The sequence below is a fragment of the Phoxinus phoxinus genome (genome assembly GCF_949152265.1).
Source record: "Phoxinus phoxinus genome assembly, chromosome: 19".
NCBI lineage: Eukaryota > Metazoa > Chordata > Actinopteri > Cypriniformes > Leuciscidae > Phoxinus > Phoxinus phoxinus.
The window spans coordinates 16,399,188-16,543,366 of NC_136894.1; the positions used below are offsets into that span (position 1 = coordinate 16,399,188).

General features: G+C 37.7%; 5 protein-coding genes across 8 annotated transcripts; 4 read left to right on the forward strand and 1 right to left on the reverse strand.

Annotated features, from left to right (window-relative positions):
• Positions 1 to 1,604: 1,604 nt before the first annotated feature.
• On the reverse strand, positions 1,605 to 19,714 carry serinc2 (serine incorporator 2). Its single transcript, XM_079590166.1, has 10 exons — positions 19,594 to 19,714; positions 18,980 to 19,141; positions 16,506 to 16,693; positions 12,792 to 12,871; positions 12,003 to 12,140; positions 11,256 to 11,425; positions 10,971 to 11,061; positions 5,189 to 5,339; positions 3,354 to 3,572; positions 1,605 to 2,364 (listed from the first exon to the last, which is right to left on the reverse strand). Exons 1-10 carry the CDS (start codon positions 19,630 to 19,632, stop codon positions 2,226 to 2,228), a joined length of 1,377 nt encoding a protein of 458 aa, XP_079446292.1. The 5' UTR covers positions 19,633 to 19,714; the 3' UTR covers positions 1,605 to 2,225.
• Positions 19,715 to 29,199: 9,485 nt separating this feature from the next.
• Positions 29,200 to 44,849, forward strand: lin28ab (lin-28 homolog Ab). 2 transcript variants are annotated; one of them, XM_079591367.1, is made up of 4 exons: positions 29,200 to 29,702; positions 32,133 to 32,308; positions 39,128 to 39,306; positions 41,841 to 44,849. In XM_079591367.1, the coding sequence occupies exons 1-4, from the start codon at positions 29,669 to 29,671 to the stop codon at positions 42,058 to 42,060; spliced, it is 609 nt and encodes a 202-aa protein (XP_079447493.1). In that variant the 5' UTR covers positions 29,200 to 29,668; the 3' UTR covers positions 42,061 to 44,849. The 2 variants fall into 2 exon arrangements, with proteins under 2 accessions (XP_079447493.1, XP_079447494.1); XM_079591368.1 differs by lacking the exon at positions 29,200 to 29,702 and adding an exon at positions 30,887 to 30,954 and having other exon boundaries at positions 41,841 to 42,163.
• A 2,451-nt stretch (positions 44,850 to 47,300) lies between these two features.
• On the forward strand, positions 47,301 to 71,425 carry pdik1l (PDLIM1 interacting kinase 1 like). Of its 2 annotated transcripts, XR_013795030.1 has the most exons (5): positions 47,301 to 47,491; positions 49,702 to 50,001; positions 56,244 to 57,007; positions 70,637 to 70,697; positions 71,349 to 71,425. XR_013795030.1 is itself a non-coding variant. In XM_079590522.1 (3 exons), exons 2-3 carry the CDS (start codon positions 49,717 to 49,719, stop codon positions 56,982 to 56,984), a joined length of 1,026 nt encoding a protein of 341 aa, XP_079446648.1. In that variant the 5' UTR covers positions 47,301 to 47,491; positions 49,702 to 49,716; the 3' UTR covers positions 56,985 to 58,559. The 2 variants fall into 2 exon arrangements, 1 of the variants encoding a protein (XP_079446648.1); XM_079590522.1 differs by lacking the exons at positions 70,637 to 70,697; positions 71,349 to 71,425 and having other exon boundaries at positions 56,244 to 58,559.
• Positions 69,771 to 80,397, forward strand: ppp1r8a (protein phosphatase 1, regulatory subunit 8a). The gene is made up of 7 exons (XM_079590521.1): positions 69,771 to 70,125; positions 70,637 to 70,697; positions 71,349 to 71,502; positions 71,592 to 71,809; positions 75,521 to 75,665; positions 77,480 to 77,544; positions 78,549 to 80,397. The coding sequence occupies exons 1-7, from the start codon at positions 70,076 to 70,078 to the stop codon at positions 78,912 to 78,914; spliced, it is 1,059 nt and encodes a 352-aa protein (XP_079446647.1). The 5' UTR covers positions 69,771 to 70,075; the 3' UTR covers positions 78,915 to 80,397.
• Positions 80,398 to 94,488: 14,091 nt separating this feature from the next.
• On the forward strand, positions 94,489 to 130,684 carry foxo6b (forkhead box O6 b). 2 transcript variants are annotated; one of them, XM_079589871.1, is made up of 2 exons: positions 94,489 to 95,712; positions 125,713 to 130,684. In XM_079589871.1, exons 1-2 carry the CDS (start codon positions 95,254 to 95,256, stop codon positions 127,408 to 127,410), a joined length of 2,157 nt encoding a protein of 718 aa, XP_079445997.1. In that variant the 5' UTR covers positions 94,489 to 95,253; the 3' UTR covers positions 127,411 to 130,684. The 2 variants fall into 2 exon arrangements, with proteins under 2 accessions (XP_079445997.1, XP_079445998.1); XM_079589872.1 differs by lacking the exon at positions 94,489 to 95,712 and adding an exon at positions 97,796 to 97,995.
• Positions 130,685 to 144,179: the final 13,495 nt, after the last annotated feature.

Consider the following 144,179-nt stretch of genomic DNA (forward strand, 5'->3'; position numbering starts at 1 on the left):
TGGAGTGTGTGTATGTGTGTGCGTGTGCATCGCTGCGCTGACATAAAACCATCAGGAATAACGACAAGATAGACAGGGAGAAACCCGCAGCGGGACAGCCGGCGGGTGGAAAGCGAGAGAGCACGATTAGTGAGGTCACCGCAAAGTGATGCGTAAAGGGAAAAGGATTCCTCGGTGTAGCACCATCAGCCACGTCACACAATCTATTGTACACTTCAGGATCTCACTATTACATCACTAGCATATTACATTCTTTAAGGATAACGACACATATCCCAACATGGCAGGGTTTAATCAGATGCAAGTTAAAAAAATTATATTTGTTTGGTTGTCATTGATCCAACTTTTTTGTTTTCATTTTACATTTCTAAAATTATAATAAAAACACAAATATACAAAGAGGCAATAAATGCCATATGCTATAAACACATGCATAACAATGACTGTCCATGTATATACTATAAATAGTTATACAAAACAAATACAAAGAGGTACTTCATCATCCAAAGAATTTCAACCCACCAATTTTATTGGTATTTTTATGTTAGTTTTATTTTATGTTATTGGTTGAGGTTCTGTTAATTGAGGTGACAATATTGGAGAATTTTTAAATTGTGGCAAATTGGTCTGTTATGTGCATTTGTTATTCAGTGTAGAAAAATCCAAGAAAGAAAAAAACACCCAACCCTCACAATTTGGTTCTCATTAGCAGGGTCGTGTACCATTCAGAATTTCATTGAGAATACCTTTTAGGCCATGTTACATGTATTTACTATAGTATTAACAGTACAATTATTATGCATAATTGTTTGCAACTAACTGTAAACCAAAACCTAATCCTAACCCTATAGTGAGTACATTTTAACACATTACTTGAACACATAATTACACTAAAAAGGACACCTTACAATAAAGTGTAACTCTCCTTTTTATTTTCGTTTCTGAATGTACAGTAAATTGTGGTAGCCAAACAATACATCAACTGAAATTGTGTGAAAAACCAAATATATGTATGCAAGCATGATATTTAAAGAAGCAAAAATGATGAATATGAATTTCACCATTGAAAAAGTGTTAAATGTCTAAGTCTGAAGGTTTATAGGCCTTGGACAGAGAACGTCAGTACAATAGATGTAGTCTATAAAATTACTTTAAATATAAACTACCGGTATTCATTATAAGAATCCACCCTTGAGTCTAAATTATATTCTGGTCTCTAGACATCCATCTGGTCCTTCCTTCATTGCAAGTCTATGGGTTTTGTTTTTTGATTTTGCCCATTTTATCATTTGCTAGATGAAAATTGCAAGTCTGATTGAAAAAAATAATTACAAAATATCTTATATCTGTAACAGTAAAAATCTAGCTCTCTCCTTAAGCTGTTATTAAAACGAGTCCCCCAGTCCTTTTTATTAGTTATTCAGATTTGTTCAAATCCATTACCCTAAACTGTGAGCAATAGTGATGCTTGTTCAATAAGCACTCTCTTCCGGTAGGGGAAGTCTACTTCTATAGGAACAACACTTCCATCTAGAGGGAATAACTTCCTGTATTACAGTAGCAGGCTTTGAATATAATATAATATGGATTGATGAGCCATAACCTCTTGTGTACATTTTCTTTAATAATCAGTTTTATAAGAATGAATGAAGTACAAAAACAGAACTAGAATCTTTTTGGTCAGGAATGTCATCATAAAGCTTTGAAAGTGTAAATGGTTACAGTTCTTTAGAAAAAAAATTAATCAAAATCTTCGTTTTCAACTGAATCTTCATCTTTGATTTGATCAAACGTAGTGCAATTTGTAACAAAATTGGACCCAAGACAGATATAAAGAACAATAAAATATCCAGAAATGGAAGTATAAAAGAATATGTGATGTCAGAATATGTGAATTGAAGTTTACATAAATTTACAAAGAATTCTAGATAATTTTAAAACAGAAAGATTAATACATAAAAGTGCCCTATTTAGTCTTTACCTAGATTGAGGCATCATTTATGACAGGCTTTCTGAGGTGTATTGTGGGTACAGTTGAAAAGGTTTGGTAAAGGTGTATGATTATGTAACAACAAAAATGTAAATGAAAAGTGAAAAGGTTTACAAGTGTGCATAATTCAAGAGCTCAGAACATTTTAAGAAACAAAAACTTCTGTAATGTACTGTCTAAGTGAACTCCGCATAAGGTATATAGTATAAGGCCACTTGTAGAATCGTATGGGCGTTTAGTTGAAGTCTCGGTCGGCCAGGATTACCGGAGCCACAAGAGTCCAGAGGTACAGTGCCAGTCCCAGCCAACTCGAACAGATCTTCACCCACACAGATGGCATAGTGGTTTTCATGGCTGCGTAGTCGGTTTCAGGCCTGAGAAGGAAAGAGAAGAATTTTTTTTTTTTTTAAGGAATAATTATTGCTAAATCCCCAATTTTTTCCACATTAACATGTACACGGAATTCAACTCTAAAATGGCATAATGTAAAGTGGAACAATTTGTTTCCAAAAGAAAATAAAAAAACGATTTATTTTCTCCATAGGATTGAAGACCTGTTTTGAAATGCCTATGGACAAAACGAAAGGGAAAAATACTGGGCGATCACAGTTGTGCTGTTTTAGGATATTCTAGGCATATTCAAATGGTGGACCGCGAGACAATGACAACTGTAGCACCATTTTACAGTTTCTACAGTTGAAAGTGAGCAGCTCATCAAAACAACAGGGTCATCAAAACAACACCACTAATCACTCGGTGAGTTTAACAGTTTTGTAAACGAACATTATTGGCTGTTTTAATGACATTTTCGGACATGACCATTGACTCCAATGTTTAATGGGTCCATGGCCAATTCTATTATAGTCAAAAACTCGAGAGAGGAACCATTGTCCACCACTCTTGTTCATCCAAAACAAACTACAATATAGACTCAAGGTGTTAAATACGGGAATTATCCTTTAAGAACATTTCATAATAAACAATGTTATAATTGGGAAAAATATTTGTAGATGGCAACTTAAACTTTGAAATTTACTAGTCAACTTTGCTCTGCTCATGATAAGGGTGTTTTGATAATGTACATTGTTTGTTTTTAGTAGATGCTTATTTTAAGCAAAATTTAAAAATAATAAGACTAAAAAAAGACCCTGAACCCACATACAATATTTTTTTCCGGTCACATGGTAAAATGTAAAAATAATAATAGCTTGATAAAACACCCGATCTTACCTCTTAATCTTATATATATATGGTATATACACACACACACAATATGTATATTGTCCAGACCTTCGCTGGGAAGGAAATATAGAGACCGGACCTCTTGGAACTTTAACTGAATACCCCTGCTCTAGACACTCACTGATACCAGTTGGTCAAGGTCATCATGATGTAGAGGGAGGCAAGGAAGAGGGAGAAATGGAAAAACGAGTAGCTGTATGTGACGCTGTCCTCTTCGTTATCCACAGCTCGTCTCACGCCATCCTCAGAGACGCCCTCGCTGGCATCAGCGCTCGCCAGCCCCTGACCTTCCTCTGTCTGCATGAGCTTGTTCACCTGGCTGTTGTTTGAGGAACGAATGCTAGAAAAACATGTCAAATGTGGCTTAGTTAGACATTTTACCAAAAAACAACAACAACAACAAAAAACCTTACATTTTAAATATATTTGATAGATATACTGAACATTTACGATATACTGAATAATATGAAATGCTGCCATTCAAAAGTTTAGGGTCAGAAAGATATACTTTTATTCAGCTAGGATGTATTAAATTGATCAAAAGTAGTGAAGACAGTAAAGATACTTATAACGTTACAAAATATTTCTATTTTAAATAAATACTGTTGTTTTGAACTTTCCATTCCTGAAAATCGAATCCTCAAAAAAATTATCAAGGATTCCACAAAAATATTAAGCAGCACATTTGTTGTCAACATTGATACATTGCACCAAATCAACAGAGTTCAATGATTTCTTAAGTATCATGTGACTTTAGTATCATGGAGTAATGGCTGCTGAAAATTCAGGCATAAACTACATTTTATATTATATTAAAACAGAAAACAGTTACTTTAAATTAAATAATATTTCACAATAATGTTGGTCAAATAAATGCAGCCTAGTTGAGCATAAGAGACTTTTTTCAAAAACATTTAAAAATCTTAAGTAGTTTAGTCCAGAATGAAAATTTCCTGATTATTTACTCACCCCCATGTCTTCCAAGATGTTCATGTCTTTCTTCAGTCGAAAAGAAATTAAGGTTTTTGAGGAAAACATTCCAGGATTTTCTCTATATAGTGGACTTCAACAGGAACCAAGGTCCAAATTGCACTTTCAATGCAGCTTTAAAGGCTCGACACGATCCCAGCAGAGGAGTAAGGGTTTCTGTCATTTTCTTCGATCAGTCATACTTTTTAACCACAAACGCTCGTCTTGCACTAGCTCTGCAATGAGCATCCATGACTTCACACATTGCGTAATCACGTTGGAAAGGTCACGCATGTACCAGAAGTACTGACCCAGTTTTAAAAAAGCAAACGTGCAAAGACTAGGTCAAATGCCCTTTGCAAAAAAAGGTAAAACAACGATGTTAAACGATTTTGAAGTTGGAGAAAATTTAAATGTTTTTAGCCTATGTTACCTTTGGACCTTCAACCCATTGGTCCCCATTGAAGTCCACTATATGGAGAAAACTCCTGGAATGTCTTCCTCAAAAACCTTAATTTATTTTTGACTGAAGAAAGAAAGACATGAACATCTTGGATGACATGGGGTTTAGGAAATTATCAGGAAATTTTAATTCTAGATTTCACTAATCCTTTAATGACCCCAAACGTTACACAGGAATGTAAAATAAACAAATATCATGAATATAGCAATGATTTCAATGTGCTTTTCATTTGGACATTGCATTTCCTACAAACCCTGTCAGTAGACAAGTAATGAGCATGAGGGCATTAAGATAAAGATGTCTTTTCATGTTTGATTATAATTTATTTTTCATGATTTTAAAGCCATTTCAAAGCGAATTCTACAATACATATATTTATTTGAATACAATCAAAAGGTTAAAAAAATATTGAAATATTTTATATTAGATGTACTGCTCAGCATCACTGGTTTTCATTTAACTTATGATATTAAATAGTCCTTGTCTGTTGCTAGCAGTGGTAAGGATGATGGTTAGAAGCTCACCTGGCATACAGTGTGCAGAGGAGGAAGATGACCAAACCCACAACGCTCTGAGCGTCCCACCACTGTGTATGGATACCGGGGGCACTGGTGGGAGTGGGTGCTGTTGGCCCACCATTGACTATACCCAACAGACTGGGGTTGCAATTACGATCTGTGCACAGAGAGGAAAAGAGACGTGTCATACATGTTTATTTATGAGGAAACAACAGCATACAGTAATACTCTAAAATAGATACAGATTCTGTTATTAATTTTACACATGCTATCTGGGCTATAATGCAATAATTCTGAGTTAATGATTGAGGGACAACAATTGGGACAATTTTCATACTGTGTGCTCCACTCCTTTAAAGTTTAATTGCATTAAATCCTGTTACATTTGGCCTGGAGGTTTCTGAGGTATGTCATTTTTTCCATTCAAGCAGCTCCATGCGTTTATGTCTTATTTCCCAGCATCCACTCATGTAAACAAACAACTGGTGTCTGGAATTTTCCAATGTCTTTCCCATAATTCCTTTGTTCTGGTATAGCTTTTATAAGCATGTGATTTCTATCTTTGGTAATGGAATCATGTAGTGTGAAAAAACGATTATTAAGAGACCATCAGACAATGATATAAACTACTGGTCAAAGGTTTGAGGCGAGTAACTTTTTATTTATTGTTTAAAATTATTGCTTTCATTCAGCAAGGAAGCATTTATTAGATGAAAACTGTTATCATGTTACAATAGATTTCTATTTTTTAACTTTAAGAAACAAGGAATCCTAAAAAAGTATGTATTACAGTTTACAGCCAATTAGAATGATTTCTGAAGGATCATGGGAAATGTACGACTGGAGTAATGATGCTGAAAAATCAACTTTGTCTTCACAAGGATACATAATAATTTAAAAAATATATAAAAATAGAATACTTTAAAATAATACTTTTTTTACTGTATTTTTTGATCAAATAAATGCAGCCTTGCTGATTAAGAGACTTCTCTCAAAAAAATTCTTACCAATCCCAAACTTTTGAATGGAAATGTACATAAAATTAGTTTCTGCAAACACTGAAATAGGTGTTGTGAGAAATAATTGTCTCTGATATGGCACATTAGAGTCTCTCTCTTTGCTTTTCATTAATTTTTCACATTTGTAAAGAGAGGGTGTGTGGTTAAAGTTAACAGGAGGTGTAAATTTGCAAAACAGCAGAAATATATTACGAAAATATATACAAAATATATTCGACAAGTGAGTTGTCTGCTTCCCTCTCCCACATTGCTTCCTGTCCACTCTATCCGTTTAAAAGTCATGGACAGATTACTATTTCCGGGGCCAAGCCTTCACTCGTTTCAAGTGAGATTCAGCTGTTTATTAGAACCGTTTATTCTTATTACACATTTAAAGGGGTCATGACATGGTTTTTTTTATTTTATTATTATGTTCCCTTAGGTGCAATTATAGTATTACTATAGTTTTTTTTACAAAAAACTTTTAAAATGTAGTGATTTATGACCTTTTCCCACCCTGTTTCTCATCCTCTGGTTCAAACAGTCTGTTTTGGGGGTGTTTCCCCTTTAAGAGTTCAGTGTTAACGCCCACTGTTATGATTGGCTAACGTCAGTGCCTATGCATCAATTATTAACACCCCCAGCCAGAACATTTGCGGATTCGGCGCAACTGTTTAATAGCGGGTGATGCATGCGAAGCGATGGCTCTTGCAATGATAAAACCTTATTATGTTTGAGCCGGAATCAGATGAGGAATCACCACAAAATGAAGCATCACCCCAACAACGAAGACTGGATCAGCCCGTATCCACATGGAAAGTGAAACTATTTTGAATTAATAAAAAAAAATTAAACCGAGACACTTGAAAACGGATTATTGTTGCATAATTATCCTATAGCTGCTAGCTTAATTTGCTAACAGTTTAACATTATTTAACTAATTCCAATGAAATGATAGGGTGTACCACGGACAAAAATGCATGCACAGACAGGCCATCTTTGAAGACGCAGCATTGATAAAGGCAACATTTTTGATTTTCTATCACATGTAGGCCTACTAGAAAGGCGACATATTTTCAAGATTCTCTTATACAAATGTGTTTATATTAGCCATGGTAAAAAGTAAGTTTGCGTCGTCGTTATTGAGCCCAGAAGAGTCGGCACGGACTTATCTATGAGCAACAGTTTTCTGGCAAAGCCAAGCATCATATTGGGATTTTTTCCTCAAAACAGTCATCCTTAAATGAACACTGCCGTGACTGAGACGTCCGCAAAAAATAAAGTGCATCCATTTTTCCCTGACGACTGGATCTTTCAGCGTATTTAAAAAGTAGTTTAAAGTTTTAAATACATTACTTACAGTTTGCGTCGTCGATGTTGAGCCCAGAATAGTCGGCACAGACTTATCTTTGAGCAACAGTTTTCTGGCAAAGCTCAAAACAGTCATCCACAAACGCTTAAACTAACACTGCCGTGACTGAGACGTCCGCAAAAAATAAAGTGCATCCATTTTTCCCTGACGACTGGATCTTTCGCAGCGTATTCAAAGATGTTGTTTGTCCACAGCCAGGAACAGCACATCTGCGGCATCGTAATTTCCCTGTACACAGACCCACTCGCTGTCCGTCGACTGAACACTTGTGAGGCGCGCGGCGATACGAAATGAGCGTAGTTGTCTTGCGCTTTAAGCGTAGTTGTCTTGTGCTGGAGGCGGTCATATGCAAACGCTGGTACGTCACTTCGTACCGTGACGTCACTTCTTACCATGGATCCAGAACGAGCTGTATTTAGAGCTTGATTAAATAAATGATTCGTTTATAATGGGGAGGACGTCTTAAGCTATGAAACTTGCAGGACGTTTTAATGGTACAAAGACCTCTTATATACCAAAAGATCAAGGTAAATTTGGTTTCTCATGTCATGACCCCTTTAAGGTAAGCTAATATAAACTCACAGTGAACATTACAGCCTCTGGAGTCATGGCAACCCAGACACCAATCATTTCAACAATACATAAAATATGAATCACTGCTTGGCCATCTGGTATTTCAGAATGGAGATAAAAGTTTAGGAACATGATTTTTCGGTAGTTTACAGCACAGCGTGAGAGTATATTACCACCATATGTTGTTTGGTTTTGGCATCTGATAGAGCGTTTGAACCTGGAAACGGTGACATGTGACGTCAGACTTAAGTTCAAGTATTTTTATTGTAATTACTCTCCCTGCGGGGAATGGCAGTGGTCAGCCAGCGCTGTTAAGTAACCTGATCGCCTGGGGGGAAAAGCTGTTCTTCAATCTCGTGGTCCTTGCTTGGATACTTCTGAATCTTCTTCCAGATGGCAGTGGGCAGAACAATCCAGCAGAGGGATGGGTACAGTCCTTCACAATTCTGGTTGCTCTCTTAATGCACCAGACTTTGTATATGTCCTCCATAGATGGAAGTCTGGACACAATGATGTTATAGGAAGACTTTATAGCGGCAGAACAGCTGCCAAACCAGACTGTGATGTTATTGGTCAATATGCTCTCCACTACACATCTGTAAAAGTTTATGTCAGTAAAAAAATGATCTTACTCGTGCCAGCTTTTTTAAGCCTTTTCGGGAAGTGTAGGCGTTGTTCTGGTTCCAGGAGAAATCGTTATGTGAACCCCCAGGAACTTTCCAACGCCACTCCGTTAATGAGCAGTTGAGGGTAAATCGCAGATTTCCTGAAGTCTACAATCACTTCTTTCATCTTGTTGAAGTTAAGAGACAGATTTTTGTCTGTGCACCACAGCTCAATGTCTCTTACCTCCTCTCTGTAGTCTCGTCTCGTTATGTGAGATTAGGCCCACCACTGTTGTATCGTCAGCAAACTTGATGATGTGATTGCAGACTGCAATACAGTCATGGGTGAGTAGTGTGAACAGTAATGGGCTGGGAACAAACTCAACACAGCCCTGAAGGTATCCGGTGTTCAGAGTGAGAGAGAGTGATGTATTCTCGTGGATCCTTACTACCCGAGTTCTGTTAAAGTGAGGAAGTCCAGAACCCAGTTGCAGAGTGTGGCGTTAAGTCAGAGTGTGAAGAGTTTACTAATGAGTGTCTGTGACAGATTAGTATCAAATGCTGAACTGAAATCAATGAAAAACATTCTGACATGTGTGTTCCAGATGTGAAAGAGCCAGGTGGGTGATACATGATATGGCATTTGCAGTACAGTGATTGTGTTAAGCAAACTGTAAGGGGTCCAGTGTGGGTGGGATGATGGTCTTGAATGCAAGTCGAGGCACCATTCGAGGCACTTCATGATGATTGACGTGAGTGCCACAGGCCGATAGTCATTGAGGCAGGTTATTGTTGATTTTTTTTTTGGTACAGGAATGAAGATGGAAGTTGAGGCATGCTGGAACCACAGACTGTGCTAGCGAGATGTTAAAGATGTCTGTAAAGACATCTGTCAGCCGGTGCGAGCGTTCTTTCAGCACCTGTCCAGGAATCCCATCTGGGCCAGTAGCCTTGCGTTGGTTCACACTCTGTAGAGTCCTTTTACCTCAGTTGTTGTAAGGGACAGCACCTGCTGTTGGATTCCTCAAAACGAGCAAAAATAATTGTTCAATGCATGAGGCAAAAGGGATCATTAACAGAAGCATTGTTGTAGTTTTTGCTCTTGTAGCCAGTAAGGTCCTTTAGCCCTTTCTACATTCGCCGGGGGTCATTAGTCTCAGGTGTTCCTGGATCCTGTGGGAGTATGTGGCCTGGGCTCTTTTTATTCCAGCAGTGAGGTTGTTTCTTGCTTCCTTCAATACTGCTTTGTCACCTTTCCTGAAAGCAGCATCTCATAGTTTGAGGAGGGAACAGACATCTGCATGAAACCAAGGTTTCTGGTTTGGGGGATCTGTTATTTTCCTGGAGGGAGCAACATCGTCTACACATTTGTTGATGTAACATGTAACAGATGGAGCATATTCTTCAATATCTTATCACACCATCAGATCTGGCAGCCTCTTTGAACACATACCAATTGGTGCAAAAAAAAAAAAAAAAAAGTCCTCCAGTGCTGATATGGCTCTCTCTGGACATCTTCTGATGACTTTGGAAACAGGTTTCTCCTGTTTCTGAAGTGGTTGATAAGAGGGCACTAGCATAGCAGAAGAACGGTCAGAACTACCCAGGTGGGGGCGGGGGAAGGCTCTGTAAGCACCCTGTGCATTTTTGTACACATGGTCTAAAATGTTGTCCACCCTCGTGGGAACAGTAACATGCTGATAAAATGTAGGTAGGACTTTCTTGAGGTTGGTTTGGTTAAAGTCATCTACTGTCATAAAAAAAACCTTGGGGTGTTTTGTGAATAACCTTCTGACCGAGTCAGAGTTAAACAGATATTGTACTATCCAAATAAAGGTAAAAAACAAAACAAAAAATGTGGATAGATGCTGAACATCACAGCTACCGTTTTTAAACAATATTTATTTTTAACTTATGTAACCACCATAGATCGTTGTTCTAGAACGCTTAAACAAAACCTGATAAATCAAACCAAATTTTTTGTATCTGATTTACTCTGATTTCACTTTTTTTTTTAATGTAAATCACCTTAATGTCAAATTCTTAATTTATCAACTTTTTATTGTACATGTAAACACCAGACAGTGTTTTTCTAAAACTTTCTCTTAAAGAGAAGGGTCAACATACAGTAGGAACCAAATTAGTAATTCAGTCCAAACATCTATTAAAATCAACTAAAGTGAAACAGCATTAAAGAAGTTAATGTTGGTATGGACATGTGATCTGGTTGTGAGACTTACTGGGGTTGTTGCTCATAGCAGACCATGTGAGATACATGGTGTAGAGAGAGATGATAGATGGCTGGAGCAGACCAGAACTCGGCTGAGATTCCTGTAACACATATACAATGCAAATGTTCACATTTTGATTCTACACACTCCCACAAAACCCAAAACACCCCAAAGCAGAACAGAACAGCTTTAGCCTTTTGAGCGTAGTCTTAGAGCTGCATAAGAGTGATTAAGATAGAGAGAGAGACAAGAAAACAAATGAGCACAAATGGATCAAATGAGTGTGGGAATGACCTGCACTTTTGGAAGGATGGCCACCACAGACACAATGATACAAAAGATGAGGTTGAGGCTGATGAAGACTTTGTGCTCTGTGCAGTCATCTGGCTGGGTGTAGAACACATAGAACAAAACCACAGCAGCGAAGGCACAGATATAGTGCACCAATGTGAAAGAGAGCAGAGCTGTGGAGAAAACACACATCTGTCAATATGTATCTGTCAATAATCACATTTCGGGGGTTCTCCGAAGCGGAAGTCGTCATAGTTGGCTAAACTTCAATAGTGGTGAACGGAAACTACAACAAATATAATTTTTGCATTCTCATTTACTAGCAAAAGGCAAACGATGATTCCATTTCCATGACTTTACAAAAGAGGAAAGAAAAAAAAAAATAGTGAGACTTATTACATTGGCTTTAATAAAGATAATTTATTCACTATCTCAGCCGTTGTATTATAAACACTCATGTCACAGCGTTAACTAGTTATCTGCAATTTAATGCCAAAGTAATAACACACTATAGTGCTATAAAACACATCAAATGAAAAATTTAAATAAAAAAATAAAATATAAATTCCTAGATTTACGATGTTAGCAACTGTGGAATTGCATCATCATAGTCTGTAAAAAGTCCATTGCTTCTCAATATATTGAGAATATATTTTAATGCTTGTGACCCTTTCACTTGCTTTCAGCTTTTACCTTCATTAAAAGCTTTTTTAAAGCTTAGTCATGCAGAAACAATGTTGCTGAACATACCTGCATACCAGCATTTACGGTTCCCGTCCTCTGCGTTCTCCACCCACTTTTGGGTCCAGGTGTGAGCAAAATCCACCAGCAGAATGAGCTGAATCACAATGAAGATGAAGGACCCAACCACACCAAAGTAGTACCACACTGCAATGGACAAAATGTAGGTTTTACATTCATTCCTTTTGACCCAATGAACTGGCATGACTTTACCAGCTCCCCATGCCACCTTGAAGTGACTTATTTTATAGAGACTGCACTCACAAAGAGGAATTCTTTTTTTAAATAAATTATTTACAGCTAAGCATAACTAGAAGACTTTTTAAATGAATTAAGAAATCAAATTGTTCTTGGTCTTTTGACCTATAAGAGATCATTGTACTAAAAATATATCCTGTAAGTTTCAGAAATCAAAACGTCCTTGTTAGTCCAAAAACAGCTTTTATTGAAACCAAGCCAAAACGACTAGTTTTGAATTTTGTAACATTATAACATTATAAAGTGCAACGACCGACTGACCCTGTAGAAGATCAACGCCTACTTCTATATTATTGCCTCTTTAGCCCCGCCCACCAATTCACGCATGGTTTCTATGAGTACTGAAAAAAACCTACGTAGCTGTGAATGACAGTAAAGAGTCGCACAAAGATCACACTGGCCATTTACCAATGAGTGGAAAAATATTTGTGAAAATTACCATAACAAAAAATATTTTAAAAACAGCAACAACCTTTTTATTTTTATTTTTTGTAATTACTAAACTATAGTCTTTATTTTCTTAGTTATCAGCTTACTTACCTGTGTTGAATGCTCCATCTGGAATGAAGAAAGCTCCCACAGTAAGAGCGACCAGAATCAAGAACTTGAAGAACCAGAAACTGAAAGAAAGTCACATTGGCATGAGTCATTATGTAAGGCTTCCTAGACATAAACTATTGTGCAAAAAGGAATTTCAAATATAAAAAAAATAAATAAAATAAAAACCTTTCAAACGTAGAGGGCAACACGAGATAGATTTTATTTTTAGATTGATCATATTGGTAACACTTTAATTGAAAAGGTGTGCATAAGAATGACATGACACCTTCATAATCATGACATGACACATGTAATGAATATGAAGGAGGTTTTATACATGTTTATGACAACTGTCATTTAGTGTCATTCACTCAATTATGACATTTTTAATGCAAATATGACATTATTTGAGATGTCTTTGTTATGACAACTTGACATAAACCAATACATCATAACCTGTCCGTGTCTTGTTGGTAATGACAACTTGACATTACCAAGACAACATATATTGTCATAAACATGACATAGCAGATTAATTATCAAACTGAAGAAACCACTTAGCTTTATGGGTTAACATTACGTTAAACTGTCATGTGGTTGGTTTTGACATTGGCTGTCATGAGGCCATTATAACTGTGTCATGAATATTTTTCTTGACCTCAACTACAGTGGAACAAATTTAATTTGTCATTAAAATGTTATAATGGCCTCATGACAGCCAATGGCAAAACCAACCACCTGACAAATTTAATGTAATGTTAACCCATTAAGTTAAGTTTCTTAAGTTTGATAATTAATCTGCTATGTCATGTGTATGACATATTTCTGACAGGTTGTGTGTCTTAGTAATGTCAAGTTGTCATGACAAAGACACTGACAGGTTATGCTGTATTGGTTTATGTCAATGTGTCATAAGTCAAGTCAAGTCAAGAATATTTATATAGCGCTTTTCACAATACAGATTGTATCAAAGCAGCTTCACAGTATTAAATTAAAATAATAATAAAACGTCCATGTTTGGTAATGCTAATCAATAGTAATATTGATTGATTCATTAAATTGAATATCCCCAACTGAGCAAGCCAAAGGCAACAGTGGCAAGGAAACGAAAAACTCCATCAGGTGACCTAATGGAGAAAAAAAACCTTGGGAGAACCCAGGCTCAGTCGGGGGCCAGTTCTCCTCTGGCGGTTATGAACTAGAGGCCGGATTTAACTGTAAGATTAAAACATTTATATGAATGCCTGGTTAAAGAGATGCGTCTTTAATCTAGTTTTGAACTGGGAGAGCGAGTCTGAGCAACGAACAGTATCAAGAAGGCTATTCCATAGTTTTGGAGCTAAATGTGAGAATGCTCTCCCTCCTTTGGTGGACTTAGATATCCTAGGTATAACCAAAAGCCTCGAATTTAGCGATCTTAAAGAGCGCGATGGATTATAGGGCGATAGAAGATCCGTTAAATAAACTGGAGCTAAGCCGTTTAGGGCTTTATAAGTCAGTAACAATACCTTATAATTAATACGGAACTTTATAGGTAACCAGTGTAGAGATGATAAGATCGGTGTTATATGATCATATTTTCTTGATCTGGTAAGAACTCTAGCGGCTGAATTTTGGACTAACTGTAGCTTGTTTATTGAGGATGCAGGACAACCAGCTAATAGAGCATTACAGTAATCTAGTCTCGAGGTCATGAATGCATGAACTAACTTTTCTGCATCAGAAACTGATAGCATATTACGTAGCTTAGCAATGTTTCTAAGGTGGAAAAATGCCGTTTTTGTAACATATGAAATATGATTTTTAAAAGACAGGTCGCAGTCTAGTATGACACCCAGGTCTTTTACTGTAGAGGATAAAGTAGCAGGACATCCTACTATGTTAAAGTTGTAGTGTGAGAGGTTTTGTGGGCGGTTTTTTGAACCGATGAGTAGTACCTCCGTCTTGTCTGGATTTAATAGAAGAAAATTACGCGTCATCCAATCTTTTATATCTTTAACACACTCTGTCAATTTTGATAATTTAGCGTTTTCATCCGGCCGTGATGAAATATATAATTGAGTGTCATCAGCATAACAATGGAAACTAATTCCATGTTTCCTTATAATATTTCCAAGTGGCAGCATATATATTGAGAATAATAGAGGGCCTAGCACAGATCCCTGCGGCACTCCATAGTTTACTGAAGTTATGATCGATTTTTTTCCATTTAAATAGACAAAATGGTAGCGGTCAGATAAGTATGATCTAAACCAGCTTAATGCTTGTCCTTGAACGCCAGTATAATTTTGTAGTCGATCTAAGAGTATTGTGTGATCTATAGTATCGAACGCAGCACTAAGATCAAGTAAAACTAGTATTGAGATACAGCCTTGGTCCGAAGCTAAAAGTAAATCATTAGTGATTTTAACGAGCGCAGTTTCAGTGCTATGGTGCGGCCTGAATCCAGACTGAAACTTTTCATAGATGTCATTTTCTTGCAAAAAAGAGCTCAGTTGAGCGGACACAACTTTTTCTAATATTTTAGACATAAATGGAAGATTTGAAATGGGTCTATAATTTGCTAGATTATGTGGGTCTAATTGTGGTTTCTTAATGAGTGGTTTTATAACTGCCAGTTTAAATGTTTTTGGAACATGACCTAAAGATAGAGACGAGTTAATAATATTGACTTATCTTCCACTACAGGTAACACTTCTTTCAGTAGTTTAGTTGGTATAGGATCTAATAAGCACGTTGTTGTTTTAGATGAAGTGATAAGTTTATTTAACTCTTTTTGTTCTATAGTTGTAAAGCACTGTAATTGTTCTTGCGGGGTGATAATTGAGGCTGATTTATAAGGCGCGATTGAAGATTGAATGTTTACAATTGTGGTTCTGATGCTTTCTATTTTCTCAGTGAAGAAGTTCATGAAATCATTACTGCTAAACTGTAACGGGATATTTTGGTCAGGTGACGTTTGTTTATTTATTAGTCTAGCCACGGTGGTAAATAAAAATTTTGGATTATTTTGGTTGTTTTCTATTAGTTTGCGGAGATGCTCAGCCCTTGCCGCTTTTAGGGCCTTTTTATAACGTGACATACTGTCTTTCCACGCGATTCTAAAGACCTCTAAATTAGTTTGTTTCCATTTACGCTCTAATTTACGGGTTTCTCTCTTTAGAACATGCGTAGTATTGTTGTACCATGGTGCTTTACTTTTCTCTCTGACCTTTTTTAATCTAATGGGTGCAACAATATCCAATGTTCTAGAGAGAATGGTGCTCATAGTGCTAGTTACTTCCTCTAATTCATCTGTTTGTTTGGGTTCAGGCAGTAACTGAGACAAATCAGATAAGCAATTTGAGAAATTATCTATGGTGGATGGAAGGATTGTTCTGCCTGGTCGGTAACGCGGCGCAGTATGACATAGTACTGTAGTCCGTAATATACAAGTTACCAGGAAGTGGTCACTGACACCATAACAAAGAAATCTCAAACAATGTCATATTTGCATTAAAAATGTCATAATTGAGCAAATGACACTTAATGACAGTTGTCATGAACATGTATAAAACCTCCTTCATATTAATTACATGCGTCATGTCATGATTATCAAGGTGTCATGTCAGTCTTATGAACACCCCTTCAAGTAAAGTGTTACCAAAATGGTAATGGGTAAATTAGTACAGATTTTATGAATGCCAGCTGGAACAGCAAACAGTAAAAATATACCCGTTTTGAATTGAAGCTCGTGGATCCTTGCTGCTTCTCACACGGATCATGATGATGGAGAAGAGGAAGAAGAAACAGGCCATGGCAAAGCACATCCTGTAGACCGACTTATAGCCAACAATGATCTCACAGTTCACCTTCCCTTCAATCCATGGTAAAGAAGAGCCTCCTTCACAAAAACCAGGAATCTGTTGATAAATTCACAAAATAAAAAAAGTTTTACACCGTGATCAAAAAATGTATTTTAATCACATCCTGAATGTGTTTTTAAAATCTTACTAACATAACATGGGTGTTTATATACATCCTCAAAAAAAAGTAATATCAAAAGTTAATGACCAGAACAGAACATTTTACATTTAAGATAATGAATAATGTACAACCCACAAAATTGTATAAAGTAGGCTAATACTGCAAACAGAATGTCTCAGCTGCCTCTCGTAAGCTTGCTGTGTTTTCAGAAAGCTACACAAATGAGAGAAGGCAAAAAAAGAAGGCTTTTTTTTTTATATATGATTAACTTCATTTTAATAAACTGGTCCGGATGGGCTTGAGAATAGGTATATTAAAATTGCTGCTCATGTATTGATATTTCCACTTGCGGACCTATTTAATCTGTCTTTGACTACTTCCGCTGTTCCCGCCACATGGAAATGTGCAAAAGTTACCCCTCTCTGGTGATGCTTCTATTATGAATAATCATCGCCCTATCTCTATTATCTGTAACATTGCCAAAATATTTGAGAATTTTTTTTAATCAATTATCAAAATTCATTATTCAGAATATCTGATCCCCATTTCAATCTGGCTTTAGGCCTAATTTTTCAACCACCACAGCTTTATTGAAGTTCACCAATGACATTTTATCCGCCTGTGATAAGGGACAGCTAACTGGTGCTATTTTTATTGACCTTTCTAAAGCCTTTGATATGGTGGATCATTACATTCTTCTTGACAAGCTTTATGCAATAGGTTTGAATCAAAGTGCTCTATTATGGTTTAATTCTTATCTTCATAATAGAAGGCATTTTGGTGCTTTTAAAGGTTCACTGTCTGATTATTTATTGGTTGATAAGGGGGTTCCTCAAGGTTCCACTCTAGGACCCCTTTTGTTCTCAAATTTCATTAATGATGTATCGCACATTTGCTCCATCGGTAAGATTCATCTTTATGCTGATGATACCGTCATTTACACTGCTGACCCTGATATTCACTGTATCCAGAACAGGTTACAAGCTGACTTTTATGACTCAAAAATGGCTTCACAGTAACAACTTAGTGTTGAATATGAAAAAGTCCAATTGTATGTTGTTTGGGACGTGGCACAGACAACCTTGTGCTCTTAACTTGCGACTTTTAAAGATTTTAAAGATGGGTCCTCCATGGTGAAATTTGATACCTTGATACCTTGGTTTGTGGATTGATTCTGAGCTTACCTTTAATCCTCACATTGATTATATCACAAAAATAATATTTGGCTGTCTCAGTACACTCTATAGATATGTTAATTGTTTCACATTAGAAGTCAGGAAAAGGTTAATTTCTCAGTTGATATATTGCCCATTATTGACTACGCTGATATCATCTACATGAACACTAGTGACACTGTTCTTAAGCCACTTAATGTTGTTTTTAACTCTCTGTGTAGATTTGTTCTGAGGTGTCCTTTTGAAACTCATCATTGTGTAATGTCATCATCATCAGTCGAGCTGGGCAAGAGGTCGACAAGAGGTTTCCCTCCTTTCGGTTTCTTTTGCCTAGGCGCGGTAAAAAGACAGTTCCATTGTTTCCGGTTCTTTGCTAACTCGCTGATTTCCTTTTCGCTGAGAGTGATCATGCTTTTGTCGATGATGTGGCGTGATATTTGTTCGTACCGTACCGATAACAACGTACCGCGTGTAATGTATGCATCACTAAATTGGCTTCAGCTTAATTCAAGAAGAGACTTCCATTGGTACCTATTTATTTTCAATTGTGCCTACTTCACTGTCCTCCATATCTAAAATAATTCTTGGTTCCTTGTACTATGTATCCACTTAGAGATATGCAATATCTCGTCGTTACTGTACCAGGAATCTTTTCAGCTGCTGGACATAAAGCTTTTCATTATAAAGGTACTAGCGATTAAAAAAATCTCCCTCTTTCCTTGAGATCCATCTCATCTTTTTGCAGATTTAGGTTATCTATATTTAAATATCTTAACAATGTGTGTGTTACTGATGTTGGACTGAATAGTATTGCTTGTAATTGTCTTTTGTTTCATGTAATTGTCTAAGTGACTTACCTCCTGTGGATTCGACCTCTGTCCTTCTTATGTGGCAACCTTTTCACATTGAATTTTTTATGTATTATGGGTTCCAATTCAGAATTTGTCCTGATCAGGACAAATTCAAACTTGGATCCTCATGAGCAGCACACCAGCTATGCTGTGAGCCCATGCACTACCTGTAGAACGACACCAGCAGTCTGTGTACCTTCTTTAGCTGTGTCTCCATGCCTGGTAGGATCATGATGATGGACACTATAGTGCCCAGCAGCAGAAAAAAGGAGAAGGCCAGGCGGGTCACAGTGGAGTTGTATGTAGAAGGGCAACATCCTGATAAAAGACATGGCGCAGAGCCGCACAGACAGGACGCCTACAGGACAAGAACACTCAATCAACACAGCAAATACACAAATTTCCCTGTCATACAGGGGGAACAATCTACTATACATCAACTATATAAGTAGCTTGGGTCTGTATGTTAAACATATGACTGTACTGGTAAAATGAAAATGTTAAGTCTGAAAAGGAAAGTGTAAAATCAAATGTGGGCGCAAAACTCGTGAGGAAAAGTTAAACATGGTTTATAAAGTTTTGAGATAACAAAGAAATGGCTATACAGTCATTTATTTACGTTTTCTCAAAACGTTATAGTTTATACGTAACGTAAGTTAAACAAAACAAGGAAACAGCCTTTAAATCTGACAGTTTCAAGTGTTTTTTTGGGAAAATGCGTTGCTGTCTTTCTAACCTGTTGAAGTTTGACAACATAAAGTGAGAAAAAAAAGTAGGCTAACCCATTTTAAAACAATATTTTGGACTTACGCAGCTCGCCAGCGAACACAAGGCCATACACGCACCCATGATGACGGAGAAAACACCAAGAGACTAACGCAAAAACACGGAAGTTAATCTTTCCTCCTCATTCTGGTTACTTGTAAATAACTTGAAACGTGAGCAATGATTGGCTGGGAGACACATCGCAAAACAATTGGGCCAATCAGACGAAAGTACAGAAAAAGCGCTGAAGTAACAAACCAATCAGATGTAACTAAGCGTATGTGCGCATAGCGGTGGTTTAATTTTGCAAAGACCCTTTACTTTGCATGCGTCTGATTTCTGATATCCACATTTCAGTTTATAGAATTGCATTACATATTTATGTTTTGATTGAATCAACCTATGAGATCATTCAAAGTCTATGTCTTACGATGCACTCTAGATGGCGCAAAATCCCATAATATGGATTGTGATGCAAAGGTTTTGTGATAGCAATATATTGGAACTATTAAAAACAAACCTTCCCAATTTGCATAGAAAAACAGTAAAACAGTGCATTTACTGTTAAATTGTAACATACGTGTACGTTTAGCACAGGATTGAACATTTATTGGTAATTGCACAATATTTAAAAGATGATGTATTACCAACTTAAACTTTTCTGAATAATGCATCTGATATCACTGTACAATACTAAATTAAATATTCAGATATATGCATGTATTGAATAATAGCCTACAGCTGAATAATGACACGCAAATAAAAATAGCACAATGATACTCTAACTCTGCAAATACTTTATTGCAAGGAATTTTAGATTATGAATTTTGACTGGATATTCTGCTCACTTGGCTATGTGGATCAGCAATGTTGATGTAATAGATAGCCTAGAATTATTAAATAATTACTCCATGAATTAATAATAATTAGTAACACCTTGAATCTGACCTTCGATCATCTGCCCAAATTCTTAGGAAAGCAGATTCACAACGTTTTACTTCAAAATAAAAACAATTACCACACCAATCTAATTTGTGACCACTAATTCCACATTAACAAACATACGTAACTTTTAGCCAACATAAAATAAATTCACAGATCTTTTTTTTTATAAGAAGGTTGTGCGTCAAGGCATAGTCAGATTGTTATGCAACAAGAAACACCCCACTCCGAAATCATACCCATTATTATGCGGCTTACTTGCCACACAAGTAAATGGTTGAATTGAACACAAAATATTAATTTGACCTATTATTGTATTACTCTCGGAGTAGCTACTACCCGCTTGAACGGTCTTTTGCATTTGTTGTCGTGCAATAAAAGGCCGCTAGATGGTGCAATTGAATAATCAGAATTGAGTATTGCAGGGAGCCATGCAAAAAAAAAAAAAAACATGAGTTATGCTTATGCATGTCATGATGGTTGCATGGACAACTTTGTAAAAGGACTGCCCTATGTCTATGGGGCTGCCAGTGCCAAACGTAAAGCAGAATATTCTTCAATCGTTTCCGGACATGCGCATGCACTCACTGAGAATTTTGGTTCACGCTCCTTGTTTTTTTTTTAGCAGGTTTCATGGATATGGCTACTTAAAAAGGCAAATTAATTTCAGCCCGAACGTTTGATAAACTACAATTGTTTATCGTTTCGTAAAAGTTGATAAAGTTTTTAGTTTGCAGGTTTTGTGCAGTCGACTGAATGATTGCAGGCATTAGAGTCTGGCATTGTATTGATGATGTGACTATCATCCATGAATTCCGAGGTGCATTGGAATCCACAATCAGAACTGTGTCTCCAATCTCAAAGTTTCTTTTCAGTCTGGACCATCGCTGACGTTCCTGCAGAAGAGGTAAGTATTTCACTGTCCACCAATGTCAGAAAAGATCCACCAGGTATTGAATTTGTTTCCATCTATGCCTTGCATAGACTTCATCTTTCTTGAACCTGGAGGTAAGGCTGGTTGTTTCCTCATTAAAACCCGATGGTTATGGGTCAAGGCTTTTAGGTCGTTAAGGTCATCAGAAGTTTTGGTAATGGGTCTATCATTGTTGATTGATTCCACCTCACACAGTAAGCCATCATTGTCCAGAACTCAATTGTTTCAATACAGAATTCTGAACCTTTCTTACAGTGCATATCTGACGTTCCTAGGCTCCACCACACTGTAAAAAATGTGGCTACGATTAGTTATAACAACTTAAAATTTGTTGAGATAACTTAAATATAAAAATACTAAAAATATACTAAAGTTAACTAAACTTAATATTTTAAGTCAAGCATGAACACATTTTTTAAAGATGAAACAATGTTGGATTTTAAGTTGTGATAAATAATCGCAGCAATTTTTTTTTACAATGCATGGTGAGATGCGCTTGTTAAATATTAAGTGTTAAATTCAGTCAATAATTGAATAGTCAAATTCTACAATGCTTCACACAACTCATTTCCAGCTCCAGTTTGTTCCATTATCTGAACGGATTACTGAAACATGACCTCTTCCTTTAATGAATCGGCATAGTATTGACACACGCATCTTTGTCCAGGAAAGGTGCAACTTCTAAATGAATGGCTCTAATAGTGAGGCAGGTAAACATAAAAACTTTTAAGAGTTAATAGTTCCTCCAACTCTTAACAGCATCCCCAAGGGATCCAATCGGAATATGCAGCTGTTTTTCCTGACATGCATCTTTCCTTTTCTCTTCATCTGGAAATATCTGTTTCTGGCTGTAACGAATTAGATCCAGTCCAGCTGCCTTCCACCATATTCTCCATGGTAGGTTTTCTTTTTTTTCGTGGAAACCTTTTTGTGCTCTCTGTCATCTGAAAATGACACTGAATGCTCTGGTCGAACCGGCCACATTGTGGCTTCAGCAGGAAACTAGGTCCTTTGATCCAGTTTTTGCTTCTGATCAAGTTGTCAGCATTCAGACCTCTTGAAACTTGGTTCGCATGATTTTCTGTGGAGCTTACATTGAGAAGATGTATTCTAAACCAATGAGAAGGTTTAGAAGACTGTTATTAATTTTCGGTTTGCAACAAATGTCTTAAATCTCGTGGGGTCATTCCTAATGTATTTCAACAGTGTGGTACCCATATCCATTCTCACTATTATCTGCAAAGTGATGGAATTGAAAAGTCTTGACATGCCCAAACCCTGCAGGTTTAATACATCTACTCGCACTGAAGTTTGCAAGCTTCTGCAAATCTTCCAGCCAAGACAGCCATCTTTCAGCCTTTTTATCTACAATTTCCTCATCCCATCCTACTTTCTCTCTACACTCTAAAAAAAAGTGGTTCTTCAGCAGTTCTTCGGGGGTTCTTTGCAGTGCTTATGGTGCTATATAGCACCACTGCCATTTTAAGAACCTGTTAAGCCCAGTTTGGTTCTTCAGCGGTTCTTTGGGGTTGTTGGTTCTACATAGCACCATTTGACAAAGGTGAGGTGCTATATGACACTTAAAGTGGTTCCCCTATAGACCAACGCTACTTTTGCGTCATCGAAGGGTAACGCCCCTTTTTGGGGGGAAACAAACGGATTCCCCTGAGAACAGAACTCGCTCTAATAAGTTTCTTGACAGCAAAAATGGCACAAATATACACACTCTTTGCCGGCTGAGGACCGTGAGTGGTATTTAAAGAAGCTACTGGATATGGGGATACAGAGGTGTCCCTTTGAAATGGTCGAAAACTGGATTAATGACCCCACGCAGTGGCCAAATATGGACTATTCAGAGTTTCAGACATCTAGCACTGTCTCGTGGAATCACCAAATAACGTTAGCCTATTTTTTTTGTCATTAACACACTCACAGTATGACAAACTAGACGATGTCTAGAGGAGTCGGTGGTTTACTTGGATCATATTTCACTTGATTTAAGCTATTGACATAGTTTTGTTGTCGACTAGCTAACGTTGTTAACGTTACTAGTTAACGTTAGAAAGACAAAGCTGCTAGCAGCAGTTTAGTTGGTATGATAACGAAATTAAAGCCAGTAACTAGCAAGTACACTACTTCATGTTAAATACACATAGTTTGGGGGGTTGAATTAGTGACACGAGCAGAAACCAGCCAAGTCCACTTTAGTCCTAGCCTGCCACTATTTCAACAGTAAAATCAGTTTACAGCCAAGGTAGCGTGCCTATGAGAGCTAATCACGTAACTTTAACGTTAGCTGCTAGCAGCTTCGTCTTTCTAACTAGTATAGCTAGTCGATAACAAAACTATGTCAATAGCTTAAAATAAATCAAGTGAAATATGATCCAAGTAACTTAAACCACCGACTCCTTTTGACATGGCCTCGTCGTCTAGTTTGTCATATGTAACCCCTCCACCCGGGTCCTTCTCACCCCGCTCCGTGCGGGTCTCGAACCCGGGTCTCCGGCATGGGAGTCAGGCACTCTAACAAGGAGGCTAAAGACTGCAGCCTCTAGCGTCTGTCGCTAGAGCGCCTATTGAGATCAGAGGAGTGAGGTTTACTGGCACAGCAACTACTAGCTGGCCTCCGTTACACTCACCCCCCTAAACCTCACTCCCATCCGGGTCACGGCACCAATGTAACGGATGTGGAAGGACACACTCACAAACGGGGTTCAGCTTCAATTTATCTTTTTTTATGGAAACAACAAGAAGAAAGACAATTTACATTGGCTGACAGACTGCAGATTCAAGTGTCGATGCTGTGGCGCATATGAATATCTGCAGTCTGTCAGCCAATGTAAATTGTCTTTCTTCTTGTTGTTTCCATAAAAAAAGATAAATTGAAGCTGAACCCCGTTTGTGAGTGTGTCCTTCCACATCCGTTACACATACTGTGAGTGTGTTAATGACAAAAAAAATAGGCTACTTACTCTTTAAATAACGCTCACGGTCCTCGGCCGGCAAAGAGAGTGTGTATGTTTGTGCCATTTTTGTTTTTTAAGAAACATTTTGCAGATCTAGAGCGAGTTCTGTTCTCAGGGGAATCCGTTTGTTTTCCCCCAAAAAGGGGCGTTACCCTTCGATGACGCAAAAGTAGCGTTGGTCTATGATTACAAGCCAATGAACCACTTTTAGTGCTATTTAGCACCATTTTTGTTTAGAGTGTATACAGGTCCCTCAGAATTAGATTTGCTGGTAGCAATAACAGTGCTAGGGGATCATAAACAGAGCCAACAACTGATAATACCTCTTCTGATGAGTGGTTTGTTTTGCACTTTGATCTTTAAATGAAATGTCTTTCTCTGTACACAGCGAATTTGCAATGTTCTTTCCATGGGAAGTAACTCTTGGCTCGTTCTTCTGGTATGGACGAAACTACAGCTCTGCTATTACTAGTCAATTTTGTCAAATGGAACCCACCTTGCTTACGAAGCGCTCTGGTATCCCTAGCAAGAGTAATTGCTTGTACTTTTGTTGCCACTGATTTAAGGCAATCATCAATGTAAAAAATATTCAATAGTCTCCGAGCTGCTTCTATTAGTGTTGTTTATTCCATTTCTGCTGTTCTTAGAAGTGCGTAACAAGAACAACTTGGTAAACTTGGTACTCCACTTCATCTTATGGGAGTTTTTCTCTGTGTTCTGTTTCTTTTGTTGTGAGTATTCTACTTTGTCCTTGCCAGCGAGACGTCTGTGGCGAAACAACTACCTTTGAAGCCACTCTTCTTCAAGCTCCTCCCCGCTGGAGAACTTGACTTTCCTTTTCTCTCCACTTTAACATATCTCTAAAGAGCGGGTCATTCAAAACTAGTCAATAAAGTTGACCAAATCTTTAAATGTGGTTATTCTTCCATTTCGTTGCTGGATATCAACGGCTGTGTTTATCTGCGTTCCAGCATTTTGAAATTACTATTCTCAAGTTTGTTGCGTTGTTCGTCTCATCCGTGAATTCAACATCAGCCATGGTATTTCTATCTAATAGGGAATAAGGTATAGGTCTTCATTTGCTTTGATCTGTGGTCATTTCAGAGCTTTTTCGTAAGCTTTAGCTGTCTTCAGTTCATTGCCATAATGCAGCTGGAGGAAACATTTAGCTTCTTTGTATCCCATAGCAGGACTCATGTTCACAACTGCGAACTTGTGAACTGTTCAAGATAGTATAACCTGTATTGTGAGCTATTAGTCTTGTTCTCAATTGCATGCTCGAAGCCGCTTGAGAAAAGCTCTCCTGCTTGACCAACAATTTAGTTACTTCGTTTTAGCATTGCATCACTTTGAACAGATCAAACAAACCATCATCAACTGACTGTGGAGATTTACCGTGATCTGTAATTTATTGAGATCTCTGGGTAGAGCTTTGGTCCTGGGTGCTTGACGTAGGCTCAGACTTTCTACAAGGGTTAGATACTGGCTTATATTGATGTTCCTTTCTACTTTTAAATGAATCACCAGTTTATGATCCAGTCTGTGACCTGTAGTAATCATTCATGCCAACTTGACCTTCTTCATACTCTTTTAACACTTTGAGTTCAACATTTGATGCAGCAACAATTTCAGTATCCAGCTCAAACTTGTGCCACAGAACTACTTGTCACAGATCCATTTTTTCATTTATCCATCACTTCTGACACACTATCACTTCTTCATCGTCATCTTCATCTTGAAGCTCACGCTCATCAAACTAATTTCCTTTACTTGTGGTTGAAATCCATTTTTTGCTAAACAAATAAAAAACAAATTCCAAATTTAAACTGCTGGAAACATTCAATCTTGGGTTGAAACCAGTTAATCTGATCTTCTCTTTCATCTTTATCAGACAACATGAGTAACATTTCAGCATTTGACTCTTCAAACTGACAACATTTAGTTCTTATTCAATGGTCTTCGCATTTTTTTCCATCTTGCATTATTCTGTCAATTTCATTAATTTTGCTGTTAACTGTACCAATTTCCTTATTGACTTTAATTTCGTAGTCGATACATATTCTCTTCAGCAGCCTTTGCTGTAGGCTTTGGCGCCATCTTGTGGCCTTTACCAGGTACGTTCACAACTACAGAATCATCCGCCATAAACCTTATTCAGAGCAGCGCCATGACCGGTATGAAAGCGAGGCTGTGAGGGATATACTTGCATTGTTTTCAGTGGCACCCGTTGTATAAAGCTGTTTAAATCTTATAGATCACTTAAAATTTTCCAGAGGTCGTGTTTTTTGTCTACTGAAAATTCTCTGAAAGAAATATTTGCAGTGTTTCGTCAGCATACAATCCAAAAACGCATTAAATAACAGTACAACCCACTGTAGAGATAGGCTATGTCAATCCCTCACAACCTCGCTTTTTAAAAATCAAAGATGGTGCCTCTGAAATAGAACAAGGAAACATCGATTTGAATCTTGATGTCACCTAAAGTTACTCTGGTCTTTAGTGTTTGCTGATCATCTTCACATTACATCCACCAGAGGGCAGTCAAGTCAGTTACCTGTGAATTGAACTGGAACAAAAACTCACAACACAAACCAACAGACATAGAATGTCAATGTTAAAACGCTGATATGTTTGTATGTGTTGGATATTAACTCTTGATGTACCATTAACCCTAACTCCCCCATGAAATGCTGATCTTCCTTATCCTGATTAACAGTTGTGAATTGTGACTAACTCTTGCATGCTCCATCCATATTGCATAGAATTTTCCCATATTGGTCTTCAAAGAAAGGGGAAACAATACATTCCACTATTATTTCACCTTTGAAAGCCTACCTAAAGATTAAATGTATCCCTTTGTAACCCAACCTGACATTATCCTTGCTGATTTTTCACAATGTTATTCAAATAGTTGAACCAGCATGTCTAATCTTCAAGCATTAACATTTTCATTGGTTCACTTAGTAGAGACTTTTATCAAAAATGACTTAAGAGAAAAGTAGTACAGCACAATCCTCGATTGAATCCTCATGTTGAATCCTCAATTCAACACAAGGAAAAAATATATATCAGAGTTGTGCATAAATATACTCGCATGTTAGGAATAGTACATGTCTACAATCCCAGTCTTTTCTAGTCTGGTGGTTGGTGCTCAAGAGATTTTAGCTGTAATATACAAGACATTTCTAAACTTACAGTAAGTTTCAGAGAGATGTACTGTAGAGCTGTCCGTGGTGCTGAACCGTACCACCAGTTGCTAATATTTGGTCTGCACTGCACATACTAACAAAATGTTTTATCTCAGCCTTGTTCTGCTAATGCAAAATAAAGAGGTGAAAATGACAGATACAGGAATGAGAAATAGGTGAGAATGATGCAGGACTGACCAAAAAAACCTTGAACTGTGTTGCTTCCGTTCTCTAGTTTTTGATGGTGAGTCAGAGGACGAGTCTCATTCTTCATTGTCATGACTCACACCCTGAGAAGATCATTGAAATCAGATCCTAGATGTGACTAGCCGTTCCACGGTTTCACACTTGCTTTCCAGGTATTGATTGTCCACCGATTCCCTAAGGTCTTTGAGAAAGAACTGACATCTTTCCCATTGGGATATGACCCTGATTATCAATAGTGTGGCCCAAGCTTTCCATGCATATAATTGCAAATGTGGCAACATTAGACAAATTAATCGTTTTTTTATTTTATTATTCCATGTAGTCTTACAAAATTTTCTCAAATGTTCCAAAAAGGTCATTATAGAGGTCATTGTAAGCATTATTAATTTCTAATTTGGCAACACATTGCAGAAGATCTTTAAATAAAACATGTAATGTAAATAAATATCTAGAAATGTAATATACTGCATCCATCCTTCATTGTGTGTTAAGGAGAGATACAGAGGGGTGTTCCAAGCATGTGCCAGATCCATTGTCCTCAGTCCGCTCTGCTTGACGTGGGTCACCTCCAGGATACCCCTCTGGTTCAGAGATTGAGTCAAGGACATTGGTTACTAAGGAGATCTCCATTATGGGAAGCATGAATGCAGCTACCTGCTTTATCATGATGTTGTTATGTTACCTTTAGGAAAATGCACCAATATTCATATCGCATGATTACTTTACTTACAGTAAAATTAGTAGGAAGATGGTATGGGTATTTGTATGCCTTGTATTTAATACATTTAAATATACTTAGATCATTTATCATTTAGAGTTGATGAGAAGAGTCTTTCTGCCATACAATATGTCATAGCTATCTATCACTGTAGGCCTATTTGTGGTATATTTTAATAAGGCATTGCGTGACATTGTTATCACATGAGTTAAAGCACTGAAAGGTCATGTTTTACTCAATGCATTGAGCTTGCTCCCAATCAGACAATTTGCTATTTATACTACACAATAGCCTATGAATTATTTGTATGTAAGGACTTACTAAATTTGCCAACATCGAATTACACACAATGCAATGTGCTTTGATTTCCGGTGCGAACAATGTTTTTTTTTGTCTCTTCTTTTTTATGTTTCCTCTGGTTTTCAGTATTTTTCCTTATACACTCAAATTGATTAAGCAAAGAAAAAAAAAGGAGAAAAGAAAAGAAGAGATAACCGTGGGAAATGTGACTTTAAAAAGGTCATGTGACTGTTTTATATGATTACAATCTGCATTATTATTTTTTTTCATCCATATTTCGATGCTTTTATAATGCGGAGTAAGTAGTTCGCTTGAAGGCCATTAGCAATCCGTGCAGAGCCAGATATCCAGCTGCACGTTTGATTGACATTTAATGAGTGCGTCATGTGATCCACCGAGTCATATGCCAGTTATGAAGAGAGTTCTAGTACTGGTTCTGTTCGGAATGTATCATTGTGTAAAGCATCGTGACTAACGCATCTAACAGGTGCTGCACTGTTTCCTTCGACGTGAGTCAGCAACCTGTGCTCTTTTTGAGAGTGCGTCTGGGAAGCAGATGAACGCCATCCAAGAATCTTGCATGAATATTTAATTGGAAAGTGGATGCGGCTTTAATTGTGTTTGTGGGTGACGGGACGCATGACAATCCAAATACAGTCATCAGAGCAGAGCCACAGCAGGAGCCCTGACTGACTCACTGCTCCTCATTCATTCACACACGCTCGGCCTATAGCCTATAAAATGCCTTCGAGGAGGAGGAGGGGGACAGTTGGAAGGCTTTTAGGTTTTCGCAAGGCTGGAGTCCAATCCACATTAGTAGATTAAACAGAGAGAAACTTAAAGATTTTTTTTTATCTCTATCAAGATGCCCCCGGCGAATCCGCATCTGAATCACACAGGTGAGGAATTTATGATAGTCATAGAGCATTCTAAAATAGCTGAGAAATAAACGAAAATACTGTTGAAACAGACTTAATGTGTAGCCTATATAATAATATGCAATGCGCATAAAATGGATATCCAGTATGAAAATATATGGAGCATACATTTGTAATTTAGGCATTTTCTCATGCTGTGATGATAAAAAAATAAAGCTTTTACTGATATTAAATTTCCCTCCACGCTTGAAGGAATTATGCAGATGCGTGTCATTGTAAATTGCTGTGTGTGTGTGTGTGTGTGTGTGTGTGTGTGTGTGTGTGTGTGTGTGTGTGTGTGTGTGTGTGTGTGTGTGTGTGTGTGTGTGAATGCTGTGTGAAACACTTGACGCAATTCACATTCATTACGCGCTGGCGTCAGTGATCAATTAAATAGCATTTACACGGCTCAGGGTCTCATTGTTCTCTTTTGTGATCTCTGCTTGAGGTGTGAGGACAATAAGACACTGCGAACATGTGCGCTTCATGAAGCTCAAACCAGAACTTCTGTCATCTTTCAACTTAGTCTGTCAACATAATTAGCTACAGAGACATTCATTGATGAGTTTATTTAATATTTTCTGCCATTTGAATACAAAACAGTGACAAGTTGCACAGACAGAACCCTGCAAGTAGGCCTATGCATTTTGTGTGCATTTTTTAAAAATGAAATACACTTTATTAAGTGTATTTGTACACTTTTAAGTAACATATTGGTCTGTTATATATTAATATAGGCTAACACAATATAAAAAATATGTTTTCGAAGAACACATAGGCCTACTTTTTTAAGATGGATGTGAGAGATTAACAAATGCCTTACTTTATCAACAAATCAATACTTTATTGTGGTGTACTATAAAGTGGTCAGGCTTTTATTGCTGTCCCAATGTCTATCCACTATGTTGTGTGTGTCAGCATGCTGAGGGTCATTTCATAGGTTTAAGAGGGGAGGCCACTTCCTATTCCCCAAGCTTACTTGTTCTCAATCTGTGATTGGCTCATTGGCGAATTTGGACCCTACCGCTGCAGAAATGTGCAATTCATCAGCTCAAGTTGAGCATCACGTAGACTTGACCTAAAACTGAGGGAGGCTAGCCTAATAGAGGAGATGCTACAGTGACCCGTGTCCTATATGATTCACTCAGGAATTAACACTGACCACTGTTTTATGATCTTTTTTCCTGGTGTGAACCAAGAAGAGGTTGAAGACATCCTGGAGACATGGCTGAAGGTGAGGTCGTGGGTGATCTTCCAGTGGGGGGTCAGTGAAGAGAGAGTGGAATAAAGAAGAGGGGGTGGGACGGATCTTCTGCATTGTCTTTCAGATTTGGGGATCTTTACAAAGGGCTCTTCCCAGAAGCCCTGGAATTTTCGCGTCGTTACCGCTAAAATGTATACCCCAAATCTTTTGTTTGTTCGTTTCTTCTGGCATCGGTAAAGTAGTAGCATATTTTGTTTGGGTTTGTTTTAGCTGGAGTTTTAAAATGTGGACGAAAGTCTGAAGCTTTTTCAGTATTGCTACACCGGATTTATTTGGAGATTGATGGGCGAAATGGGTGAAATGGGCTCGGTTTATGAGCAATATTATACAGGTGAGCGGGTACATATTTCTGCTTATGATTGATTACTGAGAGTGCACGAGAACGCGCATTGATGAGTCAACTTTCAGCTATTTTAGTCTTGTGTAGCCTATAATTTAATGATTAAAAAAAGTACTTTAAGGGAGCTTGATTAAATCTATTTTAGTCGTTATAATAGTCGTTTGGTAATCTTTTACAATAGGTCTATGTGACGAGTTAATAGCCTACGGCTAAATCACTGGTGACTCATATGAAAAAAATATATACCTATAGGCCTATTCAGGTTTCTCATGGCCTGACTACAATATTCCCTATTTTGCAATTTGCATTTCCCAGATTTAGTGATGATTGCGATTTAAAACATGCATGTATATATTTCTTGAGGGAAATTGAATGAATTATTCTGTTTTTACTTTCAATGCTATAATTTACAAAATATGTAAAGCAATAGCTAATCTAAGAAAATTGTTGAAGTTACCTGTTGAATAGGCTATTGATAGCCTACTATTTATTCTAGATAATCTAGACATATTTATTTGCGTTACTAACGTTGTTTTGGTTTATATAGTGTAAAACAAGTACTGAACAAAGATAAAGTAAACGTATTCGCAAGGAGAAATCCATTTCGAGACGCATTTCATTCACTCGTGTTTCGCACGCATCCTATAGGCATTTTCACTCCAAGCGTCATGAATTCACTATGTCGAAACAGCAAAGTTAGAGCTAGCTTATTGATTTATTTTATTGATTTATTTTTGTCCACTTTCGATATCGAGATATTTGTGTTTGCAAAGTTAGTTGAAATTCTTGTTTTTGTGCTTCTATGAAGGGGGCTGTGCAAAGACAGAGGAGGAGGAAGCCGCGAGCTCCGAGGAAGACTCGAGCTCGTTCCGTGGCGCTGGGGTCTGCAAATGGTTTAACGTGCGGATGGGCTTCGGCTTCCTGTCCATGACCCATCGTGAGGACATCTGTCTGGACCCACCCGTGGATGTGTTCGTCCATCAGGTGAGAGCAAATAAATCCTGCCGTTTTTTATGGACCGGACCTGATATCCTAAGGCCTTCCTCTGTCCCTTATCATCTCATAGCTTTATTTTCGCATGGTTTAAACGACAAAAACTCTGGTTACTGTTATAGCCTAAACTAAATATGTTGAGCATATTTATAAGTAGCCTATCTTGTACCATTTATAAAGCTTTAATTTAGTGTTTGGTGTTGATGCACGAGCATTAACGCCTAAATATTCGATAGGCTATCAAAACATGCATTCTTAAAAATAAAGGTTCTTCGGTCGTTCAGCAAAGAAACCTCTTTTTTTTATCAGCAAACCTTTTTCGCTTTATAGGGTTCTTCAGTTAGCTGTGTGGTGATGATTTGTTAAGTCGTGCATTGTCTCTGCTGGATGTTTGTAGTGGACAATTCTTAGTTTAAAGGGCATCTTTATTTGACATAGGACTTTTAAAGCTCTTGTTTTGGCTCTAATTGGGACCTTTATTTTTCAACAAAAATATGTTGTAGTTTTTATTTTAAGTAATTTAATTTATTTGGATATTTGGGAATTTTTCACATTTCTAGTGGCGTTTGGAGGTTTAGACTGTGATGTTGTTAATTGCTTTTTATGAGGATTGTAAGGGTCCGAAAGCACTATCTGATTGCATTGTTTTTTATTGCGTTTTAAAATATGCCAAATTGTTAAGCCATTGAAACTAATCAATGCTATATTTAAAAATGCAATTTAATATAAAATATATGCAGACTTTACCAGCGACACTAATCTCTCTATTTACAATGTTAAGATATATCCTTTGACTCAAAAAAAAAAAAAAAAAGAGATTTAGTTCTGGTAGAGTTGGGTGAATTCCTGCAGCTCAAACTGTCCCAAAAAGATGCTATTTCTTGTCACTCGTTTCTGAGCTTTTTCACAGGGACACAGGTTCAAGTCCGGTCTGCAGCGTGTTCTTGTTCCATGATACTCATCAATCTAACTTTCCTTCATAACATCTTTTAAATAAAGACAAACAGCCCAAAAATGAAACCACAGTGAATGTCTTAAATCTAAAATCACTCATATAGGCTACAGTGATTCACAAAAAGTGCTATAAAATCCTGTTGAGTTTACTGTCTCCAGTCCTGAACACTTACCTTCTCACTCAGCAATAATTTAACAAGCTATTGCCACAGAACAACCAGCAAGTCGGCAAACAGTGGATCACCTATCGCCCTGAGCCAAATGAGCTGCTGCCTCATGACTTGAGGTCATTGTGTAAAATTACCCAGAGATTAGAGCATCTTACGGGCAAGCAGCCCTACACATAGTGTCAAGTGATCTCTCTGTCTCTCTAAGTAAGAGGTCTTCGGTTACCTCTAGACTGGCTGTCTGGGAGGCTAAACAGAGGGTGTTAGGGCTTATAGCACATCACCTGTAAGTTGATTGACTGCACATTATGGCGTAAAACTGAGATGGCGACAACCAAAACTTCAAACAAAAACTGATACTTGTCATTATTTACTCACCCTCACGTCATTCCAAACTTGTATGACTTTTTTGGTTACCAACTTCCATTTTGTGGGGACATTTATAAAATGATCAAAGCAAATCATACAGATTTTGAACAAAATTAGTGTGAATAAATACATTTTTGGTGAATGATGCCTTTTAAAATATGTCCTATAAGTATAAATACATTAAGTTATGTTGATTTAATTAAGTGATTTGAATGCAGGGAACATTCAAGACTGTTTTTCGCATCATATAATGAAAAAAACGTGTGTTGGATTTACATGTTTCTATCATGTACATCGGTTCTACATGAATCAATTAACACACACATATTTTGTACATGTAAAACATGCTACAGTTTCAATTGTCAACATCAAAAAAATATTTGAGTACTTGATTGGTTCACATTCGACTTATAGCTAATTTAATCTAGCAAACTGCACATTTTAGATAATTACATCAATTGGAAGCAAATCAATATTTTAAATCATAAATAATTATTAAATCAGACAATCTGTTTTCCCTTTGTTTGTGTTTATGTAAACCTCACATCAAGGTTTTGTATAAGTCTTCATAAACCAGCCAAATGGGCATAGTTGTCGCTTGTTGCTTATTAAAAAAAAAGGCCAGATAGCCACCAACGAACCGGCTGATAAATCAATGATAAATTAATAGCACAACTCCAATATTTCTCCCAAAATAAAAATTCTGTCATAATTATCCTCATGTCATTCAGTACATGTAAAACTTCCTTTCTTCTTCAGAACACAGAAAACAATTATACTTTTAACAATCTTTTAAATGTTTTTGTTTATACAATTAAAGTCATGTGGATCCATATCGGCTTTCTGTTTTCTATGGAAGAAAGAAGTCATATATGGTTGGAACAACATGAGGATGAGTAAAATGATAGAATTTTCATTTTGTGGTCAACTGTCCCTTTAAGACCTATTCAATATTGAAGTGTAGGTTAACTGCGGCCAACACTTCAGAACAAATGGAGTGTGAATTTGACCTTGTTTGCTTGGAGAAAGATTTCCGGACATTTTTGGGTGGTTTGGTTTTAATAATCTGGATACAAGCAGCTCTCAAACCTACCTGAAGTCTCTTTCTGTGGATGTATTGATAATGCTCAGAGTAGAGTGACTGCCATGGGACCTACCAGGTTAAAAAAAAGACAATGGCTGTCATTGTCAAACCTTCAGAAGGAAATCCTGCCTTCCTTAAATCTTTGAATCACTGAATGAATGGTGTTTGTGTGCGAGGATAACCAAAAAGAGGGGTCAGTAGAGAGAGATTTCATTATTAATGGTAAAAAATAGTTGCTGAAAGAGAATGTTGGGAATGGAGACCAAGAGATTGGAAAAAGGGGGGCAGGGAGAGAGTATTTTGGGGGAGGGGGTTGTTAGCTAAATTCATTGATAAAAAAAACCCCTCAGTAGTAAAAGAGGAGGGTGAGTGGTATAGAGAAGGTCAAAGGATAGAGCCGCGGATGGTTTCAGGAAGCTTTGGCGGGGGTTGGGCCTGATTCTTTCTTCAGCGACCCCCTCCTGTGTGAGATGGGTGTCAGATAAAGACTGACATCATGTGAGAGCCAAAGTGTGGACCACTGTAGACGTCTCACCTGGTGTAGCAAATGGTCAACCTTTTAACAAACTACAGTTTAAAGAAGTTAAACAGCCCAGCTTTTTTTCCCCCAAGAAGCTCATTGGAAAAATGTGCCTCGACCTCTTAATTTCCTGCAAAACTCCAAAAACACACATCTACAAACAATTTATTGCAGTTTCCAGCTAGTCGCTGTATAAAAAACCCAACAATTTGTATTCCTTTTCACACAAATTATGATTAGGGGGAGATTATCAATTAATAAAGACTTATTTTCACTTGGTTCCTTGCACAGTATATGCTGTGATCTCAAAATGCTTTTAGTGTATGATTTGTATAGACTAATCGCATAACAGGCTCCAATGTATGGCTTTTCTTACATTGGTAAACTTGCTCAGAATTGAGACACAAGTCATGATAAAACTTGATAAAAGAGCTCAAAGACTTGTAGAATCATGCTAAAACGGCATGGTTACATTAGCAAATGTGTTTTTTTCTCTCTTTTGTTAACACTATTGGTTAGGTTTTGGTTGCGTTATTTACAAATGCGATTGAACAACTGACCTTTTTGCGCCACTCACCGCACATTTAATTTCCGAACTGCCCCCAACTACTAATGTAATAAAATGTTGCCAAACTAAACGAGCGGCCTGGTGTTTTGCTCTTAGAGAGAATGTGTGGAATTTATTACAGACCATTAAGAGTTTAGTGGGTAAAACACTAAAAACATTCTTTTAAAGCATGTCCTCGCGAGAAGATAAGCAATTTTAATACAAGGACAGATTTTAAGGTACAGAACCAACACTACCAACTTAGGTAAATACTTCAGTCCCACTTTATATTAGGTAGGCCTATATTTAACTACTATGTACTAACATTTTAATTCATTATTTGATACAATGCACGTAGTGTGTACTTTTACATTGTACTTTTATTTATTACATTTATTTATTTACATATGTATTTACATCTATAATTACACCGTTGACCCTTTCCCCTACCTCTTAACCCACCCTTAACACCAAACATGTACCTAAAATTACCCATGTCCCACCTCAATAGCAGCAAGTGTTTTGCAATACAACATGAACACAATACATTGTACTTATTTTTTGATGTGCGTACACCGTAGTTAAAGACACCTAATATAAAGTGTGACCAATTATTCTCTAAACCCCATGGCTAGTCAACTTGATACTATGATCTCACACATACAACAACTTGTCCGATATTTGGTCTCCAAGTTGTTGTTTGTTAAGAGCACAAGCAAAAAGGTTGTTGTTAAAGGTAGATCCTTTCTCAAGCCCCATTTCCATGCATCTGTAGAGCAAGTATCTCAGGAATGTGAGCTTCCCCCACCTTTTCCCATTGCAAACCCAGAGCTTGATGGCCAGGGTGAGATTTAACCAGATGGCTTTATTTTTTGGAAAGCTCATCTGCCCATCCCAGTCGTTTCAATAGCCGCACGTTCATTGCTTTTTCTAGAGAAACAATAAAGGTGCAAATGTGATGGTTGAGTAACATCCAATCTTCTAAGATGCTATTGTCTGGTTGGATTTTGAAAGCAGAGATGTATATTTCGCTAGCTATCTTACAATATTCTGCATGTAGGCTGCTGGTTTGAGTATTCAGTTTCGGAGCCATTGATGGACACAGATCTTCAAAGTTAATTGGTGGTGAGACCAGATGAAGAAGCCGTTTTGAACTGAGTGTTATATGAAGAGGTTGTTGTGTTGGTGCCAGAGTGAAAGGGGATGTAGCAACATTGTTGGGGGCAGGGAAGGTGGTGTTTTTACTGGTTCTTACAGAATTGCACAGCTCTGCGAGAAAGGTTAATGCTGAAGTGAATTGACCATTCAATGTGGCTTAGTTAAACTTATTTTGTTGAGATGGCATGCTGAAAGTGGGAGTTTTGCTAAAATGTGCAGTATACAACAGAGAAGACTTGATCTTCCACTTACAGTGTGGAAAATCAGAAGTAATTATCGTGTTTAATTTTCAACTTTTTATTTGACTTCCAAAAGTTAAAAAGGCTTTTAACACAAAATTAAAATGATAAATGCAAAAAAAAAAAAAAATCATTGCCCAGAACTGGATGGCACTCAAAAGCAACAACAAAGTATTACATTTAGCAGAATAGAGCTGTGTGATAGTTCACGTTTTTCAAAGATACAAGCAATCAAGCAATTGAGACCTGAGAGTTCATAATAATTTATTACATATAATTTCTTACATAGCATAAAAAATATATATTTTAACAATTGTATATTTACATGAATATTTGTACATATCATTTTATTTTGGGATCAAATTTGTATTCAATTATAATTTGGCAAGAGGAGGGGCTGGTAATCATTCTGGAATCAGATACTTAAGGTCAGAGTCAGATACTGTGTTATAAAATGACAATTTTGACTCCGCTTATCGATTCCTGTTTGCTTTATTTTAATGTGGTTTTAAACCATTCAAGCGCAAGAAGATGCGAAAGAGAACTCAAATCGGCACTCGCACGCTGTTTTCTGTGCTGGGCACATCCAGAGCGCCCACAAAAAGCCACCACTCGTATAGTAATACGTAATAGGTAGGTGTGCGCGCAGAGGCTCCGCCTTCTTTCACGTGGAAATCTTTTCCGGTTCATTTCTCCTGTTCACTCCCTCGATGTCAGACATCCGCGAGCGAAAACATGAACACACTGGAGAGCTGCTTTATTGTAGAAAAAGAAGTTGTACTTCTGATGAAATGAGACACTGACACTGTTTTTCATGTTTAATAGGGTATAGCTGCTAGATTTGAAACAATTGTATAAAGGGCTATATAAATAAATATTACTTTACTACTACTAGAATGCCGAATTGCAGAGCTTGTGCAAATATATCCATGTTGCTATGATCAGATGCTTTTCTGATGTTCGATCATTTTGTTTTCGTAGTATTCAGCTGCAACAGAATGTTTGGCAAAAAGGCAGAATAAATATGTTTTATATCTAAATATTTGTCTTTTTTTTACCATATTGGAACCAAAACTGGGAATCGATAAGAATCTAAATCAATAAGCAGAATTAGAATTGGAATTGAAATTTCGAAAATTTAAATGATACCCAACTCTAATATTCATGTAAATAAATAAATTATATGTATGTTTGTAAATAGACACAAATGATTACCAACCCTTTTGAAATAAAACTATTTAAATGTATAATACATATTAAATATGAATGTATTATTTATTAAGGAGTTGTTTAAAAAAGATAAATCAGCAGTTTCATAATGTACATACATGACCCTGGACCACAAAACCAATTGAGATTTATACATAATCTGAAAGCTGAATAAATAAGCTTTCCATTGATGTATGGTTTGTTAGGACAATATTTGGCCGAGATACAACTATTTGAAAATCGGGAATCTGAGGGTGCAAAAAAATCCCAAAATTGAGAAAATGCCTTAAAAATTGTCCTTTTACGTTCGCGATTGTTCTGCATCCACTCACACAAATACATTTTTGGTATATTTAAGGTAGGACATTTACAAAATATCTTCATGGATCATGATCTTTACTTAATATCCTAATGATTTTTGGCATAAGAGAAAAATTTATAATTTTGACCCATACAGTGTTTTGTTGGGTCAAAATGTTCAACTTCCAGTATGACTGGTTTTGTGATCCAGGGTCACACATGATCCAAGCATCTAAAGCAGTGTTTCTATTATATCTCTGCAGAGCAAGCTTCATATGGAGGGCTTCCGCAGTCTGAAGGAAGGGGAAGCTGTGGAGTTCACCTTCAAAAGATCATCTAAGGGTCTGGAGTCCTTATGGGTGACGGGTCCAGACGGGGCACAATGCGTAGGCAGCGAGAAAAAACCCAAGGGTGCCCAAAAGCGCCGTTCAAAAGGAGATCGGTAAGTGCTGTCTGTTCTGTAATAGAACATTTTCACTTGCACTATGAGTCTTTTCACATTTTCACATTCATGTTTTTACCAGTCATTCTTCTACGATGGGCATGGTCAATGCCAAGGTTAAACTCTCAAATATAGAATATAATATTTCACAAAATAATGGGTTAAATGCGTGTATGTGTATATATATATATATATATATATAATTTTTATTTTTTTATTTTTTTGTACTTATTTCTTGCCATTTTGGGACAACATGCCATGGTCATGTTCTTTCACCTGTTAGGATGTTGGTTCTGCTTTTTCAGATCTTTCTAAATATTGTAAACTCACCTTAATACCTACATACACATATTTTTGATACACACACACACATATATATATATATATGTTCAGGATGTTGCTTTTGAATTGCTGACAGACACAGTATCTCGAAGAGCATTTCCTTCCCACACCCTGTGCATTGGTGACTTGACCTGCTGAATCAATAGGTTGTTTAAAATCTCATAGCTCAGAATTTAGGCACACACAGTCGCCCACCCCCCACAGCACAACCGCAGGTTATTGATAAGCACCTCCCACAATCCTCAGCTGCATCTAATCACAGTGGTGGGTTGAGTGTGGATCTGAACCCATCAAAGCGATTGCAGTTTTGGCAATTGCGCATGAATGACAGTGTCATAATCTCAGTTACGCAGCAGGGCATTGTTGCGGTAGTGACAGTCCCGTCATTTCTACGAGAGCAGCTGCCATGATCCATTCAACATGACAATTTTCCATTTAGTAAAATGTACTTTCTCCTGCTGCTTATCATTGCGGCTCCATCTTTCTCTCTGTCTGTTGCTCCTGATGGAGGATCGGATCCTGCCCTTTTAATTAATAACAGATGTAGGTGCCTGAGAAAGGTCAGAGGTGAATGCTGCCATAGCAACCCTGAGGTGTGATGTATGTGAACCGGGTGGGGGTGGGCAGGAGAGAGCAGGGATCAAAGTGCAAAGGTCATGCTGCATATTGAAACAAAGAGCCAAAGAGATGCCCAACCTCCTCCGAAGCACACCTCCTTCCTCTGGCCGATCAATACCTCCCCCCCTCAGTTCTGCTGCAGGGAGACTGATGGGCTTAAATGCACAGGAAGTTTTCATTTAAATGAATAGCCAACCCCAAAATGGAAATGGTTATATTTTTAGGTGACTGAAGTATTGTGCTAAACTCCACTCTGCTTTATAAGACATGGGATGTAGCACACATCATGTGAACAAATCATTATTTATTCATTATATTTTAAATATAATTTTTTTTAAATTATAAAACGTTATTGTAAACTCCACTAATACAGCTCTTATATCTAGCTTAAGAAGACTTGGAATGTAGCGCCAATGATGTCAACTTTTATTTGATTGTTTATTTGTTCATATTTTAAGTGAATTTAAGTTATCATACTTGACTCAAATACGTTTATTTATTTATTTGAATAGTAAATAAGTTGTGAATAAGTCGTCATACTGAACTCAAATTTATTTACTTTTATATTTTTAGTAAACCATATAATATTGAACTCAAATGTATTCTTTTTTTTAATTAAATAACTCGTAAATAGTTTGTCATCATACTCAACTTTTTATCTATGTATTTATGTGAATTGTATCATACTAAACTCAAATTTATTTGTATTTATTTACTTTTATATTTTAAGTAAACCATATAATACTGAACTCAAATGGATTATTTATTATTTATTAAGTGACTTATAAGTTATCATATTTAACTCATATTTATTTATTTGGTTTGTTTGTTTAAGTGAGTCGTAAATAGGTTGTGAATAAGTTATCATACTAAACTGTATCCTCAAATTTATTCTTCTATTTATTTCTTAAGTGACTTGTAAATAGGTTAACACATTAAACTCATATTTATTTATTTGTTTGTCACTTCATTTCAATTAATTCTTCAATTCATTAAGTCACTTGTAAATAAGATATGAGTAAGCTATCATACAAAACTCAAATGTACTTATTTATTATATTTAAGTAAATCGTGAACAAGTTATACTAAAGTTGTTTATTTTTTCTAAATAATAATAATCATCAATCATAAGAAGAATAATCAAAAGTAGAATAAGAAGATTGTCATAATCCTTTTTTCTTCATCTTTACACTCTGCTCTTTTTTTTGTAATTTCTGCTGAACATCATAAGGGTTAATACATCAGTTTTGGATTCTATGGTGCTGTAAATGTAAACAAAACATTGTCATTCTCCTTTTACATCATTATCTAAATAAGACAGGACAATAATGTCATGTAGTAAAACATCTTGAACTTTAAGAAAGTTGTAGTCATATTGCAGTTCCGTTTAGTTAAGCAACAAGATGTCTCCCTCATAATCATAAACGCTTCACATGCTAAATACTAATTGGCTCTCTCATATTTTTTCCTAACCTGGAATGATATTTCACAGTGGCCCTTGATTTCAAACATTTGACCGCCCTCTAGTGGTCTTTCATGCAAAAAACACCTTTGTTTTCCCGCACCTTTTACAGATGCTTCAACTGTGGAGGGCCAAATCATCATGCCAAAGAATGCCAACTACCACCTCAGCCTAAAAAGTGCCATTTTTGCCAAAGCATCTCCCACATGGTGGCCAACTGTCCAATCAAAGCACAACAGTTGTCACCAGGATCTCAGGGAAAATCAACAACCTCAACAGGAGAAGATGATGACATGAGCCACACCCCCTTACCTCCCGAGAGCTCTGATTAGTTGGGGGAAGGTTGTCATGGAAACCCAAGCACCAATCAAAAAAATGTCAAGCTGCTTTTGGAACTAACTCAGGTTTTTCTTTTTCAAACAGCAGAAATGAATGTCCCCTCTTACTTTTGTACTTTAGTCAGGAAAGTAAAAACCAGATTAAATTAATATAGAAAGTTATACTAAGAAAAATATGATCACTATCCTGTCCATCTTTATATGTCAGCCATCATGTTTGATGATATGCATACTTGATGAGGGCAAATCTCACAAAAACATGTCCAAGTCAGAAACTTATTTGGAATTTTAGGACCAATATCTTTTTTTTAATTCATGTTTCCTTTTCTAAATATTATCCAGAGTTATTCCATTATTCAGAGTTAATCCATATTTATATGCTGCAATTGTTTTTTTTTTCTTCATATTTTAAAGTAACGCAAGTTGGTTGTCACATTGCAAAAAAAACAAATCTTAAATTGTTTGGCTTAAATGATAATCCAATTTTTTTATTATTATAGGGTAAAATTGTGTATATGTAGTACACAACTAATGTACTTGACAGGTTTTGTGAGATCTGCCCTAAAAGTGAGAAAAAAATATTTTCATTTTCTGCCTTAGCTAGCAAAGTGTCTTAGATTTGTACTGAAACAATCAAAACGCATCATGTTGACAAATTGCAATAAGCCTGGATATTATGCATATCTGTCTTTGTGCTCAGGTACAAATGATCACTTGCTTTCTGATGACAAAATTAGCATTCTCCTCCACCACTACATTTGAGAAATCATACTGAATTTCCTTTTTACTTCTCGCTGATGTTGCCTGACACTCTTTGTGATTGTTCTAATCCACAGGCCAAATGAATGTTAAAAGCTTGCGTTTGTGCAGATCATACATCCGTCTCTGTGTTGACTGCACTGTCACTATTAGTTACTATGCGAAAGACACAGTGACTTTCTTAGATTGTTTAATGATGTGTGATTGTAACGTAAGGCTTGCTCTCATTTAAATCTGGGAAATTCTAGAAAATGCTGAAGAAATCGACCATATTCCCAAATGGTACTTGAAGCCAAGACATAGCACATTTTATAAAACGATAATCTTTTTTTCTTTCTAAGCGTTAAGTGATACTCAAATGATGTGCCAGGTTTGTCAAAGCTTATTCCAAGAGGAGATCCTGACTTCCTTGATCTCACTTTATTGTATATAATAAGTGTATTTTTTTTTCTCAAACCATTGTTATTTATAGCAACAAACTGACCTCAAACGATGGGATGTTGTGATGGACTCAGTTTGCGCTCAGTCACAAGAGCTAAATTCTTTGCTAATTATTTCATAGTCGAACAATGTTTTTAACTGTAGTGATGAGTTGATTGACAGCCGTAATTTTGTGATGCACTCATTTTATTTATGGTTTGTTCGCTTTTTGACAGGGAGCAACTGAGTTGTCAAGCTTCACCGTTTGAGGGAAGCATTGTCTTTGCCAAATGAAAGCATAATGAATTGTGTATTCTTTTAGCCTTTTTGTATATTTGACGTAGTCTTCAAACTTTCATAAACTCAACAAAAACATAACTAAACACTTGTAACAATACTACCATTCATTAATAATGCTTGCAGCAAAGCACAACTCAAATAAACTGACTTAGGAAAAATCTTCTATTTTAAACCAGACGTTATGGGAATGGTCATTTAAAATATTCACTGCATGCGTTGAACTCATGGTTTAATGTTACAATGGTTTGTTAGTAACCTCAAAACTAACAGCACATCACTTCTCTTTCGGTTTCTGTATTTTATTGCATGGACGTATAGGTGTTAGAGTAGTTTAATATTGGGTGGACGGGTCTTGCCTAGAACAACCTGTTGAAAACTTTTCGGTTTAAGGGATGTGAAGGTTTCTTTCTGATTGAATCTTAGTTCATGCCATTATTGTATATTACATTATCATTTCAATATTTTTTTATTGTATTGTTTTTTCATCTTTATTTAAAGTGAGAACAAGATACGCAACTTGTTTTGAATCTATACAAATCTACCTCAGGGTGTGTTGAAATGTATTAAATGGACGTTGTTACCGGAACATTGTCCGTTTAAGTGTGCATGTGATGTGTGTGTGTGTGTGTGTGCTCTTTTATTTTTTATTTTTCTAGGTTTAATGTATTTAATTTTGGAGGTGTGAGTTTTGGTTAAAAGTGTTTGAATTTTTGGTTTACATTTAGACCAACTCACAAGAGAATTGCAAGTTGCTCAAGTTGACTTTTAAAAAAAATCTTTTTTTACTGTAATGTACTCTGAGATTGTCAACTCAGGAATATGTGTTAATTATTTCTTGTTTGTTTCTAATGAAGAGGATAATCAATGTTGGTGACCTTGATTTGTTTTGTGTTGTTATTATGATTATAATTATTGCTGATGCTCACTGATGCTCAGGGTTCCAAATGCTGCACAGATACGAAACCCTGCTCATGTCTAGTTAGTATTTCCTTTGGTCTTCTTGCGTTCTCGTTGCAGGTGGTAGACTGTGATTAAGACTGTGTGTTTCATGTGCTTTTGATGAAGACAAATATGTTTTTGTTCCAGTGACCAAAGAATGTAGCCACATTGAATATGGCAAACGAATAGCGTGGAGCTCGGTTTATGGAGTGTCCTCTGCATTGATCCATGTTAATTGGTTTCAGAGAGAACTATTTCATTTTCAGTTTATCGTGACAAAGCATGCAAAGAATGTCGTGCCCGAAAAAAAATGTGTTTTCAGTGTTGACAACTGCTTTCTAGTGAATAAATATCTTTTTATGATTATGCTGGTATTTTGTTACTTTCACAAGCGGTGTGATGGTGTTGGGTGTGTGGTGATTTCTTTTAAATGAGATTTGTTGGCTTATAGCAAGTATCAGAAACTTGCAGCCTCGTTTTTATTTTCTTTATTTTCAATGTCTGTTATATTCCTGTTACAAACTTTATTTTCTTCAGTGAAACTAAAAAAAGGCACAATAAAAATATTGTTCACAAGTGGTGTTATCTTGATTTTTCATTCACACAAAATTTAATCTCAAGCAAATTATATCAGAACTGTGACTTTTTCTTTTAAGCAGGGGGTAGGGGGGATAGAAGAACTGAAATTGGACCAATAAGCCCCCAATTTTGTGGGCTCTGCCTTCTCTCTGGCTCCGCCTTGGTCCTTTTCACTGTGTCTCCGCCACAGTCTCCAGAGCCGTCATTGTTGCGTGGGCTCATCGGCTCTTCAGCTCCACCTCCATCAGCTTCATCTCCGTCAGTCGTTCCCTTGGTGTCGTCAGGCAAGTCAAGTCTCCATCCATGGCTCCTCCCCCCCTCGATTCCACTGTGGGCCATCGTCCTGTCTGTGGTCTGGGTCCCCTAGACTCCTCCTGCTCCTGGCTCTTCCTACCGTGATCAATGCCCTGGTTTCTCCGGCTACCTCTCAATCCTGCCTTTCCTAATCGTAAATACTCTAAGATTATTATTCATGTCGGCACTGATGATGTCCGACTTCGCCAGTCGGAGATCACTAAATATTAACATTAAAGAGGTGTGAAAACTCGCAAGTACAATGTCAGACACTGTAATTTTGCTCTGGCCCACTTCCTGTTCGCCGGAGTTATGAGATACTTAGTAGACTGTCCTCACACAATGGCTGCATGTCAAAGACAATTGGAAAAGTTTTTGGGACAGACCTAACCTGTTGAAAAGAGGTTCACCCCTCCTGGGATGGTGCCGCTCTTCTCTCTATTAATATGGCACACTTAGAGCTCAAACACAAATTGGGGCTCAGGTCAGGAAGCAGACAGACTGGCTAAACCGACCGTCTGCTGGCTGTCTCGCGTCACAGAAGTCAGATAAATCCCAACACAAAGACACTCTTTCACCTCCCAAACCCATTTAAGGGAAATCATTTAATTGATGTTCAACAAATAATAATCAGATGAACAAATGATAAAGCTTGGGTTTCTGAATCAATCCCTTTCTTCAAAAACACTTATTGTAAATTATATAACAGATCATAACCTAGATGAGCTGTGTTTGACAGAAACCTGTTAATACCAGACGATTACATTACTGAGTCCAGCACCCAAGATTACTGTTATTAACACAAGCCTCGTCTGGTTAAATGCTATTTGATAATTTTATCAGTAATTCTCTCTCTTTTTGTTGCAGCATTGTACACAGATGACAACATGACATGGTTCATTTTTGAAGATGTCAGCAAGCTAAAAGCTATGAACTACATTGAGACTCAAATTTAGATTTTTCTTAAAACAACTTAATGGTCAGCATATAACATTTGTCACACGTCGCTGGAAAGATTAAACACATTTGTAGACAAGATCCTGTCAACCAGCGCAGAGGAGCATGAGGTTGATAATTGGACTCTACTGGAGGCTGCACATTGGATAAGAGGCTTTATGCACAGATGCTTTACTTCAACCACTGGTGGCTGAACTGAGCAGGGATGATGATTTACATCTAACGCTAAGCATGTAGCCTATTACAGAAACATTGCTATATTTAATCGAGGTTAGATAATGTATGCACCAGGGTTCTTGATCTAATACATCCTGCTGAAAATCCAGCATAAGTTTTGCATTGCATCGGATGCTGATTGGTTTGCTGGTCACCAGCATTGGAAGCAGGAGTGCTGGTGGACCTACACCATGATCAGAACCCAAACTTGAATTACTTTTGTAATGAAGCCTTTATTTGTCTTTTTTTAATTCAACCAACCAACCAACCGACCACTGCAGAATTTTATTTAAACTGTCCCTTAACTTTTTGAGCTGACAAAAACAAAATTGTCAAAATACAATGGTTACAGAGCGTACACTGGTGTGTCCTGTCCTTGAACTTAAAAGTTTACAATTGTAATTAAACAAAGGCCAGTTCGATTTTTACTCAAATTTATATGGGGTGCCAATATGTGACGTCTTTTGAAGGGGGGGGGGGGGGGGGGGGGATCAGGCCCATCACATTTAATTTTCTGTCTTTAAATGATTTTTGGATAATAATTAGCCTATGGGTGCCAATAGTCAAAAGTGCTGTATGTTTTTAAAAGGTATGTTGTTGTCTGTAAAAGTTGTGTTTCCCCCTTTGTTCTTTATTAGATAGTTTTAGGCCATCGCCGCATCTTAATACTAGCCTATTAGATAGGCCTATTATATGTTATTAGAGAGAGAGGGCGTTGTTTCTCACTTTCGCTACACTGCCCAAATTTATAAGACAGGCAAAGGGTACGCGCATGAGAAATCTTCGACGCGGACGCTACACTGAGCGCGAGTGCGCTCACGGGTACGCGCTCACGGACATACACAAAAAAGAGAGAAAGCGAGAGGCGAGGAGTGTGTGTGGCGGCCTCGCGCTTATAATGGCTGCCAGGAAAAGCAGAGCTGAGGAAAATCAGTTACATTGGGAATAAGGTCGTGCACAGGTAAATGTTTCTTGTGTTCGTGTGTGTGTGCAGCGGGACTCTTTGTCTGAGCATGTGTGTCGGTCTGCTACGCAGGTGCATACTGCTACTGAAGGGTTTTGCATTGAAATACACCTTTACTGTTACTGTCACAGCAACATATTAGCATCGTGTATATGTTCTCTCGCATGATGGGCAGCTGCAGTGTGTAATGTCACGCTTAGACAGCGATATCTAGCTGGAGAGGAGAAAACAGCGGCGCTGTGGCTGAAAGAGACAAAACCGACAGGCCTGTTACACAGCAGCACAAGCACATGACTGCATTACAAACACAACGTTTGTATTCTCACGATTGCTGCTCATGTGCTTCACTGTCCTCGGTCAAATAGTTAAACAGTGAGTGCGTATTGGCTTTGCCCTTTGATCGCTGTTTCCTCATGTCAAGCTGCTTCCGCACACACACGCGCGCACACGTGTTGGCAGCGCTGTCGAGTCTGTTTACCATTTGTGCACTAATGGCGTGTTTTTAAAATGTTTCTGGTCACTCCGCCTCCGGTACTAAAGCGAGAGATTTTAACTGTTCCTGAATCCCATTTAGAGAAACTGTCATGCTATAGATTTGTGGAACTTTCATGTCCCAGGATGATTTTCAAGAAGAAGAAAAAAAAGAAGCTTTTTAGAGAAATTAGAGTTTTAAGTGGCATCATTGGCGCATCTGGACACATCTGGCGTGTGTACTTTTTTGTCCTATCAAATGCCTTATTGAGCCCCCCATACCATAGTTAACTAACTAGTAATAAAAGTAACAAATTATGGTTCATGGTAACTTGCCATTAACTAATGGCTTTAAAAAATAAAATAAAAAAGTGCTATCCTTGTCCGGACTACTTTCGAATTTTAGTAAGAAAATTGCACTTACACATTAAGTACACACAGTGACAACAACTAATTTACTAAAAAAAACTCTGTATTTTGTTTTATTTGAGAAGGAAATAGTAAGTATCTCTTCAAACAGTTTTAACTCTCCAAAATTCTCAATCAGTCAAGTCTTTTATTTATATATATATATATATATATATATATTTTCTTCAAATGTGGCAACACTTAATATTTTCTATATTACTTTGTGTTTTTCAATTATATAATTCTATGTTGATTTCTTTACCTGGTTAACATGTCCTGGCAAGACATTTTTTTTTTCTGTCTTTAAACTCGTGGTAAATAAGTTTTGGTTCTTTCAGTATGAGATAAAGCCAACTGTTGTATTATCTTGAAGAGCCAGACTGTTGAAGTCTTTCATTATGTATCTGGCCAAACACCCAATTAACAGAGAGAAGCTGGCACCTGAGTCCAACCATGGTTTGCTTTTGCGTAAAATCTGAATATTGATACTATTGCAATATTTCAGCTTAATTTAAATAATGGCACAACAGTATGCATAGTGTACATTCAACAATAAATAAATTAGTGGCTTACAGCTATGATCTAGAGATAACTTGTTGGCTATGTTGGTGATCTATTGCTATTAATTGACTCAGTCAAAACTGAATATCTTTCAAAGATGCATGGCTGTGAACCCTTAGCCCACAGATGTTGACAAATTCTGTGACGACTTCTTCGCCTACCTTCACCTCAACTCCCAGAAGTTGCATAGCGGTCAGCAAATGAGTGGAATTAGCAATTCTTGGCAATTTAGAGTAGGCTATACAGTATGTATCAGACAGTCTGTCTGAGACTGAGACTAGCCTAATTGTTGTAAAACAAATTATGTTAAGATAAATCTAATACAACCGCTTGCTGCTCTGAACTGACTTCCGCTGAACAGCAGCCAAAATGTATAATTTTTCCTGTTTATCACTTTACAGTTGCTTTGAAACAGTCTGTATATAAAGCGCTACATACATACAGGTGACTTGACTAATGGGCCATATACGATAAGCAGATCTACCCTTTCCTACTCTATTTAAAAAAAAAACTCACACAACCAATAAATTACAACAACTTTACAATTAAATTGAAAACAGAAAATATAAAACTATTTCCAAATATTAAAAAAACATATAATATATGTGTATATGGTACTAATAACACCATACGCTTGTAACGCAGGTTGACACACTTCACCTTTAAACATCAAGGTCATTAATAGCAGCTTTAGAGTTCCCAGCAGATACTATAGTGACTCCATTCATGGTATATTGTATGTTGTGGCTTTCTTCCACACAATACAGGCGAGGAAGAAGAGGATGGTGAGCAGTCAAGCCAAGTACGAGCTGATCCAGGAGGTGGGCAGGGGCAGTTACGGTGTGGTATACGAGGCAGCTGTACGGCAGACCGGCGCTCGTGTGGCTGTGAAGAAGATTCGCTGTCACTCCCCGGAGAACGTAGAGCTGGCCTTGAGGGAATTCTGGGCCCTGAGCAGTATCCAGAGCCAGCATCCCAACGTCATCCACCTGGAGGAATGCGTTCTCCAGAGAGACGGTCTCGCCCAGAGAATGAGCCACGGCTCCAGCTCCTCGCTCTATCTGGAGGTGTGTTTCCAACCTGCAAATACATTTTAGGTTCACATTATGTTTACTAGACTCAAATTGAAAAACTTGATAACAATGAAAAGGAAATTCAAACTAATACGTTCATATATTTATTGCTTACTATTCATACCAATTGATAGTACTCAATAAATGGGACATATTGAACATTTCTGGACACTTTAGGAACAATTACTGAATTAAATTTTGATTAGACGTTAATCATTTATTATCTGCGTATTCCTGCTGGCAAACTTTTGAAAACTGCTCTCAAAGTGCAAATTTTTGAAAATGATGTCATCTCCATGTAAACTACAAATCGTGAATTTGTGAAAATGGTGACGTCATGCGCATGCATATCACATGTTTAAGTCAATAGGCGCATAATTTTTCTTTACAAAGTGACATCGCCAACTACTGGCCTGGCAGCGTAATACATAATTTAGTAGTTTTTGCGGATCCGTGTGAACGGGGATTGTTTTGACAATGTTGTTGTCTGTACGCCTGTAAACCTGCAGCCTAAAAATCGCATTCCTTTCTGTTTTGATAATCACTCTAAACCAAATAGCAATATAGATTTTATTGTGATGTCATGCATCCCAATCTTCTATGCGATTTATAAAGCATGGCCATAATTAAAGCTTGCCTAATTTATCATTGATTTATTGTACTTGTACTATACTTTTTTCATGTGACTAATACATTACCCATCATACTTTCTGACATTATTATAAAATATACATAAAGCATCAATTAAATACTTAATATGCATAATTAGCTCTTTACTATGTTAGTTTAGTGCTAAGATTCCTGTGTTTGTCAGTAATTGAAAATGAGAAAACGGAAAATTAAGTTGTCCCTTGCATCCATTTTATTCTGAAAATCACACATTACATTGTAATTACTACTCCTGTAGGAACTTCCCAGGAGGACTTGAAGGAGCATATTCCCTGTATAATTTAGGGTTTATGCTCATGTCCCACAGACACTGACCAGACATATTTCTTAAAGGAACACGCCGACTTTTTGGGACTTTAGCTTGTTCACCGTATCCCCCGGAGTTAGATAAGTCCATACATACCCTTTTCATCTCTGTGTGTGCCGTAACTCTGTCTGACGCACCCACCGCTAGCCTAGCCTATTTCTACACGCTGTGACTATACAAATCACAACATGTAATTAGGAAAATGTTGGCATTATTTTTTCACTTATTAGGAAGCACTATGCTAGCTGGAGCCGTTTACCTCCAGTCTTTGTGCTAAGCTAGGCTAGCGGTGGGTGCGTCAGAAAGAGTTACGGCACGCACAGAGATAAAAAGGGTATGTATGGATTTATCTAACTCTGGGACTGGGGGATACGGTGAATAAGCTAAAGTCCCAAAAAGTCGGCGTATTCCTTTTAAAATATGGACTGTAAGCGCAGCAATTGACACATTCAACAAATAAATAGCTTTTTACTGCATAATATTATCATAGTCTTGACAAACAATGCAGATGTACAGATCTTACTGTTCTTACAGTCTAATAGTGACTGTTAACAAACATGGTGAAGTACAGCATGCAAAAAGCCGGTAATCCTGTCTCCGGTCTCCATCCTGCAAAAAAAAAGGCCACAAAATCACCTCCCAGATGATTATTCTGATGATGAATATTAGGGCTGTCAACTTTAGTCGTTTAGTCGACTAATCGGTCGATGCCGTCTTGGTCGACTGACATTCTCATTGGTCGACCATGCATTTGCATAATTTTTTTTTTTTTTTCACCAATAAAGAAATTTTCATTGATTTACTCCTTGATATTTATTCCTTTATAAGCATTTATATATTACTGTATTCTAAATATAATTAGCATATGTTTTATCCCCAACTTTAAATGCTTTAATTTAGGCTATTTTGTACCAGCGCCACAGTTTATCGCACCACGTAGAACAACACAACACTCGGTAACCGCACCTGTGGCTGCAGCACTGCTGCTTGCGCTCACTACGGAATAGAGTTTTGCTGTATTCACTCAGGTAGAACGCTACATCCGCTACTAATCAGAATTCCGGATTTTCCGACCTGAAAATGTGACCTACGTGAATCATGCAGACACTTTTCAACAAGGTTCATTCAGCGCTGCCGCTCCCACCACGCGCATCACATCACGCACTGTGCGTAGGGTGCCGAGTGCTGAGGGGGCAGCAAAAAATAGTCTACTGAAAAATCAATAATTATATTTTAATAATTATATTAAATATATAGCTCACTGATGCCTGCAAAAAGTTTCTCCCGGAATCTAGAGCGAGCGAGCGAGCGCGCCCGCGAGACAGAGACTGTGCTTCAAACCGTGTAGCGCGTGCATGACAGAGGGAGAGAGAAAGAGACCGCGCGCGTGTGTGCCTCATGATGAAGTACATCATGTAAGACAAACTCTACATTATACCGCTTATTACATGACTACCTACCAAATAAATAAATAATTTGACACTAAAAATTGATTTTAAAAGGAGTTTATGTATTTAAAAACGATTTATATTGCTTCCGCTAAAGAAAATAGTCCGTCTCACTTCTCGTACTCAAGTAGAAGTACAGATACTTGGGGCGTCTCAGTATATTTTCCTGCTTTTTTAATTTTCAAAGAATTGTATTATTATTATATTTTTTTATGTATTATTGATGTTTTTCGTTTTTGTTTTATAAATGCTCTGACAATTGTTTAATATGAACAAATGTTCAATCAAAATGCAAAACATCGCGTTTTTTTTTTTTTTTTTTTTTTTTTAGTCGACTGATCGTTGCTCAGGACAGGACTTTGGTCGACTAAGCATTTCTTTGGTTGACTACAGCCCTAATGAATATGCAAAAGGAGCAGGAATACAAACTACTTGGACTATTCTACAAAGGAGACAGCACTCTATAGTACAAGTGGATGATTATAGTATTGTATGCCATTTTGTGTTGGGTCAAGTTGCATAAAGACGTGAGGATGTTGTGACTGGATGGAAATAAGCCAGAGTGCAGCACAGTAAGAGGTTGTTATTCCTGGCCTTTGAGATGTGGTTGATTAGCACTCTTGCGGCTATAATTGTGAGCCTGCAGAGGGCCATTTGTCTGCTGACCTCTGTCTGTACAAAGCTTTCAGCATCTTCTGTCAAAAGGCAGCTGACAAAGGGGAAACGTGGTTCAGATAGAAGCAGAAATCCCCAAAAGTACTTGTAAAGGTTCTGAACTTTTCACCACATGTGAATATCTATTTAATATCACTTTTCAAACCTAGGTAAAGCAAGATTTCAAACATATAATTTTGAGGTAAACACCATTTTGAACCTCTAGAGACAATTTAATTTAGCATTGAATTGAATTCTACAGTTGTTTAGCAACAGCAACAGACAAATAATCATAAACCAAAGGAGGTTTACCTCATTAAAGATTGCACATAGACTTTCAGGATCAGAATCTTAGGAAAACGGTAAAAAAGTCTATCAGAGGTATTTTTCTTGACAACAGTTAGACTAGAAGGTTTTACTACATAATGTTCCTTGTGTGCTGTGCTTGTCCAATCAATTTTATTAATTTTGTAAATATGTAAATAAGAATGTTAACCCAATGTTTACAATGTACAGTGTGTGAATGTTAACCCAATGTTTACAATTATTAATGCAATACTTTGGTTACTATTTAAGGCGTTTAAAGCCCTTTTTTGTTTTACTTGGGAAAATAGATTAGTGCATTTGGTTACACCAAACATAAGTGAATCTTCCATAAGTCTGCAGTTTGATTCATGATTCTGCTTAATGTAAAGATCATTTTTGTTTTTAACAAGTTTTTTTTTTTTTTTGTAGAACAGAGCTCAACTTAAAATACAAATTCAACGTGTAGGTTATCAGGGGAAGGATGTGGTTGAATGTACCAACACATGCCATGCAGCAGTGTGTCTGTAACACACATCTCCTCTATGGACAGTGCTGTTGTTTTTGTTCTTCAGATTCAAGATGTGCTCTGATTGGTTCCTTGTGCTGACAGATGGTGTGGCGTTCATCGGTTAGTGCTCTGTTTTGCAATACCCTGCAAGATGGTAAAGAAAACATAGCTGCCAAAGCTGGTTGTGTAATTGATTATCCAGTCAATATGAAACTGACTAACTGTGATGCCACTCGTTTGTATAAGACACCTCTGTTTAAAGCTACAGTTAAATATCTAATACAGCATTATATTTTTCCCTCTCGTTTTGTGCAAGGTGACAGACTATATGCAAAACAATTATAAATACAATTGTACTTTTAATTCAATACTGCAAAGTAATATTATCTAATTTAAATATTATTAATGTGCTATGTATTTTTGTGCTTATTCTGCATTTCATTCAGTCGCAATTTATATCTTCCTCCTAAAAATCTCAAATATTTTTTTTTTTTTACAAATGCGATAATGTTGGGTTGAAAATGATGTACATGGACACTAATAAACATTTTGTCAAATTAATTTGCATCAGTGTTTCCACGTTCTAAAATTACCTCTGTAGTAACTGTTAGCAAAGACAGAGTACAGTAAATGAATCTGTGCAATAAAAGATGGTGTTGTAACTTGTATAGCATAGGCTACATTGTCCTCCACAACTTGACAGGAGGCTGTCAAACATTAAACAAAATAACTTTTTTTTTCTTCATTCATCAACTTGAATCTGCAATTGAACACCTTTATAGTTCGAGTTGAAAGGGATATCCTACATCTAGTTTTGGATGGAGCACATTATTAGCATAACATGCTAGCATCAAACTCAATCACAGCTCATTAAGTTTTGGAACAGAGCTTTTGTCTCTCTTTAAGTGATTGTGTTTTGATGGATGTCGATGTGGGTAGATGGGATTTATATTCGCTTGATGGAATGTGGGTTGTAAGTCAGTTTAAGATTTCATCCATGAAGTTTGGCTTCTATCCCGGAACATCTTTAGTTTTATCCTACTGAACGCTGCCTAGAGTGTCCTCGGCAAGCAGATAATACTGAAATAAAAAACAAAACTTATTTCACAACTTTTCTTTTACAGACATGAATGATTCCTCAAATCATGGGGCTAGTTGTTGAGAGGTGTGCTATTACTTTTCTAAGCAATCTAACTTATGATTTTCCCTTAGTGACAATAAAAGAAGGCAGGACACTCAATTAATGGTTGCTTATTGGTCCAAGCAAAGCTCTATCAACCATCCTGAACATAAAGACTCGTAATTGCAACAATTTAGCAGCTGCTTATGTATTCTTTGGCAAACCACAACACCCTGGCATCATGGTGCATAGTTTTGCACAGGCAAGCATTCCTTTAGTTTAAACAGTATATCATGGCACTAGCAACGGTCATGGGTTCTAATCCAAGGTAATGCATGAATTTATATATACATTCAATGCAACCTAAGGCTCAATTCACCCCTTGCCCCTACCCCTTCGTTTTGCTCGTTCACGTCTAGGGGTAGGGTGTCCCGATTCTTGTTACGATAGAGGGGTAGGGCGAAGGGGTAGGGCTACATAACCCTCGAAACTGAGATTTTTTTTAGGGTTAGCTACGGATGACGTATCGGGTTCATGAAGGGTTGTTCCATTTTGTAGGGGAATATTTCAACCCCTTTGCCATTGTAACTCTGTTTTAAGGGCCAAAGGGTACACTCGAAAACAAGGGGTAGGGGCAAGGGGTGAATTGGGATTGAGGCTAAGGATCTTTGGAAAAAACTGCTGGGCAAATGCATAAATGTTGATGTTTCCCATCATGAGCTGTTTAAAAAAAAAAAAAAAATGGCTGGATATGAATTTACATGATACTTTAGATGATCCACTAATTAACAGAAGTGGGCCTTATATCTAGTGTCCTTTCCATAATGAGAAGATCATTATGTCAGTGGTCAGTGCACATTTTCTGTTATGTAAGTATTACTTTTTTGTTGTTGTTGACTATCAACCACACTACTTCCTTGTCATTCATTAGTAGAACTGGCCATTAAAAATTCAACCACAAAGGCAATTGCATAAATGTATACAAAATGTGAACCTTTACACACTTCAACTCCAACCCTAGAGGGTCAGTGTCCTGCTGAGTTTAGTTCTAACCCTAAAAACACTCTTAACCAGCTTCCAATTTACAGACAGTTGGGTTCAATTGGGATTGGTACTAAAATCTACAGTACACTGCCCCCCCAGGAATAGAGTTGAACAGGGTTACACAGTTGTCCTGTTTTACACAATTGGTTTTAACTTTTGTATTTCTTTATATCCACTCAGTTGGTGGAGACATCCTTGAAAGGTGAGATCACGTTTGACCCCCGCTGCGCCTACTACCTGTGGTTCGTCATGGACTTCTGCGATGGTGGAGACATGAATGCCTATCTACTGTCCCGCAAACCCAGCCGCAAGACTAACACCAGCTTCATGCTGCAACTGGGCAGCGCTCTTGCCTTCCTGCATCGCAACCAGATTATCCACCGAGACCTCAAACCTGACAACATTCTCATCTCGCAGGGCCGCACCCCCGCCGGGTCCCCCGAACCCACCCTGAAGGTGGCTGACTTTGGCCTCAGCAAGGTCTGCTCCTGTTCGGGCCTGAACCCCGAAGAACCAGCCAGCGTCAATAAGTGTTTCTTGTCCACAGCTTGTGGAACGGACTTCTACATGGCCCCTGAGGTCTGGGAGGGCCACTACACTGCTAAGGCTGACATTTTTGCTTTGGGGGTGATCATATGGGCTATGGTGGAACGGATAACATTTGTGGATGGAGAGACTCAGAAGGAGCTTTTAGGGAGCTATGTACAGCAGGGGGAGGATATTGTCCCCCTAGGGGAGGCTCTGTTGGAGAATCCCAAGATGGAGCTCCTCATCCCGGCCCGTAAGAAAAGCATGAATGCTGGCATGAAGCAGCTGATTCGAGAGATGCTGTCCGCCAATCCACAGGAGCGACCCGACGCTGTTGAACTGGAGCTCAGGCTGGTTCGGATCGCATGCAGGGAACTTGATTGGGATACGTGAAAGGAAAGCATCTTGGACATGGGGTAAACTTATAGAAAAACATACTCTGAGCTTGGTGAACGTAAAAACGTTGTTTGGCCCTGTCCCAAATGGCACACTTGATGTTGAGTTAGGGTATTGTGGTCTACGCTCTGAAGTGTCTGTGAAATCGAATACTCTAGGGTTTCCCAGTTGTTAATTCATATTTTAGGTCCCTTTTGCTTAGCTCACAATGGTGTAGACGATCACCTAACATTATCCGTGCTGCAAAGTATAGACTTTGAGGAATATCTCGCAGGGTGAGAGTGCCCTTTGGGACAGGGTCTTTGTAGGCAGGATTGAGTTTTTCGGGGGCGGTTGCACTGGTCCTCCAGTTTAGTACAGCATTCATTGATGAAAAACAGCCTTTACAATGTTAAATACTTATTACTGACTCATGTTCACAAGCACATTGGGACTTTAATTGACAGGAGTCTAGATGGGCTTCAGTGGGGTTTCATTAATGAAAAACATCAGATTTCCACTGACCATAAACACAGAGGTCCACAGAATTCCCAGAACATTCCCTGGGCTAAAACATCAGATAGCATGTAGATTAGGGCTGGGCGATATAGCTACAATATAAATTTGTTAAATATTTTGGCTTCATTAAATATTCAATATTTTCTTTTTGATGGTCTTTGGTTTGTTTTTGTTGGGTTTTTTTTGCTCATGAATTAAGGGAACTGGTTTAATGACATGGTCTTAAGGAATCGTAATGGCATAAAAATCATGATCGCTCATTTTGTCACCAACAACAAAATAGTGAACGTATTCAATTATCGTCCAGCCCTATTGTAGATTTAATATAGCACAGCAAAAAGACTTCAATATCTCTTCTTGGGAACTCTTTAGTTCTCTGAGAGCTAGTCTCACCTCACACCTGGTGCTAATTCAACTCGTAATGCAAAGCAGAAAACATGCAGCAAATATCGGCTTCTTTAACAGCCACCTTGATTTTTCTTTTTTTACGGTCAATTTAGCAGTTTCTTTCTTCTTCTTTTTTTTACAACAGATCAATATCTGTTTTTTCTGTAATTCACAAACAAAAGGGCTTCAGGGATTTGTATTTGTATCACTCAATCTTTTCTACAAAAACTTAAAGGCAATAGTTTATAGTCTGTCAAAAGACATTCAAAAGACAAATTATTCTGTAGTATTAATCATCCTGCTGGAAATTTGAATAATCAGTGAATACCCATTTTAATAAAAAACAAAAACCCCAACGAAGATCGAGTTTCAAGGGAATTCAGACGTAGTATCTGATATGAACTGACATATATGAATATATACAGACTTATTCTGTCTTTACTTCCTACTGGAAACTAAATGATTATAGGGAAGCTCTGTGTACTGTATGTGTGAAGGATATGTGTCCATTTCAGAACACCAGATGTGAAGTGCTTTGACATCATTTCTTGAATTGAGGATCTAAGTTTTCTCCTTTGGACTGTGGATCAGATTTAAAAAGGGGAAAGCTGGCACTTTCCACAAACGGTGTATAAATGGGAAAGTAAAATGGTCAGTGAAAAACATTAAATTAGCTATTTGATTTTCTGTTGGTCTGTTCTGAGGTTTTATTTTCATTTATTTTTTGCAGCCATGTTACCAAAATTCTTAACTTCTCTGAGAGTTTGAAGTTGAGTAATCATTTAAATCAACTTTGTTTAAATTATATTTAAGATTATTATACAGTTATAACAATTATAATCGAATGCATTATAGTAAATAAATAAAAAATACACCAGAATGTTTAACAGAGTAAAGAAGAACAGAGTTGCACCAGCAGGGTTTAGTTTGTACCCCAGTTGTTGGTTTATAGTTTTTGAAAGACTTCAATAACAGGCTGAATGGTTGAGCTTGATGAATACTCTACAATTTGTGTAAAAATTAAGACAATAGAACAAGCTTTACATCACACCATGCTATACAAAGAGTCAAACTTAATATAATTATTTTGATTGTTTCTTTAAAAAAGTTACACCATTTGTACCCTATTTGTGGAAAGTACCATCTGATCTTTCAGACAGAATGGCTACAATTACTTTAGCTGATTGATCTGAGGATTCGCTTAAACATTGACTTGAATTCATAGACTGAAAGTCAGTCTGGAATGGACCATGGCATTGTGGTTTACAAGTTAAGTAGAGATTCTTGCTCACAACTTGTGATCTTTACACCCAGTGAACCTCATATGAACTCTGTGAACATCCAGCCTCGATCAAAAACAGGAAACCTCATGTATTAGCACAGAGAGAGTTTACGCACTACAACAAACACCAGTGTACTAATGCATGCAACTCCTCTCACCTTCAGGGAAATGCGTACAGGGAGTGTGAATGGATAAAAACGTTGATGCCAACACACAAACACAACCATAAGCCTCTGTGAGTCGGGGATCTCACATCTTTGACACATGATACCAGCGAGCTGAATTTGATCTCCACTTCACTGTGTCATTTCTGCCTGGAATCCCAGAGTGCCGAATCTTACCGGTAATCCCTTCCGCTACGCTCATGACAGACTAACGCTAAGCCTGTTACGTTTCTGAGGTATTAGGCTAAGACAGAATTCTCTGGGACAGAAACTGCCATTCAGGTCAACATTTTGTACAATTTTACTGGCAATTCAGACAGGAGTCCTCGTGGTAGTAGTACCTCTGTCCCTTTAAACACACAATACGTCTTTTTCCTAAGTGACAAAGTGTGTATCCATACTTTTTTCACCTTGTCAAGTGGGGCATGCTGTAAATGACAGAACCAGATAATTTTTACTTCAGAGCAATGGTTTAAATCATCCCTCTCAAAATGTTTTTTTCTTTTTTCTTTTGTGGAAGCTTCTCTTCCAACTGTGGTATTATACTATAATCCACATTATCACAAGAATAAAGGATAAAGGGATTATTTTCACAGAGCCACTGCTTATTAATCACCCAAATATTGTTTAATCTTCCTTTTTTTGTAGATTACCATAATTTATGCCTTATTTTTAAATCCTATTGCCCTTATGAGCACTTGATTCGGCCGTGTGTTTCCTGGAGTTCTCTCAAAGGACAGAGCTACATTTGCCTGATAAGCACCTAGTTGTGTTGGTTTGAAATGATTCTTTATCAAATGTTGCTGTTTGTCAGTATTAATAAGAGAACTTCATGGAAGGGACCGATCTGTCCAATTAAAGCGATGTGTTGTCATCTTAAAGGGGATGGTTCCCCTAAAATGTAAATATTGTCATCATTTACTCACACTCACATTGTTCCAAACCTGAATGAGTTTCTTTCTTCTGTCGAACACAAAATAAGATATTTTGAAGAATGTTTGTAACCACCAGACAGATGCACCTATTTGCTCCATAGGAACAAAATAATAATACTTTGGAAGTCAATTGGTGCCGTCAACTTTGTGGTCAACAAAATTCTTCAAAATATCTTCTTTTGTGTTCAGCTGTAGAAAGTAATTCGTACAGGTTGGGAACAACATGAAGGCGAGTAATTGACTATTTTTATTGTTGAGGTGAACTATCACTTTAAGTAAGAATTGAATTGGGCAGCAGTGAAGCCGACATGCAGATGAATGACACTGGAATGTAAACTCGTGGCCCAATAGAAACATTGTGGGAAAAGAGCAAAATAAAGGTGTGGTGCTGTCTTAGGCTGTTCACACTGCAGTTGCATTTGTCCCAAACCTGATTCGAGACTGATCTGTTTTTGGATGAGTGTGAACAGCAAAAATTATCTGTATTATAAAACGTTTGTATTATTCAGATACATATCTAATTTTAATGACCTGTGTCTGGGTTCAAATATATGGTGCACAAAAATGGGTAAAGGGTCAGTTCACCCAAAAATTAAAATTTTTGCTCTCCCTTGTGTTGTTCCAAACCTGTAAGATTTTTAGTTTGACGCTTCAAAAAGTTCATAAACAGAACATTGTTAAACTAATCCATATGAATTGAGTGGTTTAGTCCAAAGAGACATGATCGTTTTATACAGTATGATGAACAGATTGAATTTAGTGAATTTGAAGTTCATTTGAAGTGGTAGTTGCGTATACTGTCAATGGAGGGACAAAAAAGGTCTAATTTAATTCTAAATATCTTAATTTGTTTTCCGACGATGAACAAAAGTCTTGAGTTTGGATTGGAACAACATGAGGGGGAGTAATTAATGACAACATTTTTATTTTTGGGTGAACTAACCCTTTAAAAATGTAATAATTGCACTTTTTCCAAAGCTGGCACACATTGGTTTGTTTAGAAGGGGTAATGGCAAACATTACATTCTATCACAATAGGTTCATTAAGAAGACAATAACATTGGGCTCTCCATAGTAGTGGTAGAAAGATTATAATGCATTTGAATTAAGAAAAATAATTTTATATAATTTACGGATTCAAATTCATTAGACAAAATGTTGAATAATCGTCTCCCCTTAAATGCTGCTAGAGCTTTTCTCAAAACTGATTTCACTTTGAGCCATTTTTTGCAATGACTTTTAATCAACTGGCAAGTCAGGTGATTTTTAATGGGTGTATTAAGAAAGTTCTACTTATGTTCACCCAGGTGTCCTAACCACAGGTGTAGTTCATAATAATTATGAGCATGTTCCACTAACGCTTGACTTTAAACAGTCACAACAGAAGTTAATATGTCAATGCATAATTCATGAAGTCCAAAGTTGCAAATACATTCATATATGGTTCAAAAGTTTAGGGTTGTTAAGATTCTCTTATGCTCACCAAGGCTGTATTTATTTGATAAAAAAATACAGTAAAGCCAGTATTTTCAAATATTAATTATTTTTTTTACTATTATTATTAATAAACAATTATATTAATAACTATTAAGATTTGTCATGTGATGGCAAAGCTGATTAGTCCAGTCTTCAGTGTCACACAATCCTTCAGAAATTATTAATATGCTGATTTGCTGCTCAAGAAACATTTCTTATAATCCTCGATGATGAAAACAGTGGTGTTGATTACTGTGTGGAAACTGTGAAGCATTTTCTTTCTGGATTTTTGATGGATAGAATGTTTAAAAGAACAGCATTAATAAAAAAAAATAAAAAAATGGGTAACAATTTAGAAGTCTATACTGTCACTTTTGATTAAATGCATCCTTGCTGAATAAAAAAAAAAAAAAAACGTACGGACCTCAACTTTTGAACAGTAGTGTAATTTCATAAAATAAAAGAATATGATGTTATAATCAAAATGGCTTTTTTACTCACACCGGTCAATTTAAGATTAGCGTCTGATATGGGACACATTTAAAAAAACTGGCAACAGCCTGATTGGAGCAGAAAATTCAGTTTGGGTGTCTTATCCTGCAGTGTGAACAGACTTCAAGCGCCCCAAATTAGTTTTATAGATGCACCTATTTTAACCTGACATGAGTTTTTCCATCTTGACTAATACAATATGACCCACAATATTTTTCACTTATGTTTTTTTTTCTCTCTCTTCTGTACATACTGTACATGAACGTCTTAGCCTGAAATGCACAGATAACTTCCTGATGGTTTTATGTGTTTGAATGATTGGTGAGGTTTTATTGTGGACTGGGATGCCCATCATTACTAGTGGCGTGCTGACATGATTTCATGCCCTTCTCTATGTTTCTGGTTTTCTGTGCTGTTTCAGTGTGTCTACTGATATGACCTGATATACTGATATATGAAGGGTGAACGTCTTGTGTGTTAAAACTGGGAGCACAACTGTATTTAAATTTTGTAACAAAAAAAATATCTTGTTTCAAACAAGCACTACAAACTATTTCCCACAGTGCCCTGCTCACAGATTCCGACAGCCTGACCTGATTTACGAACAACTACTGGGAACTTGGTGGTGTTGCACTGTGACTTGAAAAGTGCTTTTATTTCTTTTCTTTTCTTTTTCACAGACACTTTTTGTGTTCTTGTAAAGTATTTTGAGATAAACCGAATTTCATGAGAGGGGATCTTCTAAGTGAATGTGTAATTTATTGTTGGGGTTGGCTTTATTAATAAAACTTTTACTTGAATCATGTTTTATTGAAGTATTTATTTATTGAGAGAGTCTCAGTGTTGGCCAAGATTACATTTTAATGACCCGTTTATAAAGTGGAATGTTATCCATTAGCTTTTTGCCAGCGTGTAGCCCTACTAACAGAAATTATAGTTACTTTATAGAGCCATAATGCTTCATGTTCTAACAACTGAATATTTTACCGCTATAGAGTCTTTGAAATACAATATCACAGATAGAAGAACATATTAACAGAATATTATTAATATTCTTTTATTATTTATAAATCTTAATACGTGAAAGAAATTCCGTTAACACTTTCATTTAGGGTCTGATTCTCACTATTAAAGTCATAGACAGTATATTATATAAAATTATTTTTCTTAATTCAAATGCATTATAATCTTTCTACCACTACTATGGAGAGCCCAATGTTATTGTCTTCTTAATGAACCTATTGTGATAGAATGTAATGTTTGCCATTACCCCTTCTAAACAAACCAATCGTTATTTCGACATAAATAAGGGGACATTCTAATCTGCATTAAGCCACAAAGCGTTCTTATAGCCTAATGGTTTTCTATGGGAGGAAAATGCTTAACCGTTCATATTATGGGCTCATCTGATTTTTTGTAGTAGCCTATTTGTTAGGATTTTAGTATCATAATGATTAGGCTTATAAATGCACGCACAATTATCCGTGAACTTGATTTGAACAAATGCCTTTCAACTTGTGTGTGCAAAATTCAGAATTAAATTAATGTGCAGAAATTTGTACAAATAGAGAGTATGTAGGCCTAGGCCTACTATACTGTTGTAGCCATTAAAAAAAGCGCGTTTCATATTTGTTAAAATATTATAGTTTTTTTTTTTTTTTTTTTTTTAGCCTATGTTGATTTATGAAAAGTGAACAGCACGACCGAGATAGGATATGCGCAATATGAGACATGGAGCGGGTCAGACATGATTTTGACCGTTGACGTTGTTATAGAAAGCCTTTCTTTAAAGTGAATTTCGTTTTGTATAAATTGTATCTTAATTTTAATCAATTTTTCATCAACCAATTGCCTGTATTTAATGAATAGGCCGACGAAACAAATATAACGGAGGCGCCCGCGCGCTCACTTGCATTGCACGTGAACTAGAGCACATCCTAACTTAACGAAACTCAGTGTATGCCTCACACAGACATGACAAATACATCAAATACACAAAGCTTGAAATGTCTTTAAACAAAATAATTCAAAACGAAAAAAGAAAAAGGCTAGGCTACTCTCTGATAATCCATTAGGCTTATTTATGTGCATTTCTCTCTATAAGCGCGTATCTTCATCTTTGCAGCCGAGTCGACACTTTTAGAGAAAACACTTGTTTATTAATAAAAATCAATACACGTGTCACCGGATTTACAGATGCACGCACACATATTATTTCGAAATAAGGAGATATTGTGTTGAAATAACATTATTATTAATACTACATCTTTGTTAAAAGAATAAAAAAAAAGAACTATGAACATGAACTAGTTCATTATCATCTGTGTGAACTGAACTTTGAGCTAGTTCTTTTTAAGTATGAACGGGCACAACACTGACCACGGCAAACTATTTTTTTCTGTGTATTAAAGGGCACCTATTATGGAATTTTGAAATTTACCTTTCATGTAGTGTGTAACATAGATCTAAGTGAACAAAAACATCCTGCAAAGTTTGAAATATGAAAGTGCACCGTATATAAAGTTATTGTCTTTCAAAAGTAAGAGTCGACTCGGAGTCATTTTTATGAATCGTTAGAAGACCGAAGCTTTTTCTCTGACTAGATGACGTCAACTTGTCAAGTTATTTGAATATAATACGCCCACTTATTGCTCTCCAAGGCCAGGGGAAAATATCATGGCGACGAGACGCTGTGTTCTGAAGTGCGGCTCAAAAGCAAACTTTTTTCATCTGCCCAAGGAGAAGCATTTGAAGACTAAGTGGCTACAATTCACTGTACCACAGAAGTATAGTCCGAGCCTTGTGCTTTGTTCGCGTCATTTTGAAGACGATTGCTTTTTAAATGCACTCAAACTGGGATTCGCGAGCCGGCTGATATTGAAGGAAGGTTCAGTTCCAAGTGTATTTGCATCAGCTTCCTCCTCCGTATCACAACCTGTAAGTGTTATTAATAATTTTTGCTTTTATATTTTATGTAGCATGCTTAATAATTATTTTGTTTGTTGTGTAAGCACCGTTTAGCTTCTAGGTCTTCAATGACGATTGTATTGAGATATGTGAAGTGTTTGTCGTTGTTTTCGGAGTTGTCTAAAGAATAGAGTAATACCTCGTAGTAACGTAACTGCGTTTTTTTTTGTGTGTAAAAACGTTATTTTATGCATCGGGCTAATGCAAACAAAGACTGATTGTGCTTTTACAATATGAACTCTGGGCTATGCTCGCTAACATAACATTAAATTCTTTATCTTATTTTTCGTTTTTTACTACAAACTATAAAGCAGTGGACTATAATCATTATTATAATACAATTTAATTGATAAAAGCATCATTGCACTCCGTGTTAAAAATAAGTATTATCTCTGTAAACACTGCTGGGTCATCTGACCAATCAACGCAGATTAGCGTCGCGCAAAGGAGGCCTCCTTCAAACCCCGGGGTTTGAAAAACGAGTCGTTGAACGAATCATTTGGGAGTCGGTGAGCAAATCAGGTAAAAATAAATGCATATTATACGAAAACAAAAGTGTTTTTTGTCATTGCATGCATGTAAAACTGTTGTTGGGAACCCCCACATCAACATTAGGAACATTTTAAATGTCATAATAGGTGCCCTTTAACTTGCACGGATTAATTGTTCACCACAAGACTACTTAAAGAACCACGCCACCTTTTTTGAAATGGGTGTTATTCACCGTCTCCCCTACATTTAGATAGGTGGGCAAATGCATGTTTGTCTCAGTGCATGCATTGTCTTAGTCTGCCAGCGCCAGACGTATACGATACTAGATCAGCGCCTTGGAACTATATTGGGGTGAAGCAGAGGCGAAGCACTGCGTTGGTTGGTTCAGGTGTTACGTGATATCTCTGCGATATCTATTGTGCAGTGCTTAGCCCCAATATAGTTCCAAGTCAATATCTGCCTATAGGAAATCGTTTAAGGCCATTGCACACTGAGTCCGAAATTTTCGTATGCGTTTTTTCGTATACATGATTCGGTGGCTCTGAATTGTCAAAGCACCATTCAAACACCATTCAAACTGCTCGTTACGGATGCGAAAAACGCAAAAAATCGAACCCGCTTCGATTTTTTTTTATGACGGACGAAAGTTTCGGAGGCAGTGTGCAAGCGTGATTGACATAACGTGAGGTCGTATTTATTTTTTAACGTGCGAAAATTTCGGATGCGAATTTCGGACTCAGTGTGCAATGGCCTTTAGTCTTGATCTGCATTGCTATTTGTACTCGTTGTGAATACTCAGGCCACAAGAAGTAATTCGTTTTTTTTTTTTTTGGATCACTTTTACTCACGACATGCTATCCGGCAACAAAGGATTCCATTCATTATGCTAAGCTAAGCTAGCGGTGGTGCTGCCAGACCAAAACAATGCATGCACTGAGACAAACATGCGTTTGCCCACCTATCTAAATGTAGGGGAGACGGTGAATAACCCCTATTTAAAAAAAAACGGTGGCATGTTCCTTTAATCCTGCCCAATTTCTACCCAATACAAAAAACTAACAAATACATTTACTAAGCAGTAATTAAGAGTTTGAGGCAAAAGTCGTATTTAGTTAGTTAAAGTTCCCCTGTAGTCAATCATGTCATCCATTAAAATTCACCTTTGATCACCAAAATTACATTTTTCCTTGAAAAAAATTATTCATGCCTCAAAATAGCCTGAATGTAACTCTACACCCTTTCCTCATTTAGTATACGCGGTTCTATGAATATGCAAATTAGCCCCATCTCCACTCACTCACACCAGCTCAGAGATCCAATCGTTGAGGTAGTTTGTGACGTCAGAAACACCAGTGATTTCAAACCGTATTTTTGAGACTGTCTTTGGCTCCCAGCAGTTTTAAGGAGAAAATGCTCAGCAATGGTGTTGACTTGTAAATTTGCACATGGTTTGTCTTAAAGCATATGAAAGACACCACAGACATGAACAACATTAAAAGCTGGATTCTCACAACAGGGGGACTTTAATAGTGACCGAATTTGGGACAAAGTGGCGACATTTTTCTCTGTTTACTATATGTAACTTCTATTATATAGACATATTCAAAAATGAAAATTCATCATGTTCCAAACCTGCAGAACTAAAAAGAACACTTTTTGTTAATTTTGGAAACTAAACAGTTTTGGTCAGGATAACAAGATGATGAACTTGACAGTGAAACTTGTAAACTATACTATTTTAGGTAATGATATCATGGATTTAATGATAATGTTTTCTGTGGATAACATTCTCTATTGCAGGTTACAGCACAGGTCAGAATAACAGTTTGAAAAACAAAACAGGAGCACCAGAATCCTGACCTGCACTGTAAAAAATTATATGACCAATAAGTTGACAACATATGTTTTTACATTGAACTCATTTCTATTTTTGTTATAAGTTGTACAAGATTCATCTAATTTTTAAGTTAGTACAGTAATTTAAGTTGAAATGACTTAAACATCCAAGTTAATTGCACAAAAACTTTTTTACAGTACATTTTACATTGTGTTGTGTTCCTGTAAAGATTATTTTCACTGTACATGTTCATAAAACAAATTAGGGCTGTGAAACGATTAATCGCGATTAATCGCATCCAAAAGAAAAGTTTGTGTTTACATAATAAATGTGTGTGTACTGTGTATAATTATTTTGTATATACAAATACACACACGTGCATGTATATATTTAAGAAAACTGTGTTATTTATATATAGAATATTTATATTTATATATAACATAAATTATATATAAATCTATATACAGTATACACATGCAAATATTTCTTAAATATATACAAGCATGTGTGTGTATTTATATATACAAAATAATTATACACAGTACACAAACATTTATTATGTAAACACAAACTTTTATTTTGGATGCGATTAATCACGATTAATCGTTTGACAGATCTAAAAAATAAAATGATTACCACTAAACCACAAAAAGCTTATTGCATATAAGCTACATTTTGTGAAGTCTCATTTTGTTCGGTATATAAAATGTTGAGGCGTCTGAAAGTTTTGCCCTTCAGTCTTTTAAAGAGGCACAGAAGAACCTTGCATGCCAAAAAATGCCTGAAATATAATTGAAACTAGTCTAGAGGAATGAAAAGCCAATGATTTATGCATTCAGTGAAGAATTTGGAAGATCAAAGCAAGACATCATGTCATTTTCAGTGTTTAAAAAACTGAATAGACTGTCTGCACAGACGTAAATTGACCTGTTATTAGTATCAAGACTGAAATGGCTGTTTAATGGGCTTTTTATTGTTGAGTTGAAAGTCTCTTTACCAAAACTTGTTCCTATTTCTTACAGATAAAGCATTATATTGTCATAAATATAAAAATTATATCTGTATTAACATGTTTAAAAACAACAACATGAAAGTCGTTTTTTGTTTTTAGTCTACACCATGAGGGTGCGTTTCATTTCAGCACAAAACCGTAATTACAAAAAAAAGTAAATTTAAGATTTCCAGAGGGAAGTTTAAAAATATAAAAAAATACGTACAGAGCAATATATTTAAAATATAAAATAAGAATACAGCTGCAAGTGGCAATCATCAGGGTCCAAGCACTAACGGCCCATGTGGATGTTTATCAATCCAACTGAAATGTATCTTATGGTGTGGTTTTTATTGCAAAGTCTTAAATCTTTACTGAAATTTAGGGTCTGAATGCTGCACAATCACGAACATAAATGGACTTTAAAACTTTAAAGGAGATTTTTTCAATGTTTCGATTTTTTTGCACCCTCAGATTCACGATTTTCAAATAGTTCTTTCTCGGCCAAATATTGTCCTAATGAAAAAAAAAAAAAAAAAAAAAAAAAAAATTACCCATGACTGGTTTTGATGTACAGTGTTGGGGAAAGTAAAAGTAATCATTACAATATAGTGTTACTCTCTTATAAAGTAACTAATTGCTTTACTTAGTTAGCTTTTATTGAAAGTAATGCATTAAGTTACTTTTTCATTACTTTTTCTCACCTGGGCTGCTTGCTTGTTTCTTGTTTAATAACAACATATTTTGGCAAATGTAAAGGTCATTTCATATGATGTTATTAGCTGCTAAAATTTGATTGGCTGCTGGCGGCCATGTTTTTATCGTTTTATAGTGTATTTGGCCCAATTTCACAGACAGGGCTTAGATTAAGAGATTTTAAACGTGCATCTCAAAACAACAGAAAAGGCTAAATCTTAAAATATGTCAGTGCAAGTTTATTTCAGTTCTAACAGTTCAAAAAAGGCATTTTAGTCAGGGCTATATTAAGTGAAATGTGGATAGTGAGTCAAGTTTAGGCTTGGACATTGCATTCAGCAGCTGTAGGCCAGCTTGTAAAAATGGGCATTGCCTCGGCAATTAAATAACTTTGCAATGCTTCAAAAAATGAATATTATTTTGATAACTTTTTGCCTGCACCGTCCAAAGCTGCAGCTGCTGTGTGCCTATTTTGGTGAAGATCGGACCAATAACAGCCTTGGAGTTTGGAGCCTGTTGAACTGATTTTTAGCAACATTCAAAATGGCGTGAACATTTTGTTGGTGGAAATAATATAGGAGGTATGGATCAAGGATTCTGGCTGTAAAATAACTTTGTTTCTAGCCCTTATGGTTCCAAAGTTATGATCCAAAAAAAATGCCTTATTATAGCCCCACCCACTGGTTTTATTATCAGTATCCGAAGATTATCAGTACCTTCGGTGCTCGGTCCCCTAAACACAATGGAATCGGTAACCTATGCAGGTCAGCCCAATGAGCCCATTAACTGCGTAAGGTATTGAACGAACTACAAATCCCACAATCCTTAGCGACATCCGGTAATTACCCAGTATTCCCCGCGACTGTGCAAAATGGCGGCGAATGAAAGCACAAACACAGCTGCCTTTGACTGCCCGTCATGGTGAGATGAGAAACTAATTACATTATTGCAGTTAAAATAAAAACATGCATGCATGCATGTTTGTGGAGCGAATGAGTAAATGATGAAAACAATGTAACTCACTCCTATATTATCATACAGGCGCGGACAGTAACTCAATACACAGCAGCATATCAAACCACTCAGCATGAATGCATTAAAATATAGTCTATTCAAATATTTGAACTCTCTTTTATGTCTGATTTATGGTATATATAAATCCAGGGATGTGCTATAGTTATGCATTGGCGATAACATACCGGTGTTTGTCTTTGAATAAAGTTCATAGGTCGCATTAAGCATGCAGACTAATATGCCCTTATTTACTTTAATATGATCATTTATTAAGATGTATAGCACATCAATCTTACAAATAAATGCACTCATGCATTTGTGCACAGAGCATATATAAATTAAACTGTTAATATGAAAGTTCTAAGAGATTAGAGAATGAATGAATGTTGTTGATTGTTTATTAAATGAAATTTAACAGGGGAGGAAAACCTCCACCTGGACTCCATCTGGACGTGGTTAAAGGAGACAAATTAGTAGAGGTAAGACTGTGTTAACTGAGTATAATGGAAATTATTATTATGACCCTTGAACTTTGACGTGGTGGGGTCGTTTCAACATAATATAAATGTATTCTGCTGAGTCAGTGAGTTTTGGAAAATATGGTTCCAACAAAAATGGAAATGTTTAGTAGTCACACACCTTTGGAAAAGTAATGGAAATTTAATGGTGAAAATAGTCTTAAACTTCTGCTTAAAGGTTTAGTTCTTCCAAAAATGAAAATGATGTCATCAGTTACTCCTTCATGTTATTTCAAAACATATAACTCACTTTTTTTCTGTGAAACATAAAAGAAGACATTTTGAGAAAACTGTTTGGTTACCAACATGCTTCAAAATATCTTATTTTGTGTTCCACAGAAGAAAGTAAGTAAATCTGGTTTGGAATGACAAGAAGGTGAGTAAATGATGACAGATTTTTATTTTTTTTACACTTTTGGGTTAGCCTAACTATCAGCCCTCTGAAATTGGCTGTACTATCAATTTGAACTTTTCTTTGAAGATAAATGAACATTGACCCCATAATAACGGTATTAATACTTTTTGTCAAACTCATTTGAATAGTGTTGGTGTCATATTCTTATACTGTATGTCTTAATAACCCAGACTATACATCCTTCTTGTCATCTGCAGAAGTTGATTATTGATGAGAAGAAGTTCTATCTGTTTGGGAGGAACCCAGACCAATGTGATTTTACGATAGACCACCAGTCATGCTCGCGTGTCCATGCAGCGCTGGTCTACCACAGACACCTTAAGAGGGTCTTTCTCATCGACCTCAACAGCAGTGAGTGCAGCTCTGCAGAAGACACACATGTAACACATTCTCAACAGAATTGTTTAGCTTTCATCTTAACTTGATTTATCCTTGTTTAGCCCATGGCACATTTCTGGGCAGAATTCGCCTTGAGCCCAACAAACCTCAGCAGGTGCCCATCGACTCGACCATGTCGTTTGGGGCGTCCACACGAGTGTACACGCTGAGAGAGAAGCCTCAGACACAGAGCAGCTCGGCTGCAGGAGACAGTAAAGGAGTGGAGGATGAGGAGCTGAAGGGATTGCTGGGACTGCCAGAGGAAGAGACAGAGCTGGAGGTGTGTGTGTCTGTGTGAATGAGTCTCATACAGCTGACCTCATGGTAAATGATTCTCTTTAGTGCTCAGATTGTTCTTAATTACTTTTTGGGTGTTTTCACACTGGCACTTTAGTTTGAAACGGGGCTTGAAAAACTGGTAAAACTGTCGCGCAGATCCGGGAGCGCACCGGGGTATCGAATGGTCTGTGTTCGGTTGCACTGGAACCGTGAAACTCGAACTCAGGCGCATGCTTGTTAGGGGAGTAAAGTAACCTGCGCGTACATTTTAGACGGAAATAGGCGGAAGATATGACTCAAGGATTCTGTGTGTAAAATTGTTTTGTTTCTAGCCCTTATGGTTCAAAAGTTATATCCAAAATGTAAATTGCCTTATTATAGCACCCCCTACTGGCAGAATACAGGAAGGAGGAGGAGGAGATTATCAGTACCTTAGGTCCTTGAGCCCCTAAAAACAATGTAAACAGTAACCTATGCAGGTCAGCCCAATGAGCCCATTAAAGGCATACGGTATTGAACAAACTACAAATCCCATAATCCTTAGCGACATCTGGTATTTACCCAATATTCCCTACGACTGTGCAAAATGCTTCTGTTAAAAGTGCTGATGATTTACCTTGGATGCGAGCGAGAGTGAGTGTGCAGTGTATTTGTGCATAGTGAGTGCAATAAGAGCAGCAAATGAATGCCTCGTAGTCCGCTGTGTCAAAGAGTCGGTTTGCAGGCAGCAGAAAGCCGCTTTCATGCGATGCACATTCGGTAAACCCTTGTGTCATTCACTCTGCTATACTTAATAGTAGGGATGCACGGCCGATACTGAGCTCATGTACTCGTACTCGTAAAAATGCCCCGATACCAACAACCGATACCAGGCAGCGCGTGTACAGTGTTTGTGCCCAGACAAAGAAACACTGACAACAGAAATGATAATGGGGATAAAAAAGGATGCTGTTTATGAATTAAATATATCTTATTATTGAAATATTAAACAGAATATAGTAACGCCCATATAGCTGTGGTGCGCGAGCTGATAAGAGAAAAACGCGCAGTCGATTGAGCGCACCCCGGCACAGACGCGCGAGCTGGCCGAGCGCATCAGACGTCAGTGGAAAGTTTGTAGTTCAGTCGGATGTCAATGGCAAAGAAAGTATGGTAAAACGAGGCATGTAGCTTATTATTAACGATAACTGACCATTAAGAGAGAGAGAGAGAGAGAGAGAGAGAGAGAAAACTTCTGTTGAATGCTCTTGATTGCTGATTGTTCACTCAGCACGTTATTTGGATTAAAACGAAATCGTATATGTAAGTAAAACATGAACTGTTACATTATTTATGTGTAACGAGTGGCTGCCTGTATTATTACAGGACATTTGCAGGTTAAGAAGTTACATGAACTTCAAACATCCAAAGCGCGCGCCCCGAAAACCAGCGTCTCAGCGCGCGAATACTGAATTGAAGTCTTTCACGTCTTGCGCTTGTACGGATGAATTCACACAAAACTATGTAAAAACGAGTATCCTAATAAACAAAGTCTGTTATATCTCAAGTGAACAGACGGTATATTCAAATGGGGTCCGTGCGTTCGGTCTTAAAGGTGCAGCAGTTGAATTAATCTGCGGCTGTGTTTTAATGTTAATCAAACAAAGGACAAATAAATTACTCACTGCTCTTGACTAAATAGGCTACCTTTTTTAACTTTACAAAAAGATCCATCTATATTTAATTTATACAGTTATGAATATGCAGTGCAATAAATATATATATTTGATGAACAAATTAAGATTAAATTTAATAAACAACTAATATGATTGATATTCTTTTGGTTTCTCTACTAATACGTTTAAAAATTACAAATGCATGAATTAAAAATTAATTGAAAATTAAAAGTACAGGTATTGGTTATGGTATCGGTATCGGCGAGTACCAAAAATGAAAGTATCGTATCGGACTCGGTCTGGAAAAAGTGGTATCGGTGCATCCCTACTTAATAGTAGCAAATTGATAATTTTTTTAAAATAAATACCGTATATTGACCCGTATCCTGTTTTCTATCATGCAGCGTTCACTTTTGTGATCATGTAAGGTGAATGAAAATGCATCTGGGTTCAATAGAATCAAGTTGATTGGGAAACCAGACCAACGCTGCGGGGGAAGCTTGTTTCTCATATAAACCCGCAATTATGAGGGGGAAAAAACAGAATTGCAAGTTCATATCTTGCAATTCAATTAAATGGAGGAGGATTATTAGGAGGCCATGGTTGATAAGGGCCAATGGAGGGAATTTTGTTTCAATTGCTTATTCTAAGATTTTTTGTTAAAGAAAAATTTCACCTTTTTCACCTTTCCAGAGTTTGCAGGTATAAAATATACGGACTGCCTGTCACCCCAATTATTCTAGAATGATTAATTCTTTTCACATTCAAATCATCTTGTGAAAAGAGTGCTGTTCACTGTGGTTGAAACATCTTGTCACTTTCAGGGTTTCAAGAACTTTCGAAATTTTTATTTCCATTATAATAACATTTTTAATAGTCAATGAATATGAAGTGTGTTCTTGTTAAAATGCTTAATCACAAATTGTGTGGGAACCTTCTACTGTTATATATTTGTATATGTATGTTAGAGCTGCACATTTATTCATTAAAAGATTGCAATCTCAATTTTATACTCGAAGTTTATAGTATATAAACACTGTCTATGGTAGCGATCAAAATAGAGGAAATCACCTTTTAAAAGTAACTTGACGCTTCAAATAAAGACTGTTTCAATTACATCGATACACCAGTAGGTGGTGACAAGTGACTGTTAAAACTTTACTAGTTCGATAAAAAAAAAAATGGTTCAAATTAACTCTTTCCCCTCTAGCGTTTAAAAAATAAAATAATTGGCAGCGTTTTTTAACCATTTTCACAAAAATGTCATGTACCCCAGGCCCAAAATATTGTGTTCTATATATTTTTTAATATATGACCAGGCAATATATCAAAAGAAAGAACAGACTCTCTGCTCTTAAACGAAAAAAAAAAGCAACATTTTGAACAAAAACTCTTCACTTTTCTTTTTGGTCAAATACATCTGGATCATATTCATAATGATGATCAAAACATAGAGTATATCAAGTCCATCAACACCCCTAATGCTTGCACAGTCCTATAGCTCGTCCTGGATCAACATTTCATTCAGTAATATTAGGCAGTTTTGATTTATATTCTGTTTAATGTTGATTATCGCGTTATTTTACATGTGCATATAATTACATACGATATATCATGTTTCTGCATCTTCCTCTCACGTGTTTTGATCAGGAGATTCAGTACTCTTTCAGAAGATGTGTAATAGCGCCACCTACCATATAACAGTGAAAACACGGAAAGCCGGAAAATTCCGTCAATGGCGGGGAACGAGTTAAATGTATATTTTAAATATTTGTTTAGTTGTCTATTTAGAATCGTGATTCTCAATGTATCCAGAATCATGCAGGTCTAATGTATGTATTGTACATTCAAAGTACAACATGTCTACACTGATGTTGCAGATACATTCATGCAAATGAAAATCAAACAGTGTGTCAGTTTAATCAGATATTTGTCTTTGCATGTTAAATGTGCTTACGTGAAATCCCGTATGTAACACGCTTGATGCAAAATATAGTAGTGTCACTGGAGTTTCATGTGGTTAATTCCTAGTTTTCCGAATGTTTCCCCCCCCCCAGAACTTGACTGAATTCAACACGGCTCATAACAAACGCATTTCTACACTCACCATTGAGGAAGGAAACCTGGAGATCCAGAGACCCAAGAGGAAAAGGAGAAGCTCACGAGTGTCTTTTAGTGAAGAAGAGGAGATCATAAACCCAGGTACACAAACAACTACTCATAGAATGTAAATATAAATGTAGATTGCTGTTCAAAAGTTTGGGCTCAGTAAGAAGGATTTTTTTTAAGGAAAGAAATTAATACTTTTATTCAACAAGAATGCATTAAAGACATTTATATATATATATATATAAAAAGTATCAATATTTTAAATAAATGCTGTTCTTTTGAACTTTCTATCAAGGTATCTTGATAAAATGTTTATTAATAAAATAATCACAGAGGGCAAAATGTGTTTTTTAAGAACAAGTACATGTTTTAATTTTAAGAAGAATCCTATGCTAACACTAGTTGTATAGGCCTATCATTTGAAAGTACGGAAGCAGGGAAGATGCATGAACATTCATTTCCGTTAGTGTTATGTTTAGTTTTTAAAACCCACCCCATTCAGACAGTGATCCACAAATGTGGACATGTCCACATTCTAACACTGCATACAGTGGGCTTAATCAGCTCGCCATTTTACAGCAGATTTAGTTCACAAAATGACTGGTGACCTAAATATAATTTTCATTTACAATAAATAATCTTAAAATTTTGCTTTAGTAACTTAATTTTTGGCGCCAATAGTCGTGTGGGCACTATATAGGGTTCTTAATTTTTAGTCTGATGTAAATTCAATGTATTGTTTACTGACTCACTCCGACCTGATCATTTGAGTTGTTGACTCAAGAACATATGTAACTGGATTGGACATTATTTACTCACACTCGTGTCGTTCCAGACCTCCTCGGAACACAAATTAAGATTTTTTTCTTAGAAATCTTTTTTTTAGAGAGATTTCTGTACCTCCATTGACAGTCTACGCAACTACCACTTTGATGCTTCAAAAAGTTTATAAAAAGATCATAAAACAAATCCATATGAACTGAGCGGGTTAGTCCAAATTTTCTGAAGAGACAAGATTTGTTTATGATAAACAGATTGACTGTACACTGTTATCGCATCTATGAGTGGGAGACTACATCTTCTGTTCAATATAAGGAGGAGCGACATGTTTTTTGTGAAATGTAGGAGTAAAAAGTATATTTTGCTTTAGATTCTAATAAAATTAAAGTCTCCCGAAATAAAAATCTACTATAAAGTACAGACACTTGCAAAATGTACTTAAGCACAAAGTAAAAAATACGAAATTACTGTCCACCACTACAGAAGCCCTGAACCGCAACGTAGGGAAACAAAAATCCGTAAAAACTTCTTCCCTTTTTTTTTTTTAAATGACGAGAATAAAATTGAAATATTTCGTGATCAAATATCTGGATTGGGGGAGCCAGCTTTATATCTAAGGAATTCACGGGATTTGGTACCTCCTCTGGCAGAGTCTTCATACACGTTTATAGGCAACACCATCTGGGTCGAGAATACTTAACAGTAACCGTACTGTCTCCCTCTTCACTGTAAATCCTTTTCGGATACATTTTAAGTGCATCCTTCTGTATCCAATCATTTGGCCGGATCCCGTGATATAAAGCTGGCTACATCCAGTCTGAAAAGTGTTTTTTTGCCTGTAAAGTCTATTACGGCGCAGTATATTTTGTAAAATCCTAAAACAAATGGAAATGCCATGTTGGTAGATTAGCACTAGAATTTCCTTTTGTTGAAAACTTCTATGGAAGACTCGTAATTTCGACTTTATTCTCAAAATATTATGACTTTATTCTCGTAATGTTTCGACTTTAATCTCGAAATATTTAGACTTTAATCAAAATCTTTTTTTTGGAATGACTTAGTCTTTATATGCTCTCATTCTTTGTTCATGTTGGGACTTTTGTTAAAAAGCTCTTCTCTTTCCACAGAGGATGTGGACCCTTCTGTAGGACGCTTCAGAAACATGGTGCAGACAGCTGTTGTTCCTATTAAGGTACAATCATTGGCCTGCTGGTTTGCGTCGTTCTTTTAGCTTGTCATCATTGATTTTAATGGATTTGCGAACAGCCGCTCTCTCAATTCAATTTAAGTTGTTTGTTGCATGGCTCACAATCAGGAAATTGCATAATGCGGGAGTAATGGCTTCTAAAAGGCTTCCTCATAGTCTGACTCGTCATATCTGACTCCTAATGTAAAGACACCCTGACCTTGGATGCCTTTAGGCCTTTGTCTTTCTTTGTAATAGCTTATTTTCTTTTCATGCTACTTAGGGCTGTTAAAGGGGTCCTATAATGCCCTTTTCACAAGATGTAAAATAAGTCTCTGATGCCCCCAGAGGGTGTATGTGAAGTTTGAGCTCAAAATACCCCACAGATATTTCTTATAGCATGATAAAATTGTGGCTTTTTAAGGGTGAGCAAAAACGCGCCGTTTTTGTGTGTCCCTTTAAATGCAAATGAGCTGCTGCTTCCGGCAGAAAGGGCGGAGCTTCAAGAGCTTGTGTGTGTTAGCAGCTCCGATTACCTCACACAGACACGCACTGAATTTTTTGAAACTTTTAGCCTTTTATGTTCATTATACAAAGATGGAGAGATTCAAGAAGAAGTGACTACATGTAGAATGAAACTGGACATTTCGGAATGGTTAGTTGATGAACTTATGTAGCTGATGTGGAGTTAACTGTCTTCTAGTCATTGATTAGCATATTCTGTCATAATCTATAAATCGCGTCTATAGAGGGGGCGGGGTTTATGCAAATTTTAGGGTTAGTGATGTCACCAACCCGTGAAGAAGCTCGTAGTAGTCCCTACCAGCCGTTTGTTGTAGTCCTTAAAAAGCGATTTCTGTAAAAGAAAATATCTCCCTTTCCTTTGAGCGTCGTAACTTTGCAGATGTTGTTTACGCTCAAACAGCAACATTACACATTAACTAAAGTTAAAAAAGTGAAATCATAATCAACCACCCCTTTGAATATTTATTTTTTCTTCAATACCGCAGAAAAGGAAATTGGAAAGCCACAGCACGCTGGGATTGGACGAAAGCGTAGCACGTCGGTTACAGAACTTCCCCCTCAGTGCTGGGCTCTACGGCGACCTGCCGCCCACCAGTCACGAGGCAGGCGGACAAGGGGGCGGAGGTCAGGGAGGAGGGGCATCTGCCATCATGGGCGGGATGCCTCTGCCCTTCCCCAACCCCGCGCCAGAGGTGGATCTCTCGCCCACAACAGTGCAGCCCCCCGCTATGTTGAACCCCACCCCTGCTCCTGGACCCTATTCGGCCGAGCCCCTCAACGAGCCTCGCAAGAAAAAATATGCCAAGGAGGCGTGGCCTGGCAAAAAGCCCACCCCCTCCCTGCTGATTTAACATGCCGTTTCGCTACTCAACAGGATAAACGCAACCAACAAATGACAGATTCGAAGATTACATCTTGGAGTTCATTTGAAGTTATTGGTTCCCGACTTTATACTTGCAACATTTCTGATACATACTTCAAATACATAATTCTACCTGTTACCGGTTGAGGCATTACTATGAGGGATACTCATGGTGTGGCGTCTGAAGTTGACACTATAAACTTTGATTGTATCTGTCGGGGAGAGGGAATGTCACAAATTAATATTTAGTTATAATTCCAAACCACAATTGGAAGGAAAAAAAAATCCGTATTGCATAATAATGAAGCTTAAATAAGTTTTTTTTTGTTTTTGCATTGACATTTTCTTCAGAAGAACATTTGTCTTCCCAAATTCACATTAAAATCAACATGTCTGAAATTATTATTATTTAATTGTATATAATTGATCAAAATGGAAGTACAACAAAAACTACCATGATGTTTAAATACATTTGTGAAACATTTGTTTGGAGAAAATGTTTAATTATTACATTTTATAATGCAAAGAAATCCTAATGGTTTTAATTTAATTTACTTCATGCTAAATTTAATAACCCGGACATGTTTTTTTTTTTTTTTTTTTTTTTTTTTTGGCTTCATGAGGTTTACCTGGCCAACATGTCAATGTACAACACAACCAGTCAAAAGTTTGGAGGTTTTTTTTAATTGTTTTTTAAAGAAGTCTCTTTACTTACCAAGGCATTTATTTGATCAAAAATACATTGAAAATAGAAACAGTACTGTGAAATATTATAACTAAGTTTAGTGTATTTGACAAATTAATTTTAGTGTCTTGCTGAGCATAAGACATTTCTTTCAAAAACATTAACATTTTTAAATTTATTCCAAACTCACAGGTTGATTGTTTCAGGCTTTCCTGAGAAAAATGTCGATGTAGATATGAGTACACTGCGTTTCAATGACAACGTTTATATTTAATACATAGATTTCACTTTTTTAAAAGCTTATAAGAGCTTATTCCCTGCGCAAACGTGCCACAGAATTTGCAACTGAACTTTCATGTAAGTTTTCATATTACGTATTTGAAGTACAAACCAAATGTTACATTACTAAATGTAAAGCTATAGGAATTAAGTCTGTCTGTTTGAAAGTGTTTAATCTATTTCACTGTTATCATGAGGCAGATTGTATTACAAATAGGACATTTTTTATGAAATGGTTCAGAATACTGAGGCTGTGTATACATTGACTTAAAGAGAGAAATACAAGCTCAACATCAAACTGAAAAAGAGAGAACAGAACGATTTGTGTCTAAACGCTGGGAGTTGCCTTGTAATGTGAACTTTTGTTTAACGTTTTTATATATATTTTTTTATATCTGAATGTGATGGACTTGAGTGAAAAGCACAGATGAAAAAGACTAAACGTGAAAAGATGAAAGGAATTCCTGTTATTGTTGGATTTGTCTAATAAACAGTATTCCTTGCCCTTAACATGCTGTGCATTGATAGGTGGGTTCTTTCTTTTCTTCTTCTTCTTCTTCTTCTTCATTTTTTTCACCCAAAAATGAAAATTCTGTCATCATTTACTCACTCTTAAGTTGTTTCAAACATGATCACAAAAGAAGATATTTTGAAGAATGTTGGTAACCAAGCAGTATATTTTCTATACTATGGAAGTCAATGGGGCCCATCAACTGTTTGGTTACCCATATTCTTCTTTTGTGTTCAGCAGAAGAAAGAAACTATTTTAATTTGTGGGTGAACTATTCCTTTAAAAGAAAGCATCTGATCATAGCGAGGTGGATATGTTTGCACAAGCTCTGCGGTTTACTGGCATCATGACGACAGATTGGGAAATGTAATGGACTGCATTGAAATTAAAATTATCGTTACTGTATATATTTGATAGATATAGCCATGTGAGACTATAGTTTGAATTAATCCCCTTTATTTGCATAACACAACATTACGGTATACAGAATAGCTCTTTTGGCATTATCCTCCTCGGCATTATCCTGAACATTGTATAAGCATTTGTTTCATGTGTCAGAACGAAAGAGGTTTTCAGGAGCTCATGCACATTTTCTATGTGCTAGGCAAAAATGTCTTCATAGACAACCTAGGAAGTAGAGGACAGCCTTGTTTTTTTGTTTTCGTAACAAACTGTTTCCTTATTGGCAATAAAAAAAATTGATACATGAAAATCTTACATATAGCACCTAAGAAATTCACCAACATTGTACAATGGGTGTGGGTGGTGTAAAAAACTGTCCCAAGTCAAACCGGGTCTGTATATTCTGATTAGAAATCTCTAACCTGATGGTAGAAATCTCTGGGATTTTTTCCCCACCTGATCAAAAATCATAAACCTCTGATTACTTTGAGTAATGTAATTGCAGACTTTAACAAGCTTCAATGTATTAAATAGCATACTTTGCAATTTATTTTGCAATTATTGAGTAATTTGACACTCTTCGGGATGAAATTTATGAGTGATGAATAGTTTTCCATTGTTTAAAATCCACAAAAGCCTTCAATGTAGAGAGGATAAGTAATGAAGTTTGTCCACTAGAGGGTAATGTGTGACAAAGCTGTCTATGGGCTTCACATTCAACACACAAATGCATATAGCCAATGCCAAGATGTGAGAAAGAGCTGCAAATGGGAAATATCTTTTAGTTTTTTTGACCAGATAAATCAATTAAACTGCAATTTTCCTTTAACATTAACACACAAAAAGAAGAAAAAAAAATAAATTGAATTAATGAAAAAAGATTCCTATGCACTCTAATTAGCATTTAGGTTCTTCATGGAAGGATATTGCATTTTTTTTTTATTGCTAAATTCGCTCACAATATCGCTCTTAGTTCCCGCGTTCAAGGTCTCAGCTGCCCTGTCATTGTTTCGGCAGAGTGTCTTTGTGTCCCACTAGGGGTCTCGCGCGCTCCTCTATGACTGTACTGTCTCACTGGCGCGGATAAATGGCACCTCATTAATCAAATGTGCATGAGTGCGCTCAGGTTGCCATGGCAATAATTATCAGAGCTGCCTAATTAACTTTCTCAATTGCTTAATGATATACGACCCTATGAACTCCCCTCTGTTTCTTTCCTCTCTATAATTCGTGCTGGATTTTTTTTTCTCTTCATTTTTTTTCCCTTTCCATTCTCGCTGTTAACCCGTGACCACCATTTTATGAGAATAAAACAGGAACAGATTGCCAGTAACACTGATGTTAAAGTTGAGTCCACTTCCAGCTCTGACTTTATGTAGCCTATCTCACTGCTGCGACAACAGGTGGGAAAAATACAGTTGTAGGCTACTGTTAAATTACATATTGTGTTATGGATAAATCTCGCTAATGTGGGTTTGGTACAGATAGCTGCATCATGTAGCCTACATCTGTTGATTTACAGAAAATAATAGTCATTTAAACTCGTCCCTCAGTGTAGAAGAAAGAAAGAAAATGTAATGTGATGGAATATTTAAAAGCGTCACTACTTGTCTAAATCTTCATTTTAAAATGGGACTACTTTGCATGAAGGATCTGGTTATTATGGGACATATGCTGCATTCACGCTATTAGGCTATGTGGAATATAGGCTATTTAAAGGTATAGTTCACCCCACAATTTAAAATCTGTGGTCATTTAGACCTACTCACCCGCCTCACGTTGCTCCAAACATGTACATTCTTTGTTCTTCTGAACACAAAGGTAGATATTTTGAAGAATGTTTTTAACCAAACAGTCGTGGCGCACCATTGACTTCCATTGTAGCCTATGGCCTAATCATTGAGAAGGGTCCCACCACCCACTATGTTTAATTCCTAAAGGGATATAAGTTAATATTCAGTAATGGTGACGTGTTTACATGACACCGGATTGTTGTTATTTAAAAAATATTTATATTTTACACATTAAACATTAGCTTGCATCAACTCAACCCCCCTGCAGTTCCCTCATGAACTGGGAAACCCTGCCATGAGAGCACAGGTCTGCAAACCAATACAATTGTCAATTGTCAAATTCATTGTCAATTTTACAACAGTATACAGCACACAGAGAGCATTAAATACTGTTTACTGTTTAACTCAGACCCGTGGTGTAAAACACCAACATAAAACAAGACAAGTATTTAAAATAAATAAGGTGCAATATGTACAATAAAAGCATAATGGCACGTGATACTCTAAATATGTTTGCATTGTAGTGCAAACAGTGTGCAAAAGAGAGAGCAGCAGTTTTAAAAGTGTGTGTGTGTGTGTGTGTGTGTGTGTGTGTGTGTGTGTGTGTGTGTGTGTGTGTTAGGGGGTGGGAAATTACAGTTCAGTGCATCTGAGGGCAGAGGGTACCAAATACCAAGATAAAAGAAAAGAAAAAGGAAAGTATGTGTAGGGCTGTGAATGTTAATTAGTTAAAGTATTTCAAACACAATCTTTTTTTAAATAAATAAAATAATAATAATGAATTGAATAAATATGTAAAATATTCAATTTGAAAATCTGTATATACTAACATCCTTATTTTTCAACGCAGATGTAAGCTATTTCCTGTTAATGTGCATGATTCATATGCTATAGGCAAATAACTAGAAGAAGAACAAAGTGCTGTAATGGTAAAACTGTTAGTGCTGCAAACCAGTGTTTACGATTAATGATTATGAAGGTGGTCGAATGTGTTTACCAGCTCAAGGGAACTTTTCTGGAAAGTTTTCTTTTGTCTGGTAAACACCTTCGAACATTGGTGGGTGGCGACTATGTAACAGGTAGGTGAGTCTCCACAGTTCTTTGACATGGAAATCCGGTTAGATTCTTGTGTTCAGTCCGTTGAGGTTAGACGCGAGTAAAAACATGAACACACTGGAGAGCTGTGTTATATTGAAGCTGTAATTCTAATTGAAAGCAACACTGACACTGTTTATGTTTAATACTGTAAGTTGTTTGCTTTAAAACAATCAATTGTATAAGTACCATACACATAAACATGACTTGATTGCAGAGCTTGTGCAAACCCACATCGCTATGATCAGATGCTTTCTTAACTGCTGTTTTCTCACAGTCACTTTTGTTGTATGTTTATTGTGTTTTTGAGTGGAACGCTCGCAGCACATGCTGTATTCACATACTCATCTATTTGACACTCTCATCAGACAACACTGGGATGTGGAGCGTAAGCAGATCGTAATAGAATGAAAGAGATTGTCCAAACTCATACGAATTAGCCACCAATTTTGGGAAACGTATGTTGCGCTAAAAAGGGCTGTGCTCACTCTCACGTTAAAAATAAGTGGGCAGAGAAAAGATACACTGTCAATTTAATAAAATGACTATTTTCCAGATAATATTTTAATAATTGCATTGGCATTCACTGCAACAATTTCAAAGCTAATTATTTTAATTTGCAATAAACATGTTATCTTAAAGGGGTTATCGGATGCCCATTTTCCAAAAGTTGGTATGATTCTTTAGGGTCTTCATGTAAAGTTTGTAACATGGTTAAAATTCCTCAATGGTTGTGTAAAACAACACCCTTTTTACCTCCTCAAAAACAGCTCTGTTCACAGCAACTGTTTCGGTGCATGTCTCTTTAAATGATAATGAGCGAATGCTCACCTCACCCCTCTCTTCCGTGGGGTGTATCGATACAAGACATAAAGTGCTGCCTTGGTGGACAGTATACAAATGGTTGAGGGCGGACATATGCTAATACGGGAAATATGCTAATACGGGACAGTCCGTCAGTGGTCGTGGGTAGCATGAGCAATATGATATCATATTACTCAGAAAATCCAAACGGCTTGATTATTGAGAGTGTTCAGACTTTTTTAGGATTAAAAAAAAGGAGTGAATTGATTTTTTCATTATATGGTGGTTGTGTCCACACTCTGCAGAGACACATTTATATGCAAATACCATATAAAAGTGAATTTTGCATCCAATGACCCCTTTAACACACTTTATTTTTCTCACACAGTATAAATGGGTCATTGTAGATTAAAATATATAGCAGTCCCCACAAGGGATCACAATATTTTGGGTTCTTAGGCATCAAAAGTTTAAAAACTCCTGTTGTAGAGGGGACCTCTTCATCATATGGCCTGGGGACAATGTCAACAACAGTCAACAGTCCTGTAACCGTATTAGGAGAGTAAAATCAGTTACAATGTTGTTTCAGGTTGAATCTTTGAAATATTTTTCTTTTGTAACCGTGTGTTGATCAGATGAACCTTTTAAGTGTTTCCTCATAGTGCCGAAGCACACCTGCCATCTAAATTATCGTCTGTGGTAATCGGCATTGTTCCAACATACAAATATTCTTAAGTCCTCGTGCGATCGCTGATATCTTGAATCTTGACGAATCTCTGTAACTATGTGTGTATGAGTGATGAGGGCCCGGGGCTGCAGGTGACCTCGCGTGACAGGTTGAGTGAAGGGGCCGGTGAGGGCCTGTCATCTCCTGTTCACTCACTCAGTGTCTGACGCAGCCAGGCAGAACTCTGCACAACACCTGCTGACACTCACGCTGGCCCTGTGCCTTCATGTCATACACACTACCGTCAGGATGCACTCGTAAGGTTACACGCTTCTTATACTATGCACCCGCTGCCAGCATGTCACACTTGTGTCCCACACAGTATCTCGCTGAAAATCTGAAGTATTCCCTTAAAAAGCAAAGAGCCATTAAACCAAACTTTAAAGTATTTTTATGGAAAATGTTCCTACCACCTGATAGATATCACGGAAGACAATGAAGACAATTGCCCACTTAATTTCAATGAAATTTCGTTAATGTGACTGCTCCTTAAAGGTGCCGTATGTAATTTTTGACTGTACTAAAGCATGAAAATACCATACTATGTTTGTAGATATTTAACAAACAAGTAATTTCACATACTCGTTTCTCTGAAAAACAATGTTACAGCCAGTTATTTTACTTTGAAATGTGAGATCCATGTCGAAATTTCTGTTTTTATTTTGGTCTGTGTAATTCCGCCCATTGCCAATTTATCCAATAGTATTTCAACACCCTGGGTGGCCAATTGGTGTAAAACACAGCATATTGCAGCCATGGAAGCCAGCAAACAAACTGGGTCAGAGATCGCAGATTCTATACCTGACCTAAAAAGCCTCTATGAACATAGTGCATATTAAAACGTGGATACATCAACTCATCAACTTACAGTGTGTAAGTCTCCTCATTGTCCATTGTGCTTGGTCCTGTTGCGTGTCCTCAATCTGGCAACCTGCGTGAAGAGGGGGAAAGAGAAACAACCCGCTCAAATATTTTGAATTTGGACTCTCAAACGCTAGCTGTCAATATTACATACTGCACCTTTAAGGCTCACATGTCAGTCACTTTGTGTATTGAAATTTACATCAGTGGCTTAGTTTTGTGGAAGCTAGTGAAATGGCTAACACCATGACATCATTTATAGTCTGACACATCATGTTGCCATTGACAATAGTGAATATTAGTGAATATACTGCAGAATGACCAATCAGAATTGAAGGTGAACTAATCCAGCCAGATGGTATAAATGGAAAAATCTCGTAATCACTGTGTGATTTTCTCGCGTGAATTTATGTAAGAATTTTTTTTTTCCTGCTGTTTGTTGGGACTGTCTCTTGACCAGATGTCTTACTACACAACACAATGCAGACGAGGTGCATGCGCACTGCTATGACAAGACAACTGATGACAAGAAACTTTGTTGAGTAGTGTGAGCACTATACAGTCATGTAGCGTGATCTTGCTCTTAGTCATGTGGGTTCGCCCTGTCGACCAACAGAAAGAGGCATGGTTTGAAAGTATACACATGTATGTACAATCCAAATTTTGCCTGAAAAATCTAGGATAAATTTCTCTAATGTGACAAAATTCTAATAGATTACAGAATGCAACAATGTGGAAAATCTAAACAGCGTATCTTGTGTCCATGTATCTGCGTAGAATATTACTATTTCTCCCAGTTGTCTGTGTCTTTTAGAGTCCCATCAGATTGTGAAGCCAGCAAACTAGGAAAGCTTATCATGGTGACACCCACTGAGTTGGAATTGTAGGGGATGTGCCCCTACATCCCACTTCATTGAAGTCCCTTCCTCAGCTGAGGAGAAAGATTAATCGCTTGTGTTGGATTTTGTGCATTAAATCACTATTTTAGCCAGCGAGATCTCCACAATTCCCTATCTTATCATCTCATTCCTCTAGTTCAAGTTCACTTCCAGATCTAAATCCTGCATGTGAGCCCTATAAAGTTGGAGGCCATATTCCAGTGTGGTTTCCACATCTTAAGAACGAAAAAAGAAAATTGGGACTCGACTCACGCATCCAAGCAGGAAGTATTAGTCAAAGTACCGTGTGTTGCCAACCCAGAGGGAGTGAGCCCCAGTACTCTTTCTTTGGACAGGCTCCCGTAGCCCCGAGCCAAACGATTTTCCCTCCCTCCTCTCTTCCTCACATGCGGTGACATTGGGAGGCCACATTGTTGGCGGTGTCCCAGGTGTGAGGAGGAGACGCATTCCTGGGATGGCCATCGGCTCTGCCGGGGCAGGAACGCCCAACCGCCCCCCCTCTCCCGCACTTTCCCGCCCCACTCAGACAAACAGTCTAAAAAGTGTGACTTATGTAACGAAACACCAGCCAGCTGAGAGAGAGGAAAGAGGGTTTGTCGAAATTAAAAATGTCAGATAACTAGCCAATGATGAGGGAAACTTGAGGACACATCAGGAAGGAAGAGAAAAAGAATGAAAACAACAACAACAATGCTAAACACTTGCTACAAGGCTCAAATTTATCTTATCCTAGCTTAATATGCAGAGATAACTAAGTAATACATTGTAAGGTTGATTTCTCTGGTAAGTGTAAACACTGCTTATGGTGTTTTAAGAACATTAATCTGTTGGGGAATCCTGATATTGCAGCATTGGCTCAAACCAATGACATGAGTTTGGTTCGTGTTTTTTTGTTTGTCTGACCAGTGGCAGACAGGGGGAAACTGTTTGGAAACCTCTTTAGAAAAAGTCTATATTTTTACAATTCCAATTGGTGGTGCAGAAAACAGGCACTTCAGCTTTAAATAGTTATGTTACGTATGTTACATTTTATGTTAATGTTTATGGCATTATTAACAAGTATAACCCACAAAGACACCCTGATGGTTTTAGTACTCTAAGATTGTAATAGCTTAAATAGGCTTCTATAATAACATTATATAATTGAATGGCATATATCGTTAAGAATTATAAAACTTACAGGCACCAAGGGTTAGTTCACCCAAAAATATAAATCTGTCATTAATTATTCACCCTCATGTCGTTCCAAACCCAAAGACATTGTTCATCATTGTTCATCTTTGGTCGTTCATTTTCAAAACAAAAATGAAGATCTTTTTAATGAAATCTGAGGGCTTTCTGTCCCTCCACTGACATTCTACATCAACTACCACTTTCAAGACACATAAATGTAGTAAAGACATCAGGTCAATGTCACCTGATGTCTTACATTTATGTGTCTTGAAAGTGGTAGTTGATGTAGAATGTCAGTGGAGGGACAGAAAGCCCTCAGATTTCAATCTTCAGTTCTTCTTCATCACAATTTTATTATCTGCATGTTTTTTAAAGCCATGTCAGTCTAAACTTCTGATCACACACATCCAAAGCACGCGCGCAGAAAGCTCAATGTCAGACAGCGAGTCTCATGAGTATTAAACTAAGTTAATCTTTCACATCTTATAGCGCTTACACAAATACACACAAGGTAATGTCAAAAACACACAAATGTCATATAAATACAGTCTGTTATGTCTATGAACGTAAACAGCAAGTAAATAAATTGCATGTGTATATTAGATCTGTGTATTAAAGTGAAAGCAGCGTAATATACAGTAACTACTGCTATATATGCTGTTAATATGAATCAAACAACAAAAGAAATACAGAAAATCACTCATTGCTCTTGATTGAATAACTTGAATAAGAATACATTTCTTACTTGAATGCTGCTGTTAAATGTTCTGGCGAGGAGATACACATGGCAGACTCTACAGTTCACTCAGGGCGGGGTCTATGCTAATTTAGTAGAGTCCATAAGCAGTCGTGGGCGGGGCATGTGCAATGTGACATCACATATGCTAGAATCTGCAAACGGCTTATTCCGAGACACCGCTTATGACGGATATAAAAAAAGGACTGGGTGAATATTTACCATTATGGAGTGGTTGTGTACAAACGTTGTAAACGTGACTCAGGTACGTTCAAAGTAAATCTGTGGGATTTGAGATATCTTTAGCACAAAATACACACCAAAGGGACTAGAGGTTTGTTCAAATGACTAATCCACAGAATGAGCAATAGTAGAACTGATGCTTGCCCCAGCAAACACCAATTAGAAAAGTACAAAAGAGAATGTGACAGAGACACAAATAGAGATAGAGAACAGAAAGTGGGGTTAGGGACAATGCAGTCATACATCTAGCTGTAAATCATTTTAAGCACATTTATTTGATGCCCTAGTTTTGCTTCCCTATGACAGACCCCTTAGTGCAAAGCACGCTGGTTTCAGCACAGTGTAATCTCACTGACAGAGCTCTGATGTGAATGCTTGAGGCCCGGTTCAAACCCAACAGCAATTGCATGTTTACTTCCTTTAATTTGCTGTCAAAGATATTCTCTATCACCTCAGCGAGTGTGTGCGTAAGTGTCAGTATAGCGAGATAGAAACTAAACAGTTGAGAAGAGCCATTAAAGATGGAAGATCTGGTATGCAGCTCCTAGCTGATAGAAAGCTCCTAGCTGAGATCAGAGGTTGTGTACTGTACAGTACGTGTGGTCTAAAACAAGCCACATTTTAACATAATAATTATTATTTTTTTTTTTCAAGAATATTAGTTTATATATATATATTATATAATGCCGTATCAAAATTTATCATGACCCACAATCAACACAAGTTTTCAGTCCTGGGTCTCTAGCCTGAAAGGTTTGTTCGCTGAAGAATTCGCCTCAGGGCAAACCGTTCCAATTCCATGTATCTTTCGACAGTGATGAAATAAAGAAGCTTTGAAATGGTCCCTCGCATAATTATTCAAATATTTCACCAGCCATATATCTTCAATGTTGACAGAAACAGGGTCATGTCAGGAAGAAATTAATTAAGCCTGATTTGAACTTCAGTAACATAATGAAAAGTACGTAGGGGATGATCTCTTACATTGTCAGCAAAAAAAAAAAAAACGTATACTGTCTTGTACACATTGTAATTTTACAAATATTCTACATAAAAAAATAAACAACCAAACGCTAAATTATTTAACACTCAGGCCTTGATGGAATTCACAGATGGTTCTTGATGGACACTATTTATATTTGGGGTGGCAATATGCAAATAGCCTTAAAGTGTATACTACTAATCCACTAATCAATCAGGTTTTCACAGTTTTCTTCGAATAGTTATAGTTTTTTGTCTCTCCATATCAAGAAATAATGGAAGTATCCTTGAAAATCATAATTTCACCTGACAGTGTGTAAAACTGAGCTGAGAGGACTATACGCTCTAATTGGTAGCATTGTGAAATGAACTAAAAGGATGTACGCGAGGAGGAGGGGTTTTGTAGGACTTTGTGAATGATGTTCCTTCTCTGTGAAATACCGCGGAGCTTTACTGTGGAGTTCTGCAGGTGCAGATTCCGTGTGGGCCTGCTAATAAGCTTAGATCAATTGTAGTGAGGGAGGATCAAGTCTAAGCTTCTTTACCACACGAGAAAAAAGGAGTTTAACATTTAAGTAACTAAATCACAATTACAAATGAAGCTGCGAAGGTGGGTCACATTAGATTAGCCACCTTAGCCAATTAGCAGTATGCGTCAGCTACAAAAAAAAATGTCTGACGTGTTCCAGAGAGGCCAGATTGAAGGTACATCAGTCAAAAGCTACAAATTTAGTCTTAAAAAAGTATATTCCACCTCTCTAACAAGATTCCAGAAAGGCCTGAAAAATACAGCACCATTTAATTCTTTAGGACTTTTGCTTTTTCACTGTCTCTTACAGAGACATAAGGAAGTAAGAAATTAGAAAGAGAATGAGATTGAAACCTGCATCTCCCACATGAGCATGGGCTTAATGTGTCAGTCTATGCACTAACCACTAGGCTGACAGCTCTATCAGAACTTCAACTAGAGGAGATGGAGACAGCTTTTCAGTCAGTTTTTTCTCAGGGGAGGTTAATTTTTTTAAGTATAAAACATCCTTAAAGGGATGGTTCAAACAAAAATAAAAATTCTTTCATTAATTTCTCACCCTCATGTCGTTCCAAACACATACGACTTTCGTTTATCTTTGGAGCACAAATGAAGATCTTTTTTTGATCTGAATGAGCTTTCTATACCTCCATAGATAGCAATGCAACCACTTTGACGCTTCAAAAATAGATCGTAAAACTAATCCATATGAATTGAGCTGTTTAGTCCAACATTTTCTGAGGAGACACGATCGCTTTATGATGAACATTTAATTAAGCTTTTATAAACATTCATCAACTCACACATCAGTTATGATAAACGGAAGCTCAAGCATGTTCGCTTGACGTGCGAGAACCAATGAGGTTCATTCTTGTGTTACGCAGCATGTTTGAGATTCAGCAAGAACCAATGAGGTTCATTATCGTGTTTTACGCAGCACGTTTGAGCTTTAATCTCTCCATCATATAAAGCAATCAAGTCAATTTTCAGAAAATTTGGACAAACCGCTCAATTTATATGGATTTGTTTTACGATCTCTTTATAACCAGTTTGAAGCGTCAAATCGTCAGTTGTGTAGCAGTCAATGAAGGGACAGAAAGCTCTCAGATTTCATTAAAAAGATCGTCATTTGAGTTCCAAAGATTAATGAAAGTCTAATGTGTTTTGAATGACACGAGGGTGAGAAAATAATGAAAGAATTTAAATTTTTGAGTGAACTAACCCTTTAAGCCTTGAATTGTTGAATATTTCCGCCATTGGCCTGAAAAAAAAAATCCAATCTTTTTTAACTTTTGTGAAAACTTTCCCAAATAACTGCCAGTAAAACGATTTTGCAAAACAAAAACAATTAAGAAATGGGAGATTTTTGTTGGGAGATATTGACATTTATGAAATTAGCCCTTATCCTGAAAGAAGGTTTTTTTTTTTTTTTTTTTTTTTTTTTTTTGATTGATTGTAAAGTTGGCTTTTTCTGATTTTTTTTTATATGTACACAACTGCAATATATATATATATATATATATATATATAAGATATTAAAATGTTGTCTTGATGGACAGAATTTACACATTGTAATTTAATTTTCTTCTAACTAGGTATTTTAAATATACACACAAAACCACAGCGAGATAAAACTGATATTTGTGTAATTCTTGTATCTTATATAGCGTTTGTGACAACTAGCCCCGGTCTCCTATGTCACAGCATAGTCTTATGTTTTTGCCCCAGGCTCTTCCACAGCAAAGACAAATACACCATTAAATCTGTTAAACTGGCTCAAGCTCAGTGTTTTCATTCCATACTGTAGGAGTCACACCACATTCCTGTTACAACTTCATTGTGGTGCATAAAAATCTCCTTTCCAAAACCACAGACCCATGTGTTATGAATTAAACCTCTGTTTGTTCTCATTTACAACATTTCTCTCTCTTATCCCTACCTTCCTTTGCATGTACCTCTCGCTCACGCTCTCTTTTCCACATTTTGTGTTGTAAAAGCAGCATTTAATCACGATGAAAGCATTCCACTACAAAGCATTGGAGGATTAGGTTGCCATTGACGACCAGCTGTCAATGGTCCACCGTTACGTCACCGTTGGGGGATTTTCCACCCGAAAAGGGGGTTACGGCTTTTATACGTGCAGATTGTTACCGCCCACCTGTGCCACAGGACAGCCAATGATCGCAAAGCAGCGTCTGTAGGCGGGCGGCGATTGGCGGAGCGCGTCTGTGAGCCCCTCCCGCCTGTCAGATTCAATAGAATCTGATACGCACGCTCTGGCTCGCGGCGTGGGCGGAATCCCCTCGGTCAATTTATCAGCGATTCACACACGAACTGTACACTGAATGTCACACTCACTCGTGTCCCGCCCACCGCACTTGCTCATAGACAAGAGAAACGCCTGCCAAGAGCCATCATATCCAAAAGAAATAAACCCCTCATCCATTTTTTTTTTTGGCGCTTCAGTGTCTCTCATGGATAATGTGATGTTGGGGTGGAGATTATCTACTGACATGCATCCATGAATAGCTGCTCCCCACTGTTTTTCATGGGAACTCATCATGTGGGCAGTAAAGCCGTGTTAAATGCACGCACGGTCAGTGCAGGTCTCGCGCATGGCAGTGTGAGCGCGGGGATTTCACGCACTCTGGTCACATCCCTCCGCCTGTCAAAGCAACAGGTTGCATTGCATTTCCGAAAATGAACACTGACAAAATACAGACAAATAAATGCAATCATAAATGCATTGCAATTTCGTTTTTTTTTTTTTTTTTCTTAAAAAAACTTTCAATCGTTTGAGGTAAGCAGCTTGAACATTATTCATTCAGGCATAGTGGGATTTTATCAAGTAATCCCTAAAATTTTTTGAGTGTATGGTAAATAGTCAATACAGTAGTAAATAACATTAGTAATCTATCTTTTGCAATTTCAGTAGTAGCCCAACTATTGACTAGATATCACTTAATATCACTACACTATCTATTCAGTATGTCACTAGTAGGCTACTTATAATAATTGCTTACATTTTCTCCTTTCATTTCCCCTAGTCACTATTCCAAGACAAAATGACCATTGCATTGTTACTTCTGACAAATAAATTTGTTTTTGCCACTGATAGGCTATCTTTTATCTCCATAGAATTCAACTATTCACTTTCAACTTGTATTTGTTATTTGTTAGATTTAATACAACTGATTTATCCTTATTTATAGTTATTAATATATTCCAATGTCCCCATTTGTATTGTAAAAAAAGTTGCCTGACATTTTTAAGTAACTTGCTTGTTTAAGTCATTTCAACTTACATTACATTAAACTGACTTAAAAAATAAGTTGAACATTGGTTAACTTATTTTGATGATTATTTTGATGTAAAAATATATGTTGCATAACTTATTGATCATGTTCATATAGCTAATACTTCTACAGTGTATAACTGAACCTGTTTATTAGACTGTATAGGTAGGCCTAATGTGTATTCAATTTGAGTCTAGCAACATTTGTGTTAATCTTGTAAGATTTTGAATGTAGCCTAATTATATTACAGGCTACTGAATTAAAAATGCACGTAGTGTATAGCCTAATAGCCTAATTATAGTTGAAATATTATTACTTAGCTATAAATTAAAAAGAAAAAAAGTAGTTCGTTTTAAAGAATAGGCTAAATGTTTTGACTTCACTTGCCATAAGAGATGGACGTGCAAGGGAATTCTGGAAATGTAAATCTTTCTAAAGAGGCATGAATGTTGTATGGTTGAAGATGCGCGTCCCCCGGATAAACCTGTTCTGGAGGGAGTGACTTGACTCAAGCGCCGTCCAATTATCTGATAGCAGCATTTATCCGCCGCTACAGCCCCGTCTAGTCATCCGAAAACAGGCGTGAACCGATGTGGAAGGAATGTTCGTCTGAATGTTTTATCTAACGAAAAGGAAAGAAAAAAGAAAACGTGTGGAGAAATTTATTATCGGGAAAAGCCGCGGCTGAATTGTGCCGCTCCATTCACGCGACCCTATTTTTAGGGCGCTCTCGCCGTGTCTACTATCAGTAATAGTGACTGCGCTCGCGTGAGAGACCGCTTACAAATCTGCAGAGAGAGAAAAAAGGGGACGGGAGAGCTCCAGACAAACGGAAACTGTGGCCAGACTCCAGAGGAAGTCAATTGATTTCGCCCTTCTTGATGAGATAGATTTACAAGCTTTGCCCAGCGTGTCTGTCAGACCGTCTGTCAAAGCAATCAACAGTTGGTGCGAGCGCGCGATTAAAGGGACTTTGCATGCACGAGACGCTTCAGTGATGGGTGTGTGATTTCAGCACCTCAGTCATATGGACACCCGCTTTGCGTGTGACTGAATTGTTCAGTAATATGGAAGACAGACTGTTGCATATCGTGATGCATTGGATGCTTTTGCGTGTTTAGTACATTACAGCAGACTAGAGACACAAGAATGAGCAGTCTATTCACGGCTCCCGGTGCTTTTGCTTTTATTCACGTATTGCATTTGGTGTAAAAAGACTACAGACAGAGAGAGAACACACAGTCCATCTTTACTGGATTTTAGGGTGCATTGTTGTTTTCCCCTTGACCTTGCCTTTTGAGGCGCAAAAGAAGCATGTTAATGATGGAGAGCAGCGGGATAGACGCGCATCAGGTTGAACTGGACGCCGACTATGAGCCGCACTGCCGCCCGAGGTCGTGCACCTGGCCCCTGCCGTGTCCGGAGGAGGAGAGCCGAGCGCTGCCTGTGAAAGTGGAGCCGCGCAACGTGCCGGCGTGCCGGAGCGGAGGGGCGCCGACGGAGTTCAAGCATCCAGCCGGCGCCCCTGCCCCTATCGCGGCCGCCCCTGCGTGCATGTCCGGCGCCGCGCTGGATGTGGCCGGCCAGCTGCGCAAATCCAAGTCGTCGCGTCGGAACGCGTGGGGCAACCAGTCATACGCGGATCTGATCACGCGTGCCATTGAGAGCACCCCCGAGAAAAGGCTCACCTTATCGCAAATCTATGACTGGATGGTGCGATTTGTGCCCTATTTCAAGGATAAAGGAGACAGCAATAGCTCAGCCGGCTGGAAGGTACAGTTCCCACCTGATCATATAAGTCATATACGAATAGCATGTTCTGCGCTCGTTATGTAGTTATCTTGGATTATACAAAAGGCTTTTCGCTTATGTCAGATAGGTATGCATTTGACACGTTGTGGTGAAGGGGAAATCTCTGCTTTTTTTGTAATGATCATACATTTTAAAGGTTTTCAGAGCATCGAGTAGAATGGGGAGGAGAGCAGACGGAGTAGAGTTCAATGAGTTCATTGCTCTTACAATATTTAAATCTAACATTTTGTCTGTTTATGACGAAACAATGGCGTTTATGACGCATTAAGTTTGATTATGACGCCGTCATCGGGATGAGCTGGAGTGCGCTGGCCGCGCTCGTAAGGCAGGTCACCTGGGGGACACGCACGGGTCCGGTCAGCTTCCCCGCGCGTCGGCCACGCATGCACGCAAGCACGCCTGTCTGTCTGCTCTGAGATCTCCAGCACGCACCCTCCTCCTCCTCTTCACCCGTTCCCTCCCTCCTTCTGCTGTCTCCTCTTCAGCCCTGACATCCATCCAAAAGACTATGGGAAATAAAATAGGCGGTGTAAAATTGTAATTAAAACATTACATAATCGAAAAGGGTTATTTAGTGAAGCAAATGCAACCGCATAATTGCACCACATTGGTTGGCAAAAGAATAAACCACGCTGAATGTTTCAGCTGTTCATTTTTTTGTGTCATATGGTTGTGTCAAAGGTTTTAATTAGATCAGATTGGATATATTGAACTATGTTCATGCTCTCACTATATGCTTCATGTAGAACCCAAGGGACGTCTGTCTGTCTGTCTGTCTGTCTCTCTCTCTCTCTCTCTCTCTCTCTCTCTCTCTCTCTCTCTCTCTCTCTCTCTCTCTCTCTCTCTCTCTCTCTCTCTCTCTCTCTGTTTCCCTCAGCACCAACATCTAACTTTGAAAATGATAGTCAGACACAGCTGAATTTGAATTCTGTTTCTCCCTGTGGTTTGTGGCTTTCTGGCAAACATTTTAGATCACCGAGATCATATCACAAAATATCCAAAGGAAGACAATTATGAAGTGACTTCTTTCAAGCAATCATTGACTATTTATTGTAGATTTTGGCCTTTGAGAACAAAACCTTATACATCAAAGAATAAAAAGCCAGAAGAACATCATACTTTTTGTTCTAGGGAACATTTAGAATTAATATTATATATATATAAAAATCATTATTAATAATGTAAGAGGATGGCTTGCTTTTGTTTGAGTTCATCTCATCTTAGAATGTTTTTGTTTTTCAAAGTGTGTGCAATAGTTGATACACACAGGCTTTTTATTACATCATCAAAACAACAGTCTTTAATATCTCTAAATGGGATATTTACTTCACTAGATCCTTGTTTTCTCATTGGATACAGGGGACAAAGAGATGGGCTAAACTAATCTTAAGCCTGTAGTTTTTAAACTGAAATTAAATCTGGTTTAATTCCTTTACGTCTTGTTTGTGCTGCCCAGGGATGCACAGCTGTATGACGCTCATATGTTCCCATAAGGCGAGAGATTTGATTGGCCGGCAGGGGATCAAAATGGAGAAAAACAACTTGATTCAATCAAAATAAGGTTGTGGAAAACAGACCATGCTCACACATGTTGGCCCCGTAACAGTTGGCGTCGGATTTTAATGCGCATTTAATTCTGACACATGCTGACCGTACGCTCACACAAACAATAAACAAATAGGTATAAAACATGAAAACAGATATTTACTTGATGTAAAGCACTCTCATAGATATATAAATCTAGATGATGATAGATGGATGGATGGATGGATGGATGGATGGATGGATAGATAGACAGATAGATAGACAGATTATGACCATTGGCCAGTTGATGATGGAACTAAAGGTAGTTTGGAGCAAAGAAAGTTCACATACAGTCAGTGCCATTGAAAGCACTCTTTAATAGCTGTTGTGTAATCCTGCTTGTCTACACTGTGGCGGCCAGTTTCACGTCTCTGGCTCGGACATTGAGCCTCGCCGTTTTTGGCATCAATTAGCTGCTATTATTAGTTCTGGGTTTCCTGTGACGGGCTGGATTACGGCTGTTGTATGGCGGACAAGAGGGCAGAGAAGAACACGCATGGCTCATTCCAATGACCATTGCTTGTGGTTCATGGAGGGATGCCTTGTTGGAGTGTTTCGCTTTTATGGTCACATTCTTTTAAAGTGTGTCTATGTGTCTGTGGTACAACATGAGGTTTTCAGATGAGCCCGGTGATGCGAAGCATCTCGTGTAATAGTACGGTAAGAGTGTGTCACATCCTGTTACTGACTGTTGAGATGCAGAAATCACTAATCAGATTTTCTCAATCCTTCCAAGTATTTATTGCGTTTATCTGAGATTTAATGCGATGGGAGCTCGCCGTTAATGCATGTGTGTCTACAGCAGTTTATAGGTTTTTCCAGACACGGTTAATACTTTGAAGATGTTGCCTGTATCTCTATCAATACCCAGAGTCAAATTTTATAGCTCAGTAGTTGCTTTTTCAAAGGTCAGGAGACTTAACGGAGATATCAGTCATATTTCATTTAAGTATCACTTTGTCTGAGTTTTATAAAATAAAACAATAAAACTAGACAAAAACGCACAATTGTTGACATACAGTAATAGTTAAAGTGAATGTGGATAGTGGCTCAGATCATTCAGTATGGGAAGATATTGATGAGAAACTTGATATAGATTAGTTTGAGCCATTATTTGAGCCTTTATTGAAAAGCAGAAGCAGAAGAGTAAAAGTCAGTAAAAGTCTCAATTTGATCAATGTCAATCCTTTCTTGGAGAATCAAGTGAAGATATTAAGGAAGTCCCAATTGTGTTTTTTGTCAAGTCAAGTCACATTTATTTATATAGCGCTTTTTACAATACAGATTATTTCAAAGCAGGTTTACGTCCATCCATCCATCCATCCATCCATCCATCCATCCATCCATCCATCCATCCATCCATCCATCCATCCATCCATCCATCCATCCATCCATCCATCCATGTGTGTGTGTGTGTGAAGGAACAGAAAAAAGGGAAGTTATATTTCCAAGTTAAAGATACAATATGTAATTTTTTTCACCGCTTGGGGTCGCTAACCTTTTACAATAACAAAAGCGTAGCTTGATGACGCAAAATTTCCTGCGGAATTATGGAACTTGTCATCAAGCCGATGGATCTAAATGTTTATGGATGAGTGAATACATTGATGTTTTTATCATGACTGCGGTATGAAGCAGGCCGCAATTGCTAATAAGAGACAGATATCAGCGCCACACACACACGAGTCCCGCGAGTTTGAAGGAATAAGGACATTTAATTCTACCGAACTACCCGCAAGTGGTGAATTAATATGCACAAAGGTCAATTTATTTGACGAATTAAACTTGTGAGGTAACGCAGCGCTGTTTCACTTGGTCTACACTATCACACTAAACTGCATTTGAATGCGTTGAAAGTTATAATGTTATTCTATGAGTTAGTTTGTTGGCTGTATGAGACTAGCAGTAAGCTAGATCAACCCTAGAATAACATACAGATCATATTCTAACATTTCATCATGTTAAACTATATAACATTGATTAGTTTTATGTACATTTGCTCACCTGTCTAATAAAGTAGGCTACATGCAAGAGCTCTGTCAAGTCGCAAGTTTGTCAAGGACGTGGAGCTCTCGTCGTCTCTAAAACGCCACGCTGATATACGACAATTCACCATTACATCACAACAGTAATAGCCGTTCTTCCGGGTGGCAAAAGCCGAAGCGTTCCTATGGCAACGCTAGTAAATTGCTTGGAAGGGAGACCCACTGTCGGAAGTAAAAATGTAATAAAAATATTAAATATAATGCGATTTTTATCATAATAACAACTCTATTTAATGATATAAGTAAAAAATATAATAAATATATAATGTTGTTGGCCTACACATAATTAGCAAAATACTCTCTATAACGTTAGCTCTTTTTTCTAGCCAAAATAACGTGCTACATATCATGGTCATTGTCATTAAATGGCTTTCCTGAGGTAAATGTTATGTGACATAATTGTTCTCCAGCTGTTATATTGACCTCTTTGCGCGGTTGAAAAACACTGATTGGTCGATATTATGTATGAGGAATATACATTTCGGTAAGTTGCGTGATGGATTTGTGGCATGAGAGCGTGTGAAAAGTGACAATTTCGTGAGTCTCGCGGTCAATGCGTGAGAGTTGGCAGCCCTCCTTTACTTCAGGCAGTGACTGACAATGAGTCTGATCTTCAAAAGAGACAAGTTTACTATAGTCTCGAATTTCCCCGGCTGAAGATAAATGCTCTGCTATGATTTTGTAGATGGACCGTTTTGAGAACACACGAAGCAAAGGGCAAGCAGGGTTGGCAGCAGAAAGGTAAACGTTTGGTGAATCATATAATTTAGGGGATCATTAAGATTTCCTACTCTTAGCACTACTTTTGACAGCACGACGTCCACTCGTATAACCTCCTCAACCACAGGAAATGGATAAAACCCTACACCTTTTGCTGTATATCTGTCAGTGCAACCCCAAACACAACACGTTTTCATCATCGTTTCAACTTTGATCAGCAACAATGTTTTTAACTATTTAACTGTTACAGTAGCCGGCTGGATCTCTTCAGTTAGTCAGTAGAAGCCGCTCGCGTTCTGCCACCCGGAAGTATCTTGGTGCCTATTGTTTACAAACATTCTGAAATGCCGTATTGATCCTCGTGTTAGTTCTCCTTTTTTCCCAAAGTATGCTTGCCATGGTCCATAATGTTTGAACGAAACAACAACAGCGTGCAGCTACGTTACGCACTACGCAGTTGTCCACGTCTGTCGCCATTGGTTACTATGTCAGTACGAGCGGCCGGAAACCACGGATAACGCGGATATTACGTCAGAGACAGGCGACAAGTGAACAGGTTTTCCGGGATGGCAATTATTTAAAATTGGAATTTCTCTGAAATTAAAAATCTTTGGGAACTTTTGGGATATTGTAAGTACCCAACTGCAGGAAATATATAACACTGTGCAAGTGATTTTTGGATATTTTATAAAAAAAAATCTTACATATTGTAGCTTTAAAAGTAAAAACAAACCTTTGCTTTTATCTTAACTTTTTATTATAGCTCTATATCTTGTATTGAGCATTAAAGTGAGAGGAATAGGCATGTGAACTGTAGAAGAGGTAATGAGCACACACAGAAACGAAAGAACGAGAAAGAGACGGAGAGACATGAGCAACAGTGACAGTAATTTTGTAATAGTTGAGTGGGCTCTGCGAGCAGCCCAGCTGTGGCAGCTCTGGCCAGCCTGGCATTGATGCGGGGCAGATCTCAGTGCCAGGCTATTTGGCCAGAGCTGTGGTTTAGTTGGATGCCCTCAGCTCTGGAGAAACACTGTCATTGTTACTCCCACAAAAACTGTGTAGAAGAAGTGACTGTAACACTGTTTGCCAGACTAGCATCCAGAGGATGATTTGAGGAGTGTGGAATAGTAAAAACTCCACATTTACTTGTGTGAAAGCTGGGTTTTCTTCAGAACTAGACTAATAATGACAAAAATGCATACAGCATAGTTGAAACATGACATATAGAAATAAATTATAATAGCTATTAATAGAGGCTATGATTGGAGACAAGATCAGTGTTAAGATCAGAGGTATGTGAAAAAAAAAATCACAATAGTCTTATCCTCAGAAGGCACAGCTGATGCATATTACACACACACACACACACACACACACACACACACACACACGCACACACACACACACACACACACACACACACACACACACACACACACACACACACACACACACACACACACGCACACACACACACACACACACACACACACACACACACACACACACACAAACACACACACACACACACACACACACACACTGGTGTCGCAATATAAAAGTATTGACTATAGCCAATGATATGTGCAAAACAAATACTTCACATTTTCGTAATACTTCACAAAAGACAGTATCGTAAATAATTAAGTTTTCAAATTATTTTCCACCATTATTTGAACAAGCTGCCACTGAGTTCTGCTTCAGTCTATTGTTGTGGTTGTATGATTTCCATCAAATTCACACACTTCTGCACATTACAACCACGACTGTGGCTGGATGTTGTACATGTTTGTCAGTTGGTTCTTAATCTTAAGTCAGCCAGTATAAGCTTGAATTAGATCAGACTCTAGGCCAATAGTCAAAATATTCAAAAATCATTTTAGTCAGTGAAAATATCCTGTTATCTGGAAGGACTTGACAGCACCTGGCAAAATCATGCGTTGGCACATGCATTGTGGTGGAAATTAAATTTGAAATATGACTAAGGATGTTCTAATAAGTATTGGTTGGGAGAGCCAAGAAAAAAAAATGGTTGCTCTGTTGGTTTGATGTCATGTCTTTGCTAGTGTACTCTTAAAAATGGCTAAATTAACTTTTAGCACATCATACATCTTTAAAATTGCCCTTTCTCTTCAAGGAAAATGGACCAAGCCGTCTTTGGTGTATGCAAATCTTTGTCCAGTAACATGCATAGGACAAGAATGTCTGTTTCTAACTTGTAAATGCATGAATGTTTTGGCAATAATAAATACATATTCAGGTCTTTAGCGACCCAGATCTAACATGGATGAATCTCTACCTGTCGTGATAATATAAAACTCTCCTGATATTAGAGTAATAATTACAGAATAATAAAATAAAGCATATTTCGTGACCTTTTGAAGGGTTCAGTTTGAGCAGATGTTTTTTACCATCATTGTCCTCGTAAGAGCTCATTTCCCAGTACATTCATCATCGGGCTCATATTCGCAATCTCAAACATATTCTCAAAACTATAATTATCAGGATCTTCAAAATCAATATTTTGATTGCTGACAGCTTCTTCCCCAGATCCACCATCGAGAAACATTTACACTAATATTTGATTGCGTCCAGTACTTACTCTACAGGAACTCGCTGATGCATTTCAACTTTTGCTGACGATACTTCCTATTCTTTTGTTTTCTGCCTGCGGTAACTATGAGCGAAACGTCACTTGATCATTGTGTATCAGACATTGCCACCTTGTGGAATAAAGGTAAATTGCAATTATTCAGTTATCAAAGATTCAATTATTGATGTGCAGAAGAAAATATACATACACTGTTGCACATCTCGAGTCGTTAGCATTTTTCACAAAACATGAATGGGAAAACAGGCTTCCTTGTATAATTTTATAAATTTTTTCTTGTTATATTGTTTATAAGGAATACTAAAAAGGTTGATGTCTAACTTTAATAAATTAATGAGAAGGAGGGTATGTATGACGTTTTTGGGTCACTAAAGACCCGAGGTATACGTTGACATAATAAGTGAAAAATACAAGTCGACATAAAATGAAAATTCACTATATCTATTTTGTAAATGCATGTTATGGGTCTTATTGTGAATGATTCATTAACGTATCGGTTTTGTTTCATATTTTTTTTATTGACTTTGTAACGTTTAAACAAAATTAATCTGCCGACTTCTCTCTGATGTATGCAGGACTTCTCTAATAATTTGATCCCGCCCTGCAAGCTCACGTTTTTCTGCCTCGCCTTTTGAAAGCCATGCCCACATCTTTAAATCCAATCAATAACTGATGGAAGTCCCCGCCCTACATTTGTTGTTGTTGTTGTTGTTGTTGTTTTCATTGTTGCGACTTTAATACCACCTCTCATTGACTTGCAATAGGGACAAGACCTTTGATATGTCATGTTTAAATTTCCTGTTTCAAATATGTAACACGGTCTGATGTAAACTTCTGACTATATTATGTTTTGGCAAATTGGTGGTGAATTCATATGAATTCGTTCAATTTCATTCGTACATTTTCGTATGATCTGCTTACGGGCCACTGATGGTTAGATTGGGCTGGACCTTCATGCTTTTTTCCCCCCTCAAAATCATAAATTGTTTTGTGAATAAAATTCATACGAATTCACCACCAATTTTTTAAAACGTAAAATAGCTACGTTTTTGTTGAAATACGTCCACACAGAAAAACAACTTGCACTCATCAAGGCAATTCATGGGGCCTTTATTGGACTTTAAACATATTAGCAATTAACTTACCTAACCACAGGACATAACTATTATTAATATATATAAATATATTAATAAATAAAGTGTTACCGTGTATATATATATAATATAGTAACACTTTATTTTACAGTGTCCTTGTTACATGTACTTACCATAGTAATAACAGTAGGCTACATTATGCATAATTACATGCTACTAACACTCAACCAAACCCCAATCTTACCCTAACCCTATAGTTCAGTGCTTGAATATAAAATTACACTGTAACAATGACTGCTTAAAATAAAATGTAACCAAAAAAAAAACATATATAAATATATTATGACGTTCGTCATAATTGTATAAAAAGGTAATCATCGAACTGTTTGATGGTCCATAAATATTATATATGTGATGTCTTGTACTACACAATAGATTATTTGTGCATTATTATATGCATGTTCTGGAATTGTTTATTTGCGTGTGTGAGAGACAGTCTGACGGGATTTCACGTCCAGGGGGGTGCAGCTCTCGTTAATAATTCAGATGAGGCTCGTTATCACGGCAGCACAGATCCTGCTCTGATTCCACCTTAATTAAAGCCATGAAGCTCTGCTCGCACACAGACACACACACACACACACACACACACACACACACACACACACACACACACACACACACACACACACACACACACACACACACACACACACACACACACACACACACACACACACACACACACACACACATTCCCAGCCTCCACACGCTCACACACATCCTCGAGTGTCACGTGGCTGCTCGCGCCTTTTCTGTTGTAGTTCCTGTGCTTTCAGAAAAATGCTACAGTAATGTTGCAGCAGATCTTATGTTGTAATCAGATTCCCTTGCATGATTTGTCGACTGGTGTTGCTGCCCATAGTGGTTCAGCATCAGAATCAAGTGAGACAGGCGCCTTAATGACCTCTGACCCTGGCCACAGTCTATTAGATAACTTCATAGAGCCTGTACACATTAAAGACAATTGACTCTGAAGCCTGGCATGTGCTGCTATTAGCAGGTGCTTACATATTTAATCAGATCTTCATAAGATTCCCCCCCCCCCCCAAACCCCCCACACCCCACCGGAGCGCTGGGCAAACAGAGATTGATGAGCTGTAATGGGCGAGAGGAGAGCAGCCATGATTAATGCATGCGCAGAGGAAAGCCTGCCAGTGCGGCTCACTGGTGCACTCGAGATCCAGTCGGGCACTTTCAAGTGAATGAGTGACCATGGTCTCACAGAGCAAACTTTGACTATCCACGTCAAACATGGTCCACACCACAGCTTTTGTCTCATTTAGAAATGCTCAGCTCGTGTCATTTAGAAATGGATACATTTGAAACATTTATACCACAATTATGAACTTTTGATGAGGTAGACATTATGGACGCAAAATGAGGCTATGGGATATCTGATCAAATTAAGAAATGTGCAGAAATGTGTGTAGACCAACCTGACCTCACAGAAAAACTGGACTCGCATGAATTTGTACGATGTGAATTGCACGGAAACGTATAGCAGATTGTACGAAAACGCACAATGAATTAGCCACCAATGCGGCCATAACTTTTTAACAACAAAAATGAACCATCACTGATCTTTCTTAAACTGGACTGTGACACTATTTTCTTCTAGATCTGGTGTACAGCCGAAACAAACTTTGTTGCATTATTTTCCTGTTAATAAAGCTGCTTTGAAACAATCTGTACTGCAAAAAGCGCTATATCAATACAAATTACTTGACCAATTCAAATAAAATTACGAATAGTTCGTAAAATAGTTACGAATTGCCATCAGAGTGTTTTGTGTAGACTTACTGGCCTTTTCCAAGTATAATATTTATAGAAACCATTTGGGTCCACAATGTAAATGCGTGTTCACACCAGCAAGGTGTATGTTCTGTGCGAAAATTTAGCTCGAAAAACAATTTAATTGAAAGAACGTCTCTGTTCAGACTGACTCTGACATGTACATGCCGTCGATGCAATATCATTTCTTTTTTTTACGGAGAGGTGTTCTAATTTATTTCCATGCCACTGCAAAGAAAATTGGCCAACCAATAATATTTGCACTTTGGGTCACATGTCCTGAGCCTCTGCTGTTGCATAACACTCCAACTTGGTGGCGCTAACAAACTAAGTATTTTGCTAAGCAGCAGTGAATAGCAGAAGAAGAAATTGGAACCGTAATATCTTTGTACTTGTCTCTGTGACAAGTGGGTGTCAGAAAGGGTTATTTTTGAGGCATATTTCTGCTTTTCTAAAAACGAGGGTGAATTTGCATATTCATTTACTTTGTCTGCATTTACACATTGATCTGAACAGGCAAATGCATTGCGATAATTGGTGTGAACAGGCCTAAGGTCTGTACAAACTTCATCTTCATCTTTCTTCATCTGTGTTATCGCTTGCCAGGTGAAAACATAATTGCTTCTAAAAAATATTTTTCTGAGCTATATTACAAGTATCATTCATGTCTGCAACACAACCAGTATGAGGAAAGTTATGCTAACCCTAAAGCTTAGGGGTTTGTTCAAATGAACAATCATGCAATGGTTTGCTTAATCAAATGATCCTGCCAGACAAACCAAGAAGTTGGATCCACTCTCTTTACCAGATCCTGTCAGAAGATATCCGTTTTGTCTGGTATCCAAAAACAGTTAACATAGAGAGGGGAAGAGCAGGAAGCAGGAGACAAAGTTAAAAAATGAGCAGCGTTTATTGAATATTCTTAGTTACGCCTATTTATCGATGTTCAGCTGAACTTCATTCTACAGAATTTCGCTGGTCATTTTCAGAATTGAAAAGTTTGTTCAGAGCAATATGGTTTGAGATCAAGGCGTATTTTCTCTTTATGTTTCTCGAAGGTATTTCTTGTCATGGAAAGAAAAAAATGCAAACGGTTTTTCTCTCCACAATATTCACTTTCTGGCCCGTATATTTTATGTGCATAACTAAATGGTAGATAAGCGTGTGCGTCTTTATGCGGAGGAATATGTTTATGAAGCAGACAGTGTGTGGATTTTGTTTGTCAGTTTGATGAAAATGGGTCAGGATGCAGGCCCAAGCGTTTAATATGCTGCCCATGTCACTGCTAACTCTCAGACACGGCACATAGCCTGGAATGAACCCTTGTAGCACGTCTCGCTCGCTGCTCGACAGTCGCATTCTCTCTCAGCGTCTCTCTGGATTTGTTGGTTTCTCTATCTTTTACACACTTTTAATGATCTTTTATCATTTTCTGAAAAATGTATTTCTGAATTTGTATTATTATTTGGAACCAGTCCTAAAGGATTGTATAAGAATCGAACAATTGAATATCTGTTTATCCACGCTGGCTAGATTTTGATGCTTTAGACAAATTTCTCTGTGCGTGAAATACCTAGATGACTTAAATATTTTGAAGAATGAAACGGTTTTGGTGACCACAGACTTCCATTATATGAAAAAACAACATCAACAGACATCTCTAAAAATATCTTCTTTTATGTTTCACAGAAGAAAGAAAGTCATACAGTGTTCAAATGAAAGGAGCGTGAGTAAATGACAGAATTTTCATTTTTTAGGTGAATGAAACCTTTAAGGATGTTTTTTTTTTTTTACTTCGGAATCGAGTGTTCATTTGAGGTTGTAATTTTCTTATTCTCTATGCTATAAGTGTGCAATAAGTTTGAATGACATTTCTTTATGTTTCTTTAGCACTCTAACATACACATTCACACACTTTTTTAAGTGGTTGAGTTATCATCCCTATTGATTTATAGCTTCACCCCAAATTTTGACTGCATCAAATCCTGGATTCCATTAGGCATCTTTATTGTTTTTGATGGCTTGCCATCGGACTCCATCAGTGTGTTAATAGTGACATTAATCTGCGTATTAACTAGTGCCAAGGAAAGAAGGATGGAAGAGAAAACCATGAGGGAATTAAAACGAAGGAAAAGGCTGTTGGAAGAGGGGTGGTAGAATTGAAATGAGACAGACATGTACTTGAAACAGTCCTTTTTACTGTTTGAAATGATTTAAATATATGTCAAAACCAGACAGATTTAGGAGCCTCTTTTCTTGAGTGACGCCATTTCAACTGTGAATACCAAATTATTTCATTTCAGAACCTCACAATGTGATCTTTTTTATACAAAAAGAAAGTATACTTATCAAATATTGCCATGAAACATAAACAACAGCATCTTTAGCTATATATTCACACTCAGCTAAATGGCAATATACATACCAGTAATACTGTACAGTGTAGTCCAATTCACAATATTTTTTTTATTTTTAAGAGGTGGAAAGAGTACCGAAAATTTGTACTCAAGTACAAGTACCGTTACATCGCTGAAATAATACTCAATTACAAGTAAAATTACTGGTGTCAAAAAAGTACTTAAGTAAAAGTACAAATTACTCTTCTCAAAAACTACTCAGAGTACTAGTTACTACTTTTTAGCTGGCGATAGTTGATGTATTACCAATAAATATTCAATCAAATCATAGATTTATGTAGAAAATAGCTATTTTTAACACATTTTTACCTTATTGACGAAGGACATTAATTAGTGGTCGTGATACTGGAATTTCTAAGTTCAATATGTACAATGTAGTAATGCAGTTAAACAGACTGTTATTTGTACAAATCTTACAAATGCCCCATTCCGAAACATTTCTAACATACATTTACATTGTAAAAAAAATTAAAGATCCACCTTTGATTGTTGAAAGTTTTCCTGGTGCATTTCACTTACAGGCAATATGATTTCCGGTAGCATTTTCAAAACTTTTGACAACGTTTAATTCAAGAGCATGTAGAGATTGGAGCTGGGCATCATTTGAGTCTGCAGTGAGAACCATTTGGCGAGATTCGCGATTACACATGACATGACACAGTCCGAGAGTCCAGTTTATTCATAGGCCTATATTTGAGAGCTAGCGTCCAGTTTTCTGATATTTTGTCAGATATTTCAGTATCGAAATGTATCTATGTAGTTTGTTGTTTCTCCAAACTTTCAGTCCAGCCATTAATCACTCTGAGCTACTTGCCTCCTTCACTTATGATCAGCTCTTAAAAACGATCCGATATTTTTATTGGCTACCGAAATGCCGGTCAAAGATTTGAATATCAATTCAAATTGTAGCCTACTCAGTAACGAAATATGATTTTACAAGTAGCGAAGTAGATTACTTAGCTTAATATCTACTTGAGTACAAGTAAAATTACAGATTTAAAAATATACTCAAAAAAGTACAAGTACCCGAAAAAACTACTTAATTACAGTAACGTGAGTAGTTGTAATTCGTTACTTCCACCTCTGTGGTTTTGTTCTTATGAAAATGGTATTTTATTAAAACATATGAGAAGTCTCGTATGCCCACCAAGGCTGCGTTTGTTGATCAAAAATATACAGTAAAAACAGTAACATTGTGAAACATTATTACAATTTAAAATAACAGTCTTCTATTCGAATATATTTTAAAATTTTATTTATTCCTGTGATGGCAAAGCTGAATTTTCAGCATCATCAGTCTTCAGTGTCACATGATCTTTCAGAAATCATTCTAATCTGCTGATTTGGTGCTTTAGAAACATTTCTTATTATTATCAATGGTGAAAACAGTTGTGTTGCTTGCAAATGCTAATCATTTTTATTTTTATTTTTTTTATAAAAGCATTAATTGAAATATATATTTTTGTAGCAATGTATAATTATTTACTGTTGATTTTAATCAATTTAACGTGTCCCTGCTAAATAAAAGAAAAAAGAAAAAGAAAATTCACATACTGTGCACAGTATACATATTGCATATCGCAGCAATACTAAGATGTTAGTATGCTATTCGGAATGTAGCCAGTGAGAGCTATACAGAGGAAAAGACACAGAGAAACATTAAACCCTTTAAAAACTGTGATTGAGAGACACTCAAAGACATAAATTGAAATGAGTTTGAGAATTGGATGGATATGTGGAGAGACGTCTGTGTGTTTGCAGCTGTAATTGCGTGACTGTGAACAGTGAGTTGGCCAGCCTGCGTTCTTCTCCTCTCAAGACAGATAATGAGAAGCCCAAAGCCAATGGCTATGTTCAGAATGACACACTATTTCCACTCCTACTACAGTATATACCCGGATGACCTACTTCATTTACCAAAATGTGCAGTATAGCCTATAAATATGCAGTACAATGTTCAGATTACTGTATGTGTGACCAATGTGTGTTCAGTGAACCAGAAGTAATACAACAGCTGTGATTTAACTTAACTGATTTATTTTTTGATCATACAACAAAAGTTAATAATTTTTACCGCAATTTTGTTTATGGCTGTTCATATATATATATTTTTAAATATTTAGTGTATACTATGTAGTAAGCAGTATGCTAGTGTTCCATTCTGAACACAGCCAGTCTCTCTCCTCCCGTCTCTGTTAATGATCTGCTCGGCCTGCAGAGCCGAGTCTGAGCGATGCCCACCGACAGCGCCACTCAGGCGGAAAGACACACACACTCACACAAAGACATATAGAAGAGAGGAATAACGCAGTCAACATTTATCCAGAATATATGAATAAACCCACACTGACACGGAATCTCTCCATCACATGTGCAAGAGCAGACCTCAGCACTTCAGCACATGTAGAGTTCAGACTCTCAGTACATGCTAATGCTGCTAACACACTCGCATAATTGTGCCAGAAAACACACACAAAAAAAATCCACAAATAGAGTAGGCCTACATAAAGCAGCGTGAAGCAGTATAACACACTGATAATCGACATATGCTCATACATAGTGTTGTACCTGAGTGTTCTCACTGAAATAAGTGGAGGAGGTCAAAAGCGAGGTCATATTTTGTGTATTATTTCGTATGGTCCACACCGCTTGGTATCACCTCACTAGACTGCTTGAGAAGATCAGCGGTTTGTCATTATTATCATAAGGTTTTAGAACAGCTTTAGATTTAGAAAAGAGCCGTCATGTACTCACCATCCTCATAATTTCAAACGCATATGATTGTTTTCTTCTGTAAAAGACAAGAGATGTTTATGTTCTTGCAATGAATTGAATGAGTACAAATCTCATTTGTGTTTTTGCATATTCAAATTTTGGTAACACCTTATTTTACAATGTCCTCGTTACACTTACACATGCACATTAAGATGCACATATATAAATTATGCATAGTTACATGCAAGTAACCCTAAACCAAACCCTAATCCTACCATTAACCCAATAGTAAGTAGGCCTATGTGTAGTTAATTAATATTAAATGTATAATTACTCAAACAAGGACACCATAAAATAAAGTGTAACCCAAATTTGTAATGCTCCACAAGCTTAGAATGTTTTTATTGAATAATGATAATGCAGTAGTGTGTTGAATATGCATTTTATGAAGCTTTGGAGCAATTGTGTTTTTCTTTCTTTCATTGTACCATATTCAAAAGAACACCCATTACATAAAAAAATAAAGATACATTTGGATGACTTCTTGAGTGTATATAGGTGACGTGTAATGTCATAGATTTTGAATTAAATATGAAACGCCTTCTTTCTATTATACTGTATGTATGGCAATTCTGAGAGTATATGTTTCAAATAAATATTTTACCTATATGTCTTTAGGAGACGTATATTAAGTGATATGCGAGGGCGTATGAATGTGAGGGTGTTGAATATTCTCAGTATGTGTGTGTGTGTGTATAGACTTCAGCTTTTTAATGAAGTTCTCCGTTAAGTCTCCCAAAGACTTCACATTCCTCATACCCCCCATACACACCCCCGAGCACACACACAACCAAATGACCCCTCCCCCTCCGTCGCAACACACACGCTCACGCACACAAACACTTAAAACACACATTCCAAGCATCCTCATTAGCAATTCATGAGCTGAGTCTCATTAGACACTAAGTTTTAGCGCGGGCCTCTGAAGTCGATGGCTAGAGCTGTTATTAATATTTCATATGTCTTCCCATTGAGGAGCTAAAAAAAAAAGAGAAGTTGCTTCGCTTCGGCTACAAAGTCGCTCAAGCTCTCCTCTTTTACCCCTCTTCCTCTATTTTCCCTCCTTTTTCCCCTTCGTTAGACTGCTTTTATGGACTGCCTCTTTCTTCGCCGCTCCATATCTCCGCCCCTCTCTTCAGCGCACAGACCCTAACTCAAACTGACTTAATTGGGCTGTCTTTGTTCGAAGAAATGTGGACCTACCTTACGTTTTCCCATAGATTCAGACCAAAGAAAGAGACGAAACCCATAGGAAAGAAATTAGATCACAAATGAGATCTCTTTAATATCTCAAAAGTAATCTCAGATGTGTCTCCTGTAGACTTTCAGAAGAGATCTCTAAAATATCTCAAAATTTTCTCATATTTTCCAAGATACCCAAGTCTGCAATCGAAAGTCTCAGAATGATCTGAGCTTCTATTAAAATTAATTCTATAGACCTATATTTTTAGTTAATGTCAGAAAATATCTAATTTGTGTTTATTAGTCTATGAGACTTGAACTTGTAAAGTAAAGATATCTGAGAACTCAAAGATGAAGTGTGTTTTTGGAGTTGTATATAAGCATTGACAACTGTAAGCAAGCCATCCATACAGTCGGATGATTTTCCTTAAAAATAGCTCAGTGGAGCATTCAAAACATTGCTCTGTTTGTTTGAGGATCCTGACCAGGGCTGAATTTCCAAGCCAATGCATTGCAAACCAAAGTTGATCATAGAAACCATTGGTAGAGTGGTCGCTTGATGTTTTTGGGAATGCAGCCTCGACACAGCAACACCAGCTCAACCAATTGTGGACTGGGCAATCTGCTGTCCAACCAATGGCAGACAGGGTAATGTATTTGAAAACAATCGTCGTTTTTGCATTCGGTAGAATGAATGAAGGTGGAATGATGGAAACCTAATGGGAAGAAGTAATAAGCAGACAGACAGCAGAGTGCTCTTCATGTAGAATTAGAGAGGCAGCTAATATGGGAGAATCCCAAGTGAATCCCATGACCCCTATAAAGAGGTTGGGGGAACAGAGGGGATCAGGCATGGCAGACACGTTGTGCTCTGGAAATAAATGCATGCATGAACAAGTCAATAGTGGCCGTGTCTCGAAATGTGTGCATAAACAAATGAACGAATATGTGCGTGTGTGTCCATGTGGAAGGCCAGACTCCCGTTCTCGACAGACGCCACATTCCTTGCGAATGAGAAACAGACCCGGACAGAGAGATGAGAGTCAGAGAGATGTCTTTAACAGCCTGATTCGACCGTCACCGAGTGAATTCCGAGAGCCCCCTCCTTCCGAAACCAACTTTATTCCCACTTTATCTGTGGGAGAATATGTGCCAATGCTCCTCTGTCTCTCATTTAAACAGCGCTGTCATGAGAGCCGTAATCGAACCAAAAAACCCCACACAGGCAGACGAGCAAGGAAGTATGGAACCAATTGTGATCTAACAGCAGTAAAAAAAAAAAAAAAAAATCAGATTCAGCTTTCTCTCCTCATTTGACCCTCTTCTCCAAAGCTTGATCAATATATCATCTCCTTTTCTCTTCGTCTTCCCACGTTTTCTGTCACTGTCTCGTTTCAGGATGTTGTCTCCACAGCAGCACCGTTGCGTTTTACAGGGGTGTTGATTTGTTGCGATGTTGCTTCTTGCGTCTCCCCTGAATATGTTGTTTAATGATTCTTTTACGCAGTGCAGCATAATTAATTTGTATTCTGTCAAGTCTTTTATCAGACACACCTGTTATGACACGTCGCTTATATCAGGTGATTTGATAAATGGGAACCGTGATGTGCCGTAGGATTTAATGAGGAAACACAGAATTCAGTTTCAGAAAGTTCCCAAAAGCCAGGCGAGTGTTACGGTAGTTTAACGAGCGAGGCCGGGTCGCTTGACGACACAGTGCATGCTGGGAGGTGGCGTTCAGCGCGCTGGAGGGTTCGCTTTGAACAATTAGAGGTAGTTTTGCGGCCATCTTGTGCAGTCGCCGGCGGACTAGCACAATAGGACGCGGTGTGGTAAGCCACCGAGCCGTTTCATGGGAAAGAGCGCCTGAAAATGGCGCTCCGGAAGGCGTCCTCGCTCAGTCTCTTTACAAGCGCCTCTTTTATTTTCCCTCTTTCGAACTCTATCAATTTTCCCAGCACATTCTCTCCTCTGGTTTTTGTGGTTTGTCTGCCACCCCTCCTCCATTGCTACCCTGCTTGCTGTGCTCTTTATAAAGTCTTTCTCTTTCAACATCATACCCATAACCCCTTTTACACCCCCAACACACCCTCACACGCACTCCGACTCTCCTACATTCAATTCCCTGTCTTCCTTTCTTTCTTTCTCTGCCTACTATGGTCAGGTCTCATGGGGAAAGACAGTTGGCAGGAAGCAGGCTTGCTGCCATAGCAACAGGATCACTCCCTCTCCCACAGGTCTCCTTAGCAACCGGTAGCTTGGCATTGTTGTAATGAGCGGACCCTATGTGCCAGGCTAACAGAGCACAAGCGTGTGCGCGTGTGTGTGTGTGTGTGTGTGTGTGTGTGTGTGTGTGTGTGTGTGTGTGTGTGTGTGTGTGTGTGTGTGTGTGTGTGTGTGTGTGTGAGCGTGTGCGCGCATGCATGTATGTAACCGAGCGCATATTTATGTGCTCATCCCCAAGATGTTTTTGGGGAGTTAATACTGAGCACCAAATCTGTTTTGTGTATTTTTGTCCTTTGACACGAAATTGAGTATTAAAGGATACATCTTAAAGGCATTAATGTAGCAGGTTTTAATTAACAATCATGTGACCAGGTGCTTCCCAATCTGTTTGGGGTTTGATTAAAGCGATCAGCTCATTCCACGCCCTGCAACCGAAATAATCGATGCGTGACTTAATTAATGATTTACTAATTAATTGTGCATGCTCTGCCTGGAACAGAGGATGACTTTGTGCTCGATGATAAAGTCAGTCATAGTTGTTCATGTCTGTGTTTTTGCTTGCGGAGAAAGCGAAAACACAAAAGACTTAAAAAAATGTGAATCAGTAGCCTACTTCCCCCCCCCATAGATTCACTCACCGTTATTGACCTTCGTAGTCGAGTCAAAAAGCGAATAATTTAATTTTTGTGTTATTCAAATGTAGTTATTTTACTTAAGCATCAAGCCCCGTTGTAAAAATCAGCATTTGTATCTTATATTTTCAGTAAAAAATTTGAACAATCTTAAAATAAAATACAATTACTATAATCCAGATTATAATATTAATACGTTCATTTTTCAGATGTGTGCTTAAAACTAGAAAGAAAAAAACATTGCCAACGGGGTAAGCAAAGCAAGTCTTCAAATCTTACGCAATTTTTGCTTCTCATGTGAATTTATCTTGCTTTAAGGATGTTTTGATCATTTTATTGGAAAACAAGACACAAACTAACTAATAAAATAACTGTATATAGTGTCTAAATGATTGAAAATGATTTTGTTGTTTTTATCTCAGCAAAGCTTATATCACGACTAGAAGTGTGCATCTGTGCATAAGACCCAGGTGTAAGACGGTTCTTCTGAGCCTGTGCGATCTCCCACAGGTGTCTGTACTCTCCACCTGTTGTGTGAAAGCTTAGCTAGGGACCGTCATCATTTCAGGCTGACGCTGCTCTTAGCGCTGCCCCAGTCTGGGCTGAATGCCACGCGACGACCGGGCAAACGTATGCCAGGGGGCGGCTGTGCTATGCCGTGCCCCTGCTACGCGATGGCGAAGAACTGGCTTTTGTGCCCCGAAGGTCTGGTCAGCTCTGGCATGCAGGGCGGATTTTCCGATCCCCTGCACCGCTCTCAGATGCTCCTTAATCTGCCTGCTCTATTTTTAAACCTCCCTCCCCTCTTTTTGCTCTATCTGTCCATCCTTCACTTCCTCCTACTCTCCCTCCCTCCCTCAGGCTCTCCCCGTTCCCAGGGAACTTGGCCCGGCTCGCCCAGCAGCTCCAATTAGAGCTCGGTCCAAGGGGATGGAGCACACTAGCTGGCTGCTCCCACCTACAGGCCCCCAGGGGCCCCGGCTCATTTTCCATGCCCAGTCTACCTCTCTCAGGTTAGGCTAAAGCTCCAGACGCAGCCCCTCCCTCCCTCCCACCCTGGTCCCTCTGGTGGGTGGGCATTCCACAGGGAAGCAAGCGGTGAGAGAGGCCTTCTGTCGCCTTAGCGTCGGCTTTAATGATGACAATGCTCTGTTTTTTAGGATGTGAATGCTGACATCATTAACAATGTCTAATTTAGGTAATTTGTTGATTTGAAGACACAACATTAAATGTTCAGCCAAAAAGTACAATTCTGTTATTTACTCACACTTATGCTATCCGGTTTTCCATGGACCACCAACGGAGAATTTTCGATGGGATTGTCACAAAGCTCTTTTCCATATCAGAACATTGTGTAGAAAACAGTGATCATGTTGGCAAATCTCTACTGCAGCTTTCAAGTAGCATGCAACTTTCCACATATTTAAACTGGCACATCACTTTCAGTTATGACATGCAAAGAAACAGTGGGGTTTTAGGAATAAAGATATATATCATATACAGGGTTTGAAATTAACACCCGGCAAATGCGGGTAAAAATTAACTGTGGTGGGTAACACTGTCAAATCACTAGCCAATTTGGCGGTTTACGTTACTACGCAGATTTAGCGCAAATACTCAACTTGTGAGTCATCGTGATATTTTAAATACAGCGTATTGCACAGAATCTGTGCGCATATCTGACTTACTTGAACATACACGTCACAGCACAACAAATAACGGCATGCTTGTTCATTTTTATTGAAGCAATAGCGAAGATTAAAAAGCATTGGTTAACAGAAAAGACATTGTTATTTTCTAACAGCCTAATATTTTTTTTTGTGTGTGTGGGGGGGGGGGGGGGGGGGGGCTAGTAGAATTTCTGAATGGCCGGTAACTTTAAAATTTAGTAGCCATATTGGCCAGTGAGTGAAAAAGTTAATTAAAAAACCTGATCATTTATATCAGAAGATTCTAAATGTTGCATGTCAGTCGTATCGAGCCCTTTTATGGTGTTTTCTAACAGCTGTTAATGGAACAACATGTGGGCACCGAAATAAAGATTACAAATTTTGGGTGAGCTAAGAGAACAGCACAAACTCAGATAATGTTTTACTGAGCAAATTAAAACGTAAAATACATTCTGTATTAACAAGAAAGAATGTTGCTAGCATCATTTCCATAGGACTATTTAAGTCACATTACCCACACCTTTCTCTGCTCTTCACCATTCCCATTAATCGCCTGTGAGTTCTTTCTTTTTCCCCAAACAGCCGAGCACCGCCCGTGACATCACTCACAGGAAGTGCATCTTTAGCGTTGGCTAATTTCCATCGATTGCCTCCAGACAGGCTTAGCAGACGCGCCCTGTTCCCACACAGAACTCTCATTTTAAGTCTCCTCGCCTGCAGGAGTCCTCTCTCGCTCTCTGCCGCTCGCACAATGAACGCAGTCAGCGCTTTTATCTCCTACCCCACTTGTGCTTATTATCAAATAAATGCGAGGCAGAGAGATACCCATTGACAGTAGCATGCATAATGACTGCTGGCTGTGTGAAATGGATTAATAAATAATGGGTGAACGCGGCTGAAAACAGCTTTTCCAGTCCTGCGAGCGCACAAGAATGCTCGACAGAACAATCCCCCAACACACGAGCCGTGCGTTCCGAACCGCGTCGAATAGAACACTGGGCAGAATGTAAAACAGAACACTGCCTTGAATACTCGGAGGAGTCTGCTCAGTAAATTAGAACGCTTCTTAAAATGAGAAACAGATCGCTTGGCAAATGCTACATGGAATAGTTCGCTAAAACTTTGAGGAAGATTGCGTCTTAAACATTGTCTTTTCTTTCGACTGAAATGTAGGCACTGCCATACCTGTGGCCTTTTGTTCTGCTCAGAAATTGAATGAAAGCTTAGGCACTTAGTGATTTATGCGACCTTGCTTGAAAAATTAGCCATGATCCTTCCAAATCCCATTCATTGTCCATAGTGAAGGTGATCCTAGGGCCCTAATCCAAGGCATACATCAATGAATAGTGAACTGAAACACTGTATCAAAGCATAATTTGATGAAAGCTCTATTTTTGGATCCACATTGAATGGATCATACCTTGGGTATTCATCAGTGAGTGCTTTTGAGAGATTTTCTGACTAGGGATCTTACTTTTTCAGATTTGTTCATATGACATCTTTGTTCACCCTCTTTTAAAACTTTTTATTTTTGGCTTTAACACTTATATTACTCTTGTATTTGACTTACCAACATTTTTCTCTCTGGATACCAACACAATTTCTCTCCGATTTTTTTCCAAGGCTTTCCATTTGTGTGTAAATCCAACCACTAACAAACCACTGTGTTAATGTAAGTGTTGAAGCAATCTCTTTCTCGCTGTATGATATTTTGTTTTTGGTGTGTCAGGGCAATTGTTAAGGCTGAACTTTCCATGTAAAAGCAGCATTTTTTTTATGACTTGTCGTGGGCAGATGTGCCTAACACGAAAACAAGAGGGCAGAGGCGACCAATGGCGCCAGGCGGTCAAATAGGTAATGATCTAGGCTCATAAACCTCAATTTAACAAAAAACATAAAAAAAAAAGAAATCTTAAAGCAATCTTTCTAAAAATAGGGTACAAAGTAATGCTTGAAACTATTAAAAATTGAGTCAGTTGTTTTATTATTAAAATTCCAGAATGAGTCACACAGTTGCAAGTAACAAGTTATTGTAAGCCTAATGTTGGTTTGTTGTTATTAATGAACCAAAGCTTACCTGTGTCTATCTGTGTGTAACCGGTGGCTCGTGACACCCAGTGTGATGTGCAGCTAGCGACACCAGTTATGAAACTTTGACTCTGCATTGTGTAGCTTTGTGGTTGTTGGAAATCAGACACGGGACAGCAGGCAGCAGTTTCGCTGGATCTTTTAATCCTGATAATTAACACAAATAAAAGCAGCCTCTTTTAATGAATTGCCTTTGTTCTCTCTCATGCAGTTAACAATGCAAAAGGGCAAAATAGGATCATGAAACTTAAATTGAGTAAAGCAAAATTACATTAAACAAGAAAATACAATACCTGATAATTAACACAAATAAAAGCAGCCTCTTTGAGTGAATTTCCCTTCCCTTCTCACTATAAAATAAATATTATGTACACATGACGTGTGCTCTCGCTACCACATATTTAGGCCAAAGACAAAAATGTAACTCAAAAAAGAGTCAAATGACAAAATTAAACAGGTAGTAAAATAACATTATACAAATTAATTGGACTGACAATATAGACTTAAAATCAATCATTACAATAAAGATGAAATAAGATAATCAGAAACCAACCTCTTCAATGCAGTTAACAAAGAAAAAGGAAAGAAGAGGAGACAGAACAGGAAATTATGTTGGTTCGTGACATCACAACAATTTAAGGGGAAATCACTCATTTCAATCAGGCAGGTATATCAGGTATATCTAAATAACAATTTTGTGTGAATTCTAATAAACAATACATGTATTTAACAGTATAGTTTTTACACCTGTTACATGTGGAATGAGACAGTTCTTCTAGGAAGCATGAGTACCCTAGCCTGACAAGCCAGACCCACATCAAGATGTTGGGTCTGGGAACACACTATTGGCAGGGCTCAATCCGAGGGGCGGGATAAACGGTTATCTTTCAAATTCCCTCTGCACGCAATAGGATAGCGCTACAACCAACCAGAGCCATGAAGAAGGTGACGTAGTCACACATCTTCCTTTTTTAAGAATGACTTCAGTGCCGTTCTTTGTTCTTTTCTCAAAGAAAATATGAACTCCAAGTCTTCCAGAGTCGCGACCAAAGCCTATTCGAAAGACCGCTGTTTGCCAGCAGCAGCAGTCATCTTCTTTGTTTTCAAGTAGCATGGAATTCACGCGGAACCGTCGCAACTCTGCCGTCATTATGTTAAGCCCGCCCACCGACTCTATACACAATGTGATTGGCCTGACTAGAGTTTGGTTTTTCCAGCTCACAAGCCAACGGAGAGTTGCTAGACGACACTGGCTGCAAAATAAAATTTGCTGCCGCTAGAGTGCGTCTAGATTTCTAGGCTATGAGTACCCTGAATTATGTAATGAAACCTTCCTATTTTTTTCCCCAATTTGATCTCAATGCCAATTATTACACCCGTCATCACTCTTTCTCTACACACCTCCTGCCTGGCCAACATATGATCTCTTCAATCTCTGTTACTTTGTTGTGTTCCAGAGGTTATAGTCAGCTAAGAGGCCGCCAGATTTAACCAGGATTAGCCCTAGATTTCTCTGGATTATGCAGGCTGGAGTGGGATTAAACATGATTGCCAGATTTTTCCGGTTTGCCGGGCATATTTGAAAGTGTCTGTATATCATGTTATGTTTGAATGTAGAGTGAGTGTGTTTGAACATGTCCTCCAGTTCTGTTTGGAAGCTCAGCCTTCATGCGTGTATATGACTAGTTAAACATGCGTGTGATTGAAATCCTGGAGGTCACTGTCGGCCACTAGTAGACGTTACTTGACTGTATCAGGAGGCAGTGAGCTTTACTGTCTGCATTCGTAGTTGTTACAATTTGTTTGTAAATCTCCAACATGCTTGTTGCTCACTTTATATTGCTAACTATCAATGACAATAAATGACTTCCAAGCTTTATTGTCACTACAAGTCTCTGTGAACCAAGTGACTTGTAGTGACAATAAGTGTGAACAAAGAAGTTCTAAATGCCATTTGACTGATCGCTCTACATCACAACTCCTTGCAGCAGACAGGCAAATAACTGTTATGAGACTTCCAAAAATCATTCAGTGGTGAAACATCAACTATAATATAATGAAGTTGGGATTTATTTATATGTAGCTTGCAAAAAAAAAAAAAAAAAAAACTTTGTCAGAATACACCAGGCATCACTTATACTGTTATACCTCACGTTTCGTTGAGAGGGTCGTCATTTCTGCAGCATACCAGTGGGACTTTGTGTAAGCTTTGGTAAGAAAGTACCGTCCAAGTTAATTGTTGCAGATGTGACAGTGTGCAGAATAGTTGCAGAGAGTGTGTTTGTGTGTCTCAGAGAGAAAAAGCAGGTCATAAGCAGACGGCTACTTGGCTAGCCAGCAAATGACTCAGAGGCAGAAGAGCTTGAAGGTGTCCAGGTCAAATTCCCAACCACAGACCTGCTATTTATAACGCGCACCACAGGCCACACCACCACAGTAATTGTGACTTCATGAATAATCTGCTTTCATCAAACACCCGGTGCTCTACCTCTTCCCCCATTTTAATGGAGCCACTGAGGGCAAAGAGTGGATCGTTTCACAGACTAAACGACAACGCTTGGCCTTTCAAGTCTGAGAGTTGTCATGTTTTAAAAATGCAAGCTTTCTACAACAAGCTCATGTGTAGACGGCTGTTTGGTGAGCTGATCTGTGGAGTGGCGGGGTGCTGGTAGCTACTGTGAAGTCATGCAGCCTATAGTTGACTTGCTAATCACTGTTCCTCTGAGACAGCTCAAGCGACGGTGTGACTGCTTATGATTGAAGCTCTCTTGCGAGTTGGGCGAGTCGTCTGACTGTCAGAGATGAAAGGCTGTTTGCAGTTTACCTGCAGCATCAAACGGCATCTGCCTCTCTCTTCCCCCCGCTTCTCGCACATAGCTCCTCTCTTCCCGTTTCCACAGTAGTCATGGTTACCCCTGCAACAGAGCGTGCTTTGCCGGAGCTGTCAGGGGCGTCGCGCTCAGATCACCTCGCACAGGTCGTTTCGGCGTGCAGTTCCCACTCGTGACACCGTGCTTCAATTTGGCTTTGATTAAGTCGGCCCAGGAAGCATCTGGCTCTTTCACCAGCACGGGGGCTCGTGTAATTTGGCAGAATAACCGGTGGAGAATAAAGCCCCTTCCTGGGGGGTGAGGGGACGTAAATACATCTTGCTTATCCAATTTCTCACCGCTTTGAATGGGAGCGGCGCAAAAAGCAGCAAATCTGCCACTGGTGTTGGGAGAAGAATTAGCCCCTCAGGTGTGAGGTGACACTGAAACAGCACGCTCTCCAAGATTAGACTGCTTTACAGTCGATATCCAGCTGTAGTGTAAATTTTGCCAAGGTAATTGGCTCTTTTCAGTGACTGATATCTGACCACTCATGTGAGCGGTAATGGTTCTCAGAATCACTACGGAAAACAAGAGGCTGCTTTCCGTAAGGGGTGCGATGGGGGATTATGGAGTATAGATGGGCTGATAGACGCACTTGAAGCGTAATTGTATTGTGGATGATTGAGGGACAGGAAGTAGATTTGTTTTGTCTTATTTGAATTTTTTCTTCTTCAGTCAGAGCAGGTGAATGAAATTAGTGGTGTGATTTGTTGCGGGATGGAGAGCGAGTGAAAAGAGAGTGATAAACAGATGCGGGACAGGGAAAGAGATGAATGAGTGTGAGAACGAGGGAATCTGAGTGAAGTAGGGTGTGAAAAGGCTATGTTGCTTTAAGAGGGAGATACGGTGTGTTTGTAAGGAGTGAAGCTCACACTACATTTCTGTTGTGTGTACACATGTCAACACATTACATGGATTGCTGGTAATGTTGAGAATTTGATGGACAGATTATGGTTTTCCTGCTGAAGAAAGAGTAACTGAGAACTGAGTTCTTTGAATGATGCTTTCCAGACATATTGTCAGGGATGGACAACTAGGAAGATTATCATGGGACCCATTCATTAGCCTATTCATTGCATCTGGGGAAAGGGGGTCAACCATAAATATTGTCCCAGGTCCCATGAATTTTAGGCATGACCATGGTGTGAACGCAAGGGTACTGTGACAAGAGCATGCAACTTGGAGAAGCAGAATGAGGGATTTGGCCCTGTTGCTTTTTTCCGGGATAGGTAGGAACAAACTGTTCTGAGTATTGATGCTTTACTGTCTCAGAGTTATTGGACTCATTCTTTTTGTCTGTCTTTCTTACTTTATGATGTCCTGTAAGCCTAGTGCATCATTCTCTCCAGCTAATCAAAATTGAGCTATTTTCAAAGGAATCCATTCCAACCTCAGTAGAAACATAATCAATAAAAACGATTGATTGCAACAGATTTGTATAACACGTAAATATTATTTAATAAATATCTTTGAATTCTGCTATTCATGTGTAAATGCAATGGATAACATAGTATTGAGAGTCTTTACTCTGAAATAATGAAGCTATAAGGTATGGGAGACCTTGCTATATTGTGAATATATGAAATGCATTAATAGACATGACGCACAGCGCAATGTTTTGAAGAAAAGCATTCGCTGTGACTTTTTATAAATGTGACAAAATTTGTTTACAATATTGCACAGCCTTGAGCGTCTTATTGGTTTATTAAACTGCATTATAAAATTAAGTCCACATAATTTCATTAAAATTGTATTTATTAAATCCAGAAGACATAGTCATGTGAAATAACTGAGATTAATAATGGGCTTCTGTAAGTTCTGTGCAGCAATATACACAACAGATATGTGAACAATTGTTTCATCATAGTTGCTATATTGCACTGCTGGAACAATGTTTTGACCAATTCACATCCGAGACAGTAACTATCATTAACATTCTTGACTCCATTGTTGTTGTACACCAAATAAAAAGATGCATTTCTCTGCTGCATCTGTATCACTAAAGTCTTTCTCTCTCTCTGGTTTTTGTTTCCTTTGTCTGGTGCTTCTCCAGGATCGCTAGCGTGCCAAAATCACGCCTCGCTCTCGCTTTCTCGTCTCACTCTCTGGCTTTCCCTCATATTTCCCCAAGACTGCAATCGATAGAGGCGTCTGTGATCAGGTTGCCACGTGTGATTCATTTGGGTAACCTTGACTACGGTTTGATGTGCGTGTGGACTTGGCTTGGCTAGCTGCAGCGTGAGTCAGAGAAAGCGTGTGCCGTGCAGGAGCTGGTCTGCTTACAGTATTGATTTGCCTGAGCAGCCAAGAGGGGTTTCACCTCTTCCTGCAATGAGTGCTCCGAACTGAGTTTTTATAGGAACTTGCATAATTCTTGTGAGAATATCTGTTGATTTGAACAATGCTTTTGAATACACCTTAAAAAAAAAAAAAAACTTATATACCATTAAATATTTCTTAGAATAATCTTTTTAATACACCATAGTTCAGGGGTGTTCAGCAGTGGGGGTGTCCAATTACTGTTTAATCTTTTTTGCAAAAAGTGTAAATATATGCATTAAACGATGATTCTGTACATTGTCAATGATTACTTTGGCTCTGCAATGTATGTATAATAATAAATAGGGATGCACTGATCATAATAAATAGGGATGCACTGATACCACTTTTTCCAGAACGAGGTAGATACCGATACTTTCATTTTTGGTATGCATTGATACCAATACCAATACTTGTATCTTCACTGCATTTGTGATTTTTAAATATATTAGGTAGAGAAATCAACAGAATATGAATTATATTTGTTGATTTAATTTGTTTAGCAAAAATATATTTCCTTCAGTAATTTTCATGCTTAATTATGCATGTATTGTACAAGCCTTTGTTACTTTCACTGTTCATTCTATTGCTCTATTATATTTGATCTGATAGTACAGCACATTTAATAGCACACCGCATATTTAGAGCTGCTTCAGCAGGGCTTAATGCTAAAAGTTTTTTTCTCTACTGATTGGGTAAGTGGTTTAAATGTTTAGATACCAGTGATACATCACAATTCTCTATTACAATTTTGATACTACAGAAAATAACTATCTAATTAATGTAAAAATGTTCATTTAAAACATTATTAAAGACAAGTAAACAGTCAATGATAAAACAAGAACAAATTATCCAATTACTTAGCACAAATAAAAAAAAATAGAAAAAAGGTACAAATGAAATGAACCGTGCTTTTCAGGTTTTCAGTTAGGTTTAACAGCAGTTTTCAGGTACAGATTTAAAAAAAAAAAAAGTAATCAGATGTAAAATAACACAGCATAGTCTTCACTGTATAAATTAAATATAGAGAAATCTTTATTAAAGTTACAAAAAGTAATTTAGTCGAGAGCAGTGAGTGATTTAATTGTCATTTGTTGTATGATTAACATTAAAAACATAGCAGCAGGTTTATTAATCTGCTGTCCCTTTATGACCGAATGCATGGATCCAATATACTGTTACACATTTCTGTTTACATTAAATAAACAGATATTTATGCCAACTATGTTTACTGGGATACTCGCAAAGACAGGCATTATTACATAATTTTGTGTGAATTCGTCAGTTCAAGCGCAAGTGCAACAGAAGTGTGCTTTCTCTCTTTTTACAGTCAGTTAACGTTAGTTAACCTTTTTTATTGACATATCCAACTGAACTACAAAAAAGGGATGTACGGCAGCTATTTAGGAGTTCATATTTAATTTGTTTAACATTCTATTAATTCAATACATTTGATTCATATACATCCTTCTCTGATATATCCATTCTGCTCTCTGTTTGCTTCTGCACTGTACTGTATATGCTGCATGGTATCGGAGCATTTGAATGAGTATGAGTTCTAGTACACGAGCGCAATATCAGGGTGCATTCCTATAATAAAGTATGTAAATATATGGTGCAGTATGTTATTTTAGGTCAGGCCTAAAATGTAACACTACATTACATTAGTTTATACAATACATAGTTTTAATACAAGATGTAACAGAGGGTCCCTGCGCAGTCTCTCTTATCTACCAGGGGGGATTAGCCTGAAAAAATTGTTTAAATATCGTAATTTTCTACATAAGTTTAAGACACACAATGCTGACAATCCTCAATTCAAAATCACTAATGCCTCAATCTTATTTCTTCCTGTTTTCTCTCTACAGAACTCCATCAGACACAACCTCTCCCTACATACTCGCTTCATCCGTGTTCAAAATGAGGGAACAGGAAAAAGTTCCTGGTGGATGCTTAACCCAGAGGGTGGAAAAATGGGTAAAGGACCCCGCAGACGAGCTGTTTCCATGGACAACGGAACTAAGTACCTGAAGAGCCGAGGCCGAGTCAGCAAGAAGAGAGCGGGAGCTGTGGGAATGGGCAGAGAGCTTGGAGGACCTGGAATACAAGGATCGCCAGAACATGGAAGCCCAGCGGGTAAGGGAGTAATGGGAGTGGGTGGTGAAGAGTTTGATGCCTGGACAGACCTCCACTCCAGAACAAGTTCCTCTGCTTCAACATTAAGTGGATGCTTGTCTCCTATTCTGGCTGAGACGGAACCTGATGAACCAGAGGAAGGAGGACTATCCTGCTCTGCCTCCCCACGACTCTACCCTAGCCCCACCAGCACAAGATCTCCAGCCCTGGGAACAGGCGGACATTGTCCATCTGTCGAGCTCCCGCACCTAGCTGATCTAACTGGAGCCATCAGCTTGGAAGAGGGCTACTCTCAGCCTCTACCGCTTAAGCGCAATGGCTATCACTATGGCCCTGGACCCAAAGGAGAGACCTCCTACTGTGGAACAGTCTATGGCCAACCATCCATGGGCATGCTTAGGCATCATACGCCTATGCAGACGATTCAGGAAAACAAGCCTACCAGCTTCCAGCGTGCCCTTAGGGCATACTCAGAGAACAATGCCCTTGAAAGTCTACTCGCTGGAGGACCACAATACTGTGGTAAGGACATGGTTGTGGGGCAAGGAGGAGCGTCCCATTCACTTATGTCACAATCTAACAGTGCTGTGCACTCTCACGGCCACAATCAGAGCCACAATCACAGCCAGAATCACAATCATAATCCAGAGCATGGCCACAATCGCAATTCCAGTCAAAGCCTACACAATGGCCATGGAGTAACTCACGAGCAAAACCCAAGCCATCATCATAATCCCAATCAAGCTCATAATAAGCATCACCCAGGTCTTGACTTCAATCACCACAAACACCACCGTGGCCATGACTATGTTCAATCTCATGACCACAAACTCAATGCTAGTCCCAATCCCAACCACATGCACAATCACCTGCAACACAGCAACTCCAGACAACCAGACCTTTCTCCCAGGGTGAACAATGACATGTTGCAACCCTACAACCACAAATCGCCCAGTCTTTATGGGTCACGAGCTCACCTCCCTTCCACTGCCCTGCCTCCTAACCCTGCCAGTGTCTTGGATGTACCCCAAGACCCCTGTCGCTTGGCTTCAGCCCCCCATCCTCGCCATCAGTCCTACCCAGGTTCCCACCTCCATCAGGGCATGACAGAACCCTGGCAGGGGTATTACCACCACATTTCACAGAATCCTAATTACCATGGCAACCACCAAGCTAACCATCACCAGGATCCTCACAACCGGTTGCAGTCTGAGCTGGAAATGGATGTGCACCAGAGCAGTCTGGATTGCGATGTTGAATCCATCCTCCTGAATGACTTCATGGACTCAACAGAAGGAATGGACTTTAACTTCGATGGGTCGCTATCACAGGGCGTTGGCATGGGAATGGGTTTGGGGATGGGGATGGGAATGGGAGTTTTTGCAGGACCTCAACAATCACACAACAGCCAGAGTTGGGTGCCTGGGTGAACTGTGGGGGCATTGAGAACCTAAATATAGGCAAACATTCAACCATACAGCCTTCTGAAGGGCAGCAGGTCAAGTTGGGAACTCAAATGAACAAATTGACCAAGATTCCCTTTTGGTGATGTCAGATTCTGGAATTATCCCCTACCCATCCTCTTAAAATACCCCCCCCCCCCCCCCCCCTACTCCATTTACCCTGCTGTGGAATAATGTCATAGCACCCTAACAGTCCTTTCTGTGGTTCATGTCCTTCAGTTTGTGCTCAATTCATCACTTTGAAGCACTTTACATCGCCATCCATTCCAATGCTGTAACGACCACCCCGCGACCTGGGAGGAATCACATTGTCCGCTGGCCTGGGTTTAATGTATGCAAACGACTTTGTTATCCTTCCTGAACAAAAAAGTAAATAAATAATTAAGCGTTGGTGTTGTTTTACTAAACATGAGTACAGGATTGAGCAGTTGCTATAGCTGTCTGAGTGTCTGTGCTGTCATTTGTGCATTTGTCAATGTGTGCGGGTGTATGAGCGTCTGAGTGTGGAGCAGCTTTTCATTGGTAAATGTACGCACCTCCTCCCAAGGAGGTCTATTGGATGTCCCTTTATTGTGGGCCAGGACAGTCATCCATCAGACACACTCTATTGATATTCAGCATATCCTTTTTAATCTCCAAAGTAATGCACCAGCTATGCATCATTGTTGCAAATAGAATGTGATGCTTGGAGTGCGCAGGGCTGTTTTTCCCCCGGACACACAACGGCTTAATGTGTTTTGGCGAAAGTGATGATTAAAGTCACTCTGCAGTAAGTGGGGGGCAGGGGGAGGGGGTATTAGAAAGAGGTAGGGAGGGCAGAGATAGAGAGATAAAGGGGGAAAAGGAGAAATGCAAATATTATCACTATGCCCCCTTCCTCTCCATTCTGTGAATTTATAAAGCTTTCCCTGTAATGAAATAAGAAACGATCCAACACTACCGCACATCCTGTGGAGAGCTCTTTCCTGGTTTACCTCGGCCTAGCTACTCTGTGGCAGCCTCTCTCTGTCTTCAGCCAATGCACTGGCTTTATTTTTGGCTTCAAAAGCATTCTTCAAAATCTGTCTGCATATGCAGTGTTACGCTAGGTGATCAATGATGATTGATCAAAATTGAATCTTTGTCAACCCTCATTAACTCTGTTAATTTAATACAGAGCTGAAATTTGGAAATTTATCCTTAATGAATTAAAGCTTGCCTAACTTGCCTAAGTAACTATTTGATGGTAGCACTACTTCAAGGTTGCAGAAAGAATCTGGTTTAAGGTCATAACTGTACAGAATGACAATTCCACCATCTTCCAGAGCTTTTGTGTCCTACACTAGTGAACTGCATGCTGATTAATTCAGTCAGCAAAGCAAAAAATGGGTGCTATCTTCTCTTTGCAGACTTCCTCTATCATATTGCCCTTATCCAGTGATCTCCAGACTCAAGTAATTAAGTGCAAGTGTGTATTTTCCTCATTCTGAATGTAATGTAACACCAATGATACAGAGGGAATGATTATAATTATGCCATGGCTTGGTGAGGTTGAAGGAAACATATGTGGCACATTTATGCATACATTGGAGATCCAAGTTCCAATATCCTAACATGGCCACTAGATAGGGGTGGACAAAGTAATGGAAACACCACATGGAATAGGACCAGTATGAATATAGCTACAAAGGAGAGTCTATTAATTTGATTGCCAATTACAAAACATGTCAGGTATAAAAGAGGTCTGACAGTTTGTACTTTGATATGAGACGTTTCGAAGCAACGTGAGACAACTAACAGGCTTTCAAAGCTGAATAGTCTGTACGTAAATTGCTGATGCATTCATGTCAAAAATTGCTAAATTATTTTGTTTTGTCAAGGGAGTCAGGATAAAAAAATAATGATAGCATATGCCAAACATAGTAAAACTGCATTCGCAAAGACAAACAGAGGTCACAAGTCAGAGCTCTCTAAGGATAGAAAACGTACAAAGTACAGCATCACAAATTGAAGGCTAAACAGCACCTCTCTGACAAAGTCTCCACAATAGGCATTTTCTCGAATTAGACTGTAAGCACTGTTCACACTGCAGTGTTTCATAATTACAGGATTATAATTGCTCCATGCACACTACTAAACAAATTCAAGAGTGGTTTCATGGCTGCTAGGATAAAGTACCTCTCCATGGCCAATCACCAAATCGGAATTTACAAAGTTCTGGAGCACAAAGAGTAGATTCCACCTCCTTCATTATTAAAGAATTGGAGAAGTCTGTTCCTTCAGAACTCCAACAAGTACTGCATTTGTGGAAGAACTCTCATTAGGTCTTCGATATTTATATTGTGTTTAGTGTTCCAGGTTATTTTGTCCACTCTTTGTCTCTTTATTTGCTTTTGTCTACCATTATTGATGTTGCGTACTGCCAGGTGCTTTCTCCACAGATACATGACTTGGATCCAGCTTTTTGTTCTGCTTAAATTTTGATGAGGAAAAACATACATGGAGAGAGAAATAGAGAGGGCGGTTAAAAAAGATAAAGGAAGCTGACAGAGAGTGAGTTGAAAAGGACGGCACTAGGTTGCTTGAAAGAAAAAGATAGAGATGGTGTGTGTGTGCATGAGAGAGAGAGCCTGTCAGAGTAGCTTCCCTCAGCAGAGCTGTTTGAATCAGGCCAAATGTCAAGTGGCTCTCTACAGTGTTTCTCACACAACCCGATCAGATAGCCATCCCTCTTTCTCACTGTCTCTCTTTTCTGCCAAGGACAATGAGCCCTGTCTTTATCCGCTTTCATTCCCATCTTTATGTTCTTTTCGAGGTGGCCAGGAATCTGTTGTTATCCAACTGTGATTTTGATTGCTGGCCTACGTCTGCTTCAAAGCTCAGCTTCATATGTGTGTGAGAGTGTGTATGTGTGTATGTGTGTGTGGAGCACAGTGACGTACCTGATATGATATGAAAATGAATTGAAATTGTGCCCTGGTATTTACAATGCCTGGCTATTCATAATATAATATGCACAGTTTATATTTATTGGATATAAAGTTGGGCTTGTGGATGACGGTATTGAGCTCCTGTATCTCATTCATCTATATTACAAGATCATGATTCTATTACGGTTCATTTCTGTTTCATGCTGTACAAAAATCTGTATTGAGAAAATTGTATAATATTTTTTGACAAGCAAATATCAGTTTTATTTCTTTTTTTAAATGATGTATCTGCTCATCTTGTGGCCTGTAAAATAAAACAAAAGAGAACTTGGAAAAACGTGAACGCCTTTTTCTGCCTGAATGTGTAAAGAATCATGAAAAGAAAAATCACAAATGAGAAATATTTAATGTCTCAGTTGTTTGTTTTAGACAACAATGCACTTAAAGTCTGTGAACCGGAAGTTGTGACCGACTTTACACTATTGTGACATTTTCGAGTGAAACTGAATGAGAATAAATAGAGGGCGGGGCTTGATTTTAGCTCCTCATTATAATCTGGTTCACAGCAGACTGACAATTGGAGAGGAGTGGTTAAGGGAGTTCTGCCCAAGCTGTACAATTTACGTCATCAGAGAAGGAACGCCATTCCAAGCTAATTTTTAGATTTTGACTAAGGATTATAAAGACAAAAGAAACTTCAACACGGGTAATGTGCTAATAAAGTAAATAGGGTAATCCGGGTCATTTTTTTCCTCTCAAGTTTTAGAAGAGATCTGAACAACGTCTCAAACTGTGCTAAGATTTGCCAAGTCTTAATTCGAAAGTCTTCAATTTCAATATGAACCATAGGGTTTTGCACCCACATTAATTTATGTCTCTCTAATTATTATATTTAATTCATTTATCTCCCTGTACTCTTACTGTATGTCAACAAATTGCTCATTGATAATTATTTTATTATTATTTAGGTGAAAAAAAAGTAATTTTAGAGAGACATCTGAGGCAAAGATATTAAAGAAAACATAACTGAGAATTCAATTAAGTCTCCTAGTGACCCCTAAGCAATACTCCTTTGGGATGCAGTGTAGGTCAGTGAGAATTATGCTCATTCTCTTTCCATGTGTGTCATGGGAATTCAATACGGTTACAACACAAAATGTAGTTCATATTCAGACTCATCTAAATCGGTTGCTGCGTTCCTGCCGTTACTGCCCACATATGAAGCTGCCTTTTAAGGTGACATGACCGATTTGAAACGCTTTACACAGGCAGCAACTCCATACAAAAATGTATGGATTTAATGTCTAGGATTAGTCCTCACACAAATCACATTGATTTCAGTAGTTTGACATTAGCATGTTGCTAAGCTAACAGCACTATTCTGTTATTACCATAAAAATGCATACACCACAACGATTGTGGAGAAAGATACACTTAATTAAACTTAATTACACATAATTGTTTTTTTATTGATACTTTTCAGTATATAATAATAATATAGATATAGAATTTACATTGTTCAGAACTCTGCCCTCGTGAAATTTAGTAATTCATTCAGGATTGCCTTCTCCACAAAGGATACATGTGATGCTGCCTTAGAATTTGGCTAAAATGACATAGGACTAATTATGCTTCCTACCTTTTGGAACAGCCTTCATATTGGTAGCACATTTATGATGCAGGCAGTTCTCTAGGTTTTGGAACATAATGTGTATGCTATAATGAAAAAGTGCATTAATTAGTATGCACGTGTGTGTGTGTGTGTGTGTGTGTGTGTGTGTGTGTGTGTGTGTGTGTGTGTGTGTGTGTGTGTGTGTGTGATAAGGCTCGTTAACACCCCTGATGCTATTCCACAGCTGTCCTTGTCCCTATGGAAGCATTCTCACTGAGGGAATGCCGGCATCTGCAGAGCCATACTGTTCCACATCTTTCTCTGAGATTTACACACACACATACACACACACACACACACACACACACACATTGCTGCTCGTCTAATTGACTCCGCTCATCTCTGGCTCTGCCTCGCCTCCACAGGCGACCGTGCGTGAGCGAGAAACGGACAGCTGAGTCGTGAGAGAAAAAGAGAGAAAAGAGAGAAAAGAGAGAGGGAAACGGTACTGGAAACACATGCTCTCTCTGAACATGACTCCTCCCCTCTGCCATTGGGAAAATGATAACCATAAAAACAGATTATTTTAATTTAACTTTAAAGGAATAGTTTACCCATTCAGAATGTTCTGTCATCATTTATTTAGGTCATTAACCTCTTGTTGTTTCAAACCTGTTTGACACAAAAGCTCCAAATCAAGCTGACTACACTATGCACTCATACTATGCACTATGTACTCTACCATAGTGTATACATGCAGTAGGGTTATTTTGTCATTTAACATCAGCCCCTGTTACATTTAAGTGTATGATATGTCCAACATTCCAGACTTTTTTTCCCCGGTTAATTTAGTGCATCATCTGTTATCTAGGACTACGGTGGGCGAGAGAGCTCAACGCGCTGCCACTGAAGAAAATGCATGCGAATAGAGAAACACCTGCAAATTAAGAAAACATCTTCATCAGTTTCACAACACATGTGTGCTCCAAATTCTCACAACACAACCAAATACAGAAACGTGCTGCAAATAGCACAGACCACAACAGAAATGTTTCCAATAAGTCCCAATAAGTCACGAACCTGGCTGGGAAATTCTTATTTAATTTTATTCTTTTTTTATTTTATTTTTTGCTTAACATACAGATATGACATGTTTATGACATACAACTTTGTATACGATATACAACATGTATTAACAATTATGTTCAATGTCATCAGAATACTTATGAGAAAAGAACAAAGAGCTGAAAACTAAACTAAATAAATAAATAAAAAAAGATAGAGAAAAAGAACATGAGGGAAAGATATGAATCTGTACATCAGTTACATTGTACAAATTGTGTCATGTTATGATAAGTTTCATAAGAAATGTTAAAGGGGTTGTAAAATGCCATTTTCACAAGATGTAAAATAAATCTCTGATGTCCGCAGAGAGTGTGTGTGAAGGTTTAGCATAAAATATAAACCCACAGATATGTTTATAGCATGTTAAAGTTGTCACTTTTTGAGGGTTTGCAAAAACGCACCGTTTTATGTTTTATGTTAGGGCTGGGTTTATGTACATTTTAGGGTTGCTGATGTCACTAACCCAGGAGGAATGTTGTGAAGTACCTACCAGCCGTTTGTTGTAGTCCTTTTCTTTAAAAGCAAATATCTTCCTTTGCTTTGAACTTTGAGCGTTGTAACTTTGCATATGTTGTTTATGCTCAAACAGCAACATTTCACACTAACTAAAGTTAGAAAAGTGAAATCATACTTTACCAACCCTTTAATTAATGGGTCCAAATATGAGACGGCGAGTCTTAAAGTTGAGACACTGTCATGATTTGGTTTTGTTCATGTCATGTTTCTGTATTGTCATGTGATTTCCCTGTTAGTCATGTGATCCTGCTAAGGGGTCCCCTTGTCTGATGTGTCATGTCATTGGTTCATTGTTTCATTGTTCATAGGTGTCCCTTGTCTTGTCATTAGTCTTGTGTGTATTTAAGCCCTCATGTTTGCCATGTGTCTTTGTCAAGTATTGTTTCCTTTATACCACTGTTTGTAAGTTTCTGTTCATTTTGAGTTTTCATGCCACGCACTGTTTTTGTTTCATGTTTGATTTTGTTTATAATAAATTGCATTTGGGTTCTCATTTACACTTGCCTCCAGTGTATCACTTTACACACTCACACCACACACAGATATATAATGCATATTTCAAAAACTTTTTTGTATTAAATGTATTTGCAACAGTTATGTTAACGGCAATAATAAGATATGTCTGGTAATAACAGCCATTCAGTTGATGGATACCATGCTGCGTTGTCATGGGAACATCCCAGGTGAATATATTGATGAAATTACGTTGTCTTTCGTAGCTCCCTTCAACAAGTGCGTTCCAAACGGCTACATAATGGTACACAAGTGCCCTGCGCCCTCCAAAGTCCCCACTTCAATGGCTCTGCTGTCTGCCCTTTGAAGGCAGTAGGACATAGGGTGCTCACGAGCAATGAGCACGTCCCAGCCGGGTTCGTCGTTTATTGGGGTCCCCTGGAAACATTTCCGCTGAGGTCTGTGCTATTTGCAGCATGTTTCTGTATTTGGTTGTGCTGTGAACCTTTGCAGTGCGTTTTTGTATTTAGTTGTGTTGGGAACTTTTGCAGCGAGTGTCTGTATTTGGTTGTGTTGTGGGTATTTGGAGCACATGTATTGTGAAACTGATTATGTTTTCTTAATTTGCGTTTGGTTCCCATTTGCATGTGTTTTCTTCAGTTGCCGCGCATTGAGCTCTCTCAGCCACCGTAATTTACGTCTGTCAAGATTAAAAAAGGACTATAAAACCACTATCAAAAAAGCTTTAGAAGTAGTCCAGATGACCTGTGCACGGGTGTCCCAAAATCATGCCATAACTTTGTGTGAAAACCATCTTAATTTACATGTTCTTTCCCTCTGAAGGTCTGAATGTGTGTACATTTTTAGATTCAAAACTAGTTTTGATGTCATTTAAATTTGAGAATTGCTGCAGAAGGGGATGCCAAACTTTCTCTTTTTTTTCTCACATAAAGGCCTCTGAACACTCAGAATATTATACAAGATCAGAATAAGCTACTTTTATGGTGATTTATGAATTATTATGTTTTTATTTATTTATTGGAGTTTAAAAGACTAAAGTGAGTATTGTATGAAAAATAACTGTGTGAAGATTCTTCAAAAATTCTCCTTTTGTGATCCAAGGGGAAACAAATAACAGCATATGATTTTTGAACAAGATTAGGTTAATAGCCATGGATTTTTTTCATTTTAAGTGAACTTATCCTTTGAAACCACGACGCTACATTGGACAAGCGGCTTGGAGACTGGATGGATGATTCTGTATACCATTCCAAATATCAGTTCAATTTAATCAAAAATTAGCAATGTGCCCAATCTTACATGCGAGGCTCTATTACAGGCCTCTGTCTCCACGTATCAAGAGCACCCATTAACGTCAGACAATAGAAGCTTCCGGATTCACGGGTCCTTTTCATCCCTGAGAGCAGGATTTGTCAAAGCAGCATGTGTTATTGAACCTGGGTTTCTCACCATGCTCAATGCAAATGAGAACAGCCTGATTTATTCCCAGTGTTTGATGGATTTATTCTGACAGAGGAAGTGACAGCGCTGTGACAGCCAAGTCCCCCCCCCCCCCCCCCCCCAACCCTTTTCTATTTCAATTCTTATTCTATAATGCATTCTATTCTGAAATTCTTTCTCAGCTCTCTGGGCTTTTTCTCAGCATTGTGTTGTAGAAAGGGCTGCATTATTCATGATCATATATTCATTGTCATTTCATATACCACCTCTGATTTGCATTCAACTCCATCCTCATACTCACTGATAACTGCGGATACTTTGTAAATTCTGTGAGGAATAGGCTGATATGTATTTTCAACGACTTTATGTTCATGATGTACAGACCATGAAGTTATATGGACTTGTTGAAATAGTGTTTAATATGGCATGGCACATAAGCCTAGACATATATTTAACGGTTGTTTTAATACCGAAGCGGCGTTCAGACCGGCAGTGTTTTGTTGTGGCAAAGCAACCAGAAGTCATTCATTTTTAATGAGAGTTGGTGATTTGGAGCAACTAGCAACAAAGTCCAGCAGTTTAACTTTATGTAAATGAGTAATGTAGTACAATGAAGTACAATGACGCACATACACTGGCTACATTACAAATGACAAAAATCACTGTTGACGCAACTTTGGGCTCCAGTTCAGACATATGCGAATGCTGGAGACTGGAAATGCAAGCTCATACAGAAAATTTTGCATTCTGCTACGTAGTTGTGAATTCGTATATGAGATGTCATGTGACCAAAACAAGATCTAAACATCACAGATTAGCCTCTTGGCTAAAACCAAAGAACTTGCCAGACAGGAGAGTAGACACTTCCACATTTTAAAATAATTGTTATTTGTGATTATTAAAAATCCTGATCATTCCAGTTTCCAAAGAAGTGTTGCATTCTGTTGACCCGTGGTTTGAAAGGATAGTTCTACCAGAAAGACTCGGGAGAATAAATACTGTGACCATTAACATTATTAAGAGCTCAGCAAGCAATCAAGTTCTTTGGCATAGGCCCCGTCCGTAGCTTGCAATCCTAGCGTTCGGACTCTGCATATCCTGCCTGAAGACGAAGACAGGGGCGCAGCCGACCCCCTGCGAAGTAAGGGAAGGGACCATCTGGTGGTGGTGGGGTGGATGGAGGAGAAATACATCTTGGTGTTATGTGGAGGATGGAGGGAAGAACCTGTCTTGGTGGTGTTGGGGAGGATGAAGGGAAGGTCCCATCTTGGAGGTGGAGGTGAATGGAGCGGCAGCATCTGCGAACTCAGACGTGTGTAAGTACCAACCTTTTATACCAAAAGTATTAGGATATGGTTGGATAGATGAGAAGGTAATACGTTACGTGACAATTTGGTCTTCCCGGCAGAATTTGCGCTAGAGCTTCATTTCACCCAAAAATGACAATTCTGTCATCATTTACTCACCCTCATAGTGTCAAACCCTTCATTTTCAGAACAAGTTTAAATAAAGGCTTTTTAAACTTACATTCCTTTTGAGTGCCTCAGAATTACCGTTTATTTGGGAAACATTTTGGATCTCCAAGCTGAAGAGCACCAAAGGAACACACCTCTCAACACCCAAGTAGCACTCCTAGTAACTCATTTGTGGACATAAATGGAAATCATTTTAATATTCTGTCATCATTTTTTGTCCATTCATTGAAAGTCCACAAAAACAAAATAGTCAATCTTTAAAAAGTTCATCAAGACATCAACATAATCAATGTGAATTGAGCAGTTTAATCCAAATCTTCTGAAGAGAAACAAACACTATATATGATGAACTGATTTAATTTAGGCTTTTATTCATGTATAAACATCTATCAACGCACGTACATAAATTAGAGCACAAACAAATATGGTAAACAGAAGCTCAGCCATGCATAACTGACACACAAGAACAAACCTCATGGTTCTTGTGGAATCTCAAACATGCAAGAACAACCTCATTGCCTTGGTTTGTTACCAAATCTGTGAAATTGTGTTTGCTTGATCCCTGATTTTTAAACAATTTAGAATTTCAAAGCTAATGGCTATATCAGCTTTTTAATAAAATAGACCAGATGAGTAGCTGAGAGCGGTAAATGCTCAACTATCCTCTTACACAGCAAATACACCTATCCTCAGGCCTGCAGAGGACATCAATGCTGAACTCCTGCTCTTCCTGTAGGCCGCTGGACTGTCTGCTATGATAATGATGGTGATGGGTTGAAGGTGATAATAACTGTTGTCTGCGTGAATTCTCCAGGGTCGTGCTATGATGGATAACATCGGAGGTGTTTCGTAACATGCCGTACGTGGGTGGAGGTCATCCTCGCTGCACTGATATTGATATCTGGGATTTAAAAAAAATCATCATACTGTATATTCATGCGGTTGCCTTAACTAGTCTAGAACTAGTCTTTTATTTTGTATCAGTTTGGCGATTCAGAATAGCTGTCGGTGAGGGGTGTGTGGTCCCCCGCTGGCTGGGGTCCCGGCTGTTTGAAGCACGTCGGCCGCAGCGCTGGTTTTGATCAGCGCTGGATCTGCGAGATCAGAAAGTGGATCAGGAGCTCCCAGGGGACTGTCATTTACACGTGCCTCCTACTGAGGGGAGAACGCACAATTATACATTGGTTAAGATGCTAATGCTTAACGTTGCCCCTCCCAACACACACTCATTCACAAAGGCCTTTTTTTTTGGCCAACACTTTAAAAGAATATCATGGCTTCAACTTTATGCATTGAACTTAACATGATAGAAAATCACTTACCAATCTAGTCTTTGCAAAGTTACTGTGAAACCGTGGGTTAATGTATGCATGTATGTACAGTATATGTATGTATGTATGTATTTATTTAAAAGATTTCCCATGACAATAAAATAGTGTTTGGCATTTTTGCTATGTTCCTGGGTCCTTTGCACTTCTAATTATTATTAATTATAATTATTACAATAATATTCCAGGTGTATTTTTTTTTTTTTTTCCCTTTCTCTAAATATTTCAAATTATATAATTTTAATTTATACAGTTTATGGGTTTAACTGCTTTCTCAATGATTCTTTCCATTCGGTTTGTCTTTGTACCCTTTTAACTAACTCAAGGCAGTTCCTTAAAGTCATCCTCCAACAATTTACATAATTTTTGGAGGAAAAACAACAGTACATATTAGTAATAATAAGCAATGGTTTTGACGAATTCTGCGGAAATATGTGGAAATATGCTAATATAGGTCATTTCTGAATAAATTTTTTTTTAAAGTGTTATACCATTATATAAAACATTTTCCTTAGAAAACAATCTTGTTTTTAAATTATACAGATTTTGACAAATTAGTTTGTTCATATTTTGGATCCTATTGATGAATAGATCAATTACCCACCTAATACATTTACTTTGTTCTTTATTTGGTTTTATTTCTAACCTTTTGAGTATATATAGACATGAAGTTCATCCACCCTTAAAGCCCCAACTCAAAAGATTTACAGCAACAAATATTGTAACATAATAATTCATATTTAATAATTTATAATGTGTTTATTTTTATTTTTTTTCGAGCAACAAGTCAAAATTATTGTCTGTGGTAATGGACAGAATACCAGTTGTGCTGCCCACATTAAGGGAAAAAATATCCAAGAATATTCCTTTAAAACAATGTGATTCTCATTTTTACATTGTAAAAAGTGGGAACCTGTAATTAAGGAGCCATTTGTGCCCCTGGATATACTGTATAACTCGGCCTCCAACAGAAAGACACACACCCACTCTCAGCAACTAATAATGAGCTGTAATGGATGCCGGAACCACTGAAGCTCACTGGATCACTGGTCCTGTTCAAGACTCATTTACTGAGATGACACAGCAGCCATAGGCTGAGCTCAGGAATGAGTCAGATGATCTGTCAGTCACAGGTCATGTGACTACTGAGTGACTGCCCATTAGTGTCCATCACTGTGTCTGCATGTGCTCATCACATCAGAAGTTGTGTGTCTTACACTGTATATGTGTGAATGTGTGAGCCTGCTTGAATTGATAGTGTTATTAATGATTTACATTTTAACACTCCCATCAATCACAGCATGTGAAGCCATGTGTGAAAGTGCAAGTCACACCCTCCTTTTTTTCAGGCATGTCTGTCGGTGTACTTGAGAGAATTTCCCTGCAGGCCTCTTTTCATAACCATTGTTTATTACCATGCAGATAATTATATGTGGGTAATTCTTAGGAATTATTTTGCTTAGTAATTATTATATTTTGTGTAATACAATGATAATTATAATATAATATAATGATAATTACTAATAAAAACATTATTGGCACTGTTATTAATAAAACAGTATCAGTGCTGTAAAATGAGGGTACCGTGAGGATATGGCCCCCAATATTACAACTAGGGTAGGCAATTTTTGTTATAAATACTTTTTGTTAAACTGGTTGAAACTATCTTCACATCATAACATCAATCAATAATAGAAGTGGTCTACGTATTAAAACATGTATATACTGTATATTTTCTGTGGAAGTCCGTAAGAAGAGTTGTAGACACACAGTTACTGAGTACCACCACAAACAAAGGTCGTGGACAAAAGTTACACACACCTTGCAGAATCTGCAAAATGTTAATTATTTTAACAAAATAAGAGGGATTTTGTAAAATGTTAAAAAAGTTTTTTTTTTAGTAGGCTACTTTCCTGAATAAGCTATTTTACATATAATATGTTTACATATAGACCATGAAACAACAACAACAACAAAAGATGAATTTATAAAAATTACCCTGTTCAAAAAATGTGTTTCTTTGGTTTTCCAGCATGTTTTGCATTGTTGAACCCTTTCAGTGACTATGATTTTGAGATCCATCTCTGACACTGAGGACAAATGAGGGACTCATGCGCAGCTATTACAAAAGTTTCAAACATTCACTGATGCTCCAGAAGGAAACACGATGCATTAAGAGTCTAGGGTGAAAACTTTTGAACAGGATGAATGTGTAAATGTTTCCTATGTTGTTTAAAGATCATATGTTTTGCATTTAGTACTGCCCTTTCAGGAAGGATATAGATATGTTTTCCGGAACACAAACTAAGGAAAGCTGAATTTTCAGCATCATTCCTCCAGCGTTCAGTGCTAAAAATCATTATTGTAAGCTGATTTGCAGCTTTTTTTTATTACCGGTATTATCAATGCAGCTGAATACTTTTGTGGAAACTGTGATTTTTTTTTCAGAATTCTTTGATCATCAATATCAAGTTTTTCTTTATTTTTTTTCTTTAAAATAAAATCGTATTAACCACAAACTTTTAAATTGTATATTTAATATGTATTGAGCTTAGCAAAACAAACAAACAAACAAACAAACAAACAAACAAACAAACAAACAAATAAATACATTTAACTATAAAGAATTACTAACACTGAGAAACTTTTAACCTTGTGAATAAAAATACTTGTTGTCTTGATGTCATGTCTTCAAATATAAAGAGTTTAAACCCTTACTATTTTATGGTGGGAAATGTTACAGCATACCAGTGTTAAACTCTACAGGACAAGAACAAATTCCGTATTATTTCAGAAACTGCATGAATTTTATTTTAGGAAGAAAAGATAACAGACAGTGAAAACATTTAAATTTTTATCTGTAAAAAAAAGCAAGATTTCAATATAATTAAAATATAGCTAGTTAATATGTAAGGTAACACACTTCAGTATTCTAAAGTGAAAAAAAAAAAACACGATAACTCCCGACTGAAATCATTGTAAGCTTTTTAGGTGTTGTAAGGTTTTCAATAGTAATTCCTTCTAGAAATATGTAGTAACACTTGAGTCATTACTATCCAAAACTTCTCAAAACGCTCCAAAGCTTACAATGATTTCAGTCATCATTAGAGAATTATCATGCTATTTACTTTAGAATACTGTTTCAAATAATCTTAACTTTAGAATGAATTATACATTATGTAAATTAATTATGAACCTATACAGTAGGTTTTGGTAGTTCATGTGTTGCACTTTTTGGTCCCACTTTATATTAAGTGGCTTTAAGTACTATGTACTTACATCAAAAAATAAGTACAATGTACTTATTGTGTTCATGTTTTATTGTAAAACACTTTTGCTGCTATTGCGGTGTGATACGGGTAAGGTTAGGGACAGGTGTGGTGGTATGGTTAAGTTTAAGGGTGGGTAAAGGTGTAAGGGAAGGGTCAACAGTGTAATTACAAATGTAATTACATACATTAATTACAGCTGTAATTACATGCGGGTATTTTAAAAAATATAAGTACAATGTAAAAACATGTATGTACACAATAAGTCCATTGTATCAACTTATTAATTTCAATGTAAGTACATAGTACTTAAAGCCACTTAATATAAAGTGGGACCCACTTTTTTTTTAAGTATGTGCAATACGTGTACTCACAGTGTACTTACCTAGACAGTACTGGGTAATAGTATGGGTCAAGGTTAGGTTTAGGGGTAGTACCTAGTTATTACCCAGTTATTGCAATTATAATAATGACATAGTATTTATATGGGGAACAGGACTGTAAAATAAAGTGCTATTGTTCTCTGAGGTATGAAAAAAACCCAGTATTGATTAGCCAATAGTGAACTACCAAACAACTGAGCACTATCAACGCTATCTCACAACCAATTCGTACAAATTTGTACGAGTGATTAAAAGCTGGCTAATCCGTATTATTTTTCGAAAGGAAAAAGGTTTAGGGGTTTAGGTTTAGTAGGTTAAGGGCCGGGGTCAGGGGTAGGTCATTCGTACAAATTCATAAGATTTTGGCAATTCATAAAATATGTACGATTTAGCAAAAATCGTACAAATTCGTACGAGTGAGGTCGTATGAATTGGTATGAATTAGCCACCTCGTAAAATTCATACAAATTGCTCTATTACTTACTAATTCATTAATCAAAGTTTCTTGTTAGATAATAGTATTTACTAGAATGTTAGTGCGTTACACAATTGTTCCGGTTATTCATTCACGACGGAACAGTATTATGTTACCGTAAATTTACAGTTAAGTGTTACCAAATGTAATGACGATGAAAGTGGAGATGCAAAAAGGCTGATAATTCATTTTACAATAAGGTTTAATTTGTTAATAGACATAATTTATACATTTGGATTTTACAATACTTTTACAGAAGGTGAATTTTTTACATCTTGTTAATTTCAAAGTTATATTATCAAGTTAATTTCATTAGTTACTATATTACAAACAAACATGAATTAACAATGAACAATATTTATAAATCAACATTAATATAGATTACTACATGTCTTAAGTTGTTCATAGCTCATGATACGTTATGCGTTAACTAATGTTAATGAATTGAACTTTGTAAATTGCTGCTAACAAAATGAATATGTGTTTTTATGTGTTGAATTCAGATGAACATTATGACGTTTAGAAGACACTAGCTCGGATAGCATTATTATTGTGTCTTAACTATCAAATTTGCAACTTTCTAATGTTTTGTTGTGGAGTAAAATAGGTTTTTATAAAAAAGATATCAATCATACCATAATCATCTGTTCACCGTGTCTTTTTTTTTTTTCCTTTTCCCCAGTTCTCAGCATTTACATATCACTGCCAGATTTCATTCATGGTCCAACTCACTGAGAGAGAGATGGAAGGAAGGAAGAGAGAGAGAGACGTCTAAAAAGGTGTCATAGACATCTCATTACATTTTCATGTGCCACTAACTGCCCCGTATCCAGCGGCAGGTCACGTGAGAAGAGGCGCAGTATCATCCATGATTTAGGGAACTGTTTTGCTGGAGGCAGACGCCTGTGCTCACGCTCCTGAACGTTAATTAATTTCCCACTCGTCACTTCACACTTCCTTCCCCGCAGCCATCTTCCTCTGCTCTGTTCCAGGTAGCATCTTGTGTGCCTGGGATTAATTCAGAGTGCTTTTATATTGACAGGTCAGATCCAACAAAAGTCTGGAGGCTCTTAATTGCCTTGTTAGGGCTTCAGAAAGCTAGTCTAAAGATGAGGAAGTAATCCCTGGCCAGTCCATATGTTTGATGGTGCAAGACGATTTAGAGTGACTTACATACGTGTACAGATTTTCATATTACACAATGATGCAGAAGAAAATGTGACTTTTCTTTCACAGTTCAGGAGTTATGTTTCATTTAAGGGGTTATGGGATTAGTTGAGTCGAAATGAAAATGTATTGAATGAAAAATCGTTTACTAACCCTTCCGATGCTGTTTAGATTCCTTTCTTTCATAGAACACAAAAGGAATGACTCTGCTCTGACACAAATTATACTGATGCTGTGATTGACAAAAACAACAACAACGATAAAAGGAATCTATATGACTTGTATGCTATATTAAACATATTCAGAAGTCATACAGTATGACAGCTTTGAAGAAGATAAAAAATTATTTGCAGTTCCAGTTTAGGATTTTTTTTTAATGTTTCAATGTTTATAATAATAAACATTAAATAAAAGCCTAAATTCAATCTGTTCCTCATACAAAGCGGTCAAGTCTCTTCGGAAAATTTGGAATAAACTAAACCACTCAATTCATATGGATTAGATTTACGATCTCTTTATGAACTTTTTGAAGAGTCTAAGTGGTAGTTGTGTGGGCTGTCAAT

Coding starts and splice junctions, on each gene's coding strand:
- serinc2 (XM_079590166.1), bottom strand. CDS start 19,632: ATGGGTGCGTGTATGGCCTTGTGTTCGCTGGCGAGCTGC. Junction 19,142..19,593: donor TGTGTTCGCTGGCGAGCTGC/GTAAGTCCAAAA, acceptor CTTGTCCTGTAG/GCGTCCTGTCTGTGCGGCTC. Junction 2,365..3,353: donor ACCTTGACCAACTGGTATCA/GTGAGTGTCTAG, acceptor TTTCCTTCTCAG/GCCTGAAACCGACTACGCAG.
- lin28ab (XM_079591367.1), top strand. CDS start 29,669: ATGCCCCCGGCGAATCCGCATCTGAATCACACAG. Junction 32,309..39,127: donor TGGATGTGTTCGTCCATCAG/GTGAGAGCAAAT, acceptor ATATCTCTGCAG/AGCAAGCTTCATATGGAGGG. Junction 39,307..41,840: donor CGCCGTTCAAAAGGAGATCG/GTAAGTGCTGTC, acceptor CACCTTTTACAG/ATGCTTCAACTGTGGAGGGC.
- ppp1r8a (XM_079590521.1), top strand. CDS start 70,076: ATGGCGGCGAATGAAAGCACAAACACAGCTGCCTTTGACTGCCCGTCA. Junction 70,698..71,348: donor AAGGAGACAAATTAGTAGAG/GTAAGACTGTGT, acceptor TGTCATCTGCAG/AAGTTGATTATTGATGAGAA. Junction 75,666..77,479: donor AGAGGAGATCATAAACCCAG/GTACACAAACAA, acceptor CTCTTTCCACAG/AGGATGTGGACCCTTCTGTA.
- foxo6b (XM_079589871.1), top strand. CDS start 95,254: ATGTTAATGATGGAGAGCAGCGGGATAGACGCGCATCAGGTTGAACTG. Junction 95,713..125,712: donor ATAGCTCAGCCGGCTGGAAG/GTACAGTTCCCA, acceptor TTCTCTCTACAG/AACTCCATCAGACACAACCT.
- pdik1l (XM_079590522.1), top strand. CDS start 49,717: ATGGTGAGCAGTCAAGCCAAGTACGAGCTGATCCAGGAGGTGGGCAGG. Junction 50,002..56,243: donor GCTCCTCGCTCTATCTGGAG/GTGTGTTTCCAA, acceptor ATATCCACTCAG/TTGGTGGAGACATCCTTGAA.